The sequence below is a fragment of the Kogia breviceps genome, chromosome 15, assembly GCF_026419965.1.
Source record: "Kogia breviceps isolate mKogBre1 chromosome 15, mKogBre1 haplotype 1, whole genome shotgun sequence".
In the NCBI taxonomy this organism is placed as follows: Eukaryota; Metazoa; Chordata; class Mammalia; order Artiodactyla; family Physeteridae; genus Kogia; species Kogia breviceps.
The window spans coordinates 13,184,510-13,328,688 of record NC_081324.1 but is presented as its reverse complement, the minus strand read 5'-3'; the positions used below and the strand labels follow the sequence as shown (position 1 = coordinate 13,328,688).

The window sequence follows — 144,179 nt, the reverse complement described above, 5'->3', positions numbered from 1 at the left end:
AGGTGTGTTTTGGTTTGTTTCTCCTTAATTTCATCTTGGCTAGATCAACTCTGCTCTTTCTTCTCTTGGACAAAGAAGGAGCTGAATAGAAGTTATTCAGCCCACAGTTTGTTTCCAGGATATGACGCAGATTTGCTCTTGACCTCTGAAGCACATTTCCAAATTCTTATATGTAGTAGGAATGAATAGCAGAACAGGAGGTTTAAGATAAGTAAATCAAAGTTCCACCTTTATTTGCAACCAAGAAGGGTCACATGTATACATTTGGTTAAATAAAACTCCATGGTTATAAGAAAACTTGCATGTGATCAGTAAGGATATTTCCACAGAATCTTGACTTGTTTAAAGTCATAGGTGACTAATAGTAAAAAATGAGGTGTTTTTTTTTTTTTCAGAACAACTCCTGTGGCACAGCATATGGTGCCTTTGTATCACAAGGACCATGGGTCCCACTCATTGGAATAGTTTTTGGAAATAGTGATTGTGCTGGGTTTTTGTTTTGTTCTTTTTTTAAAATACATTTATTTATTTGTTTGTTTATTTTTGGCTGCATTGGGTCTTCATTGCTGCACGCAGGCTTTCTCTAGTTGTGGTGAGCGGGGGCTACTCTTTGTTGCGGTGTGTGGGCTTCTCGTTGCAGTGGCTTCTCTTGTTGCAGAGCATGGGCTCTAGGCGCGTGGGCTTCAGTAGTTGTGGCACATGGGCTCAGTAGTTGTGGCTCGCGGGCTCTGGAGTGCAGGCTCAGTAGCTGTGGTGCACGGACTTAGTTGCTCCCTGACATGTGGGATCTTCGAACCCGTGTCCCCTGCCTTGACAGACAGATTCTCAACCACTGCGCCACCAGGGAAGCCCGATTGTGTTGGTTTTTAAGCTGTTGCTTCTCTGCTCCGCATCCACTATTCTGTACTCTGCTTTGTGATTCTAGGATTGGGTTGCTGTAAATCCCATTTTCCTTTTTTTCTACTCTTCTAAAATAGCCTTTAACTGATACAGAGTTTCATTTTACTAATAACTATTCCAAATAAAAAGAGGATTTTGAAATCCATTATTTAGAAAATTTCATTCCCATCAAAATTCTCCCCAAATGGGGCATTTTATGGAAATTAAATGTTTAACGAAGACTCTATCTAGGGTCAGAGATTGTACTCTCATTGGACTCCTATCAACAGTATGGAGTACACAGTAGATGTGAATGTAGCAGGTCTATCTGAGAAGGACCTGCTCATTCTACTAATTTCATGATAGACAGATAAGTACAGAAAATTGTTGCAAATCTGCAAGGCTGCATATAACTATTCCCTGACGTATCCACCTGTTATGGTCTGAATATTTGTGTCCTCCAAAACTCATATGTTGACACCTAATGCCCAAAGATAATAGAGTTAGGGAGTAGGCCTTTGGGAGGTCATGAAGAGAGGGCAGAGCCCTCAGGAATGGAATTAGTGCCCTTATAAAAGAGGCTCCAGGGAGATTTCTAGCCCCTGGACACAGGGAGAAGTTGACAGCTATGAACCAGAAAGAGGGTTGTCACCAGAACCCAACCATGCTGGTACCTTGATCTTGGACTTCCAGGTTCCAGGATTGAATGGACACTACTCCAGCTAACCATTCTGAGTAAGAAAGTAGTAACCACTGGGAGCTGTGGAAGCCTGCAGGGTCCAGAGGAATCTCTTTGAAGGTTTTGCACAAAGAGCACAACTGCTCAAGTTTCCATAAAAAGTGACCCAAGCCAGAGCCCTGTGCCCCATTCCTAAAGAGAGGGAAGAGGGCAGTAAAAGAGGATCTGGTGAGTCAAATGGCTGAGAAGACATGAACCACTGGGAGATCAAATTCCAACTCCAAATTCCCAAATGGAAGTTGTTCATTTCCATGTTTACTTTGTTTTGTTTTAATTTTTTAATTTTTTTATACAAGTTATTAGTCATCCATTTTATACACATCAATGTATACATGTCAATCCCAATCTCCCAATTCATCCCACCCCCACCCCCTGCTGCTTTTCCCCCTTGGTGTCCATACGTTTGTTCTCTACATCTGTGTCTCTATTTCTGCCCTGCAAACCAGTTCATCTATACCATTTTTCTAGGTTCCACATATATGCGTTAATACATGATATTTGTTTTTCTCTTTCTGACTTACTTCACTCTGTATGACAGTCTCTAGATTCATCCATGTCTCTACAAATGACCCAATTTCATTCCTTTTTATGGCTGAGTAATATTCCATTGCATGTATGTACCACATCTTCTTTATCCATTTGTCTGTCGATGGGCATTTAGGTTGCTTCCCCAACCAAGTGATGTAAATAAAAACAAAAATAAACAAATGGGACCTAATGAAACTTAAAAGCTTTTGCAAAGCAAAGAAAACTACAAACAAGACAAAAAGACAACCGTCAGAATGGGAGAAAGTATTTGCAAATGAATCAACGGACAAAGGATTAATCTCCAAAATATATAAACAGCTCATGCAGCTCAATATTAAAAAAACGAACAACCCAATCAAAAAATGGGCAGAAGACCTAAATAGACATTTCTCCAAAGAGGACATACAGATGACCAAGAGGTGCATGAAAAGCTGCTCAACATCACTAATCATTAGAGAAATGCAAATCAAAACTACAATGAGGTATCACCTCACACCAGTTAGAATCATCATCATCAGAAAATCTACAAACAACAAATGCTGGAGAGGATGTGGAGAAAAGGGAACCCTCTTGCACTGTTGGTTGGAATGTAAATTGATACAGCTACTATGGAGAACAGTATGGAGGTTCCTTAAAAAACTAAAAATAGAATTACCATACAACCCAGCAATCCCTCTACTGGGCATATACCCAGAGAAAACCATAATTCAAAAAGACACATGCACCCCAATGTTCATTGCCGTGCTATTTACATTTCCATGTTAATAAGTTTTATTATATTGACATTTGTGTTGGACAACACCAGAGATTTTTTCTTGAGTTCCGATATTCATAAATACTATTGATAATGGACAGGCCACTGTAGCATTTTCCCTATAAAATACATAAATGAAAACATAGAAAAACAGAGCCACGTCGAGATGCGGATGCTTGGTAAGACACTCTGAACATGAGGAACTGGCCCCATACCCTGGCGTCCTAGGTAGGAGATTCAGATCATGTGTAAGCAAGTTAAATCCCTAAATCAAGGCTTTTCCATGTTATTTGCTAATGGTGCCCAAGAATAGTCTAGAAAATAGTCAAAGCAAAGAAAGTTAAATCCTCCAGTACCAAAGGTCTAGTCTTTATATTGACTTTGGTTGCTCTTGTTTGATTAAAATCTAGTAACTAGAGTTCATACAGAGTGAGAATACAACATGACGTATTGGAAGTAGAATGAAGTTTGAAGGGAGTAGGTTTTATGTAGAGGTCCTTGGGCACAGCGTTTGGACTCCCTGAGCCTTAGTTTCCTCATCAGTAAAATAAAGCTAGTAACGATATTTACTTTCCCACATTGTTATAAGCATAAATGCAACATTTCATGACAGAACACTCGATCACAAGGACAACTTTGATCCCAGGAAACACTTTAGAGCTCTTAATAACCCCTATGGCCAACACAGTGTCTGGCATATAATGGTTCAAGAAATATTCACTGACGACTGAATAAATGAATGCATTCCATGATTTATTGAAATATCCTGACAGTACCTTCATGCTACATAAGAGTTTATATAGCTCTTAAAAGAGCTCATATCAGGGAGAAGCTACACAGACATTGGAAGGATCTGGACCATTTGTTGTAATTCATTTAAATGTGATCCTTCTCCTGAGCAGTTTTAAGAACTTTCCAGCAATCATATCATGAATCATGAATTCTGGGAAGCTGGGTAAAGGGTATGCAGGAACTCTCTGTACTACTTTTGCAACTTCCTAGGAGTCTTAAGATTATTTAAAAATTAAAAAAAATTTTTTAAACGGACCAAACGAAAAAATCATGAATCCTTCTGACAAAAAGGAGTGCAAGAAAAAAAGCATGCCATCTACAGCAGCTGTATGACAGCCATAGAAACTGAGGCAAAACCTGCTTCCCTGATCAGCTACCCTGGGCCTTGGGCTTTCTGGTGCTCAGAGATTGGCTGTTTCCAGAAATCAGCAGTAAAGAATGGCAAAAATCTGTTGCAGATATGTAACCCAAATGCACTTCTGCTGGCAGACCATATTCTTGTTTCTTCTTCCCTCTTCTGGAAAGGAGAAAATAAATTGATGTTCTCTACTGATCCCTGGTATGCACAGCCTAGCTGTGAAATTTGCTCAGCAAATACAGTTGCAGGTTCTGGCTTTTCTAAAAACCAGCCTCAATATTTAGATAGAATAGGGCATAGAGATCACTTGACCAATAGCCACTGAATTCTCTTAACAGCCATTCATTAGAAGCACTGTGCTTCTAATGAAAGCAAGACCCCACAGCTTAGAACACTACAGAGGAAAGAGAAAGATGTGCTTGTGGCTGATTTCCTCCCACCACACCCCGTGCTCTGTTTCATTATCTGACACAAATACATTACATGCCAGATGAATTTCCCAAATTCTATCAGTGAAAAAAATGTCCAGGAATCCAAAGATACTTATTATTTTGCTTGATGCACTGGGGATTACATTTAAATGTTAGGCAAAGCCTACGTCGATGTGGCATTATTCTAAAACACGAAAAATGACAGTACCACGAGGCCCCTCACAGCACCAGGAAAGGATAATTCAGTCCTATTGCCACCAGAGGCTATTCAGGAACATGAGATGCCATATCAAGAAGATTTATTGTTGGAAATGGAAAGCAGGAAAGAAACTGCGATAGCAGAATTTCAGAAAAAGATTTTTCCTGACCACCCAGGATGCAATTGAGGATGCTAAAAATAACAGTTTGGGGTTGTGTCCTCTAATCACTAGAGATTCCACCAATGTTCAGTGGTTCTTAATAGTGTACTAAATCTGTGACTGAATCTACCTTTGTGAGGCACATTACAGTGAATTGTCTAGATGCCTGTCATTCCCCTTGACCTTGAGTTTCTTGAGGACCTAACATATAGCAGATGCAGGGAGAATGAAAGGAACATCTAAGTAACTGCCAGAAGGGTCACGGCAAGGAAGAGCCTGGAAATCTCCATGGGAGCACCTCTTCTGAGGATGCAAAGGGCCTTCTGAAAGTCCTCTGAAGAGAGGACTTTAGGAGGGGCCTAGGGAAGCAACAGTGGGGACACATAATCATGTCAAAGGTGACCAGTCCCTCTGGAAAAAGAGCTCGGCGTTCTGCTCAGGATGAGGCAATAACTCACAGAAAAATACATTTACATTAAACTAACATTTATCACTAACTCCAACATTGTGTTAGTGCGTTCAGCCTGGGTGGCTTAAATATTTGTCACAGTCCTGGAGGCTGGGAAATCCAAGATCAAAGAGCCAGCACATTGGGCGTCTGGTGAGGGCACACTTCCTGGTTCACAGACAGCCATTTTTCACTGTGTCCTCACATGACAGAAATCGAGAAAGCCCTCCGGGGTCTCTTTCATTAGGGCACTAATGCCATTCATGAGGATTTCACCCTCATGACCTAATCACCTCCTGAAGACCTCACCCCCTAAAATCCATCACATTGGGGGTTAAGATTTCAACCTATAAACTTGGGGGAGGCACGTTCAGTCCACAACAACCGTCCTTTTCAGGACTTGCCCGTTGATAACCAATTCCCCCAGGCCTTCTAGACCTCGATGTTTCTTTTGCCTCCTCTTAGGCAGAGCAGTGAGTGAATCCCCGCAGGGTGGCATGGAATCCCAGATCTGCCATTTGCTAACTGTGAGAATGTGGAGAAATTTCTACATCTGCTTGAACGTCATTTCCTCGCCTGACAGTTAGGATAATAAAAACTACCTGGGGATTTTGTAAAGGTTAAGTGTCCACTGCAGTCACTATCATATTGTGGCATTCAGGCACTCAATCAAAAAGAAAAAAAAAAAAACTATTGATTATGTGCTGTATTCTAGCAACTTCCTACTGCTACAGGGCTGACAGCTGTCAGATTCTGTTACACACTTGGGATGCATGGGAAGAAGGGTGGCCCAGAAGTGTTAAAAAATAGGGATCATTGTGGTAGAGTATATATCATCTAAATACCCATCCAGAGCCACAGTTATGACTCAGCAAGTATTCACTTTTTCCCTTTCTCAATGACAATAAATGATTACTGTCAACTATGACTTTTTAGGGTCGCAGAGTGGTGATTCATCAAAGACTCATAGGCACACACAACAGCCCCATCTCAGCCTGCAATAATTCAGATCAAAATCTGGCCAGTCTCATAGAAATATTCATGAGAAGCTTCTCTAATCTATATGTTCATCACTTATTTAAATAATCTCAACGGTCTGTTAGAAGCAGTGGGGAAGTAGAGCAAGGATCGGATGAGATCATGGGAGAATCCTTCTGTCAGAAGCAGGAGGACCAGCGTGGTACAGTGGGAAATGCATGGACCTTGGAGACCAGAGACAAAGGTTCCTCATCCAGCCCAGTTGTTACTGGTGTTGTGACTATAGGCAAGTTCCTTAATTTAGCCTCAGCGTCTATCTCTGTAAAATAGGGCCATTAATGTATACTTTGCAAGGCTGCAGGGAGAATTAAATGAAATGAGGCTCATCAAGCCCCTGACCCATAAACATTTGTTTTTCTTCCTCTTGAATTCCTGTTATAATGGTATATCAGGTTCAAAAATTAGCGTATTCCATTCATTATAATATAGGTTGACAATATGTATTCTACTTACAGACAGTGTAGACCATTATACAGTAAGTAATTTGACCAGAAGAATTAATGAGACCTACAATGGTCTCAACTGCCCTTCTATGACACAAGCTTCTGAAGGCCATGGTAAATGCCTTACTTATCTTCAGACCCCCCAGAGCGTCAGACCCAGTGCTGGTCGTGTAGCAGTGCTCAGTAAGTATTTGTGGAAACTGCTCAGTTTGTCTCAAAACATTAAGATGTTCCATTTTACTGCTTCTACTTGGCATCCCCCAAATAAATTAATATTTATAAGACACACATTCTTCAGTGGTTCCCACCTTGAGTTTTTCAGCTCTTGGGTTTCCAAAGGGAGATCTATGGAAGCAAGAAATTTGGGGATCATGATGTCATTTGTTCGTTCCTTTTATGCATTCTTTTCTCCCCCATTGGGCAAGTCAGCGAGTAGAATCACCAGAGGGTATCATGGGATCCCAGATCTGCCATTTTCTATCTGTAGAACTGAGTGCATGCATCATCATCTCCTCAAACTTAGATTACTATCCTGCTCTTAACCAAATGTATTGGATTAAAACAAAATGGCTGCATCTATTACTCAGGGATAATTGCAGTTTCTGCTTCTGGTTGTACTCTGCCTGGCAGAACAATTTTTAAGCGTAGGTTCCAAAGGCAATGACTACAGCTCTTTGAAGTGTTCCCTCCAACCCACCTCGCAAAAGAATATTTCCTTATTCTCACCAGCTAGCCTGGGATTCTAAATTCCACTGCACAAAAGAGAGGCTCATTCTCTGAGGTTAAGGTATTTTTCCATCTACCATCTTCTCAGTCAGTGTCAACAGTCAGTCTCTTGGCTTTGAGTTTCCACAACCAAGCCATAGAGATCTTCCTTCGGGTCTTTGAAGGTACCAGGCACTTTGTGGTCTACCAGACTTTGAACTTCTTTCTCTCTACCTGGAAAACTACGTCCTGCCCATCTCAACTCCTGTCCTCACTCCCTTCACACTTGCTAAATGACTCCTACTTCTTATCCTACAGGTCCCCTCAGTTCCAGAAATCCCTCCCTTCCTTCCTATGTGTTCTTATAGCGTGTTTGTTTCCCCATCGTAGTCAATTAACATGCAATGAAACAAGGGCTATTTATGACCGTGCATGCTCCAATACACTACAAGCCTCGTGTGACCAGGGACATATCTGTCTTATTAATCACCGTTTCTCCAGTGCCTGTCCCAGTCACGTTACCGTCTATAGTACTCACCCCCATTCATGTTCCATTTTGAAAGGCAAACTGCAAATATTAAACGAAAACTTATTGTTTTTTGTATGTATTAATCACTGATGTAACTAAATGTATACCAACCTCTAATAAGTACAAATTAGGTTCCTTTGCTTATAAGTAATAAAAATTACGACTCTGGCCATGTATTGGCAGGATATCTGGTGGCTCAGATCCTAGAGAACCAAGTCTAGCAATTTGGATGTGGTGGGGATGGCGGGTCAGAGAGTTTAGATCACTATTTACAGTATTATCAGAGTGCTACCTCTGCTAACAATGTCTTTTTTTTCTTTCTGCTCAAAATTTAAATTCCAGGCTGGCTTGGGCCACTATCCCATCCCTTGACTAGGGGAAAACTGGACAACTTTAGTACTAAACAGTCTCACCAAACTATATTAAACGGAGGAGGAATAATTTCCCACAAGGCACGTGAAGTACTATTACTAAAATATGTACTGAATTCGAGAGTCAAAAGTATTCTTACTTCAATAAAATATGCAGTGTTACTACATCCAATCAATTAAGTTATAATCAGAAGCAAATAAATTTAACATTTTTGTTAGCCTGGATAAGCTTACGATGGATAATTTTCTCAAAACAAAAATCTATTTTAACCCACTTTAAATTTAGCTTTGAGAAGGAGAAACTCAATAAGATGGAAGCAGAAAACAGCTCTATTCTTCTTCCTCACTGTCTGAGCTCTTTTTGCCCGCACTCTCTTGGATGAACTCTTGGCTAGATCCCATGTCTTTGTCACGCACCCTTTGATAAGAAAAAGTTCTCCAGTCATTTTTAGAACCAAGGACAGCCTCCATTCAGTAACTAAAATTCTCTCTTCAGTTTAACAAATAAAACTACAAACTTCATTAAAAGTTACCGCCTCTGCAGATGAGCTTTGTTTCTGGCTGGTAGTCTGCAGGGGGAAGGGGTGGCAGGGTTGACTACTTACTGGTTTCTCTGCCTTTCCCTTCTTCTCCCCTAGATGGGCAGCCTAGATTGCTGACTCCTTCAGGACTGTAGCTTGAAGGTGGGATTCAGAGGCCAGATACTGGGGGGACGGTGGGGTGGGGAGACTGGAAAGAGCTTACTTGGCAGCTACTGTCAAGGTCTACTAATGTGTTCCGTGGGCAATTCCTTTGTTGACCCTCCCATGGGGCACCTACTAGAACCATCCATTTGCAGCTGTCTTGACTGAAAACGTGAAGTCTCTCCTCCAGCTGTCTTCTTACGACATCCCGATCAGCTTCTGCGTCCAAAAGTGCACCTGGCAGGATGCCATTTCTCTGTGACCTATGTTTAGTCTACAGTGTACCCCCGCCTTGCCACCAGCAGAAGCTCAGTCTTCTCCCAGTAGTGCCACGTTGGTGAAGGGAAAAATGCCAAAGCATGTCAACAACCACATCAAGGAAATTCTCTTGACATCTTCAACCTCCATCTTTTTCTAGGCTTAAGGTCACAAGATAGGCTTATAGAAACCTCATTTGCAAGTCCAGCGTTAACTGGTCTAGCACCCCACTTAGGAACATGAGGGTACTTATCTCATTTTGCTCTGAGTCTTTGAAAGAGTCCCATGTCAAAACGTTGATGTATAAAACCTACTATATTTTCCAAAAGTTGCTCATGTACCAGGCACTGCTAATCACTGGAAATCCAAACATGAATTAAGCTTCCTGCCCTCTAGAAGGCCATAAGAAACACTTTAAGATAGGAAAGAGTATATTTTTTAAATATATAGTAATCAAACATTCTTAATAAGTATGATCTTGAAAAACAATTGGTCCTTTTTGATCCTTAGCTTCCTTACCTTTAAAAATAAGAGGTTGGTTCCTCAAAAGTTTGAACATAGAATCACCATGTGATCCAGTGCCGCCAGCCGCGGCGGGTCCTCAAAGTGCAGCAACAATCGACGAGAGGGGGGTAGGGAACTGAACGCACCAAGGTATGGGATCAGAAGGGCACAAGTAACTGATGGTTGCAAGGCAAGTTTAATAACAAAGCGTAGCCATATATATACCCCTAAAGCAGGGAATTTGCTTAGTCACGCCTTATCGGCATCAGCTGGTTGATTGGCTTCTCAGCTTCTCCCTCAAAGGCACCAATTTCTCCTCTAGGGTTGCTTTTCCTAGCTTTAGGGAACAACCAGGGACTCCCAGTAACTGAGCAGGTCCCTGGAGCGATTTGGCCAAAGGCCATCTCCTTTTTTACGTTCATAACCATAAAGTCCAGGATGTATACCAAGGAGAGTACAATCGGGCCCTGAGGCTTATGAGGGCCTTAATGGCGCCTTCCTCAGAGGGCAATGCTCGCCACATTTCCCCCTTTTATTTTTTAAAGCTTGATAATGCAATTTCAACCCATACACCTCCTGACAAAGAGCAGCGAGACGGCCAACAATAAAGCGTAATAAACAAGGTAATGCAATTAACATCAACAAAACACATGACCCCACGGTAATCAATCCTGTGAGTCCATTTTGAAACCAAATGCATTGGGTTTAACCATTGAAGCTGATCCAAGAGTCCTTGAATTAATTGTTGGGGCCTGTCTTCTTGTAGATGAGTTTGAATTGCTTGTATTTCTGCATTAAGTTTTTGTATGTTCAAACTAATGTGTCCATCAGCCCATACACTTATTCCAATGAATCATTTAGGTCTTTTTTAAAGCTTCAGATAATTCTAGCCAAGCTTGTATGCTAATACTATGATACCATGGTTCAGAAATATTTACAGGCAGCATTACATAGGAAGGTTGTTTTAACATCATAACAGAAAAAGTTCCTTTCATAGGCAGAAGGCAAGTACTAAAAATACAATTCTGACAAGTTATATTATATCCTAAGGAACCAGAAGTAAACTCAATCTGTAAATCTCCTATTAGCAAGGCATATGAGGGTGTATCACAAGTAATAACCGGTTGATAAGAATAAGACAATGCAAACTTCCCCAAATCCCAATGCTTATAAAAAACCAAACTATTATTAGTAACAGAAACTGAAGAAATTAGAATGGTACCATTATTATAATTTAAGGTGCACCAGATTTGAGAATTCAAAATCAGATTGGGGAAAATCAGAAGGAAAAAAGGAGGGAAACTTCAAACTTGTAACAGCTTTAACTACCTTTAAACTATGGCCGGCCAGTAAAGTCCCTTGTCCTCCTACATATATTTCAACACAAACATAGTATCTTTACCAGTCTCATTCTTTCCATTTTTGTTATTGTTGCCCTGTGAAATCACTTTTTCTAGAACAGCAAAAAGATGTAAAGCTTTCTCAGCTTGGTATGTTAATATATACAGGTCTACCAACAAAAAACACACTGCTTGGGCAAATTTTTCTTGGTTCTATGAACTGATAAGGTTTTTCACCAACGGATATGGCTTCTGTATACTGTCGGACATGATACAGGATGACTGCTTGATTGTAATACAACATACTATTTTCTTGATCAGTGATCTCAGGTCGCTTCTTGGATACTTTTTGTCCCATATTTTTTTACTTCTGACTATTGCCCCGAGTTACTATCAACTTTACTATGTGGCCACACTTTCACTCTTCACTCCGGGGATTCACCTACCGAGATTCAGATGTCCCTCTCGTCCGGTCCCTGTTCGAGCGCCACTAGCCGCCAGCCGCGGCGGGTCCTCAAAGTGAAGCAACAATCGACGAGAGGGGGTAGGGAACTGAACGCACCAAGGTATGGGATCAGAAGGGCACAGACAACTGATGGTTGCAAGGCAAGTTTAACAACAAAGCGTAGCCATATATATACACCCCTAAAGCAGGGAATTTGCTTAGTCATGCCTTATCGGCATCAGCTCGCTGATTGGCTTCTCGGCTTAGTCACGCCTTATCGGCATCAGCTCGCTGATTGGCTTCTCGGCTTAGTCACGCCTTATCGGCATCAGCTGGTTGATTGGCTTCTCGGCTTAGTCACGCCTTATCGGCATCAGCTGGTTGATTGGCTTCTCGGCTTTTCCCTCAAAGGCACCAATTTCCCTTCCAGGGTTGCTTTTCCTAGCTTTAGGGAACAACCAGGGACTCCCAGTAACTGAGCAGGTCCCTGGAGCGATTTGGCCAAAGGCCATCTCCTTTTTTATGTTCATAACCATAAAGTCCAGGATGCATACCAAGGAGAGTACAATCGGGCCCTGAGGCTTATGAGGGTCTTAATGGCGCCTTCCTCAGAGGGCAATGCTCGCCACAATCCAGCAATTATAATCCTAAATATATACTTAAAAGAATTGAAAGCAGGGACTCAGATATCTGTGCACCAACGTTCATAACAGCATTTACAAGAGCCAAAAAAATGGATCTTTTGGCTCTTGTAAATAATGTGTCCCTCAACAAATAAACAAAATGTGGTGTATATGTACAATGGAATATTATTTATCCATAAAAAGAAATGAAGTTCTGATGCATGCTACAACATGGATAAACCTTGAAAACATGCTGAGTAAGATAAGTTAGGCACAGAAGGATTAAATTTCCTATGACTACACTTGATACGGTGTACCTGGAATAGTCAAGATCATAGAGACAAAAAGTGGAATGGTAGTTACCAGGGTCTGAGTGGTCCTGGAAATGGAGAGTTATTGCTTAATGGATACAGAGTTAATGTATGGTATGATGAAAAGGTTCTAGAACTAGTTACTGGTGATGGTTGCAAAACATGGTAAATATACCTAATGCCACAGAATTTACGCTTAATATGGTCGGAATGGTAAATTTTATGTATATTTTATCACAATAAAAAAAAATGAGCTGGGCCTGAGAAACCCTCACAGCTCCATTGGGTTCTAACTCTCTAATTTCTCTGAGTATGGAAATTGCTGCTATGATGAAATTATTTTTGCTTGATTAACTATAAATATTAATTTGCAAATTCTAATAGGAAAAAAAGGAAACTGTACCCACCCACCAAGTTGACCTCAGCCTTAAAGGGAAGAGTGTGAAAAGAGTCAGCTGACCGAGGCAAAATGATTCTTATTCTCAGAAACCACAGCTGGCGGGGAGCTCTTAATTTATTCATTTATTGACTGTGAAAACTACGGCTAAACATCTGAGGTGCAACTTCTCATCCAGGAAGTCCAATTATATGCTGTGAAGCAATGCATAAAGTGAAGCAATGCTTTTTGTTGGCGGGGGCAGGCGGCGGGGAAGGATAGTGAGGGAACCGAGTTTTCAATGGCTTTGGGGAAGTCAGCAGATCTTGGAGAATGAGACTTACAGATTGAGAAACTAAGAATGCCACCGAACTGCCACCTCGGATCTAGGGAATGAAGTGGCTGTTTTATTTTGAAGGAAATTTTAGGAGACAGTAGAAATGAGGGCCCAGGAACCACAGAACCTGAGGTTTTTACCACCCAGATAATGTAGGCGACTAGCTCCTTGGAAGATCTTTGACACTGAATATTTCACAAGTCTCATTTCAAAACTTAAGTGTGTTAAGGCCACGATTTTGGGAAATGTCACACCTCCCCTCCTCCGTGCAAAGCAAGTTTGGAAGAGGCGGTTATTGGAAGTAAAATGGGCCACAGAGGGAGAGGAAAGTGGAAAATGCAAACTACTGGCAACATTCCATACAGAGTAAGCCCTGCCCAAAGGGAAAAGCATTTGCAAAATTTATAGTAAACACACCACATCAGAAATCTCTGCTTCTCGCCGAATGCTTATACCCTAAATCACCTCTGCTAAATTGTTTTTATTCCAGCTCACTATTGAAAGATTAAATTCTGAGAAGAGGTTTTCTCCTAAATGAGTCACGTTAATTGGCCTGGTCTGAAAGTAAGGGGGATGTCTGCACTGACTAACAGCCTTATCTGTGGAGAGCAGCCTCTCAGGACAGCAGGCAGATTTGTCGTCTGTCTGTTTGCAGTGTCAGCTGGGTACAGCTTTAATCGAGGTGTAAATTTATTTCCAAATCATCATTACCCTCAGGACATAGCCCTTTGAGTCTCAGCTTTATGTATGGACCTCTAATCAAACACCCAATGGGTGGAACCCGGCTTTTGTCAAATGTCCCCACAAGGGTTTGAAAACCAAGTTTAAGTTCACTCAACAGGAAATGTTGAATCAGTGCTCCACCTACTTCTATAGGTTAAAGCTTCTACTTAGATTTTGAGTATTCCTTCTTCTTGCTAGCTCATTGATGCATTTGAAAATTATTATTATTATTATTATTTTTTTTTGCTGCACGCGGGCCTCTCACTGTTGTGGCCTCTCCTGTTGCGGAGCATAGCCTCCGGACGCGCAGGCTCAGCGGCCGTGGCTCACGGGCCCAGCCGCTCCGCGGCACGTGGGATCTTCCCGGACCAGGGCTCGAACCCGCGTCCCCTGCATCGGCAGGCGGACTCTCAACCACTGCGCCACCAGGGAAGCCCGAAAATAATTTTTTAATAGTTTCAGAGGCAGAGTCATTATGGTACCAAGTCCAGCACACTGCCAGAAATGGAAAGGTTCCTTTAATTTTTAGAGGTTTCCAAAGAAGTGGAATTAATTTGACAATGTTCACCCATGTATCTCCTAAGATAATTCTTAGTAACTTCAGGCTGCTATAGCAGAATACCATAGGCTTGGTAGCTTAAACAACAGAAATTTATTTCTCACGATTCGGAAGGCTGGGAAGTCCAAGATCAAGGCAACAGCAGATTCTGTGTCTGCTGAGGGCCTGCTTCCTGGTTTGCAGAAGGCCACTTCTTGCTGTGTCCTCCCTCACATGCCAGAAAGCAGAGAAACATAACCTCTCCTAAGTCTCTTCAATAAGAACACTAATCCCATTCATGAGGGCTCCACCCTCATGACCTAATCACCTCCCAAAGGCCCCACCTCCTAATACCATCACATTGGGGAATAGAGCTTCAATGGATGAATTTGGGGGACATAAACGTTTAGTCCAGAGCAAACTTATTGTTTTCTCGTGACCTTTTTATGGTTTGATCTCAAGCAGCTGCATGTGTAGCTCTAAATCAAGAAGATGCAAAAGGTGAAAGAGAGTTCAATTGTGCTTTCTTGTCATCTTGAGTAAACTTTTAATAAGACATCACTCCTATTCCTCAGCCTCATCCCCCATCCATCCTCACACAGAGGAGCTATTAAGGTATTTTCAGACATCCTAACGTGGATGGAATGACTCTGAATTTCATTGCTTTGCGAGAGATGAATCTATCTACGAAAATATAAAAGATACTAATCTAAATACCTTTTTTTTTCCCCTGCTTCCCAGCCCCACAAGTCTAAACATCTTTAGACAGCTTTTCAAGAAGCCTGGCTAACTAAATCATCCTCATAAAGCCCCTTTAGGTTATGGAATCATGGAGGTTTAGAGTTGGAGGTTGTTACTTCAACATCTCATTCAATGGCTAAGGAAGTTGAGGTCCCAATACCTCAGCTGGGACTAAATCTGCACCTTGTACATTGCCTTGCTCATAGGAAGCAATTTGGTTTGATTCAAGTGGCCTGAACCCCGGTCCCAATCTCTTTCCTCCACACCCCACTGTGAATATTCATACAACCCAAGACTTGCTCTCTGAAGCTATAAGGGCTTTGTAATACAAGCATCCCCCGGAGAAACTTCTTTCCATAACCTAATAAGACACGTAGAAATATTGTTAATTTATGCTTTAGAGTGAATTTCAGCTTCTATTTTAGCTCACATCTCTGATTTGGCCACTCATAATTTTTATGTGCTATCTGTGTACTTTATAGCCCATTGAGAGCCTGTTGTATAATGTGTACTGTACATTTATGACCAATTCATAGGCATTACTGTTTTAATTAATTGAAGAGGTTAATAGTTTTGTATATTTGATTTTATGGCACATATTTTGCATATCCATTATTTATTTGATATTGCATTCTGGATCAGAGATGGAACCCCTAATTATAACATGGTTCCCGAGGGAAAAGATAACTTGCTTTATGACGATTACTTTACGACAACAATTTCTAGAAATGAATTATGGTCTACATATAATTTGTAACATCAAGTTTATGAGTAATGGGATTAGAACAAGTGGCCTGTGTGCTATAATTTGAGAGGCAGTGTCAATAGCAGAAGGATCTTGACAATTTTCCATGGGATATCCAAGGTTTCATGATAATTTGGTGGAGGAGAGGGGATTGGTTGGAAATAAAGCATTTAAAGAAAAAGTGCATATTATTAACTAGTGTGATATAAAATTGTCTCATCCCACTAATAAAGAGAGCTGAATTTGTTATTTTAAAGCAGGCTATCTGTCTCCTAGGGAATACAATTATTGGTAATATTTTTAATGGGAGAAAGTAGAATGGTGGTTGCCAGGGGCTACGGTGAGGGGGAAGGAGGGTGTTATCGTTTAATAAGAAGAGTTTCAGTTTTGCAAGATGAAGAGTTCTGGACATGGATGGTGGTGACGGTTGCACAACAATGTGAATGAACTTACTGCCACTGAGCTGTATATTTAAAAATTGTTAAAATGGTAATTTTTATATTAAGTGTATTTCACTACAATTATTTTTAAAGTAAAAAAAAAAAAAAAAAAAAGATGACGTGACCTTGGTCCAAGGCTCTGAATCCTAACATCTCCAGTCTTCTCAGGACTTTAACTCCATTCGTCATCCTGTCTCTTTCTCTCTGGGACTTTCAAGGGCTTTTTTTTTTTTCCTTCTCTCTCTCTCTCTCTCTCTCTCTCTCTCTCTCTCTCTCTGTCTCTCACCACTTTCCAACCAATATTATTCAAATAAGTGTATTATTTGTGCAGTTTGTAGAAGCTATTTTTTCATTCCCCAACCACTATCTTCAGACTTGCATCCTCTCCACTCAGTCAACAATCATCCCTTCTCCTAAAATGCAACGCATGCTTTTTAGTTCTTACCTGCTGGACCACTGAGCAGCCATTTACCCTATCAATCTCCTCCTCTTCCTTTAAATTGTTCCCATCCCTCTTGTGTCACACCACACTCATCTGCTACCTCAAGGTCTCACTCCCCTCCCTCCTCTTCAAGGTCTTTTGTAGCCATTCTTCTTGTGTGCATAAGAGCTGGACCTCCGACCCCCAGTTCCATCCTGCGTACTTTTTAATTCTCACTTTGCACACTTTCTGAGTGATTGCATCCATTCTGGCCTTTCTCATCATATGCTGATGATGCCTAAGTCCACATCTGCAGTAGAGATTTCACTCCAGAACTTTACACCCATAATTCCTGGCCTTCTGGACCTCTCCACTTGGATGTCCCATATACATTTCAAACCCAATGTGTTTAAATTTGAACTCATTTTGGCCCCTCTCCACCACACACATACCAATTCCTCCTCCCATATGCCACTGGTTGAAATGGCAGAATTACCATTAAATACCCCAACCAGAAAGTTCACATCATCTTTCATTTCTCCCGCTCTCTCATGCCCATTTCTCAACAGTTATAATCAGGTCCATTTCACCTATTCAGGGAAATTAGAAAATCCCCAGGTAGGCCAGTGCCCCTGAGAAGAAACTTTATAATGCTCTGCCCATCTGGGAGATCACTGAGAAGTTTGATAGTGTGCCAGAAAGACATATTTTAATGGTGGTCTGACCTGTGTATTTGGAGAAAGGATTTGAATCTTCAAATGAATTGACAATCATTGGTAACAGGTATTTCACAAGGATGTAGTAATCCCCGTGCTGAGGATGCTCTCTACAGTCTGCTGTTGAAGCATTTGAATTGTATTTGTTGTAAAAAGTGTGTATTCAATACCGGCAAGCATGATAAGTTACTTTTAGAAGCCCTGGGAGCAACCGCTCTTGCTAGATGATAAGGCATCAGTTCTAAAGCCCCAAGACCCCGATATGTAGGAAGGAGGCCGTCAGCTGACGTTTGCCAGGAAGGGCTGGTTGAGGAGTCCTTGGCTCCCCCCCTGAAGCCTGCTGGAGACTTTCAGAGCCCCTTCTAAGTTCAAACACTTGGCTCATTCACTTCCTGTGGGAAGTTGCATCGTCGTACCTGTTAAGACCCTCCTTCCTACACTGCTTGGAGGGAAGAAGGCATCTAGGGGGTGATGGCAATAGAACTCATGAAAGTGAAACAACATTGTCGACTACTGAATAATCTGTGCTGTGACTGAAACCTCTTAAAGGGTGTTGGAGATTTGGATTGTTTCCCCCCAAGAGATGTGTTTCTACGATCCATGTCTGTGAACGTAACCTGATTTGGAAATAGGTCTTCAAAGATGTCATCAAATTAAGATGAGGCCATTGCATTAGGTCCTAATCCAAGGACTGGTGTCCTGATAAATTTGGACACAGAGAGACAAAGGGAAGAAGGCCATGCGAAGACAGACACAGAGATCGGAGTGATGTGTCTACAGGGAACGCCAGGGATTGCTGTCAGCCACCAGAAGCTAGAAGGGAAACAGGAAACAGATTCTTCCCTAAAACCTCAGAGGGAGTCTTGGTTTCAGACTTCTAACCTCCAGAACTGCGAGAGAATAAAGTTCTGTTGTTTTAAACCCCCCAGTTTGTGGTACTTTGTGGCAGCAGGCTTAGAAAATGGAAACACTGGGGAATCCCTGGATGGGACAGAAAAAGACCTCCACCACAGATGCAAAAGGCAGCCCGAACCAGTACACAGTATGTTAAATAGCTCTCAGGTCCACCCACTTCTCTGAACTTGGCCATCATGCCCCCTTGGCTGGATTCCAGAATGGCCTCCTGACCAGTCTCCCAGCTCTATTCTTACACCAGTGCATCAGGGAAACCCTGACAGAATTGCCACATTTCTGGAGAACTGTGTCCTTGACAATGTCTGAAGAGTTCACATAGTGTGTGCAAGCGCAGGCAGACCCCTGACGAGGATCCTAATCCTCTATCATCTTCATCTTGATCGCAGTCCTTTGTGATGTGTTGTACTATGAACCTCATTTGGGAGTGTGGGGACCCTCCAGCCCAGGGAAGTTGAGTCATTAGCCTGAGGTCACACAGCTAGAAATTGAACTTGGGTCTAGCTCCCTCTTTATACTTCATCGCCTGGGGGGAAACCTCGGTTCAAGGCTCAAAGGAGCAAAGCACAGTCCCTAAAAAAGACAGAGCGCCCTTCTGGAACAGTCCTTGGAAACTGGGAAGAAGAGACATCACCTGTATTTGTCAGTGGAGACAGTGAAGTCTGAGATTTGCTTTAGGTCCCCGATGCAAGTCAGAACTTGGACCAGAAACACCGATTTCTACACTTTCTCTTCCCCCACCAACCCCAGGCCTCCCCGCAGCCTCTCTTCATCCACCACCCCACTTCCATCCCCAGCCCCGCCCCGGCGCTTGTTGGCTCGATAGCCCGCGTGTTATCAGTAACTTTCCCAAGAGTGCAGTGAGAGTTAATGTTTATAAAGTGCTCTGAAAGCCTCTGATAAAAGACGTACGTTAAACGGTATTAACAGAACACATTCTACAGGCTTGATTGATACGCGTCCCTCTCGGGGAAGGTGGACTCTGCTTCCGATGAACTGAGCTCATTAATGAGGATCCTGCCTGCAGTTTATTGTGAAGGATGCTTGGTTCTTAACGTAATTCGGATCCTCAGCCACCACTATCTCGCTGTACGCGCGTCGGGGGAGGGGGACTGTCTCCTTGAACCCACTGTGCTCATAGTTGCTAAATTCAAGCCCATTATCTTGTGCCAACAGGCAGCTGAGACTCTAATATTATAAAATAGGAGATCGCTGATTTCAACCGTGCTTTCTTCAGACGATTGGCATGTAAGCACGACGGTGATAGATGCATCACTTAATAGTGCTTCCCTGTTTCCAGACATGAGTTCAATTCTGGACCTGTACAGCATTTCCACTCAACAACTCATAGACATTTGAAAGCAAAATCAAGTTTCTTTACCCATTTGCAATCAAGGGGCTCTTTGCATTAGCCAGAAAACTGCAGTAGTTTTAAGGCGATTCTTTACAAAACTGGTCGCACATTAGAAACCTCTAGGGAACTTTAAAAAAGTCCACATACCCAGATCGCAGCCTCAGAAATTCTGATTCATTTGGTCTGGGGACCACGCATAAGTACATCAGTATTTGTGTGTGTGTTCTTTCTTTCTTTCAATCAATAGACTTTATTTTTTAAGAGCAATTTTAGGTTTACAGAAGAACTGAGCAGAGTCCAGAGTCCCCATACACCCATACCCATAAACCATATAGAATGTTTTTCAATGCCCGGAGTGATTCAGATGTGCAGGCAGGGCTACAGATTCAGTTGTAGTGCTATCACTGCCTACACAGCTGGAATTCAACAGCCTTTTAACAAATAATTTCTGATTAAACCACAACCCAAACACTTCCGGGTTTTCTCAATACCTTTCCTTAATGTAACAGCCCAAGCTAGAGAATGTGCTTCGCATTCACTCAAATGAAAATGACTCCACTCACCACTGTGGTTTGTGCTTTCAGATTGCATAACAAATAGCCTTATCAGTTATTACAGGTCTTGGAGGACTCTCTTCCTTGTTAGATTAAAAGAAATATAAAGAGATAATGCAATAGAGATAACACAGTGGCCAGTCTAGAACTCTTTGAAAATGGTTGACGATTTGCAGAACTGAAGGAAAATTAACATATTACTTCTAAACAGAAGTTATTTAAATATTTTAACATAGGTAGTCTTACTGGAAAGATAATTAAGTAGAGTGAAGGCAACAATCCATTTGATAGAGAATAGAAAATGTGAAAATATGTTTTACACTATCCAAAAGGCAGGTATGCACTTAACCAAGTCTTTTGGGTCCATATTAATTCATTCGTTCATTCATTCATTCGTTCATTCATTCATTCAACAAGTATTTATTGAGCACCTACTATGTTCCAGGTTCTAGGTGCTGTGGATAATGAACCAAACAGGAATAGAATTGCTGATGGTGTATTAGAATATATACTCCTCCACTTGCAAAAGTATTGTTGAAAATGTCTAATTATCCAACTGTTGGATACTTTTGGAAATGTGAAATATGTAAATTCTAAACATTATTAATATTAACTTCACTATGGCCTTTAATCACACTAACATCAAGGTACAAAGGAAACTCTAAATTATGAAATATGCTTAATTGTTGAATTTTGACTTTAGAAAAAGCTACTATGCTTTGATAATGGTATGTTGTAATAACTGGATTGTTGAAGTATAAATCACAAATCATATAAAGTATAGAAAAGAAATAAATTCACGTTCCTTTCATAAGGTTAACAGCTCATGGATGTGTTGGGTCTATTTAAGCTGATAGACATGTTTTCGAATCTTGTTGGGAGGAAATGGTATCTTTATTTATTGAAGGGGACTAGTATCTACTACCAGTTAGCTTATGCTGCATAACAAACTTCCCTGAAATGAAGTAGCTTGAAACAACCACCATTTTTTTTTTTTTTTTTTTTTACAACCACCATTTTATTTAGCTTACTATTCTGTGAGTCAGCTGGAAGTTTCTTCTCCGTTGGCTCAGCTGATCTTTGTTGGACATTCACATGTGCTGGGGTCAACTGGTGCGAGGACCTCACTCACAAGACTGGTGGTTGGCAATCTGGTTTGTCTAGGGCCCTGCAGCTGGGATGGTGCATCTCTTCTCCATGTGGCTTCTCATCCTCCAGTAGGCTAGCCTGGACATCTTCACATGAAGGTCTCAGGGTTCCACAAAACATAGGGAACAAGTGCCAGTGTTCAACTACTTTTCGAGTCTGTGATTGTGTTGCATGTCCAAGCCTAGAGTCAGTGTGAGAGGGAATGACTCAAGGGAAGAGAAGGAAATTATTTGTGCGAACAACTACCCCAATATCCCATTACTGGGGTACAGGTTTTTAGGTGAGAATCCCACAGAAATTGCTATTTTATAAGAGAAGTTCCCCATTGGTCCTGAGCTCCACATACACTCAGATCTGACTGTTCCCAGTGAATGCAGTCCAGGGAAGATGGCACCTTGCTGCATCACTACCCATCATGCAGTTCTGGGACCTGGAGATGCACATTTCCTTCATCCTCTAGGCTGTCCTATGTACATTGTATCTCTGGGGGTTATGCTTTCCTATCTTAAAGTGGCCTCATAAATTTCATATATACCCCTAAACTCCATGGGGACCAAACCCCTGCATCTGTAAGAGAAGAGAAAGATGTTTGTGATATTGTTGTGAATCTCTCTCTCCCAGGACTCAAACCCACACTATCTTCCTCTTCCTTAAGCCAAAAGTATGAGTGAATCATTGTTAGAACCAGTTGTAGGGGATTGCAGGCTTGGGACTCATGGGGACCAGGTCAAAAAAGAGGTTCAGGAAAAAGAGAACAATATACCTCCTGGTCCAGCTCAGAGTAGAGCTCTTCCCTCAGAGACGAGAGCAAGTGTAACAAGGTGGAAAACCAAAGAATCTCTTTTAGCATCTACATCTCTTAATTTGGAAAATCATTTAAAATTCTGTTTCATCTGGGCTTTGTTATTGAGTTTGAATATGATTTTCAGGAGTAACTCTCTATCCTTGGGCAGGAGGAGAATAGCCTACCCGTTAGGAGGGCAGACTTCCCTGGAGTCCTGCTTCTACCGATTACTACTTATCACCTGTGTAACCTTGAACACATTAGTCCATGTAAGCCTCAGTTTCTCCATCTGTATTAGATATGGAAATGTGGATAGGAATATAGGTATAGATACAGATACTTGAGAGAGAGAGAGAGAGGAGAGAGATTTTGAGGAATTGGCTCATACCACTGTGGGAGCTGGCAAGTCTGAAATCTGTAGGACAGGCTGGCAGGCAGGATTCTGATGAGTCAATGTTGCAGTCTTGAGTCAGAGCTCCTCAGGGCAGCAGGCTGGAAACTCAAGCAAGCTTTCTATGTTGCACTCTTGAGTATAATTTCTTCTTCGAGGGTGACCTCAGTTTCTGCTCTTAAGGCTTTCAACTGATTGGGTGAGGCTCACTCAAATTATGGAGAATAACCCACTTTACTCACAGTCTACTGGTTTAAATGTCTAAACAAGTAACTTCAGAGCAATAGCTAGACTAGCGTTTGACCAAAGAACCGGGCACCGTGGCTTGGCCAAGTTGACACATAAAATTAACTATCACATCACCCATCAAAAGGAAGAAAAATAGTACATACATCACAGAATTGTGATGCAAAGAAGCATACAAAGCAGGGAGAATGACTCCTCGCATTAACCTTGGCCGCCACTGTTCTTGCCCATATCCTATGGATACAGTAAAGGCTGGTTATTCATGTAAGTCAGGGCTATCTAGTTTGAGGAAGGGGTGAGCGCCAGGTTTGGTGGATTTATGACAGGTTGTTTTATTCCTTACAGAACCAGAGCAGGGCCTTTGGGGTTAGTTTTTTGTTTTTTTCTTTTGTTGTTGTTATTGTTGTGTGTTTTTGTTGTTGTTTTTAATAAATTTATTTATGCATTTATTTATTTTTGGCTATGTTGGGTCTTTGTTGCTGTGCGCGGGCTTTCTCTGGTTGCAGCGAGCGGGGGCTACTCTTCGTGGCAGCGCACGGGCTTCTCATTGCCGTGGCTTCTCTTGTTGCAGAGCTCGGGCTCTAGGTGCACAGGCTTCAGTAGTTGTGGCTTGTGGGCTCTAGAGCGCAGGCTCAGTAGTTGTGGTGCATGGGCTTAGTTGCTCCGTGGCATGTGGGATCTTCCCGGAACCAAGGCTCGAGTCCGTGTCCCCTGCACTGGCAGGAGGATTCTTACCCACTTCGCCACCAGAGAAGTCCTGGGGTTAGTTTTAAATTGATGTTTATTTTCAAAAGAAAAGGAATTTAAAAAGAGCTCTGATCCTTTAAGACTGAGCTATTGCTTTAGAGACCCATCACCTAGCAACAAGAAGATAATACTTCTCTCCTCCAACAGGTAAACCTCTGGCTTATCTAATTGAAATTTCAGCCTTCCTGCCTCACTCCTAAAAAGCTATCACTTTAAAGGGATCAAACCGTACAAGCCAAACAAAGTCAAATTTGAATTCATTACTTTTCAAATGGCAGGCTAATGAGATTTTCGTTGGGAGAAGAGATTTGAAGCTTTGCAGCTCATAATTTAAGTAGCTTTGTTCCACTGGCATTTGCTGAATTTCACAAAAAGAGTTTGCAGTAAAATTCCCTTTTTGACTGCTGTCTGGAGATCAAAGATAAGTGTTAAAAGAAGAAACAAAGTATAATTTTTTTTTTTTTTTCAGTACACAGGCCTCTTACTGTTGTGGCCTCTCTCGTTGCTGAGCACAGGCTCCGGACGCGCAGGCTCAGTGGCCATGGCTCAGGGGCCCAGCCGCTCCGCGGCATGTGGGATCCTCCCAGACCGGGGCGCGAACCCGCGTCCCCTGCATCGGCAGGCAGACTCTCAACCACTGCGCCACCAGGGAAGCCCAACAAAGTATACATTTTAAGAAAATAAAGAATTAGCTAGACTTTTCACCAGGTTATCTTTTATTCTTCCCTCCGGATCCCCTCCCTTCCCCTCCCCTCCCATATTCATTGCAAATGCTATCCATTCTGCTAAAATGACAGCTCCTTTCATGCTTTTCCATTCCACTGACACTGCCATTGTCAGGGCTCCTAATCCATCTTCCGGACCAGACTGTCCCAATCTCATCTAATCTTCACATAGCTGGCTGGTTTATTTTGTTTAAGACACAGCCTTTCCTCTTTCTATTTTGCTCAAAAGTTTCAATAGCTACGCTTGCTTTTTTCAACAAATTCAAACTCTTTTGCCTGGCATTTAAGAACTTCTGTGATCTGACCTCAAATTCTCTTTCCAAGTTTGTTTCTATTCTTTCTATTCAGCAATTCTAGCCAAATACAAATGTCTTGTCCTCCCCAGACATGGCCTATGCCTCTTTGACTCCACACCTGTTTATACGAGAACTTCCTCAAATGCCTCTCCTTGAATCCTAGTGCAGTTGACCCTTGAATAACATGGGTTTCAACTGCATGGGTCCACTTATATCTGGATTTTTTTTTTTTTTCAAGAGTAAATGCTACAACACCACACAGTTCGCAGCTGGTTGAATCCACGGATGTAGAGGAACCTCAGATATGGAAGGCCGACTATAAATTATATGCAGAGTCACCCCCATGTTTTTCAAAGGTTGACTGTAAGTCATCGAGGCCTTGGTCAAATGCCACTCCCTCCAAGAAGCTTTCCTGGATTTCCCTTCTCCTAAGTAGTAGACTCACCTTTTAGTTACAACTCTGTTGTGATATTATAACATTTAGAGAAGTCAACAGAGCACAGTGGTTAAGAGCACAATGTTGGAGGCAGAGAACCAGGTTTGAGCCCCAGCTCTGCTGCTTCCTAGCTGTGTTACCTTGGACAAATTGCTTACCTTCTCTGAGTCACACCACCTATGTTTGTCTTTTTGAAAACTGAGGTAGCCCGTGATTGTGAAAGTTGAATACGTTAAATCACAGAAAGTGCTTAGCACAAAGCCTGGCACATGGCTGACAGTCAGCAAATATTAACTCCTATTTTATAAAAATCACATTTAACCTTGATTATAGTCCATATATTCTCCATCTCTTTCCTCCATTGTAAAATTTTGCGGGAGTACGATCAATATCATAATCCCACCCTGTCCCACTTCTTACAGCGTCTGCCATGTACTAGTACTCAAAAAAATTTTTATTCAAAATCATGGTTCCTGTGGGCTTCCCTAGGCACCCTACCCCACACGCCGGTCACATTATCTTTTCAGCGGGCCTTAATTTCCCCATGACACTAATTATCATCTGAAGTTATAGTATATAGCTATTGTTTTTGTGATTTGTTAATTTTATTGTCTATCTTCCCCACAAAAATGCACTTTCAAGAGGACAGAGCCTCTTCTGTGTGTTTTGATTATTGCTGAATCCCAGCACCTAGACTTCTTCACCAGGACTGAGGGATGGATTTGCATGAGTCCATAATACTTTCTGCCCTTTGCACAAGAACAGATAATTGGCCAGAAGATGAGACATGATCCATGACCACAGGTTATGGCAAATGGATTGACTTGCCAAAAGATGCAGTCCATGTCCTCGGCTACATGAGCATGAGGCTTTAACCAGCTGAACTCATGAGTCATCCTTAAAGACATTCCCAAACCTATTGATTCATAATTGACACCAATCCAACCCATCCTTGGTGTTAGAAAAATCAAACGTTTTAAGGTGTAGTCTATGTTCTTGAGGGTCTTACAGTCTAGCTGGGGTCCAAGTGACTGTGTCTTCTGAAGCAGAAATAAAGAGAGAATCGTGCAAAATCATTTTCTGTTTCGGAAAGTCTGGAACTTTCTGTCATGTCAGTATTACATTATAAAAGGTAACACATAATAATCCAAGAGTAGTGTGGACACAGTAAGTGGTACAGAAATGAAGAGCTGTCAAAGGAGGGACTGGGAAAAATTTTATCGAGGAGGAGAGAGAAAGGAAAACTAAGACTTGCTTCTGAGATAGGAACTCAGATGTCCACAGGGCCAAGCAGAGAACGTGAGCTGAGTGACACTAGCACAGGAGAGAAATATTAAATCCACAAGTCCACCTGCTGTGTGGGAGTGCGGGACCCGGGTTACTGGACCTTCAGATTATTCAAGAAAAGGTGGAAATCCAGATATTTGTAAGAAATACCAGATTTTAAAATATTGACAACTAAGATAAACAGGGTTGCAGGTCAAATAAAACGGTTTCTGAGGACTTCCCCGGCGGGCCAGTGCGTAGGACTCCGCGATTCCACTGCAGGGGGCATGGGTTCGATCCCTGGTGGGGGAATTAGGATCCCACATGCCACAGGGTAAGCACAGTTTCTGGCTGACCTGGATGACTGTTGTGCACTCTGACCCAGTCAGCGAGGTGGGCAGCTTGAGGAAAGGTCTTTCTTCTCCTGTCCCCGGAGCCTCTGCATTTCAAGTGACTCATTTTACTCTATGCAGAATATATTTAGCCCCGGTTAAATTGATACTAGATGTAGTGCGCTGACTTTGCATAATTCCTTAATTTTGAAGAGGACATTTAAGAGACGCCTTCCCCGCCCCCCCATGATTTTGCTCCGTCAACAGTAGTGGTCCTGAGCCACCACGCCCACCGGTCAGAGCTGTGGAAGAGGGGTTGGCTGTGACTAATTAAACTGTTTGCTTAGAGCAAATGGCAGCGCCCTTAATCACACTTAAGGCCTCTTCAGCTGCTTCCAGAGGAAGCTCTTGCCCAGGATTATAAAACTGTTACGGAACTCCTCCCCATTTACTGTTTTTTTAAATTAATTAATTTTATTTATTTATTTTTGGCTGTGTTGGGTCTTCGTTGCTGCTCGCGGGCTTCCTCTAGTTGTGGCGAGCAGGGACTACTCTGTGTTGCGGTGCGCGGGCTTCTCATTGCAGTGGCTTCTCTAGTTGCAGAGCACAGGCTCTAGGTACGTGGGCTCAGTAGTGGTGGCTCGCGGGCTCAGTAGTGGTGGCTCGCGGGCTCAGTAGTTGTGGCGTGCAGGCTCTAGAGCACAGGCTCAGTAGTTGTGGCTCACGGGCTCTAGAGTGCAGGCTCAGTAGTTGTGGCGCATGGGCTTAGTTGGTCCGCGGCATGTGGGATCTTCCCGGGCCAGGGCTCGAAGCCGTGTCCCAGGCATTGGCAGGCGGATTCTTAACCACTGCGCCACCAGGGTAGCCGCCCATTTACTTTTTATTTTATTTTTTTATTGTGGTAAAATATACATACTATTTACCACTTTAGCCATTTTAAGTTATACCATTCAGTGGCATTAAGCACATTCACAGTGTGGTGCAACCATCACCAGCGTCGATTTCCAGAACATTTTCATCATCCCAAATAGAAACCAAGTACCCATTAAACAGTAACTCCCATTCCTCCCTCCCCCTACTCCCTGGTAGTCTCTGTTCAACTTCCTGTCTCTATGAACTTGACTGCTCTAGGTCCCTTATGTGAGTGGAATCAGACAATATCCGTTCTTCTGTGTCTGACCTATTACACTAAGCAAAAGGGTTTCAGATCCATCTGTGTTGTAGCAAATATCCCATCTACGTTTTATTTTGTTCCTTTCCTCATGTTTCCTTCACCCCTTTTCATATTTTAGCGGTAAATATTTACAAAAAGGATAATGCTTTAGCATAAAAACCACCAAGGATAAAACATTCCAAGTTTTAATTCTCTTAAAGAGAAAGGATCCTGATTTATCCAAATCTATGGCTTTCAGACTGCCTGGATTTGAACCCTGGCGCTACCATTAACTACACATATGACTCCAGGAATGTTATTTGACCTTCCTGTTCCTTAGAATCCTCATCTGAAAAACCAGGATAGTAATAATTTGTACATATGCTAATATCTAATGTTATATGTAACATGAGTATACATGAACACAGTAGCACCCATTTATTCAGAAAACTTTTAGTAATTTAATTTTCTTGAAACATAACTAGGACTAGTTATGTATATACATCATATGTATATTCTAAATAATTTTAAAAGAATCTAAATAATTTCTTTAAATAAGCCCTTGTTAGTAAATACTATTTACTAACCAGGGACTGACAGGTGATCCAGGGCTACTAGAAGTAGAGAAAGAGGCCAGGCACATCTCCCTCTGAGACAGACGGAAGGTTGGGAGCAAAGGATCTGGTACACAACAAAACCACAGTGCCAACTCTCAGTCAGAAAGTCAAAAGCAATACTTGGAAGGAATGAAGAAAAGGAGGGGAAAATGAACAAAGGGAGGAAGGGGAAAAAAAGAGGAAGCCAATCCATTGAATGGTGGCAGTAACCCTGACATCCTTCCTATTAGCCCCTGAGAGCATCAACTGTTTCACTAGCCAAGCACTGTACAAGGAGTCCAGGTGAGACAAAAGATACAGGTAAGAAACCTCTCTACAGACACCTTATACAGACTAATCACAATCCCTAGGAAAGAGAGGTGTGTAAGCCAGCGAGTTCTACAAGAGTGATGAGCACAAGAAGGGCAGTACGTAAGATACTGGTGCCACGGAGGAGGAACTGATGAACCCTCTCTCGCACGGTCAGGAACCCTTCCTTGCATCTATAACATCTACACTGGAAAACTGAGTGGGAGCTTCCTAGTCAGACGAGACTGGCTGGAAGGGAGAGACTGTGTATGGAGAACTGCATTCAGGGAACATTGAAAATCCTTCAACACTGCTGGACCTTAAAAATAGACGAGAGAAGTAGGGAGGGAGACGAATGAGGAGCCCTGCGTGTGATGCTCGGGTACCGAGACCCTGCTCTTAATGATGAGATGGAGCCAGTGAAGGGCTTCTTCAGGAGAGGGGCGTGCTCAGAGAACACACTAGCTTTAGTGAAGCGGATACAAAGCTAGTGAGAGAGAGAGAGCAGGAGGCAGGGGCTTTAGCCTTGGCTAGTGTCGACTGGAATCTCCTGAAAAGCATCTAAACTGGGGCATTGGTGGCAAGGCTGTAGAAGAAAACTAAACAAATGTGGTGCTTCTTTTATCATTCTTTCTGGTCTTTATAGCCATTCACTTAACAGGTGTTTATTGAGCATTCATTAGTAACCGAAGTATTGCATTAATACATGACCTATTTTTAAGCTTATTTAATCATTTTCACAAACTTCATTATCTTGTTTGATCCTCAGGGTAAGTATGTGAGCTAGTAAATAAGTTTTATCATCCCCATTTGACAGATGAAGAAACTGAGGTTCAAAGAAGTGAACTCATTTTTCCCAAGGCTACACAGATAGCAAGCTGCAGAGCCCAGCTTAGACCCAAATCTTCTCACTCTGGCCCAGGTGTACCCTCCAACCCCATCCCATGACATCACAGTCCAAAACAATTTTATTATTTGTGGATCCCCAGGAAATGAAAGCCCACTTGGCAATGGGCTATCCTTCAGGGGAATGGAAAACTTCAAAGAAGACGAAAGTTTTAGCAGTCTAATTCTCTAAGTCATTGATCTAGACACAAATGGCCCAGCAAATGGGAAGGAATGCAGAGCTCTTTCTGGTTTGTTTTTTAAATAAGCAGTGAATCCACTTACCCACACATAACTCTGGCACAGTTAATAACGACAATTTATGGTGTGCTTGACAGGATGCCCTCACCTCCTCCCTGTGGTAGGGGTAAAAATCTGTAAAATCTCTGCGTTAGATGAAAAGACTGATGAGGCCATGAAGATCTGTCTTGATCACTAAGGAAAACCAAAAAGCATTTGGTGACCCATTTAGGCTTAATTTGCTTTCAGTCTCCTCCACCATCTGCAGAGCTGGGAGGTGAGCTGTTGTTCAGCCCATGTATACACACTAATTGTGTCTGGTGTCTCCATTCACCTGCATCCCAAACGTGAGTCCCGTCAAAAAGGCAAAGTCACATCTTCCACCTCTTGCTCGGTTCATCATTTATTTGTGGCTCCCAGACCTACCTGTCAAAAAATATTTTCCACTTGGAGTCAAATCTGGCTGATTGCGCCAGTGTATTTATATGAGTGGGTCTGTGTCTTATTGCTGTAAAAAGGGATTAGTCCTGCTGTAATAATATTTTCCATTTAGAGAGCTCTTTGGGCTGAGAGCCCCATTCCAAGGCACGTTGTTCTGATGCTGCTTTTCTAAAACCGGCCGCTTTATCCCATCAAACTTTGTGAAAATGACAAATAGCCTCCAGGCGCACACCCCCACACTCAGCTGGCAGAGGAAACAGCCTTAAACAAGGTTATTTTGGCGATTGATGTCCTGAACCCCCATGGGAAAGACTGCCTAAACCTTGAGTTCAGACCCAAATCAGAGTCAGCTGAATCAGTGGGAAAAGCCTGGCTGGAGAAAAAGTAGCCAAAGACTGGAAAGGACCTTAGAAATCACCCAGAAGAGGGATTTCCAAGTTTATTTCTCCTAGCAGAACTCCTTTTACCTGACAAAACAGACGCCTGCTGGTTAGTGTGCTATCCTTACCTCGGTCCTCCCCTGGTGGTTCCCAAGGGTCCCAGGGAACATTTTTGAAAACCTGTACTGCAGGTCAACTTCTTCATTTTACAGATAAGAAAATGGAGGTCCAGAGAGATGACATGAGCTGCTCAAAGGCTGACAGCAAGTGACAGGGACAGCTGTCCTAACGGTCTCCTCAGCCAAGGAGGGACTGAAAAGGAGGAACAGGGACAGCATCTTGGTTCCTCTTTGCTGGTTTTGATGTCAGTGGTTTTCTCCTTAATGGAAACCTTCAGTAGAGCCTGAGTTTGGGTTCTCTCTGGTTTGTTCCAACCTGACCCCCTGTAGTGGGGACCAGCATCTTTCTTTTTTCCCTCCTTGAACGCAGATTGAAACTACTAGAGACCCTCCAAAGGCACACAGGTTCATCCACCCCAGAGCCTTTCCATTTGTGAATCATAAAATAAATAGACCTCCAGGGCCAGAGCCCAGGCCTCTGTAGAAGGGTTGGGGGCACACTTCACTTCCGGGTCCCCAACTTTGCCCTGCACGGGGCCCCTCTCTGACTGTTCCACCTTCACCCAGGAACTTCTCTTGTTGTGTATGTCAAATAAAAAGGCAAGCAGTGTGAACCTAAAATGTCAAGATCCAAGAAAACTGCGAGACTAACCTGCTTAACCAAGCATTTCGGGAAGGGAAGAGTCCCTTTGACGAATGTTTTTGACTGTTTGTTCACTATCCATCCATCACCCGTTCTTGTTTGCCAATTCCGAGCAGAACATTTATACGTGCTCAGGATCCCTGGGTAATGGGCATGCTGTAAAAATAAATGGAATCAAGAAATTAGTGCTTGAGCTTCTCACATAAATCCAGTTGAATTAGACACACCTAAAGTCACTCAGTCTTGAAGAGCAAAGTGGAGACTGTAATGAAATGAGAGACAGGCTTTTTGTTTCAGAAAAAGTAAGAAGAGCAGAAAAACCTCACTCAAAAGGCATGAAAAATTTCAAGAAATAAAGGGAGTCATATTTGCCCAGAGTTAGTCATTATTATTTTTGAGGCTTTGTCTCCCAACTGCCTTTTTACACAGCTTCAACTCACCTTATATTTCTAGAGCCCTCCACTGAGATTTGAATGTGGGTCTTTTTAAAAGTGACAGTGGGGCTTCCCTGGTGGCGCAGTGGTTGCGAGTCCGCCTGTCGATGCAGGGGACGCGGGTTCGTGCCCCGGTCCGGGAGGATCCCACGTGCCGCGGAGCGGCTGGGCCCGTGAGCCATGGCCGCTGAGCCTGCGCGTCCGGAGCCTGTGCTCCGCAACGGGAGACGCCGCAGCGGTGAGAGGCTCGCGCACCGCAAATAAATAAATAAATAAAAATAAAAGTGACAGTGACCAGTTACTTGACAATTACTGTATGTGCCCAAAGAGAAAATAAGGTTGTTACACCTCAAAAAGTTACCCCTCAGAAAGGAGGAAGTAGCCCAAATTTTCACATCCTTATTGTCTTTCCTAATATATTTTGAATAACAAGTTTCTACTTGGGTTAGACACATGAGCTAGAAACACACACACGTATATAACCATCCTTAGTTTTTTTTTTTAATCTAGGTTGAATATTTGCACTTGGAATGAGAAGACCCTTCTTTTTTAAAAAATTAATTTATTTATTTGTTATTTATTTATTTATTTTTGGCTGCATTGGGTCTTCGTTGCTGCACGCGGGCTTCCTCTAGTTGCAGCGAGCGGGGGTTACTCTTCGTTGCAGTGCGTGGGCTTCTCAGTGCGGTGGCTTCTCTTGTTGTGAGCATGGGCTCTAGGCGCACTGGCTTCAGTAGTTGTGGCACGTGCGCTCAGCAGTTGTGGCGCACGGGCTTAGTTGCTCCATGGCATGTGGGATCTTCCCAGACCAGGGCTCAAACCCGTGTCCCCTGCATTGGCAGGCAGATTCTTAACCACTGCGCCACCAGGAAAGCCCATAACTATCCTTTGTTGAGACCCCACAATATACCAGGCATTGTTTTAAGTCCAATATTTGCATTAACTGTTTTAATCCTCACAACAATCCTATAAATCATGGACTATTATTATCAGATGAGGAGACTGCTAGTTTTAGGTTCTTACAGAGGTCACCTGATAGAACTGTTCTTTTAAGAGGCAAAAGAGAAAAATCACCTAGGATTTTGAATGTATTGTACAATTAAGGTAAATTACATTTAAAGTAAACATTTGACATCTATGCTTATAAAAGTTTATATATTCAAGTTGGCCTAAATTGCATTTTTCTTTTTTAGATCTTTCAACTAGGAAGATAAAGTATGACCTTGTAATTTGCATTATTTTCTATGTCGGCATATGCAGTATTAACTGAGCACATACTTTGTTTGGAAGACTACCTTGGCATCTGTGGGGGAAACAAGTGAGATGTATTTGGATCTTACACTCAATCTGGTCACAGTCAAGACTAACACACACACACACACACACACACACACACACACACACACACACACACACCCTCTCTTCCTCCTCCCAGAGCTGGGCCTAGGGTGAGGAGAGGGAGTCCTCTCAGAGAGTGTTTCCTTAAACAGTCTGCCCTAGAGGTCTCACTTGCATCACCTTAATCCAGGTCTTGTCCCCTCCTTCTTAAGCACACACCATGTACTGCAATTCAATACAACAAAGTAGAGCATGTTCGTGTATTCAAGCAAACGGACTATGAGGAACGTACAACATCTGTAAGTGGTCAGAGTGAGAGGGTCGGTGCAGACTTCACATCAGTGAATTCTGGTTAACAAGCGAAGTTGCCAAGCCCGTCAGCCTTGAGCAGGAACATTTTGAGGAAGAGGAAATGACTTTATTGCAGGAAGACAGCGGAACAGGAACAACTCGTTAGAGTGGGTTTGATGCACAGGATGGAGGAAGCAACCTCTTCCCCACAGCAATAGCAAGAATCTAAGTCCAGGAAGTGATGAGATCTGCAAAGAAGAGAGCTCCAACCACCCCGCATATCCCAAAAGTGTCAGTGCACCAGAGCCTAGTGTTACTGAGTTATCTCAGCAGACAGGACAACACATACACTCATTCGTTCAGCGAATCCTTACAGACCATCAATCTCTCCACTAGGCACTGGAGGCAATGGCGTGTGCAAAGCACGGAGAGATCTCAGCCTACCAGGGATAGATCCCAGGCAGGATCTACGGGATCTCCTCTGTCAGTGGTACCAGGACCTGAATCATCATCCCTTTTTCCATTGTATCTCGCCCGTTGGTCACTTAGGAGCGATCTCCGTTATGGGATCAACTGTCATGGTATCATATTGCTTGTGTTCAGGTAACCCTTATGTTAGTTAATAATGGCTCCAAAGGCCAAGAGTAGTGATGCTGGCGATTCAGATATGTCAAAGACAAGCCATAAAGTGCTTCCTTTAAATCTGCAACTTCATAAGGAAAGAAAAAAGCATATGCTGAGGTTGTTAAGATCTACAGTAAGAATAAATCTTCTGTCCGTGAAATTGTGAAGAAGGAAAAAGAAATTCATGCTAGTTTTGTTGTCGTACCTCAAACCACAAAAGTTACGGCCACAGTGCTTGATAAATTCTTAGTTAAGATGGAAAAGGCATTAACTTTGTACAATAAGATATTTTGAGAGAGAGAGGGAAATACCACATTCACATAACTTTTATTACAGTATATTGTAATTAATTGTTCTATTTTATTATTAGTTGCTGCTGTTAACCTCTTACTGTGCCTAATTTATAAACTCAACTTTATCATATGTATGTACAGGAAAATACATGCTATATACAGGGTGCAGTGCTATTCATGGTTTCAGGCATCCACTGGGGGTCTTGGAATGTATTCCCTGCAGATAATCAGGGACTGCTCTATTACAACTATTGATTTCATTCCATGCAATTTATATTTCTATTAAAATGATGTTCTATGAAATGGAAAAAGGATTTCTTTTTAATTTATGTGTTTTGTATATGCTTGTAAATTCCTTTGTTTGCCTAATTCTCTCTGCAGTAGTTCTCAAGGTATGGCCCTCTGCCACTGGGGGCATACTCTCCAACCCCAAAACTATTTCTTACCTGCCTGAATAAGATCAACTCATTAATTACTGACTACATATGTTTTGCTAAGTTCAGTATTTTTAAACTAAATTAGTGCTTTTGAGAGCTGAGAGAGTTTATGTCTGCCTCCAATTTAGTATTTTACTAATTCAGTGTTTTATTAACATTGCAAGGCTCCTACTGCACATGTGCATATGCAAATAGCTGAATTCCTACAATTGGGGGGAAGGATCCGTATTCATTATCAGCACTGCCGTGAAAGATCATGTTCTTTAATTGCTGCTCTTCTTGCTTCTTAATAGCAAATTATTGTTGGTTTTGCTCATCATTATCAATTTAGTTTGTTGTGGGTTGTTTTTAACCCCACAGTATGTAGTATTTTCCAAAACCTCTCTGGTCTCTATGCAATGTGTTCAAGTATGCATCACCCATACCCTTATTACCATAGCAGACGTATACATACTCCCCCCCCCCGCCCCCGTGATTTGCTAATGTGAGAACGTTTCATTGGTAATATTGGCTGTACATGAAATTTTAGCATGCAAACTGCTCACAATATACCATCAAGGTAACTCTAAGACAGGTACTGGGTTATTTTTACATTTGCATGATATTGATTTAAAATAAAAAAGCAAACATGAGCTAATGGTTTACTTTTATTACATAATAATAAGCACTTAATGCATTTTGGAGGCCAGATTTTGATGATGTGGGGTAAGTCATAAGTGAATCATTTTCGAGGTCAGTATTCCCCAAACTGTGTTCTACCAGATGTTAACAGGTATTCTGCAAACAATGCGTTTGTTACTCAGATAAGGTGGGGGAAACTGATGTGAATTAAGTTCCCCTTTGACAGATTTGCAAGGCTCTTGAGCATATTATGATCGTTAATTTTATGTGCCAACTAGGGTAGGTCACAGTAACCAACTATTTGATCAAACATTGGTCTGGAGGTTGCTGCGAAAGTAGTTTTTATATGACATTAACATTTAAATCAGTAAACTTTGAGTAAAGCAGACCGTTCTCTGTAATGTGGGTGGGCCCATTCAATCAGTTGAGGATCTTAAGAGAAAAAAGACTGACTTCCCCTGAGGAAGAGGGAATTCTGCCAGAAGGCAGCCTTTGGACTCAAGCTGCGTCATCAACTCTTGCCTGGGTCTGCAGCCTGCTCTGAAGATTAGGGACTTGCCATAGCCTCTACAATTCCTTAAAATAAATCTCTAGACGGTACATACATACCTGCAGATATGTGTATATACTATGTATGATATATCTGTATATGTAATCTATATGCATAGATATATGTATATATACACTCTCTCTATGTGTGTGTGTGTATATATATATACAGAGAGAGAGAGAGATCTCATGTAGATACATACACACTTATATGTTTGAATTGCAAGTGTTTCGACTTATACACGGATTTTTTTTCAATAAATGTGTACTACGGTACTACGTGATCCGGTGATCCAGGGTTGGTTAAACCCACAGATGGGAAAACTGCAGATATGAAGGGCCAACTGTAAAGTTATAGGCAGATTTTTAACCAAGTGGTGAGTCAGTGCCCCTAACCCCTGTGTTGTACAAGGGTCTATGTCGAGAGAGAGAGAATACACACACACACACACACACACACACACACACACACACACACACACACACTCTACTGGTTCTGTTTCTCTAGAGAACTAATACACATGTTAAAGTCTCTGAAAAGTTCTACAGTTAAAAAGATGCTGCTGGGCTTCCCTGGTGGCGCAGTGGTTGAGAGTCCGCCTGCCGATGCAGGGGTCACGGGTTCGTGCCCTGGTCCGGGAAGATCCCACGTGCCGCGGAGCGACTAAGCCCGTGAGCCATGGCCGCCAGGCCTGCGCGTCCGGAGCCTGTGCTCCGCAGCGGGAGAGGCCACAGCAGTGAGAGGCCCGCATACCGCAAAAAAAAAAAAAAAAAAAAAAAAAAAAAAAAAAAAAAAAAAAAAAAAATGCTGCTTAACCCAGTATTTTCCCAGTTTATTCAAATCATAAAACATTTTTCATATAACACCTACTAATCTCTCACAATATAACTTGGGAAATGCTTTTCTCAACACTTGCTTTAGACAGGTTGTCAGCAATATCAGGCTCTGAATCTGTTTGATTCTGAAATGAATAAGTATTGGGACATAAGATTCCATGTCCTCTTCTTCTGTATATGGTGAAGGCAGAAGAAAATAACTGCGTGTTATGTGGGCACAAGGAGGTGAACTGTCCACTGTGGAGCCCTTTCCACACGGTGATGACAGATGAAAATATCTACCAATGAAATGGACCCCATAGCTGTGCTTTTGTCAAATGTTCCTTTGTGGATGTTCTCGGGGACTGGGGAGTCATACTGAAATATCATAAATCACAGTGTAACGTGACACAAGGCAATGCATGAATGGCAGGGGGCCTAACAGGAAAAGCCAACTTTGTCTCCATAAAAACCCTCATACCTCCTTTGTCCCTTACTGTCCCTTCTGGAAAGTGTTTCCACAAATGTTCCTCACTGACCCCAATTTATCTCAGATCTCACCTTAGAAGACACTTCCTCTAGAAAGGCTTTTCTGACTACATCCCCGACCATGAACCTCCCAGGGCAGCCCACCTGCTTCCCTGTTACAGCACGTACATTTGCACTGGACATGAACGTTATTTATTAATGCCTGTCCTTGCTACAAGTTTGTGAGGTTCATGAGGGCCCGTTTCCATCTTGTTTGTCTCAGCGGCCCCAGTGCGTGGCGATCAGTCAGTGCGAACTCTGAGCAAAGGAACGAGGGATTGCAGGGGAGCTTCCTTCTCCCTAATTTCTCTCACGATTCTACCCAGACTCACCTTTCTTTGTAGCCAAATCTGAGTACTTTACTCTGATCTTTCTCGAAAGATCTTCACTTTTTCAACCTTAAAAAAAAATCTATACCATGAGTGTATGAAATATTCATATATGTGTGTGTACCCACACGCAGGCATGCACACACACACGTACATCTATACATCCAATTACTCCTGTGAATAATCATGATAATAAAAACAAACATTGGGGCTTCCCTGGTGGCACAGTGGTTAAAAATCTGCCTGCCAGTGCACGGGACACGGGTTCGAGCCCCGATCCGGGAAGATCCCACATGCCACGGAGCAACTAAGCCCGTGCGCCATAACTACCGAACCTGTGCTCTAGAGCCCCCGAGCCACGACTACTGAAGCCCACGTGCCTAGAGCCCGTGCTCCGCAACAAGAGAAGCCACCGCAATGAGAAGCCCGCACACCGCAACGAAGAGTAGCCCCCGCTCGCCACAACTAGAGGAAGCCCGCGCACAGCAACAAAGACCCAACACGGCCAAAAATAAATAACTAACTAACTAAATAAATAAATTTTAAAAAATAAAAACAATCATTCATCAAGTCTAATAGTGTGAAGAGAGATGGGAATTCAGGGAGCAGTAGGTTTGGGGAATGAGAGAGACCGAACCCAATTACAGCTGTTATCACTTTCTGGGTCAAGTAAAATTGTGCAAAAGTTTTCAAACTTACATAAAGAAAAGCAGAGGCTCAGTCTAATTCTTGGATCAGTTCCTTCTCCCCACCCCCTCCCGGGCCACCATTTACCCCAGCCTGGTGCTACATGGTAGACACTGGACATGGGTTTCCCTTCCCAGAATTATCACCGGAAACAAAAGCATTAAGAAAGACAATGCATTGGCAGATAGACAGGCTTTCATCTCAGGAAATTTGGCTGGTATTTGGAGGGGTATGTATGTAAGGATTGAGGGTGAGGGTGGGGTGCAGTGGACACCGGGCCTGGCTCCACTCACTATGTGTGCACCCTGCACCATCCCCACGGGACCTTCAAGTACTCACTCTCAGCCCCTCCTTTGCAGGCAGGGGCCAGAATGGCAAAGATCTTGGAGCTGACACAGTTTCACCCTCTCCTTCCAGCCCTGCACCACAAGCAGACCACCTGTGCCATCCAAACAGTGTCATCTGAAGAGGTTGCCAACGTGGGTTAACCCCAGGCAAGACTGGCGTGTAGGGCTCTCCCATGATTTCCTTCTCCTTAGCCCTGGCCCCCATTAAGTCTACAGAGAAGCCTTGAGATCAGACTATACATGGGATCCAGTCCTGGCTTAGCTCGTGGAGGAGCTAAGACCACTTAAATGCCTTAAATGCCTTCTTCGAGTCAACTCTTCCTCTAGCTGACAGAAAAGCTCTGCTCTAACAGTAAGGAATCCCTCCCTGGCTCCCATCACACACACACACACACACACACACACACACACACACACACACACACACACACACACACACACCCTCTATTTGAGATCAGGGAAATCCACACCAGAAATCCTAAAATATACTAAATAAATTTCACACTTTCAAAAATCTGGACTCCCTAAAAAAGGCCTGCTTTTTTGGCACAAGAAATGAGTATTGAAGCACAGTAGTAACCTCTCATGTTTAAAACTATAGGGATCATTTTTTTAACTTCCCAGCAGAGCCCAAGCACACTAACACTAGCGTTCCTGCATATCCAATCATTGCTAACCCCTTAATTAGGATTAGGGCACCTGTTCAACTGAGATGCAATTCGCTGATGTGATCCCAAGTTATTGAAAGACAGAATGCTTTTATCCAAAAAGGCTGCCCCAACGCCCTCTGTCCTGCTGATAAAAACATTTGTTAAAAGATTCTTTTCCAGACGCAGAGCCAAGAGGCAGGTCATGGTACTTCTCACTACACAGGGACCTGAGAAGTTGTTTTGCACAAGGTACTTAGAGTTGGGGCCACCAGAAGCCACAAAAACCCAAATTGCAAAAGCACACTTGGACTTTTACTCATTACAAATGCATTCTTTGGCTTCTCAGAGGAGCCACTTGAAGGTCAACTCCACTTAAAATCCTTGGCTCAGGGCTTCTCTGGTGGCACAGTGGTTGGGAGTCCGCCTGCCGATGCAGGGGACATGGGTTCGTGCCCTGGTCCGGGAAGATCCCACGTGCCGCACAGCGGCTGGGCCCGTGAGCCATGGCCGCTGAGCCTGCGCGTCCGGAGCCTGTGCTCCGCAACGGGAGAGGCCACAACAGTGAGAGGCCTGCGTACCACACACACACACACAAAATCCTTGGCTCAGAAGCAGCTTGTTGCTTTATGACCCAAGTCTATTAAAATTCTTAGAGTCTCTGATGATGAAAATTCCGGCCAATTTTTTTCTCTTCATGGGGTGGGGGAGGAAAAACCAACACGAGTCTATTTGAAATCGTTTTATGAATTTTAATCATAGCAAATGTGTTTTAACAGTAGTCATAAAATCAACATTACCACATATACAAAGGACAAGACACCAGATTGGCATACAAAAATACCATATATTAAAATAGGGTTCATTGGAAAAACTCAGGACTTGCTAAGATGCCACCTACAACAGAAAGAGCAAGCAAGAATGCTTTTAAGACATTCAGATTTATAAACAGCAGCTTGATATCCCCCTAACGAAGTCAGTATTTGGCAACATTTGGACAATATTTTCTACACAGTCCAGCAGCTCATTTATCTGTAGGGCTATTTGGCCCTTTAAAAGGAAAGATTCTAAAATAAATAATCCACATAATTGTAAATGAAACATGTCAAGGACTTAAGTTAACAGCCTCTGAGCAGCATTAATCTAGCCATTTGACCGGAGTACTAGTTATCAAGAGGGCCAGGGAACCCACCAGTGGAGCCATCCGAATGGCAGGGACCCTGTGCAGCAGCTGCATGGCGTATGTTGGGAGTTTGTAACCACCCCAAGCTGAAACCAGCCTCACCACCTGCATCTGCCGAGGGAGTGAAACAGGAACAAGTGATGGAATACAAAATATAATAAATGACCACAACCTGGATAGAAACTGAAATATTCTGAAGGAGTCTTCCCAATAGTCTTAACCTACTCAAGTCAGGATACATCCACAGGCACGGGCATTGCATGCCATGGTTAAGAGGATGTCATTAGAGTTTGTCTGCAATGACTCAGCAACCAACTGCAGAGCAGGTTCTGAAATTGTCTTGTGTGCTGACACCCAATAGGGCCTCCTTGGACCCTCTCATCAGCTGATCATATTCCCTGTTTGTCTTCAGTTTAAACATCCTGAATTGAATTTGGTGGGCCATACTGGAATGACAAATTTTGCTTGGCTAAGTTATTCCCGGTTGTCCTGGGTTTCTTTCTTCAGCTGGTTTCTGCCACGACTGACCTTCATCTTCTATCTACTTTGCTCAGGAGTTATCATATCATTACAGATTTCCCTCCCTTTATGCAAGTGTTTTCTCACTCTCTGGGGATATCTTCCTATCTGTTGCCATAGACCCAATGCCACATCTCCACCTCTACCATACAGGATCTACCTAAGAGCTGAGTTTTCTCTCAGCCAGGAAAATCCAACCAGGAATTTTCTGAAGCACAGGGTAAGACACCAACAATTGTGTCCTCCCACTTTTTAAATAGGGATGACCTAAATATCTCAACTTGTTCCCCTTTAAGCGGCATCTGCCTCATCTATTGCCTCCTTCTTACAGCCCATGCTCCTTCACAACCATCACATCCAACCATCTACCTCTGGATTCTCAAAAAGCAAATGTCAAATTAAAAACTGAGCTTTGTTTTGGAAGACTCTTGTTAGAATAATCCAATTAACATACCCCAGGGAGATCACAGAAGACTTTCACACGGGCTACTAGCCCTACATCCCATGGAGATGAATTTAGAGCAGTGTTCTAGAAGAACGGGACAGCCATAAGAGAACATCCCCCAGAAAAACAAGAAAATACATGCTGTTGCAGACTTCAAGAGACCCCTCAGTTCTTTGTCCCAAATATTACTGATTGTGTCTAAAAAGATCATAATATGAATAGTATCAAAAACCATAGACTAGAATAATAAAGTCCAGCTAATGAGATGAGTGTTTTCAAGCACCACTATATCATAAGTGAGATTGTATATAGTGGGGTACCCCAGGCAGTGAACCCTGAAAAAAAAATAATTGGCCCGACTGTGCAAGGAAACTTGTGCAGAAAAATCGGAGCCATATTGCAAGAGTTCAAGAATAATGGTGCTCTACCCTCGACAACTTGAGCAGAGCCAAAAAATAAGTCATTTGGAAGACAGAAATTAAATGCCTCACCCACTAATATTCTTTACTGATCAATGGCTTTCCAACAAAATGTATATGGTAGAACCCACCTCTTCATATATTTGAGAAGTCTCAAGAGCGTAGTTATATAGACACTCCCAAAGATAGCTGGTTTGACAAAATGGATGCTGCCTATAACATTTGTTGAGAAATTAACATCTAAATTCACCATTATATAACCCACATTGGAAAACATTTTACTTGATCTTTTTAGCTTCAGTTATAGCTAACTTGTGTGTCTACATATATATTTATATCTATATACAGTGAATCAATTGTGTCAGGAAAATCAATGGCTTGAATTTCCACTTATTTTTTTAGAAGACTTTCATGTTTAACAAAATTCAGCAACTTGTCATCACTTTTGAAATAGACTACCATTTTCAAAACAGTTGCTGAATTATCTTGACTCATTCTTCTTTGGAGTTTCTCTTTCAGTAAGGATTACTTTGTGGGCAATGTTTTACTGAGAATGGTGAAAGTGGTAAGGAACAGCTTATCCTTCTAGGTCAAGAATGACAGATCGACTGACTGATGACACTTGTGTGAAAATGCTGACTAGTTGGCAGCATTATTTTTCTAAGAGAAGATAGTAATTCAAACCATTGGCATATCACTCCCCTCATATCAATAACCTCTAGACCTCTAATTTCCTCATAAGTCTAAAGAAAAACTATCATTGGGCAAAAAATGTTTTAATCATTTTCAAGGATGAACGAAAGAGTCCTGCCCATTGATGAGTTCTCTATTAAAAAAAAAAAATCAACCCAATTCTGCTAAATTGAAGCAAATGCATTTGGTTTACAGTATTTTTGGACAATGAAAAGCAGACTAACCAATTTAGACACAGCATAGCTTTTCAAATAAAACTATAAGAACTCTATAAAACCAAATCTAGACTGGAATAAATACTGTACTATCAGGAAGAGTCTGATCTTTCTATGAAAATATATCTCAAATTGAATTTTCTGCTTCCCTTTATTCACTTAAAAAGCAATTTTAGTAACTTTAATAACCTTCAAGGCTTTAAATTCCATGGGCAATTTTTTAAAATGTAAAACAAAGTGTCTTTGTGCAAGGCTTCAAATCTTCGACTCTTTCAGTGATAACTAAAAAAACCAAACAGGACGAAAACAATGTCAAATCTCACTCTAAAAATAGTACCTATGTTTTTGTCTGGCATCTGAAAAATGATGCTCACCTATGCCCACCTCAAATACAATGACGAGCTGGCAGACTTCAAGGGCAAACAAAAACACTCCCCGTGAACCCTGCAAAACGTGCTTGCTCTTTTATTTCATACCTTACTAATGCAATGATGGCGTTTGGGTAAGACCCTGAAAGTGAAGAGGGATTTCATTAGGCTTTTTTTTTTTTTTCTGTAACATTTAATTTTTGGTCACAAGACCCTAAACACAATTTCACAGTACAGGTCATGCAAGTCAAACGTTTTAGAGCTACTGTCTAACTACTATTTTTGGACAATAGATTCACATGCAGCTAATGATCCCAGAAAAGGGGGCTTTATCGAACACTCTTTAAGCTTCACTGATTATTCCTTGGTCCAGAGTACCTAAGTAATAACCCTGGAGAGCAACTGATGCATTTTTACTGTCATACTTGAGATCATATATTATTTTAAGCCAACTGCATATTACTAAACCACAAACTGTCTTCTTCGCCTTACTCTGTTTACTCCATTAATATTTTGATGCTAGATTCCATTGCACAACCCTCCAGAAGTGCACTGTCCAATATAATAGCCACTAGCCACATGTGAGCGGCATCTATTTAAATAACTTTAAATTAAATAAAATACAAAATCCAGTTCCTCACTCAGACTAATCCCATTTCAGTTGCCCAACACCCAATGTGGCTACTGTATTGGACAGCGTAAGTTATAGAACATTTCCATCACAGAAAGTTCTATTGAACAGCGTCAGTCCAGAAGATCCCAAGGTTGCACCAGCACACGGTTTTAACCTTCAAGGGACCCACTCAAGTCATGTACAAGATTAAACTTAATTATATTCCTAAAGGAAATGCCTAATACCTTTCTGATCATAAAGTATGACTGGAACTGAGAACCCATTTGCCTTTTCACAACTTAGGCCCCAGGCCATTATACAAAAATGTTCCAAAGACAATGCTTTTTGATAGCATACTTGGCTCTACTTAGCATATTCGGCATTCTCTTGCTTATGTCAAGATCATTAATAAAGATGAAAATTCATGCTTCTTATAGTTTACTATTTACACAACACTCACTGTCCTTTATAGCTCAAGTGGGAGGGGGGGAACCAATGTTTTGCAATTAAAAAAATTGAAATCACATGGTTCTCTTTAATGGTCTATACTCATCCCTAAATCAACCCTCCTTTCATTTCCCGGAGAGGTAGATGCTAACTAAAGTGAATATATAAATCTACAACAACAAAAAACTTAAGAGTTGAGTTAGTAAAGGGTATTGATCCTCCCTGAAAAAGATCATAGACCAACAGAGAGTTCGTCAGGTCTAGGAAGGAGCAAGAGGAAACTACAGTACAAAGTTCTGGTCCCCTTTTTGCTGCAGAATGACAAACGGGTTCGCACCTCTGGGGGCCCCAGCAGACTCATCTACAAAACGAAGCCACCAGAGGTTGCTTTCAGCTCTTTCTGTGCTTTCAGTTGTGAGTTTTTTCATTGATGTGCAACTGTGAATTCTGGCTGACTGTGTCACTGGACTTGAGTCACATGGGGTAGATGAGTTGTTAGTGTTGTGGGTAAATGCCAAAGAGGCCAGAGGAATGGGACGCCAAATAACATTAAACATCATTAAGCCTATAAAAATCCTATCTGGCAGGCTGAGACATCCCATAGACATGTGCACGCACACACGCGTGCACGCACAGGATTCCACACCCGGATAAGCAGGGACACAAATACATACCTGCAGGCAGAAGCCACATAAACAATTGTTCTTACATCAGTAAGACTCACATGAAAAATTCTGATTTGGGTTGTCATTGTACCTTAAATTGTAACGTCAAGAATCTATCATAGAGCCGATTAATTTTGCACTGCTTAATTGCAGCTCTAGCACAGGGTTGTGTTTAAGTAAAAGGTACATGGACATTTGTACTCTACAGCTTTGCACTAAGAAACACAGGGCACTGTATCATCACATAGGTTAGTGTCTATATATAACCTACAGACCATGTAGAATTCTATCACACACTACACTCCAGGGCTGGTCATTTCATACCGGACATAAACATATGTAGACATCATTCACAAAATTAATTTGAAAATGGCATGACTTAATATTGCAAGGGTAAAGTCCATTTGAAATGTAGAATTCTTAATGTAACATTTCTGTGGGGTTTTTTTTTTCCCAAGAGGAATAGAAATTAGGTCAGACATGCATCACGGCAGCCTGGGAGTTTGAGAAATTGAAACTAACCCAACAGCACATTAGGTTACATAATAGAGGTTAGCATTCAGCTAATGTGATACCTAAATTATTAATACCAAATAAATCCTAGATTATTTGTTGTGTAATGCCCAATAGCTTACACAATAAAATGGCATTTTAACCTAATTTCTAGTTTGAGCTTTCAAATACATTTCCTAAAGGAAAGATTTGAAAAACCCATGTTCATATTTTTATATCAAATTCTCACATCAATGAACAGGGTTAGCTTGGGATTCTAGTCATTATATTGTCATTTTATCTCAGTAATTCCATCACTTTAATGTGCATATTTTGTGCTGCCGGAAGGTAACAGTTAGCATATAAGTAAATTAAATTACCTCAGTCTTAAGGGCTTTTTCTAGCGTTACTTTTTGAAGCCAGTCACTGCTTATTTTTCTGTCCCCTATTTTCAGGGATTCAATGGAACATAAACAGACATATTTATGAGCGGGGACCTTGGCACATACCACTTGCTTCATGAATTCCATAAGAGAAACTAGAAGAGAATTGTAAAGCTCACAGCTATGTCTGAACGCACACACATTCAGGGATAGAAATTTATCATTGAAGACCAGCAGATCTTTCTTCATGAGCATCTGTAGGCCATTACACATTTAAGAACGTCTGAGAATTTATGATGAACTGGTCCACTTAAACTGGGAATGTGAGTTGCTAGTTCACCTTGCCATTTTTCTCAATGAAAACATATTTTGAAATACAAGAGATAGTCTCACTTATACCAACAAGAGGAAACTGGAATTCAAAATGATTTAACTCTCATGGAACAATCTCTTTCAAAAAATAATGATGGACTGTCTTAAAATGCCAGTCCAAGTTTGTTATTGTTTACCAACACTCATGGATGTTACAATACATCAAAACTGGGATAAAAGACAGAATCTTCTGTTACTCTCCCTTAGCGCCTTACAGAATACAGGACTTGAATACACAGAAGAGGAGCAAGTTTGGAAGTGACGTATCTGTGACACCTCGCTGGATGGGTACCGGTGCCGTCATTTCAGACCCCGGACTCATTCATGCCCACAAAGTCTTACTCCCGGGATTCTTCTGAAAAGATTCAAAACCTGAGGTAAATCAAATTACACACACACACACACACACACATACAATATTTACATTTAAAATTCTTATTTTGTGAGATGGCTTGAGAAAAATTGGCATGTAGGTTTCCTGTGGGATTAGGCATTTCTCATTATTACTCAGTTTATTGCTCCCCTGTTGGGCTTTCAGTTTAATAAACACATAGCGAGCTCTAATTACAAGGGAAGAAAAATGGAGGTACGTGACAAAACACACACACACTGGAAACACTTGTTCAAATATCTTCCTGAAAAAACAATTGTCCACTTAACTTATTTTAATTTGGGTGCCGTTCAAAAGTATAAAAGGCCTTAGCAACTGAATGAAGACTGGGTTTCATTTTTTTAAAAAGGAAAGAAACCAGCACTGCATGTCATCACTGAATTTTTACATGGATTCTCAGCTTTAATTCTACTTGTATACATAGCATCTTTGTTTTAATCTACCACGTTTAGAGAAGATCACATTGTATGCACTTCCACAGTTTAACAACTAAGTAGAATAGGTCTATCTGGCAACATGATTTTGAGAAATCATAAATTACAGTCCGTTTAATACATGATTATGAGGATGCATGCCATCGTCTTGGAAGCTGTTGCCACCAATAATCAGAGCGCTCTGCCTGGTATCTTGCTGACACCTCACATTCTGCCCTTCGTGTCTGTCTTGGGTTAATCAAGTGGCAGCCCAGAGGCCAGCACTCGGCACCCAATGATCAGCGTGGCCCCCCATCTCCTCACCTCGATCCATCACCAACACCTGCTCAACCGCTAGCTGGCACCCACAAGAGACTTTCCTGCGGCCCTCTTCAGCCACAGGATATCACAGTGAAGCGCTTAGAAATGCAGGACATGTTGTGGAGCACGATGCCGAGAAGGAAGACCAGGACGCAGGCCACCAAGATCACAGTGCACACCCCGGACCAGGTGGAGCTTTTCACCACGCCCCGCCTGTCTGGCTCCTCCTCCACCGCCTCGGGCGGAGCCCCGCCCTGCAGAGGCTGCTGCTCTGCCGGGATGGTCACCACGGTGACGGACTTCTGCTGGCTCCCGGGCAGCAGACGGCAGCCCATGTCTCCGGGCAGCAGCGCTCGCTCCTTGGAGATGGGCAGGGGCAGCATGTAGCACCCATTGCTCGGAAGTTTGATGAAGACTGGGGTGTGCTCGGAGGCGTGCGGGATGGCGATGACGGCAAGGACCTCGGGGTCATCCGGGAGCTGGGACACGGAGAAGCCCGGGGGCAGCTTGGTGATGCCCCGGCACCAGGGGCACCTCACGTCCTTCTGGCTCGTCCTCATCTGCTGAAGGCACACTGAGCAGCACGTGTGTTTGCAATCCAGCAACTTGGGCCTTCGCCGGGGGCTGTAGTAATTGAAGCAGATCTGACATTCCAGCAAAGACTCTTGGGAGAGCGTCTCCATGGTGGACTGTGGGCAGGAAGGCCAAGGCCGAGGGGGCGGAGCTTGTTCTCAGAGTGCACCACTCCGCCACCTTCTTCCTTCCAGTCTTTCCAAAGTCTCCGGGGGATGGGAGAGTTCACAGGCATCTAGCATACTCAGGTGTGTTCATTTCTGAAGGAGACAAAAAATGCAAACCAACTGAATTACTTCAGACAAGTTGAGATGGATTTATACAACTGCTCAAAAGTCTTGACACCAGGTCAAAAGGGTAAAGTTTTCCACTTGTGAGACTGTAGGATTCCCGTAATGTCCAGTGGACAGTGATGAGTTGTCTCCGCGAATACTTTGCTTATTTCTGAAGAAACAAATATCTCTATGGGGTATACAGAGGGAGTCTGCTCTTTCTGTTTTATTGTTCTTCTGGATTGTTCTTCTAAATACACTGCAGAATTTCTCTCGTTTCCAATAAGTTTGTAGCATTTCCTAAAAGTAAATGTCTTTCCTTAGATCCTCTGACCTTCTTTTTCTGACTCTACTTATCTTTCTGTAAGTATTCATTGTCAGATACAGGCAACTTTACAAATCCAGGTATTTCGTGTAACTAGCTCGCTCACTTGATATGGGTTAGGACTGTTCCTCTCTCACAGGTGATTAAAATGATGCCACCAAAGAAGCACATGCAGGCATCTGTTATCTTTTCCACCAAATCACCTGAACCGAGGTAATTCTTGTCAGTTGGTTTTAAAGAGACAAAACAGGGCTTCCCTGGTGGCGCAGTGGTTGAGAGTCCGCCTGCCGATGCGGGGGACGCGGGTTCGTGACCCGGTCCGGGAAGATCCCGCATGCCGCGGAGCGGCTGGGCCCGTGAGCCATGGCCGCTGGGCCTGCACGTCCGGAGCCTGTGCTCCGCAACGGGAGAGGCCCGCGTACCGCAAAAAAAAAAAAAAAAAAAAAGAGACAAAACAAAATAACCCCCAAATAACAACAATAGTGAACCTTTATGCAGTAGGGATCACAAAAATACACAGGATCACTACTACGTTTCAGTCCTTTTAATTTCATTATTATTTGGGCTTGCATCAACTAATATGACCAAAAGCAAATACTGTTAATTCACTGATCATTAACAAGCAGTATTGTCAGAGAAGACTGGTAAGGCAACCTCACCAAAAAAAAAAAAAAAAAAAGGAGGAGGAGGGGGAGGAGGAGGAGAAGGAGGAACGTTAGCCTTCTGGTATTGACAGGAGGCAGAATAACTTAGTTTAACTTAACTGGAGTTTAAGGACCCCCCCCCCCCGCCGTCCCGTCTCCCCTCCCCCCCCTCCCACCAAGTGTTCTAATAAAGGCTGCCCAACTTTGCTTCCTATTGAAAGCATCCAAATTATGTGTCTCTGGAAAGAACTATTCAACCACTATTGTAGAAATAATTGTCAGTCCTAGAACCCCACCTACACCCAGAAGCAGGAGCTAATAACACAGAAAACCTCCTTCACATTTTTCTTAAAAAGTGAACCTTCTTTTTCTTTCCAATTTCCTTTGTGAAATTAAGAATGCACCCCTCGCCAATGATTACGATTTGTTAAAATCAAAATTAGGGGCTTCCCTGGTGGCTCAGTGATTGAGAATCTGCTTGCTAATGCAGGGGACACGGGTTTGAGCCCTGGTCTGGGAAGATCCCACGTGCTGCAGAGCAACTAGGCCCATGTGCCACAACTACTGAGCCTGAGCGTCTGGAGCCTGTGCTCCGCCGCAACAAGAGAGGCCGCGACAGTAAGAGGCCCGCGCACCGCGATGAAGAGTGGCCCCCGCTTGCCACAAATAGAGAAAGCCCTCGCACAGAAACGAAGACCCAACACAGCCAAAACTAAATAAATTAATTAATTAAAAAAAATTAAACATGTAGAAAAAGTTTAAAGTCAAAAATAATCACTGATAAAAATTAATGTTGACAATCAAAAGAGAAACATTTTAAAATATTTTAGCTGTCGTAAGAGCACTTAAATTACTGAAAGTAAAAATACAGTAACATAGCATTCAGAAAGCTCATATTATTAATATAATCAACTACTCATCTATCCACTAATTCAATAAATAGTTATGGAATAATTGAAATTTGCTAACCATAGAACTTAAATGTTCTTACCAAAAGAAAAAAAAAAAGAAAGATAAATATGTGAGATGGTGGATATGTTAATCAACTAGATGGGAGGAACCCTTTCACAATGTAGACATATTTCAGATTACTGCGATGTCAACTTTAAATGTCTTACAATTTAATATGCCAATTATACCTCAATAAAGCTGAAAAAGGAAATAAAAATAAAAAAGAAATATCTACTGAGTATCTGTTAATGCACAAAGCTAGCCATGGTAGGATATTAAGATGAATCAGACCCAAATACTACTCTTAAGCAACTTAAAGTTAGGCAAGAATGAACTAGTGAATATATTTTCTCTTCCATTCATTTATTCATTCAAATTCTCATTGAATATTTACCATGTGTCAAGCATTATGATATTTACTTTTGTCCCTTGTAACAAAGACCTTGTCACCACTCATAAGAAACTCCCAGGGCTTCCCTGGTGGCGCAGTGGTTGAGAATCCGCCTGCCGATGCAGGGGACACGGGTTCGTGCCCTGGTCCGGGAAGATCCCACATGCCGCGGAGCAACTAAGCCCGTGAGCCATGGCCGCTGAGCCTGCGCGTCCGGAGCCTGTGCTCCGCAACGGGAGAGGCCACAACAGTGAGAGGCCCGCATACCGCAAAAAAAAAAAAAAAAAAAAGAAACTCCCAGCCTGGAGGAACTTAAATAGTTATACGAGTAAATAGTTATAGTAGAAATACAGTGATGCATGCCTTACTGGAGCTGGAGGAATACAGGACAGCTCAGTGAAGAATCTGGATTAGGGAGAGGATTCAGACATGTAAAATCAGGGACAGGTTATTTTCAAGTCCAGAAATCAGCATGAGCAAAGGAAAAGTGGTGAGCAATTACAGAATTATTTTTATACTCTAGCTGTGACACTGGCTAGAAGATTTTTTCTAATACAAGAGTAACTTATAGATGCCATCTCTAAGAGTTTTACAGTTTTAGCTTGTAAGTTTAGGTCTTTGATACAGTTGCCTTTTAAAGAAACAGAATTCTCACAGAACTGGCAAGCACCCTCCCACAGGCCCAGCCAGGGAGAGCAGGGCCCACAGGAAGGGGAGAGCTGATCAGACCCAGGCACGGGCCACAGACCACAGACCACAGACTGTGGACAGCCTCGAGTGCCAAGGAGGCCCACATCCTTGTGGAAAACATCAGAAAGGTTAAGAATATGAGAATGATTCATCAGGTAGCTATATTCAGGATAGACTGGAAAGACCTGCTGGGAAGCTATTATAATATTAGATGAGAGATAATGAGTAGCTGAAGTCAATAGTGGTGAGGAGAATGAAGAGCTGAACAGTGCTGACAGGCCCTACAGGGGTCAAGTGGGATCTGACCACGTGTGACAATGAGGCTGTAAGGGGGAAGAAGTCCAAGGTCAAGTCTTGAGGGGAGGCTGGTATTATTAGAAATAGGGATGGCAAAGAAAAAGATGATGAGTTCTGTTTGGGCTGTATTCCATTTGAGGGGCTAGGAAGATAAAAGAAATCAGTTATCCAGGAAGATGTTAAAGAGTCAAAAGAAAGCTGAATATATGGACCTGATATTACATAGTACTCTGCGTTGTGATACTGCAGAGCAAAGTCAGAACCAGATCTGAGAGATCTAGGTGGCATCTCCGGAGCACAGATACCAACCAGAGACAGACAAGGCAGAGCAGAGAGAGACCCTTAGGAGCACTTATCGTTAAGCCTGGCTAAAAGGAAGAATGGGGGCAGACATAAGCGGAAACCCAGGAACCCCTCCCAGCACATACCCCAGATGAAAGAGTTCCAGGCAGCAAAGGGCTATGACCAGCGGGCGCGGAGAAGAGACCTTGAGGTGTGGCGACCAGGAGGTCACTGGCATTTTGGGGGTGTGACTTCAGCAGGGGACCAGGGGAATGATGGAGACTGGTGGGGCGCTGGAAGGAGAGGAGCAGGGTTGCCTGTGACGCGGAGTGACGTCAGGCGATAGGATCATAGCTTAGAGGGAAGAGCATCGAGAACAGCTCTTTTTCTCTTCAGAGTAGAGAAATTTGAGAAAAGAGGGGCCGAGCAAGCAAGTTAGGGTGCTCACAGCCAGATGGTCTGGTCTGTGCTGTTCAATACGCTGTCTGCTAGCCACGGGTCCAAGCAGAAGGTAGTGTTTGAAGCTCAGAAGGGAAAAAGTGTACGGACACTGAGGGGGGGAACGTGGAACGGAAGCAGAAATCCCCTAAGTGTCAGCAGTGAGGGTGGAATTCTTCTGATTTTATAGCCAAGGTACTGAATTTAGTTTTTCTTAGAAAATAAAAACCGAACACAGGGTTTGCTGGTGAATCTTGACCAATGCTCTTATCTATCCTCACTGTTAAAGCCCACTGACAGAGAGCAGGCCATAATATTATAAATCATAGGAAGATGTGAATGTTACATGGAGGGTGGGGGCAGAGATTGATCATAATGAACTAGGGTGGCAGAAGTGACAAAACTGGGGAGGGGTACACAATAGCCAAGACGTGAAAGCAACCTAAATGCCCACTGACAGATGAATGGAAAAAGAAGATGTGGTATATATATATATACAGTGGGATATCACTCAGCCATAAAAAAGAATGAAATAATGCTATTTGCAGAACATGGATGGACCTAGAGATTATCATACTAAGCTAAGTAACTCAGATTAAGACAAATAAAATATGATATCACTTACATGTGGAATCTGAAAAAATGATACAAATGAACTTATTTACAAAACAGAAACAGACTCACAGACATAGAAAACAAACTTATGGTTACCAAAGGGGAAAGAGATGGGGAGGGATAAATTAGGAGTTTGGGATTAGCAGACACAAACTACTATATATCAAATAAACAAGGAACTACTATATAGCACAGGGAACTAGACTCAATACCTTGTAATAAAGTATAATGGAAAAGAATCTGCAAAAGAAAAAACATATATATATATATGTATATATATCTGAAGCACTTTGCTGTACACCTGAAACTAACACAACATTGTAAATCAACTATACTTCAATTAAAAAAACATCGGGGAGGGGTACAAAAAAAAATCACAGATTCCTGCCTTTTTATAAATTTGGAGAAAGCTGTCCTTAACAATGGCACTCAGGGCAACCACCTTCTTTGTAAAGACAGCTGGGAACAAAAAAATACTTTGTGACACCAATACAGAAACAGTGACCACCAGTTCCGTTCTTACCCTTCTCTACTTCCACATTAGTTACCTTCCTTCCATAGAAAAATGTGGGAAACCGCTTAGCAGAGTAGGAAGAATAGGGGTTTTGGCTTCAAAGAATCTTGGGTCAAATCCCTGTTTTGTCACCACCAGCAGCGCCACTGGAACAAGTCCTAAAGCTTCTAGAGCCTGCTTCCTCACTGGCTAATGAGGGGTGATAGAGTTTGTGGCTGAAGGTCAAGTGTGTTCAGGCACTGCCAGGTAGTGAAGGGCTCAGGGAGCCCTGGCGCGAATCCCTCCTTCCTTCTGACTTGGACTCCACACGGGGCCGGGTGTGGTCTACCCAGAGGCACTTCCTGGCTCTCCAGGTATGGCATGTGCAACAGCTTGGGCGGAGGAAGGCGAGCGCTCCTCTTGGCCCTGCCCCATTCATGAATTTATGTTCCAAGTAATGTTCGCTTAATTGGTGTTGAGTTCCCTTAAAATTCGATTATACAACTCAATTTTCAACTCTATCCCAGTAAGTGTAGGCCTTACAACACAGGCCGAACACAAAGGCAGAAGGGGAAAACAGTTCCTATCTTCTCTGCTCAGCCACTCAAGTCATTTTGACAGCAGGGCAGCTCTCTGATTTATAGGCTGATTCTGCCCATACTGAATTCCAGTTTATTTCCTGTAGCATAATTAGTAATGATGATGACTATTTAGGTAAAGAGAAGAAAATTTATGTGGCTCTGGACCAAAGGTAATGATGAATCTCTTTCTCCCTTTCATCATAAACTCAAAAGATATGAGTCAGCTACAGAAGAACAAGGTCCACGTAAGCTAAAGAAGAAACGCAGAGTTCCTAGTCAAACACAGGATACACAAGCACACACTGGCAACTGCTTTAGAGACCTGTCTGTGGAGTTAGTTTCCTTATAGGAGCAAGACATGATGCTCAAAGTAAATACTCAAATTCAAAAGAAAAGAGTATTTTGGTAGAATGCATAAGAACAGGTGTAAACTGAAATATATTGGAACGATTTTTAACAGTTTATTTTGAAAGAACCTAAAGTAAAAATAAAGAAAAAAAAAAAAAAAAAAAAAAAAAAAACCAGACTACAAAAAGAGGAATAGCAGCTATGGGAGGACATTCTCAAGCAAACTGTGGCTTATGATCTAGAATTTATGTTCAAACGTATCTTCATAAAACAGTAGTTTCAGGAATTCCCTTGGTGGTTCAGAGGTTAGGGCTCCAAGCTTCCACTGCAGGGGGCACAGGTTCAATCCCTGGTAGGGGAACTAAGACCCCTGCGTGCTACACAGCACGGCCAAAAAAAAAAGACAATATATATTACCTGTATTAAAAATTACTTTAAAATAAAGAAAACAGTAGTTTCAGAAATAATGTCAATTGTACAATAAACAAATTAAAGGCCTTGAATCATCACTGAACTCAATACTAATGCATGCCCAGGTTTTAAAATTGTTAAAAAAACCTGAGATCTGTATAAATGGAGGAAGGTGTGACTTGGAGGGAAAATGCCAAAACCAGAGGGGTGTGTATATTGTAATTGTTGTTTAGGGGCAATGGACATTTGTAGCTTTACAACATCGATATATTTTCATAAAATAAAATTTCTTCTTTTTTAAAAACTGTATAATTTTAAGCACTTTTATTAAAGGTGTGGGTGTGATAAAGTGCTCCCATGAATTTAGTGGGTGGTAAAAAAGCAAAGGTCTCCAACACTGAATTTTTATAGTTCCAGTTGCTTTTAGAAGTCTGGGCACATGAGGATAGAAAAGCTGATGAAATATATCCAGCCGTCCCTTGGTATCTGCGGGGGATTGGTTCCAGGATCCCCTCTCAAATACCAAAATCCAAGGATGTTCAAGTCCCTTATTTAAAATGGCCTAGGACAGCTGGCCCTCTGTATCCTTGGATATGAAATTCTCGAATATGAAACCCGCCGACTATAATGCAGGTAGTTTTACTCTGTTTATACTATAAAGACTCTTTATATGTTCTGATTTAGATCCACGTCTGTGACATCAACTATGAAGCCTCTCCCCACTTGTGACACGAACTGATATTAATTACATGTGCCTGACCTTGAATCATTCCATTTGACGGTCTACACAAGGATCTTAAATTCAATGGTTGTGTTGAGAAAAATCTCTAAGTCAGAGACTAAACTAGTCACTATATACTGCTCTTCTTATTCTCTTAAAATAGCATGTCTTTCTGATGCAGGTCATTTACTTAATTTTTCAAGAAAATGTAAATATTTGAATTGAGATCGAAGAAATTAATTACAATTCCATTTAATCTGGCATTTCAGTTGGCAAGACTGTTTTGGTATATTGGATCTTGACAAACACTCCGATTAATGGCAAGAACAGGAATGGCTGGCAGTGACAAGATGTGTGGCTGACTTTTGGTCCTCTGGTAGCAGAGAGCAACCCTTTCAGGACACAGTTGCCTAATACGTGTAAAGTCCAATTGGTATAACTACACTCTGCTTTCATGGAGAAGGCAGTGGATTCTAGGACTCTGACACATCTCAGGTGAGAATTCTATGGGCCCAAGCTTTAATAGTTGCCCTGTATTGTCCTATGAGCATCATGGTTTATGTATTAGAAGATGCAAAAATTCTGGAAAGTGAGAATGGTTACTTAAAAGTCTTGAGTGACCAAGGGGGAAGGGCAAAGGACGGTGACAGTGTTGGAGGCCAACTGGCCCCGGTAGCAGACGCAGGCAGGGTAGAGAGAGAGAGGTCATTGGTTAAATGGGCAAAGAGCAGCAGACCAGAACGCCATGGTCAGCCTGGAGACTTGCCACACAAAGGGCTAGCCTTGCCAGCACCGCCCAATGCGACAACCACGAGCCCGATGGACCTGGCCACAGAGTAGGGGCCATACCTCCGCACGTGCCAATCCTTTCGCTGTAAAAATGCAACTAACCAAGCAGCTGAAAGAAACCGAACCACAGTTTCCAGAGGTGTATTTACATAGGAGCATTTCATTTGAGTCAAGGTAGGGAAAAGATGAATGCATTTGACCTATCCACAGCTCGGTGATGAATATTTAAAATCAAAGTATATGGGAACCAAGACATTTTTAGGAATTAAAGCCAAATTTCATTATCGCCACGACTGATAATAACCACTGGTTTTTGTTGGTTTGCTCATTTTAATATCTATCAGATAATCCTTACTATTAGGAATCAGGAGGTAAGGATTTTAGCTCTAAATCTGCCTATAAGTAGTTGGGTTACCTTAGGCAAATCACCTCTCCATGAGCTGCAGTGTCCTCACCTCTAAGGACACTGGACTAGATGATCCCCTAGAGTCCCTTCTAGGAACAACAGTTCTATGACTTAAGTAACTGCTAACCACACTCCTGGGTTTTCAACAACATGACAGAGCTGTCAGACTGTTTGTTCTATAGTCATTACATCTGACAGATCATTTATACACATTAACCGTCAATGATCTTATGCAGGTTTACGTGAGACAGTGGGCATCTAAAATAAATGGGAAGCATCTTACATATTAGAAGTTTCTTCCTTTAGGCCTTAGGTTCAATGAATGAGTCTAAAGAGAGCTAACACCCTAAAAGAAACAGCCACAACCTCGATTTGCAGCAGCTATCAAAGGAATAACTATTTATGTTTAATCAATAACCCTCTCAGCTCAAGCAAGATATTCCCATTATCCAAACTTGCTACTATGTGAAGGTGGTTCCAACGGTGCCTTGAGCAGAAGCTTGCATAACTGTCTGGCTCATAGAGAGGCCAAGGTTAATGCTGGAATCAGTCAGACACACAGCTTCACCTTCACTTGCTCTGATCACCCAATGACGGCAAAGAGAAAAGTTGCAGATGGTCATAAAGGTAGAGAAGAGATATAAAGGACTGTCAGGGGATCCCCAGACTCCCTGGAGAGCGGGGATGATAAGAGATGCCATCAGACAGACAGGCACAGCAAAGGGGAAAAGATCAATTACCCCAACTCCTAGAATTCTGAGTAGAGCTGAAGAAACTGACAAGCCAGGCACATAAGTAAAGTTAAGGAATGGAAAACAAACAAAAATCCTAAGTCTTCCCAATGGCTGGACATCTACTAAGATAAAATAGGTAGTAGGAGGTAAACAAATATCTACTGGGAATCTACCAAGTGCCAAGCATTACTCAAGGCGCTGGGGTCACCATGGCAACAAGAGTCTCGGCCCTCAAGGACCCTGACTGTGCAACCTGATCTGTGGAAAGAGAAGCAAAGGCGAGGGGAAGGGTAGACAAAGCACTGAAAGGGAGACTCTTCTTCAAGAGATCATATGAATTCAATTGATCGTGCATAGGGCTTAGACAGAACCATTAAGCAAAAAACTATCATTGCCTGTTAGAGCCAGAAAGGATATTGGAACCCAAGGAGCCTAAGCTGGCCCACTGTTCTTTCCAATTCAGAGACACTGGAGAGCAAGAAGAGTCAGAGGGAAGGACAACGAAATTTCCTTTATTTGATTAAGCATTCCATCTGACCCATGTCAGCATCATCCCAGACAGCAAGGTGGCTCTGAGCTCACAAGTCTCAAGAGATGCAGGAGTTTAAGATGGTATCGCAAGGCAGAGATACCTTGCGATATCTAAAGACAGCCCAATGCCAGGGAAGCACATTAAATCATCACTGGGGAGGATGTTTGAGGGCCAAGATTGTGAGTTAAGGACTGAGGGGCTGTCCGAGTAGGCAAGTGCCCTGGGAAGCAGAGGTCTCTCTCTGTGGAGGGTCACCTTTGCCCCTGCTCTTCATGTGCGGGGGACAGAGAACCTCTGAAGGCCCCTGACAAACTTCCTATGTAGATATTTGCATTTTCATAATATGAACCACACACGTGCATCTCCATTCCTATTTCTTACCCGACCACAAATTCCAACCACTGAAACCTTAAGGCAATTTGTTTTTTAATGTTTTCCCATTATATTTCATCAACTTCAGGGACCCACGGCCTTCCTCTGTAAAGGGGAAGATGATAAATCTTTTAGGCTTTTAGGATTTTTCGGGTCATGCAGGCTTTTCCGCAAATACTCAACTCTGCCACCAAAGTGTGAAAGCGGTCAGGTCATATGTCAAGGAGCAGCAGAGGCTATGTTCCAATAAAACTGCCTTTATAGAAACAGGCCACAGATGGGATCTGGCCAATAGGACATCATTTGCTGACCTCAGATCTACATCATTTCTCATCATCTCTGTCCTTAATCCCAGAAATTCAGTGTATTACTCCAGAGATACCCATCCTCAAATCATCTCACTGCTCTAACATGAATTATCTTAACTGAGTTTTCTGTCAAGCAACAGAATGCAAAATACTTTCATAGTTATTTGGGAAGACATTAAGGGAATATCAGCTTTACAGATGCTTTGTCTTTTTGAATGACTATTCCCAGACAACAGGAAGAAAGAGAGTTGAGCAAAAAACATTAACAATGGCAAACATTTGCTTGTCTCACCAACAGCAAGTACCATTAGTGAGAACATACAGATAGGGTTCCAAACTTTCTTCACACTTAAAAATATGGATCCACTGCTTCAACAAAATAAGCAATGATTCTAGAAGTCATTATGATGGCACCAGATTGAAGACAAGGCTTCATCTGATGGAATGTCACAAAGACACTGTGATAATGCCTCCTGATGGTCTGAACTTTGGATACAATTCTTGTGTTCATCTGCATAGTCATTCAGTAGCTCAACAAATTTAGATTTGGCCAGGTGAATCTCAGCCCTATACAGAAGCAGCTTCTGATGGTTCACCTTTACCAAGAAGGGACATTGGGTACATTTCCCAAACATGTGGAGCATTCCTTCAAAGTGCTACAGAACGTGGATGATTTACAATGAGAGCTTCATTAATTTGAGTCATCTTAAGGCTGAAAGGGCAGGAAAGTCTTGTCTCAATTTTTAAAAAACCACCTAATTGTTAAGACTCACCTACTTTCACACATTAAAAAAAAATTTATATATAGATATCTTTTTAAATTAATTTTTATTGGAGTACAGTTTCTTTACAATGTTGTGTTAGTTTCTGCTGTACAGCAAAGTGAATCAGCTATATGTATATATATATCCCCTCTTTTCTGGATTTCCTTAAGAGTTCTTCAGGTTACCTGGAGAATATTCTATATTAAACATTTGATTTTAATCAATGAACTGCTTTGCCCCGGCTAACCCAGGACCAGAGGGCCCATGTATTTGCCAGGAGAACTCCAGCTCCCCTGGCCAAAAAGAGGCTCCAAATAAAATTTTAAAAAATATTTGAAAAAAGGATGGCACATTAAAAACCTGGTGGGTTTTATAGCTATCACTTCAAATAAGCCTATTCAAAAGGCATTCATGAGATTATTTTCTTTGAGCAGAGAGTGTTCATTGCTTCAACCTCCCTACCTACCCTCAATATCGATGATTCATCGCACGAGTTAAGCCTCAAACTGAAGCTGCAAAGAATTCCTAAAGGCATCGGTACTAAAATTAAGCGCCATGGGGAGTCAGCTGTCAGTCTGCTCATTACTTCTGCTTTTTCTTACTTCCGGCTGCAGTAACTCAATGAGGGTTGATTTTCCATTTAGGCAAGGTAAGAAGAAAAGAAAAAACGTACAACCTCCCAAATTAGATATTGAACAGTGCTGCAACCAAAGGCCATCAATCATTAACTCATCTTTCCTAACCAAACAATAAATCCAAAAGATTTTTCCTCTTGCTTTCTTATATTTTTAAGTCAACTTTGAGGTAAAGTTTATCTATAATAAAATACACATATTTTAAGGGTACAGTTCAACGAGTTTTGACAAATGTGTGCAGCTGTGTAACCGCTGTGCCAATCAAGCTATTTCCATCACCAAAGGTCCCTTTTGCCCTTCATCCAGCCCATCCTTCCTACCTCCATCCCGGACACCCATCCCTCCCAGCCACTGCTCTCTATCTTTGAATTCGTTTGTGTATTTAAAACCCTACCTGTGGGCTTTGACTTAGGGGAAAATAGCAATACTCCGAGGTTCCTTTCAGATGTCCCAGGACCATGACTTTTGTATATAAGGTGTTTATTCAACTTCACAGAGAAAACCCTAGAGTAGCAAATACAAATGCATTCATTCAAAGATGTTATTAAGAGGCACTATTCTAGGTTTGAAGGAATGAAAGAGAAAAAGATGGGGCCCATCGCTGCAAAGGCAACCATGCTCACAGAACCAGAGCACAAGTGTGATTTGGGCTGAACGCAGGGGGTGGGCAGGCGATCCGGTAGAAATGGAAGAAGAAGCACCTCTATCTGTCTGGGGAAGCCAGGAAAGATTTTTTACAGAAAAAGATGGCATTTTAACTCCAAGGTAAGGACACAACATATGCAAAAGCACAGAGTTCTAGATGTGACAGAATGAGGGGTGGTTAGGAACAGGGACCAGAGCCTGGAGCCGCCAGCAAGTGACTCCGGTATCTCTGTAAAAGGTGATAATAACAGCACCTACCTCATAGGTTGTTCGGACTGAAATGCATTAACACACGGGGAGCACTTAGAACAGCGCCTGGCATCCAGTTGGCTCTTCCAGATACGACTGCCATCTCAGGAGGCAGGAAGGAGAAGGCTGGGTCCCACGCCGGGGGGTGGGGTTGGAGCAGCGCTAACTAGTCAACCGATTAAGCACAGTCCTCCCCCCAGGCTCTGAACTCAATGGAGAAGCAGATGACGAAGCAGGCGGGGGTTAAAACATGAGCTCCGCCGCCATTGCTCTAAAGCAAGACTGGAGGAAACAGCCGGGCCCCAAAGCCCAAAGGCACTTCTTCCTCCTTCCCCTTCTGGCCCTAATGATCAGAGCCCCTGTCCCCGCAGGCTGGAACAGGCCAGGTCACTAGGTGGCAGCAGGTGCAGCAAGCAACACAAGCCCCCAAGGAGGGAGAACAGGTCTGAGAGACGGGAGAGGGAGGAGAGGTGGGGGAAGGGGGAAGGGGGGGGCACAGGCCAAGCAGGGGCCCGTCTTCTCCTCCTTCCCACTCTCAGCAAGGGGCTTGGAGGAAGGCCGAGCCCCCCCGGGAGAAGGCAGAAGTGGGAGTTCTTATTTTGTATGAAGAGGTGGGATTCCAAGGAATGGAACAGGGGCCCCTCCCTCCCTGTTACACAGAGCCTGGGTTTTATCTGGGAGGTGATAGGGCTCGTGAAGACTTCACAGGAGACAGGCATCCCAATCACAACTGCATTATCATTATTATTTTGAACCATTTTAAAGAATATAATTCAGTGGCATTAAATACATACATAATGTAGTGGAACCATCACCACTGTCTATTTCCAGAACTTGTTCATCATCCCAAACAGAAACTCTATAGCCATTACACAGTAACTCCCCACCATCCCCTCCCCCGAGCCCCTGGTGGCCTCTATTCTGCATTTTGTCCCAAGGAACTACCTATCTAGGTGCCTTGTGTAAGTGGAATCATATAACACTTGTCCTTTTGGGTCTGGCCTATTTCACTATGCATGTGTGCCAAGGTCTGTCCATGTTAAAGCAGGTATCAGAATTTATCCTTTTTTTTTTTTTTGCGGTACGTGGGCCTCTCACTGCTGTGGCCTCTCCCGTTGCGGAGCACAGGCTCCGGACGCGCAGGCTCAGCGGCCGTGGCTCACGGGCCCAGCTGCTCCACGGCGTGTGGGATCTTCCCGGACCGGGGCATGAACCCACGTCCCCTACATCGGCAGGTGGACCCTCAACCACTGCGCCACCAGGGAAGCCCAGAATTTATCCCTTTTTATGGCTGAGTAATATTCCACTGTGCATTATTTTTAACAGCTCCCCTGGCAGCAGAGTGAGGATGAACTGGCAGGGGTTCCGCTGAAAGGGAAAGATGGGCGAGGCTGGAATGAAGGCCATGAGGATGGAGGAAAAGGGAAGAGAAAATGAAGAGGACTAGGAGGTAGGATGGAAGTAGAGAGAGAGGTGGGGGGAGACCAAGGGAGGAATGAGGGAAAGATCCCCAGTCTCCGGTTCAGACCACTCGATGGAGGTAGCATTTTTGAGGAGAGTGGCTCTGATGAAAAGCAGCGAGGGGTCTGAAGGTTACAGAGATGACCCAATACTCTCTGCATCTTGAAATTTTCTAACTACTGAAGTCCTGACTTCCATGTGAAACTTAGACGGAAACTAGCTTTACTGCATACTTTTATTTATATGAAGTTATATTTCACCTGGCCAATTATTAGACAACAAAGAAATAGGTATTTTCATTAATAGGCCCTCAAGAAAAAATGAAGGTGGGGGAAGAGAACTATGAATCACAAATGTTTAAGTCTGAATTAATCAGTAAGGATTAATCACAAATCACAAATGTTTAAGTTTCTAGAGATTAAACCTTAGCAGTTTAAACCTCCCATTCTTCGCACCTCTGAAAAGCTACAGTAAAATATTTATAAGGGGTTGTGCGAGGCCAGAGTGATTATTATTAGATCATCACATTGTCAAATAAGGACTATCTCTGGGCCCCCAGCCACTTCTTGCCTCATAAATTCCTTTCTCAATCAACACCGGGCTGTGATAGAATCAACGCAGGGAAATGCTTAGATCCACCACCTCTCCCTTGGTTACTTATTCATCGGAGCGCGTTCTTCCTCTGTAAACAGACACATCTTTAGATGGTTCACAGCAGGCACTCCTTTATTAAATGACACCACGTTAAAGTGTACACCTACTCTCTTTTTATCTCAACTAAAATAATTCAACTTTCCAAGGAGCCCCAAATTGAAATGTGAGGTTATGGATTATCCAAATCTTTATATCTAAGACCGTGCACAAAGCACTTAAGCTGGCTCCAAGGAAAAAAATTAAGCATTTTAGGACACAATGTTCCCCCTACTCTCACCAAGTACCCTCAAAGCAAAAAACACTGTAAAAATACAGGCTCTATGTCAGATTTAAAAAAAGATTCATTTTATTTAAAAACATTACGTATAAATGACTTCTGTTTAAAAAAAAAAGCTTTCTTGTTTAATATTAAAGCTTAAAGGTCCCATCATCAAATAAGGAGCAATTTACTTCCAAAACCTTTTTTAAAATTATGTAACCTTTTTAGAATATTAATACATATTCTAAATATTGCATGTGTGTGGGGGGATATATATGTGTCATGATCTGTTAGTATATTTTTCTATATAGGCCACATAAGATCCAATTCATTTTTTTGAAAATAACAGACGGACAATTCTTACATCTTAAACTGGTTTTGTTACAGAATTATTGCAATTTTATCTCCAACACATCAAATACATTCAATTTTAGGGGAAGTAAAATATTTAGTTTTTAAAATAAATTTATTTATTTTTATTTATTGTTGGCTGTGTTGGGTCTTCATTGCTCTGCCCAGGCTTTCTCTAGTTGTGGCGAGCGAGGGCTACTCTTTGTTGCGGTGCGCAGGCTTCTTATTGCTGTGGCTTCTCTTGTTGCGGAGCATGGGCTCTAGGTGCGCGGGCTTCAGTAGCTGTGGCTCACGCACTCAGAAGTTGTGGCACACGGGCTTAGTTGCTCTGCGGCATGTGGGATCTTCCCAGACCAGGGCTCGAACCCATGTCCCCTGCACTGGCAGGCGGATTCTTAACCACTGTGCCACCAGGGAATCCCGAAGTAAAATATTTAAGTCATATTTTTAAACAATTGATAGTCAGAATATCTGAATTAATCAGTAATGACCAACACTTAAGAATAACTTCTACCAACGCCTTTCACAATATCCTTTTTGGATGGAATAAAGTCATGCTAAAGTATTTTGGATTTGAATAAGTAGGGAAGTTGGTATTGTTATTCACAATATGTGGATATTTGATTTTTTTTAAGTACACATGTATAGACATTATCGAACTAAAACTACTTAAAACATTAAAAATATGTATCTTTATAGTACAGAATACTTATTTTCCAAAGCTAGCAGTTCAGTTAAATAAAGTAATTGATAAGTCTTATTTGGTGAAAATTGCTATCCCAATTCAGTAAGCCAAATACATTTCCCAAATAGCCATGTACTATCCTGTTAACTTAAGTCTATTTAATCTACCAATAACTTACTGAGTTTCAGCTTTCATTTCATTTGTGAAAAAAATTCTCAATAACTCATCTTTCTTAGAATAGTCATAAAATGTATCTAAAAACAGGAAGTTAATATTTTTTTAATTACCCAAACTCTATCTTTGAGTTTAAAAGTCTGATTTAACAAGCATTCACTTTTTAAGTATTGATAGAAAACAAATTAAAATAGAGTCAGGCCAGCCAATAAAACTGATAGGATTTTAGAAGCCACCTCTATATGGAGCCCACCTATATTAGGTCATGCCTGGTATCAAGCATGTGTTTTCAATCACCAAATGGTAATTTTCTATGTCTCACATTGCTGAGCTTTTGTCAGTCTGTTCTTATCTTATGAGTACCTTTAATAACACAGTTAATCTATCGCTGCTTAATTCAAGATATTTTAGCAGAAGAAATGGTAAAGCATATTTCAAATCTCTATGCCAGTTATACTATGGCAGCGAGCTTCCTTGTTCCTGGTTCTACGGTTCTACTAAACTCAATGACTCTTACCACAGAGAAAAGAGCTGTTTCCTTGCTTTATGCATATTATGACACTTTTCATAGAGACATAATAATAGTAGAAATAAAACAACAAATACAGATTTAAATGAAAATGGATGTCTCATCAGCCATTAGCCGATGTAGGTCACAGGAATCAGATGACATTGGTTTGTTGAGATAGCCGGTCTATTTCGGAAAATAATTCTCTAATGCTCTCAAGATATTGAGTAACTTAAAATGAAACAAGGTCGAATTTAACCTACATTAAAGGAGGGAAGAAGTAGCAAAGGCTTACAGAAATTCAAGTCTAAGGTGATTCACAGTGACCCACAGCTACAGCTGCAAATTCAATTCCAGCTTCCCCCAGAACTCCTGTCCTTCAAATGATTGCTTGAATTGTCGCAATTCCTCCATTTTCCAGTCTAATCTGGAATATCAATGAAACCACAGAAGCAGACTCACACACAACACAATTTCCTGAGGAAGTCATTCTACAGCTAACATCACTGAACACAAGTGCTGTCTATTAGTCTAGTCCGTTTGTTTTTCTTTAGCTGATGGGAAACATTCCGAGGGCTCTCAGGGCCAAAAGGACTACACATTTTTAAAATGCCATCTATCCCTGAAGCTGGATTATAATAAGCAGATAAAGAGACAGGAACATCGTGGAAACAATTTGAAAAGATTTTTCTTTCTGTCCATCAATCCATCATCCAGGTGACCCTTCCCAATTATGGCTACTTTCATAATCTGATTGCCTTTTGCATTAAAAAAAAAATCAGCTTTAGCCACAAGATAAAATATCAAATACACTGGGAACACCAACTCCTTTTATCTTGAATGTACTTAGCAAAACACTAATGCAAAACTGCTCTGTTCCACAAATCAGCAAGTCATCATTCATGTGATCAACCATCCAATGATTTATTTAACACCCGCTATGCACCAGGCACTGGAGCAGATGATGTGGCCTGTGGTTACCTATCCAATCTTCTTTTTGTCATGCCCTGGTTCGAAGCCCACACTCTAGCCACTTTGAGGCACTTACACTTCTCTAAAAGTAATGTGCCTCTCTCACCGCTAACTAAGCCTTTTGCACGCACATCATTCTCTTAGCTTGGGATGCTGTCCCTCCCATTTTTAGTATGGAAAAATTCAGCCCAAATGTCCATCACCAACTCCAAGAAGGCTCCCCTCATCCCTCTAGCTGGGTTAGATGCCACTAGTATGTTCTCTAAGGACCCCTTTCTATAATGATCATATTCTATTTACTTGTGTCTCCCCCATTGGAAAGTGAGTTCCTTAAGGGCAAAAACCTACACATACCCCATATTTGGCCAACCGAGGGGTTCAGTGGCCTCCTCTTTACCTGCTGTCTCCTCCAACCAAAATGAATACCCTAAGGACAGGATCTGGTCTGTCTTGTAGTCTTTCCTTAGTACCTAAGCAATGACCGGCATTCAGTAAGTGCTCAATAAATGCTTGTAGAATGAATGAAAACTGATAGAAACCAGGCCATTTTTGAAAAATTAAGGATATATGGTCACCAGTATTTGTAGGCAATTCAGAAATCATGAGCATGATTAGATTCATGCATTTAACAGTATGCTTTCATTTACCTCTTCCCAGAATAGTAAGTTCATTAAAGGAAAGAGTTACTACGTTGGTAACTAAACTTAGACGTTAAACTAGTACTTCGACAAAATAATTTGAATCTATGCCTCATAAAGTCCACTGGAGGCTGAGCAAATCAGTGCCTGTGGGGTTTGGTTCCAAGGTTAATATCTGTAAAAAGCTCCCTGGGTGATTGTGATGTCAACTGAGGGTTGAGAGCCACTGATAATTCCTTATTCTAACTAAAAAGGGCTCTAATAATCTACCCCCAAACAGGCACTCTGGAACACTGCTCTTGAGAGAACAAATCAGTAGGAGGGGAATGCGTCATTATCTAATAAAGCTACTTATGATTTTACCTTCTACTCAGTAATTCCACTTCTAAGTATTCACTCTGAAAATACACCTCCATAAATACAAAATAACATGTTCACAGTAATTCATTCATTTCACCATTATTTGCAATAGCAATATGCTGGAGAACAAATAATCTAATTCCCATTCATCGAAACTAATTGATTTCTACTCCCCCAATGAGTAGCATGTGGTCGTACAAAAGAATGAGAAAGGGCTTCCCTGGTGGCGCAGTGCTTGAGAGTCCGCCTGCCCATGCAGGGAACACGGGTTCGTGTCCCACTCTGGGAAGATCCCACAAGCCGCGGAGTGGCTGGGCCCGTGAGCCATGGCCGCTAAGCCTGCGCGTCCGGAGCCTGTGCTCCGCAATGGGAGAGGCCACAGCAGTGAGAGGCCCGCGTACCGCAAAAAAAAAAAAAAAAAAAAAAAAAAAAAAAAAAAAAAAAAAAAAAGAGGATCTGTGACTCCACAGTGATACTCAAAGGAAAAAACATACAGGAAGAGAAGGGGGAAATTAAGAGAGGAATTGAGGAGGGGGGGTACTTTTTAAATTGACAAACGCTGGTTTACAGATGAATAAAACGATTGATTAAACTTAAAAAACACTGTTTTGCCATCTCCAATGTAGGAATGATTTAGGCAAAGATCATCAATAGATACTAAAAATCATTGGATGAAATGCTTATTGAAAGGCAGGATATTTACATGCCTCAAAGTATCGGCTCACAGACTGCTTATTAAATGCTAAAGAGGAAAGTCATCCTTACAATGTGCAGATCAGGGAGATATCACCTTAATCAAGTCGAATTTAGCATAATTAGCACACCCACAATGCAGACTGATGCGTCATCGTCCTCCTGCAGTGACGCAGGGAAATATTGCTAAATATTGCTGTGCCAAAATACTCATTTTGAACTTCACCATGAGGGAACAAGATATGTAGGGCTGGTATGGGCTCCTCAAAACTGTCAATTGAGTGGAAAGGCAAACAAAGGCAAGGAGGCTGTTCCAGATCATAAGAGACTAAGGAGACATAGTAACTAAATCCGATGCATGATCTTTGATGTGATCCAGGATTGAGGTGGGGGAAAACTCTACCGTGATAAAGGACATTTTTGAGCATGGACGGTATATTAGATGACATTACTGACTTAATGGTGAATTTCTTAACTGTGATGATGTGACTTTGCAGGAGAATGTCCTTGTTCTTGGGAGATACATGCTCGAAGTATTCCAAGGTGAAGGGTCATCATGCTGCAAATGTGGTGAAACATTAAAACTCATCTCCATTCCACCTGTTTAGTCAGTCCTTCTATTTCTAAGATTATAGGTGAGAGAAAGCCTCAATACAGCTAAAGCAAATCTCTCACACTTGTAGAAAAGCTGTCAATTGCCCTTTAAAAACTTGCATGAGGGGCTTCCCTGGTGGCTCAGTGGTTGAGAGTCTGCCTGCCGATGCAGGGGACACGGGTTCGAGCTCTTGTCTGGGAAGATCCCACATGCCGCGGAGCAACTAAGCCCGTGCGCCACAACTACTGAGCCTGCGCGTCTGGAGCCTGTGCTCCGCAAAGGGAGAGGCCGTGACAGTGAGAGGCCCGCGCACCGCGATGAAGAGTGGCCCCCGCTCGCCGCAACTGGAGAAAACCCTCGCACAGCAACGAAGACCCAACACAGCCAAAATAAATAAATAAATTATTTTTTAAAAAAAACAAAAAACTTCCATGAGGACCTACAAAAATAAAACTCCTTGACTGTTATGGGCTGAACGGTGTCTCCCCACCTCCCTCCCCCTCCCCCTAGATTCCAGCATCCAAGTCCTAACCCTCAGTACTTCAGAGTGTGACTATATTTGGAGACAGGGCCTTTAAAGAGGTGATTCAGGTAAAATGAGACCATTAGGGTGGCCCGAATCCAATGTGACTATGTCCTCAGAAGAAGGGAAAATTGGGGCACAGACAGATATTTTGAAGAGCATGTGAAGACACAGGGGAAAGATGGCCACCTACAAGCCAAGGAGAGAATCCTCCAGAGAAACCAACCCTGAGGGCGCCTTGATCTTCGGCTTAGCCTCCAGAATTGTGAGAAAATCAACTTCTGTTGGTCAAGCCACCCAGTCGGTGCTTCTGATTACGGCAGCCTGAGCAAAGTCGTACACTGACTTGGTGCTTTTCTTGATTAATTTTCTCTTTTGCCAGGCACAGTTCCTGGCTCTCATTGCCCAGAGGCACTCTTCTCTCCAGGACTCCTCAGAGGTGGCACACGAGGTCCTTCGATCTGGCCCCCATTAATCACACCGGCCCCATCTCCCACCCCCACCCCCTCCCCAGGCTCCAGGACACACTCCAACTCCTGGTTTCTCACCTCTGTGCCTTTCTTTGAAGAAACACACACACTGTTCCTCCTGACTTGAAGGTATCTCTCCACAACCCTTACAAAGTTGAAGGTTCCCTCCTCCCCAGCTCCTCAGCCCTTTGTCAGCCCCTATTAAACTCCTTCCCATGATGCATTAAGACTACTTGTTCACTCAAAGTTCTCACCTCAAGACTCTGGTTCCCCTAGAGCAGGAAATATGTGTTCTTTATCTTTGTAAAGCACAGCATTTAAGCACATGCTAGGCATTCGTATCTTCTGTGAATTAAGTTACCATGAAATACAAACAATCCTATACAGTCAATTTCAGACTCTTTTGGCTTTTCACTTATTTGGCATGTTCAAGGGACCAGAGCATCATCACAAAAAGGACTCTAAAGATCAGCCCTGTCACCAAAGGCAGAAGAGTAATACTTAAATCCTCCCATCAGCCTGTACTTGGAGCCAGCCAGATTTTCATTAGCATTAACAGAAATGAATCTCAGAGAACTGAGATTAAGCGAAATGTACCTCAATGTGAGCTTAAAGCAACCTCTCTTTCTAGAATAAACTGCTGTAATCCTTCTGAAGTCCCCGGCAAACCACCCCTCCTGCCCAACTTGGCCCCAAAGCATCTATGGATAGCCACGGAGCGTCCCCAAATGGCACTGACATTCATGGCGAGGAAGCGATGGAAGAGCCACCATTTACCAGGATGGCACTGGAGGGTCCAGCAAAGGACAGCACATAGATTGCTGCACGTCTGCTGTTCAAAGCCCCTCTCAAGGTCCCTGCTTTCACCTCCACATCCAGATCTATCAAAGTCTTAGACCCACCCTTTTCTCAGGACTCAACTCCTTGCCCCCCATTTACTTACTCCCCTCCTGGGGAACCCTTGGCATTACATAGCCTTTTATAGGCAGATGCTCCTTTATCCTAAACTGACAATTTCCCGTTTGCTCCTTCCTCCTTGTCCCTCCTGGAACCTGCTTGTCTGATAAAGACAACACAATGTCCCAATCCACCTTCAACCTCCTCACTTGTCTGCAGTCGGAGCTGAACTTTGCACCACCTTACACAACTTCAATAAACACGAATACCCGTAGGACCTCACATTGTTGCAAAAAACAAATAACTACCCCCCTCCCCAAACCACTTGAAAGTAAGTTGCAGACTTGAGGTTCCATTACTCTTGTATACTCAAAGTATTTCCTATTTAACTGAAGTAGGACCATTAAAATCAGGAACTTAACACTGGTACACTACCACAGACTTCATTCAGATTTCACCAAATATCCTAATAATGCAAAGGGATAGAATCCAGAGTCACATGCTGTATTTACTTGTCATGTTTCTTCATTCTTCCTCAATCTGGAACTGTTCCTCAGTCTTCCCTGACTTTTATAACCTTGACAGTTTGAAGATTACCATAAGTTATTTTGTAAAATATCCCTAAATTTGAGTTTGTCTGATGTTTTCTCATGAAGAAATTCAGGTTTCCTTTTTTTTTTTTTTTTTTTGGCAGGGGAGAGGGGAGATATTACAGAAACAGTGTTGTAATTTCCTCCTTCTATCTTAGCAAGTGATTGTGTTACAGTAACTTGATCACTTGTGTCTCCCAGGTTTCTCCAAGGTAAAGTGACTCCTTAATCCCTCTCTCTTTTGTATTTAACGAATACTGGGTGGGCCAAAAAGTTCGTTCTGGTTTTGCATCACAGCTAACAAAAACCCGAACGAACTTTTTGGCCAATCAAATATTTTGTGGAGATAGCCTGAGACTATGTAAATCCTGTTCCTTATCAAGCTTTCAGCCACTAATTTTAGCACACTTTAACACCTGAATTAACCATTACGTGATGACTGCCAGTGATGCTTTTTAATTCTACCTTTTATTCTACATTACTGGACATTCTACAGAAGACAGAATGTCCTCTTTTCCTTATTTATTTTATTCATATTAGTATGGGTTCATTGATTTTATATTATTTAATGAATTATGGTCCATTACCGCTATATTTATTTTGATGCTGAAAACCACCCAGGTTTGGCTGTTGGGAGCTCCATCAACCTGGCTGCTATGTCCTTCTGACATGCCCCACCATTCTTTGAGCACTTCCTTACTTTGTGGCACAAAAAGGTGCTTTAGGCTCATCTTATGGTTCCCCTTCCTCAGGCCCAGAATCAGATTTCTCCAAGGAGCCCATTCCTTTTAGTTGCAGAATGGTATTTAGAAACGAAGATCTGGCTTATAGATGTGCTCATGGCCATTGGATATTGCTACTCTCAGGCCCTGTAAGTGGACACAGCTAGGAAATATATGTAACCTCTGAGCTCCCCTGGAATGTCTAAAGTTTTGCTCCTATGAAGTAGAAAAGCCTCAACATCAGTAAAATCTCCTAGAATCCTACAACTTGAACTGGTCTGTATTTTCTTCATAACCCACAACCCCAAGGAGCTAAGTCTACAGAGTGGGGTCCTGTCTCTCACAGCTCTTCCTCCTCCCTCCTCTTCCAAAGCCTCACACTCTGGTCTGGAAGCTCCTAGTTCCATCTGATGAGTCATCCTTGGTCTCTCTCCTAGTCATATACTGTTTGCCTCTAACTTCTTGGCTTCATAGGTAGACTTTCAGAGTCCCTGGGTCCCAGGCAGCCCAAGAGCCAGGCTTGCCCTGAACACAACTCCATTCCAGCTCCCAGAACCCAGGACCCCAGGGACCTGTTTGTTCCAGTGGAGAACACCCCCATGGAAAATCAGCACCAAAAAGTATTTAAATACTTAATTGTAGTCCATCTTAGCCATCCATTTATCTCTAATGGATTAAAAAATAGTTTTAGATTGTGAAGCAAAGTGATTTGTACCTTTTTGGGTTTGTGAGGATTATTTTTGTCCCAAGGTCAAAATATCTGTCCCAAGGTCAGATAGTCCTGCATTTTTAAGCTTTTCTTTCTCTGCCTCTGACACCACAGTTTTCTAAAAGCACCATTGTTATTCCTCCCTCTACTGATCTGCACAGCTTCCATCCCCAGAAGCATGTGTCCATCTAGGTAAACTTGACATGACATACAAATCGTCTGGTCCTAATACCTACTGTAGGAGCCTGATAGAGGGTAAAGAATACCCACAGAATACATGAAACAGCCACATTCATAGGAAAGGCGATCAGAAGTCAGCCTCAGTCCATTTTAGATTCTGTCTTCTGCCTTTTAGAAATTCCTACAGGGCTCTATACATGATGGATATTTAATAACATTGTCAGGCTAACTAGCAGTGATTTCTAGTGGGTACCCATAAAAAGTCATTACAAAGTCCTATAATTTTGGACCTTTAGGCTTTCATTTTTCCAAGGTGGGAGAGGCATGTAATAAATATCTCCAGAACCACAATGTGATATGACAATAGCTATTAAGGCTCAAAGAACCAATATCCATGAAGTAGTCCCTTATCCATTAATAATAGTTATAAAATGTCATATCCTATAGCTAGGCTGTGCTGCAAATCTTATAGTCTTTATTTAAGCATAAATAAATGAGCACAAGCTGGGTCTGACTTTTATTGGTGTAAAGTAGTGAGATCTTCGTAACCATCACTTCAAACATGAATCCATGAATTCTGAGTCAAGGCCTTCCTTTTCTAGCCTAATGAAGCTCAGCGATTCTGAGAAAAACAGAAAAGCAGATTCTGAGAAAGTGATGAAGGGTGCAGACCCCTCCATCTCTGAGAGGGTAGAGATGCAGAAAAATACACATAAGCACACAAACAGAATTGTGCCTATAACTTCATGGAGTTTGACCACCAAAGCCCCAGATGGAGAATGCCCTAGGCCATTACTTCTCAAACTTTAATGTGCCAGTGAATCACCAATGAATCACCAATGCTGCTTTGAGTGGCAAAGTTCTAGAATAGAAGTTAACACACTTTTTCTGTACAGGGAGAGATGGTAAACACTTTAGGCATTGTGGGTCTTACTGTATCTGTTATCACTACTCAACTCTGCCATCCGAGCAGGAAGCAGCCATTTACAATATGCAAGCGGACGGACGTGTCTGTGTTCTAATAACACTTGATTTACAGCGACAGGAGGCAGGCTGGATTTGGCCCGAGGACTACTCTGGAAGGTATCGCTTCAAAGTCAGCACAAGGACTATAATAGCAAATCACAAAACTCAGGTCACTTCTGATATTTTTAAGGGCTCACATTCATTTTTACCACAAATTTTGTCATATTCACTCTGTTATTTACTTACCCAGAAATTCCCATTACTGCATTTTTCCCTACTGAACAATTTGTTATGAGCAAGCCATTGTTCCATTTTTCAACCAACACAATGAAGATCAGAATAATTCCACGTTATAAACATTTCCTGAAAGGGCTTTTGCAGCCTAGTTTTCTGACTCTCAGCCAAGTTTTATTAATTGACAGCTGACCACACACATGATGCAAAAGCAGAGCACAATCTTTCGTGTTCCAAGCTGCCTATGTCTCTCCTGGAGGCCGCCGTCATTTCTTTAACAAGCCTAGCAGCTGTCAGACTCAGGCCAAGAGTCACAAGGGCTTTGTTTCCCTAGAGACTTATTTTCACAAAAGTTAGGACTCACAGGAGGTGCTTCTCTGGCTGATCCTTCCTTCATGGTAAGAGGTCCGATGCTTGCCACGAGTGCCTTCCTGGGTCAGCAAGTGTCACCCAGTCACTTTCTGTTTCCCGACTCGGTTCTGGCAGTACCCATCAACCACAACCGCCTAACTCCCCAGAATCGATGTGATAGAACGGTTTTCCTCCCAAGTGTCCTGCATTTTAAAGCTCAGGCCTGGCCACGCGCCTGGCGACCTGCTCTATGGGAAGGATGTTAGAACGGCCCACGTGGGCTTGTACCAGGGGAATGTGGATAACCACTTCTGAGTGATTGGGAAAACTATTTTCTTTACAACTCATGCAGATACCCACAGAAAAACCAGCTCCAGCTAGAAATGATTTAAGTCCACGGTGTATTTCTAGCCATTTCCACTGGTTTCTCAATCAAGCCTCACCAAACTAGATGTCAACTTTCTTCAGGATTGCAGCTATGGTATAAAACTCTATATGGGGGGGCTCCCCTGGTGGCGCAGTGGTTGAGAATCCGCCTGCCGATGCAGGGGACGCGGGTTCGTGCCCCGGTCCGGGAGGATCCCACATGCCGCGGAGCGGCTGGGCCCGTGAGCCGTGGCCGCTGAGCCTGCGCGTCTGGAGCCTGTGCTCCGCAACGGGAGAGGCCACAGCAGTGAGAGAGGCCTGCGTACCGAAAAAAACCAAAAAAAACAAAAAACCCTATACGGTATTCTAGGCGTCTAAAAAGCACAGTGAAACTCTACAGAGCACAAATGTTATCATTTTGTATGAGAGTCAAAGTCAAATTCATAGCAAACTTCTTTTATAAAATCCCAACTAATGGGAATTTAGTTATCAGTAACAGAACACTGGAAATCATAAAAATGATAACCTACTGCCATCCTTCACGTGGCAAAGGGCATCCATCGCCTCGATCTGGTGCAGTAAAGCCACACTCCCTCTGGTGGGTTCCACGCACTTGTTTCATCGTTCGTGTGTGAGAAGTGTATTCGGGTCTGCAGTGTATTCATGCACAGCACGTTTCACCTAGAAGGTCAGATTCTTTTTCTAAGTACTAGCCCAAATGATCCAACAAATTATTTATCTTACATCTATCCAGTAACTCTGAGGGTTATGAGAGAAGAAAAGTAATGAAAGCATGGGTCTGTAGGCCATATGTGCTTAAAAATTGTACCTCCATCGAGGGCAATAAGATGCAGTGAAACTTGATTTCTCAAGGGAACATGCAAAATGCATTTTATCCTAGTCCTTAAAGGCTCTGATGAACTTTAGATATTCACAATGGCCTTGCAAAAAGGCATTTATTCACCTACTCACCCTAGTGACAAACAATTTATGTAGGGCAAATAAGAAAGTGCCTATTTCATTCCTTTTATTCCCTCCGTTCCTCCAAGGGACCGACCATAAGTGAATCTGAGGGTAGAAAAATGTTGGTGACACTATAGGATATTTATGCTAAGAGGGAAGATGGGTTAAGATGATTTTCTTATTCATTTATAGACGTGACAGCTTTGGCTGTGCTCTAGAAGAAGGGAAAGGCTAGGGAGGTAAGATAAAACTCGGTTAAACAATGACGATGGCTCAGAGTGCCAGATCTGTTGCCAAGTTCACACACCAGCCCCACACCAGCTAGGCGTACAGTGCATGCCATTCAGGCCACCACTCAAACTGACTGGGCCACGCAGACGCTTTTGTGCTAGGAAACATCCACCTTTCGTCTAATTAGGTGCTGAAATTTGATGTTTAGAGTCACAAAAGTTTCTTCCCTTACAACAGATTTTGGGAGTTTTTCTATCGCCTCATCTCACATGGGTAGATACATTCATTCGTATTTTCAGACGTTGCTCAGTTTAGGTGACTACCCTCTAAAGCACTCCCCAGTCTTCGAGAAACTGTCTTCCCATAACAGAGGTAGCTCGGCTGACAGTCCTCCCAATTAAAACCATCTCCTAATAATCATTTGCATGTGGTGGACCTGACTGTAAGCCCACTCAAAAATTTAGCCAACACACGATTTCATGAGTCTCAGTCCAGCCATGCTGGCTCTTGTCCTTGGCTTCTTCCTAACCTTAAAAAAAAAATCCTCAGATTATTTTGGAAAGTGGCTACAATATCATGAAATGAAAAACTCAAAAGGAGGGTAGAGTCAAGATGGCGGACTAGGAGGACACGGAATTCACGTCTCCGCACAACTAGGGCACCTACCTGGCACTGGTGGGGGAACACAGGCACCTAAGGGGATGGGAGGAACCCACAGCGACCAGTTGTTTCAAATTACACTTTTATTTTTCCTAATATATTTTTTATCTAATTTATTTTTTAATTCTTTGATATTGTACTGCTTCCTTCCTTCTTCCTTCTTTCTTTCTTTCCTTCTTTCTCTTTCTTTCTTTCTTTCTCTTTTTGCCATGCCACACAGCTTGTGGGATGTTGATTCCCAGGCCGGAGGTTGGGCCCGAGCTCCTGTGGTGGAAGCTCTGAGTCCAAACTGCTGGGCTAACAGAGAACCTCAGACCCCAGGGAATATTAATCAGAGTGAGGTCTCCTGGAGGTCCTCATCTCAGCACCAAGACCCAGCTCTATCCAACTGCCTGCAAACTCAAGTGCTGAACACCTCAGGCCAAACAACTAGTAAGACACGAATACAGTCCCATCCTTTAAAAAAATAATGAAAGAAAGAAATGACAAAAAAAATATGTTACAGACAAAGGAGCAAGGTAAAAACCTACAAGACCAAATAAATGAAGAAGAAATAGGCAACCTACCTGAAAAATAATACAGAGTAATGACCAAAATCTCAGAAACAGAATGGAGAAAGTACAAGAAACATTTAACAAGGATCTAGAAGAACTAAAGAGCAAACAAACAGTGATGAACAATACAATAACTGAAATTAAAAATACTCTAGAAGGAATCAATAGCAGAATAACTGAGGCAGAAGAATGGATAAGTGAGCTGGAATATAAAATGGTGAAAATTACTGCCAGGGAGCAAAATAAAGAAAAAAGAATGAAAAGAATTGAGGGGCTTCCCTGGTGGCGCAGTGGTTGAGAGTCTGCCTGCTGATGCAGGGGACATGGGTTCGTGCCCCAGTCCGGGAACATCCCACATGCTGAGGAACGGCTAGGCCCGTGAGCCATGGCTGCTGAGCCTGCGCATCCGGAGCCTGTGCTCCGCAATGGGAGAGGCCACAACAGTGAGAGGCCCACGTACCGCAAAAAAAAAAAAAAAAAAAAAAAAAAAAAAAAGAGAGAGAAAAGAATTGAGGACAGTCTCCGAGACCACTAGGGTAACATTAAACACTCCAACATTCGAATTATAGGGGTCTCAGAAGAAGAAAAGAAAAAGAATGGGTCTGAGAAAATATTTGAAGAGGTTATAGTCAAAAACTTCCCTAACATGGGAAAGGAAATAGTCAATCAAGTCCAGGAGGCGCAGAGAGTATCACATAGGATTAACCCAAAGAGAAACATGCTGAGACACATATTAATCAAACTATCAAAAATTAAATACAAAGAAAAAATATTAAAAGCAGCAAAGGAAAAGCAACAAATAACATACAAGGGAATCCCCATGAGGTTAACAGCTGATCGTTCAGCAGAAACTCTGCAAGCCAGAAGGGAGTGGCAGGACATATTTAAAGTGATGAAAGGGAAAAACCTACAACCAAGATTACTCTACCCAGCAAGGATCTAAACAAATTAAAACCTTTACAGACAAGCAAAAGTTAAGAGAATTCAGCACCACGAAACCAGCTTTACAACAAATGCTAAACAAACTTCTCTAGGCAGGAAACCCAAGAGAAGGAAAAGACCTATAAAACAAACCCAAAACAATTAAGAAAATGGTAATAGGAACATACATATCAGTAATTACCTTAAATGTAAATGGATTAAATGCTCCAACAAAAAGACATAGACTGGCTGAATGGATACAAAACAAAACCCGTATATATGCTGTATACAAGAGACCCACTTCAGACCTAGGGACATATACAGGCTGAAAGTAAGGGGATGGAAAAAGATATTCCATGCAAATGGAAATCAAAAGAAAGCTGGAGTAGCAATTCTCATATCAGACAAAATAGACTTTAAAATAAAGACTATTACAAGAAACAAAGAAGGACGCTACACAATGATCAAGGGATGAAGCCAAGAAGATATAAAAATTGTAAATATTTATGCACCCAACATAGGAGCACCTCAATACATAAGGCAAATGCTGACAGCCATAAAAGGGGAAATCGACAGTAACACAATCACAGTAGGGGACTTTAACACCCCACTTTCACCAATGGACCAATCATCCAAAATGAAAATAAATATGGAAGCACAAGTTTTAAATGATACATTAAACAAGATGGACTTAATTGATATTTATAGGACATTCCATCCAAAAACAACAGAATACTCTTTCTTCTCAAGTGCTCATGGAACATTCTCCAGGATAGATCATATCTTGGGTCACAAATCAAGACTTGGTAAATTTAAGAAAATTGAAATCTTATCAAGTATCTTTTCCGACCACAATGCTATGAGACTAGATATCAATTACAGGAAAAAAACTGTAAAAAAATACAAACACATGGAGGCTAAAAAATACGCTACTAAATAACCAAGAGATCACTGAAGAAATCAAAGAGGAAATCAAAACATACCTAGAAACTAATGACAATGAAAACACAACAACCCAAAACCTATGGAAGCAGTCCTAAGAGGTAAGTTTACAGCAATACAATCCTACCTCAAGAAACAAGAAACATCTCAAATAAACAACCTAACCTTACACCTAAAGCAATTAGAGACAGAAAAAAAAAAACAAACCCCAAAGTTATGAGAAGGAAAGAAATCATAAAGATCAGATCAGAAATAAAAAAGAAATGAAGGAAACAATAGCAAAGATCAATAAAACTAAAAGTTGGTTCTTTGAGAAGATAAACAAAACTAATAAACCATTAGCCAGACTCATCAAGAAAAAAAGGGAGAAGATTCAAATCAACAGATTTAGAAATGCAAAGGAGAAGTAACAACTGACTCTGCAGGAATACAAATGATCATGAGAGATTACTACAAGCAACTATCTGCCAAAAAAATGGACAACCTGGAAGAATTGGACAAATTCTTAGAAAAGCACAACCTTCCGAGACTGAACCAGGAAGAAACAGAAAACATAAACAGACCAATCACAAGCACTGAAATTGAAACTGTGATTAAAAATCTTCCAACAAACAAAAGCCCAGGACCAGATGGCTTCACAGGCAAATTCTAACATTTAGAGAAGAGCTAACACCCATCCTTCTCAAACTCTTTCAAAATATAGTAAAGGGAGGAGCACTCCCAAACTCATTCTATGAGGCCACCATCACCCTGATACCAAAACCAGACAAAGATGTCACAAAAAAGAAAACTATAGGCCAATATCTCTGATGAACATAGATGTAAAAATCCTCAACAAAATACTAGCAAACAGAATCCAACAGCACATTAAAAGGATCATACACCACGATCAAGTGGGGTTTATCCCAGGAATGCAAGGATTCTTCAATATACACAAATCAATCAATGTGATACACCATATTAACAAATTGAAGGAGAAAAACCATATGATCATCTCAATAGATGCAGAAAAAGCTTTTGACAAAATTCAACACCCATTTATGATAAAAACTCTCCAGAAAGTAGGCAGAGAGGGAACCTACCTCAACATAATAAAGGTCATATATGACAAGCCCACAGCAAACATTGTTCTCAATGGTGAAAAACTGAAACCATTTCTTCTAAGATCAGGAACAAGACAAGGTTGTCCACTCTCACCACTATTATTCAACATAGTTTTGGAAGTTTTAGGCACAGCAATCAGAGAAGAAAAAGAAATAAAAGGAATCCAAGTCAGAAAAGAAGAAGTAAGACTGTCACTGTTTGCAGATGACATGATAGTATACACAGAGAATCCTAAAGATACTACCAGAAAACTAATACAGCTAATCAATGAATTTGGTAGAGTAGCAGCATACAAAGTTAATGCACATAAATCTCTTGCATTCCTATATGCTAATGATGAAAAATCTGAGAGTGAAATTAAGGAAACACTCCCATTTACCACTGCAACAAAAAGAGTAAAATACCGAGGAATAAACCTACCTAAGGAGACAAAAGACCTATATGCAGAAAACTCTAAGATACTGATAAAAGAAATTAAAGATGATATAAACAGATGGAGAGATATACTATGTTCTTGGATTGGAAGAACCAATATTGTGAAAATCACTATACTACCCAAAGCAATCTACAGATTCAATGCAATCCCTATCAAACTACCAGTGGCATTTTTCACAGAACTAGAACAAAAAATTGCACAATTTGTATGGAAACACAAAAGACCCCGAATAGCCAAAGCAATTCTGAGAAAGAAAAACGGAGCTGGAGGAATCAGGCTCCCGGACTTCAGACTATACTACAAAGCTCCGGTAATTAAAGACAGTATGGTACTGGCACAAAACAGAAATATAGATCAATGGAACAGGATAGAAAGCCTAGAGATAAACCCATGCACATATGGTCACCTTATCTTTGATACATGAGGCAAGACTATATAATGGAGAAAAGACAGCCTCTTCAATAAGTGGTGCTGGGAAAACTGGACAGCTACATGTAAAAGAATGAAATTACAGCACTCCCTAACACCATACATACAAATAAACTCAAAATGGATTAAAGACCTAAATGTAAGGCCAGACACTATCAAACTCTTAGAGGAAAACATAGGCAAAACACTCTATGACATAAATCACAGTAAGATCCTTTTTGACCGACCTCCTAGAGAAATGGAAATAAAAACAAAAATAAACAAATGGGACCTAATGAAACTTAAAAGCTTTTGCACAGCAAAGGAAACCATAAACAAAACGAAAAGACAACCCTCATAATGGGAGACAATATTTGCAGATGAAGCAACTGACAGAGGATTAATCTCCAAAATATACAAGCAGCTCATGCAGCTCAATATCAAAAAAACAAACAACCTAATCCAAAAATAGACAGAAGACCTAAATAGACATTTCTCCAAAGAAGATATACAGATTGCCAACAAACACATGAAAGGATGCTCAACATCACTAATCATTAGAGAAATGCAAATCAAAACTACAATGAGGTATCACCTCACACCAGTCAGAATGGTCATCACCAATAAATCTACAAACAATGCTGGAGAGGGTGTGGAGAAAAGGGAACCCTCTTGCACTGTTGGTGGGAATGTAAATTGATACAGCCACTATGGAGAACAGTATGGAGCTTCCTTAAAAAACTACAAATAGAACTACCATACGACCCAGCAACCCCACTACTGGGCATATACCTGGAGAAAAGCATAATTCAAAAAGAGTCATGTATCACAATGTTCACTGCAGCACTATTTACAATAGCCAGGACATGGAAGCAACCTAAGTGTTCATCGACAGATGAATGGATAAAGAAGATGTGACACATATATATACAGTGGAATATTACTCAGCCATAAAAAGAAACGAAATTGAGTTATTTGTAGTGAGGAGGATGGACCTAGAGTCTGTCATACACAGTGAAGTAAGTCAGAAAGAGAAAAACAAGTATCGTATGCTAACACATATATATGAAATCTAAAAAAAAATGGTTCTGATGAACCTAGGGGCAGGACAGGAATAAAGATGCAGACCTACTACAGAATGGACTTGAGGACACGGCAGGGGGAAGGGTAAGCTGGGACGAAGTGAGAGAGTGGCAGGGACATATATACACTACCAAATGTAAAATAGATAGCTAGTGGGAAGCAGCCGCATAGCACAGGGAGATCAGCTCGGTGCTTTGTGACCACCTAGAGGGGTGGGATAGGGAGGGTGGGAGGGAGACGCAAAAGGGAGGAGACATGGGGATATATGTATACATGTAGCTGATTCACTTTGTTATACAGCAGAAAATAACACACCATTGTAAAGCAATTATACTCCAATAAAGATGTTTAAAAAAAAAAGGCAAAAGTACAAGAGTCAGTTAGTACCAAAGAGTGGAGCACTTCTATCTGTTGCAGGCCCCCTTCTCCCCCTCTACCCACTGCATCTGTGCAATCTCATCTAATCCAATCTTGGCCTGACCTCAGGACTTGGTTGGTGCTGTTTCTGCTGCAAAGAGCCTTTTTTCTATCTCCTTGGCTGGACAACTCTTCGGTTTAGAGTTTGAGGTGGGGTGAAAGGTGGTCCCGAAACACAGATGCACACACGCAGAGCACGGCTCCTTCCTTTGCCCCCCACACTTCTCCCATGTAATTCCTTACGTAACGTTTGCTGGAGTGGAAGCCCCCTGAGGACCTGCCACCTCCCACCAACACCGAGCACACAGTAGGCAGGCACCATACATCCCGGTAAACTTGTAGAAACACTTATGAAAGGAACGTGAGGCACGGAAATATTACCACTGCTCACCTCTTCTTTATCGGTAGGGAGCCAGACAAAGCAGTGAATGAACTGATATCCAGAAGCACCAAACTGCCAGAAGAGAGAACTCTGCTTGGACAGAGTTGAAGCCCCCGGACCTTGGAAATTCACTAGTTGGAACCGGAAACTCAACTCTTGTGACCAATTAGCTTCAGGCCTTCTGCAAATCATTTACCCTCACTGATTTCAGCTTCCTCATCTGTTAAGGAGGAACAGCCATACCTATCTCCAAATATTGTTTTAAGGATTAAATGGGTTAGGAAGGTATCCAATGGCCAGAATATAATAGCTGCTCAAGGAACACTAGTGTTCTTTTCCCGACTCATAGTCTAACTTCAATTAGAAGTTAGCAATTAGCAACAGTGGCACTGCCAACAAGAAAACAGAACTTTCGGAAATAAAGATGTGGAGAGAAAAGCACAAGGAAAAGATACCAGAATAACACTGAAAAGCAAAAACATACCTAAAAGGGCAGCAAAGCTTTAACACACCAGCAAATTGGGGCTTTGCTCAATGTGTGCTTTCAATTTGCATGAGGTCTGCTTTTGTGGCTGGCTTGAAACCCTCATTGCACGATGCCATAACACACAGCCCTGCTCTAAAAGGATTTGGTGTTGTTATAGCCAGGCTGGTAAAACAGTGTCCAAAGTCTCTTGGCTCAGAATAAATTCCCACAAGTGTCCTGAATCTGTTAAGTATGCAAAGACGGTTTTGAATCAATGGAAAATATAGGCATCGCCTATTCTGCCTTGAGGCTTACTCTCAAAATCACTACAGCCACGGTTGTAAATATTTCTTTTTCCTAAAACTCACCTCAGAGAAAGCCAGCCACCAAGGGTGATATAATTTGAAACTAAAAGCTACCATTCAAACATTGACAACAGTCACAAATCTGAGGTCACCACTCGGGTTTCTCACAGACTTCTTACAGTTAACAGGTCCAGAATGGAATTCTTGGTCCCCTCCCCCAACCCATCCCCAAACCTGCCCCCCCAACAGTCCTCCCCATCTCAGCTACTGGCATCTGCATCCTTCCAGCAGCTCAAGCCAAAACCCTCAGCAGCCTCCGGGTCACCTCTCTCTGTCACACCTCATATTCCATCTACCCCATCAGCTTCACCTTTTAAAAAAATTCCCTAAATCTACTTCTCTCTACTCCACTGCCCCCACCTTGGTCCAAGCCAGCACCCCTCTCACCAGGCACACTGGCACTATCTTGGTCTGGCTCCCTGTCCCCTTTTATGCCCCTACCGTCTACTCAGTACTGCACCCAGGAAGACCCCACCACCTCCAGGGCTGAAGGGCAAAAGAAGGGGGCTGTCACCAGAATCAGTAAAAGTAGTCATGTGCTCTACCAGGAGGAGCTGAGAGAGAAGTAGGGAAAATGGGGCTCAGGGAAGGAGGGAACAGGTATGTGTTTTGACTTCTCTCTTCTCTTGTCCTTCCATCTCCTGCCAGTGGCACAACCCAACCTGAAGCCAGAGGGCAGGGAAGCCAGGGTGATGGAGCCCAAGAAGGTCTGGGAAGATGGGAGAATGATCTGGAGGGATGAATGGAGAATGTCCAGCACACCCTTGTTAGCCGATGGAGATCCTAGAGTCCCGTCTAGGGAAGAGCCTGCAAGGGGAGCCTGGAGGTGGCCATGAGCTTTCCTTACCTCCCTTCACTGTGAGCTGCTGATCCACTAGGACTTGGAGGCCAACTCTTTGGAGGGAAGTCCTGCCCAGGGCGGGTCAATAGCTCATAACCTAAGTACTAAGTCCCTTGTCCAAAGTTGGTGGTCTCTAGTGCCCAACACACAAAAACTGAGATGCAACTGCTGTGCGGTATAGCAGAGTTTCCATTCCTGCTACCGTGAAGTTGACCCTGAAGAATTCCCCTAGTCCCATGATTACAGTTTTGACAGCCCTGCTCTCTCTTCCAAAGTTATTTCAAATGCAGACTAAGTGACCAACCACTGAGCAATTATAGCAAATACCACAAAGTTCCAGGTGCCGTTAGCACCCACTCCCCCCAACAGCCACACAAAGGAAGGATTCGCTGCTGGGTTTAAGAAGTAACTGCCCAAAGCGACCTCTGAGTAGACTCCAAAGCCTGCGCAGTATTCTAAAATAGGAAAAGAAAAGAAGTTTTAGAATTGAATCCAATTTGAAAATTCTTAAACCTCTGATTTCAGATGATCCAAAACATAATGGATCTCTCTGTCATCCATGCAAATTGAATTGCTGTAGCTTGTGCAATTGTGTAAACTGACTCTCCATCCAATGAGGTAGAGGAGGACCCAGCTTCTGGATTAAGTTCTATCAATGATTTACTTTATGACCTTAGGCAATCTGCAGTCTCTCAGCAACCCAGTGTCCCTAACTCCAAGATAAATATGATGCTTCCTCATCCAAACCTGTCAGGGACCTATTGGGGTGAATTAGCTAATATATCCTTCCTGTCTCCTTCAGAGGCTCTTCTCACCCAACCTCCTAACTGTGGATTTTGCCCAAGGAGATAATAAAGTAGTGTGGAAAGCACGTCTGAGTCAGACTCATTTGGAAATAAAATGGTAGACCTTTCACTGATGGGACATTTGAACTTGGGCAATGTATCCAACCCTGTTGTGCCTCAGTGCCCCTCCTCTGTAAATAGTGAAAGCCAAGAAAGCACGACCTCATACAACTGCTGGGTTATAAAATGAGAGTATGCGTGCAAAGCCCTCAGGATATTGTCTGGCACAGAATACCCACCCGAAAGCAAAATGCAATCATCGCAAACATTACCATCATTATCATTCTCATTACCATTTTTCATAGGCAATTCTAAGTGGGATTGGTGAAAGCACAAAATTTCTTTGAGCACTCTCTAGAATTGTTCTATGTCCTTAAAATAATTGTCTTTTTTAGTCTGGAAAAGTAGAGTTGAAAATAACACAAACGGTTATTATGATCACCACCAAACTTGATTAATAGCTCTAATCACTAACGAAACCTAAGTGGCTGAAAAGCAGGGTCAAGCTATATAGACTTGATTAGAGCACAAGAAATTCATCCTAAGAGAAATCTTGGGAAAAGAGGATTTCATTTTGGAAAATTTTCTATGAAAAAGGTATAAATTTGCGACAGTAAGGGAAACCTGTTTGTGAATGGTACCCAAAAACTAAGTTAAAAAATAAACAACTTCATGAACCATAAAAATACCCAAATGCTTCTCTGAGCTCAGGGATCAGTCGAAAGCTTCCTAAAGCTCCTGCCTGGCATCCACACCGTGAGGACCCCACCCCTCAACTGTGAAATCTCCTGGTGCTCAGGGAGCTCCATCCGGACAGGGACCATGGGCCCTCAAGAGCTGGCACAGCACCGGGCAAACGGAAATGCCCAGTCACCATGTTTGCTCTGACACATGATTGACCATACGGCCAATCGGATCAGAGAACCATGTCCTCTCCCCAGGGGACCACTTGGAGCATCACTCCAACGACCTTCCTCTGCCCTGGTCCCTAGGACCATCAACTGATACCCGTAATTACAAGAAACATCTTAGGACCTTACTCTGGTTGGTGCAGATAAACCATTTGAAGTCTTACATTTCAGACCTATCAGAACCAAACAGGTTTTACTCACCCAATCCTACCCCATCACCACTTTGTACCAACATTTTAAAGCAAACTTTCAAACCATTAAAGCTCTAGACAAGAGTGTCTACTTTGCATAAACATTGTATCCATGGTATAGTTCCCAAAAGTAGTAGGTGTCCAATAAATATTTATTGAAGGGACAGGAGGAAGGAGGAAGGAAAAGAGGAGAAAACACTAACCCACGCTCCTGAGCTGCCCCCAAATTCAAGGGTAAGGATGTAGGCCATGGTGACACACCCAGGATGGGTGCCAGGTTTTCTACATGCCTTAGCCAATCCTTACGGCAGCCTTCTCAAGTATCTTATTTGCCCATTTCACAGATGCCAAAACTGAGGTACAGAGAGGTTAAATAGCTTCCTGAGTATCCCCCAGACAGTAAGTTTCAGAGCCAAGATCTAAACTGAGACAATGTAATACAGAGCTACACTGAAGTACCACCCTACTGTCTGGACACCCAAATTCACCTAGGGCAGCATTAAGCAGTCAAGCATTAGTGTTTCCATTTAGATGAGAAAGTTAAACCCAACTGGTTAAATGACCAGTAAGAAATCACATGACTTTCACAGGTACTAGAGCCAGTGCTTCTACTTGGTCACTTAGGACCCTAGAAAATAAGGACCCCATCTGTTCTTATCATGAATAGAATGAGCTTATGCTGCAGGCTTTCTATCATCTTTATAACTTCATGGCAGATTGCACACTAAAAATACAATAGCAACAATGTATAGCACCTTGTGATTTATAAAAATAATTTTATCTGTAATACCCTCCCTGTGACATACATAAGGTAGATAAATGTCACCAGCCGTCAAGGCCAGGGGGCCCTCAGTGACAGGGGGCCCAGAGAAGCCTAGAAGCACACGACAGCTCACGGCAGCCAGGAACACAGGGAGACAGCAATGGCAGCTTTCAACATTTTCACAGCTTCTGACTATACATGGCTCCAAAGGAAGAAATTTCAAAATGATTATTTTCTCCTTCAGATGGGAGACATAGGACATACAGTCCAAGTAAAACAGTTTTTTATCAGTTTTCAAGGGCTCGACCATTTGAGGAGAAAGCCTCAACGTCTTCCTTTTCTCCCCCCAACCATTGCTTTTAATAAACCCCTGGGCGAGATGAGGAGAAAAGTACTTGTTGATATTGTGTTTGCCATCAGCGCACATCAATCCGTGTGCTGAACCTCTCAGGAGTGTTGGCTAATACTTTTGTATTTCCTACTGGAAACACACCACAGCTCATAAACTGATGCGTTAATATCATTGAAAGATATAACAGCGAGTCCTCGGCACAGCATTTCCCCCCAAACTCAAAAGAACATCTAGCTACATCAGGCTTCAAAGAGAACTGATTTAAAATCTTGCTTAGCAAACACAGCACCTCTGCCGTGGATCTCAGCCTGGGCTGCCGGCTGCAATCACCTGCGGAGCCTTAGAAATCCCCCACGTTCAGGTTCTACCTGCAGAGGTTCCAATTTAATCGTCCTGGGGTGTGGCCTGGACATTGCACTTTTCAAAGCTTTCCCAGTGACTCTAATAAACATTCAAGTTTGAGACGCAGAGGTGCAGAAAGTGAGGCGCATACCCAGAAGCTCACCTAAAAAGTGACTCATGGGTGTTAATGACCGTGAACTATTTCACAATTAAGAATTATTTGATAACACGGATTTAATTTTTCAGACACAGTTTGTTCACTGCATAACTGAGAAGTCTTGACTCTTGTTCTCTGGGTCTTCCTGACCTACCGTAACCAACTTAACCTGGAAATCCAGTTGAATATAAAAATTCATTTTAAAAGTACTAACGTCTATGTAGCACTTTGAGATCTGCAAATATAGAAATACAAAGTCACATTTAACCATTACAAGAATGATGAGGTACGTAAGTAAGTGTATTTGTTTCCTATTGCTGCTGTGTGTGACAAATTATTGTTAAGTTTAGTGGCTTAAACAATATGAGTTATTTTTATAGTTCTTGAGGCCAGATGTCTCCAATCAGTCTCCCTTGGCTAAAGTAGGGTATGGGCATGGCTGGTTCCTTCTGGAGGCTCTCAGGGGAGAATCTGTGTCCTTGCCTTTTTCAGCTTCTAGAGACCACCTGCATTCCTAGGCTCAGGGCCCCTTCCTCATATCTTCTGTCTCCCCCTTATAAGGAAGAACCCTTGTGACTACACTGCACCCACGCGGATAATCCAGGATAATCTTTCCATTTCCAGACCCTTAATCACCTCTGCAGAGTCCCCTTTGCCACATAAGGTAACATTCAACAGTTCCAGGGATTAGAACAAGGACATCTCTGGGGACCGATATTCAGCCTGTCACAGAGTAAGGCAAACGTCACCAGCATCACCACTATGCCTATTGCCTCGGTCCACCACCGTCACTTTTCAATTGAAACTGAGGCTCAAGATCGCATGACTTAACCAGGTTCCACGTCTGGGACAGGGCTGAATTTAAACCCGATCTCATAACTCCAAGCCCCAGTCCTTTCGGCCGCTCCTGTTGCCTCCCCAGATATGGCAATGCCTGCAATACTGTTTTCTTTTCCAGGCTCTCACCATACTGTTAACAAGAAGTATTTCGACTCTGCCCCAATCATTATCTCTGTTCCTCAGCCAACAGATGCCAAGTGGAAACTTCCAGTTCTACTACCCCTGCTGGTAACCCTGTCTCAAGTCAGCCCCCTTCCCTATGGTCCAGCAGAACCAGCAAGGCACTGAGGCAGCAATTCATTTTACAGACTACGATGTCACAACTATCTGAGAGATTAGTCACACAAGAAAGTATATGGGCGGGGGGGTGTGGAAATGACAGCTCTCAGTTTTAAAAGAGCAAAACAATCTTAACTTGCTAAGACCTACACATATCAGTAACTGTCTCAAGAAAAATTTATAATAGGTGACATCCCCATCCTCCATGTTTGAAACAATCTATTTAGAATACATAGGAAACGGTCCTCTCAGTGATTTTCCATGGTTCCTTTCTCTCAAGCGAGGGAACTAGAGAGGGCTGACAGGGTGGTATTTAGAGCCTTAGTCTGTGGTCCGCTGGCGTGTGGTGTGTTGCAGCTGGGTAATCAGAAAGGAGTGGGCAAGGCTTCCTACACGAAGGATATTCTAATACGATGGTCACACTTCTCTTGATGCCTGGGGTGTACCGTCCCCTCCTCTCACTTGAACATCATGGAGAAGAAAAGAACCCAGCGTTGAGTCATAGGCACTTTAACAATGGGAGAATATAAACAAGCCAAGCAGATATCATCGTCAAGCTTACACCTTGCCTGTGTCTATGTGCAATCTGAAGAGAAAAAGGTAGTGAAGAAAAAACAAAAAAATCAGTGCCGCATCAGAATGCAACTGGTATAATATCAGCAAGTTACATGGTTTTCCTGGACGAAGATAATTCATTGTCTCAGTCCTCAAAACTATAAAATAACAGTGAATAGGGCTTGTAAAGGTCATGCCTTTACAAGAGTTCTTTACAAGAATTCACACAACCAGAATATTATATTTTAAATAAGCTAACGTGGTGGGGAGAAGGGGGGAGGGCAGTGCTGGAATACATTTTGTGGCTTGTGTTCATGCCAAATCCATGCTCTGAAACTATAACCTTACACACTTACAACCAATATTTGGAATGATTCTAAGGACAGCAAGATTCCCAGACATCTAAGAGTCAGTTTCAGTCACTATTTCAGAAAAATGAACCAATAAACTTTGTTAAGTTTTTCAAAAAGGGTAGCATCATAAGGGAATTCTGGTTTACCAGGAGTTAACAATAAACATGTTAATACAATTAGGATGTTCTAATCCACGTGATGCATTATTTTGGCAATATCATAGCCTCCAGATGGCCTGGCTAAATTAAAAAAGGGTACACCTGCTAAGGATGCCTTACTCCATACTTTATAGGACCACACAACGCTTCCAGATAGTTAAAGAGCCCTGGGTCCTTGTCCTGACTCCGCCACTAACTTGCTGTATAACCTGGACCCGTCACTCAATTTCTCTGGGTCTCAGGGTTCTCGTCTGTAAGGTGAGAGGGATGGTCAGGATGACTTCCAAGGGCTCCTCCAATTCCAACTCTAAAAGCTTGCAAAGACCCATTAACAAAATTTACTGGCTGACTCATCTAACATTAGATTCCGATTGAGCTGGCGAGTAAAAAGAAGATAACAGGGCTTCCCTGGTGGCGCAGTGGTTGAGAGTCCGCCTGCCGATGCAGGGGACACGGGTTCGTGCCCCGGTCCGGGAAGATCCCACGTGCCGCAAAGCGGCTGGGCCCGTGAGCCATGGCCGCTGCGCCTGCGCGTCCGGAGCCTGTGCTCTGCAACGGGAGAGGCCACAGCAGTGAGAGGCCCGCGTACCGCAAAAAAAAAGAAGATAACGAAGCTGATGTCTGAGACGGCTAACAACTAAAAGCTGGAAAACTCATGGAAGCTGGTGAGCAACATGGTGAAATACACATCGGGCTCCTCTCCTGGGATAGCTACAAAGCCTGGGGGTCCCAAGAGTTTATTGCAAACCCCCCTGAAGGTGCTTTGCTTATCTGCAGGAGGGTCCTCTTCATTCATGCTGCATCCTACTCAGCAGCCTCTCAAGTACCGGCTCAGAAGGGATGGGTGAGGTGGGGTGTTGCCCTTGGGACTCAGATCCCACACAAATATCATCGCTAGGGGCCTTCTGGCCACTGAACATAGCTCTCAAGGTCACTCTGATCCAGGGATTGCCGCCAGAAACTGAGCGTCTGGGGATTTGCTACACCTTCCTCCTCCTGTCCTTACTAGCAGCGGGGAAGGGGGGCAAGCTCTGTCCTCGAGGGCCCGCAAAATTAGCCACAGAAAATGAAAAGTGGATTCCAAGAGCTATTGAGCTCTCTCAGGATTTAGTTCCCTCAACAGCTCTCTCTACGGAACAAATATGCTTAAGTGGGAAAGCCCAGGAAAAAAAAAAAAAGTGGCAGGAAAATTGAGGACTTACTATAAAACTCATCTTTAAAAAGCCATAATTATCACAATAGTGCCACCTAAACATTTGCAAACATCCTTCAGCACAATTCCCCCTCTTTGAACAGCCCTCATCTAGATATAGTATGCTATTACTCAGGATAGCATTTTAAATTATTTAAGTAGTAAAACAAGGAAAAACCAGTATTTTTCAATCAAAACTCTGGAGTGAATATAATTAAAATCGATGTAGGGAAACAGGCATAAAAGAGAGAGAATCTGACTTTTTACCTTTATGCTGATAACTACTACTTACCAGTTGTATAATTAAGTCAGTTTTCAAACACTGTTTTGTGCATTACTCATTGGATAACCCCCAACACTGTAAGAGGAAGCAGGGTAGAAATTCTTCTATTTTGCTGATGAGAAAACTGAGACTTAGGATATTAAATGGTAAGCCCAAAGCTGAGTCACAATAAAAACCCAGATCACCAAATTTCTTATTTCAAAGTCTCCTCCAGGACACCACACACTGTGTCCCAGTGATTTCATCTGCATAATAAAACCAAAATAATTTTTATATCAAACACTGTCATATATTTTGCCTGGGCCTTGCTTTTGAATTTTCAGGCCCTCAGAATACTCTAGGTTGAATCTTGGCAACATGAAGCAAATTTCCAACTGCCACATAAATGGAGTTTTCTTTACAAGCAGCTGCAGGTAAGAACACGCCCCTCGCAGTCTGACGTTATTACTGTAGTTCACCTCCTAACCCACCGTTACTTCTTTTAAATGACCAGGCCTATGGTTCATGGCCATATTCTGATCGCACAAGGGCACAAAAGTAGCAAATAATCCCACAGTCCACTTCCAGGCCCTAGCCAGCAATCAGAAATCTGACTGTGGGTCTTTGTTCATTCTAGTTTTGGATGATACCATATCGCAAAACACCTCTCAGCCTCAGCCCTGTTAATCAATAGTCATTTAAAGTAAATTTGTCATGGAAGTGTTTAAACAACTACATTCAACAGTGTTTGCCAAAATAATGCATTTGCCCCATGATTATAAATGATCAAATAACTAAAACAACACAGCAGCAGCAAAAACAGCTCTAGTCTGTGCTGAGGTGGTTCGGTGTGAGCTTAGGTTCGTTTCTGGGATCCCCACTGTTACTAAACCCACTGAAATAAATGAAGCGGGGCTAAGACCCAGAGCAGGGCTGGGTAGGGGGTTGCTCTGTCCCAACCCTCTCTTCTCATAGCTGGAATCCCCTCCACCCACCCATCCACCCCAGTTTCTAGGACCAGCCCTAACCTTAGTGGAGATGTCTGAGTAATTTTGGTACAACCCTCTGGGACCCCACCCAAGTCCCTCCGACTGCTGGCTGGCTCTCGACCGTGACTTCCTGCCAAGGCTCCTCTACCTACACTTGAGTCCTTTCTTGATTCCTTAGCCCTCCGTGTCTGAAGCTCCCTGGGCTCCTGGCCGCCCTTCCATCCCTCAAGCCACCTGGACCTGCTGTCCCTACAACCATGTACCCCAGGACTGGGAGCCTGTCCTGAGATACTGCCCCCTCTGGAAATAGACTTCAGTTCTGTCTCCTTCAACCTCCTATTGCAACCCTCACCCTGAGGGGACCCCCTCCCTTCCCCAGCCCTCCTGCAGCTCCTCCATTTTATCTGGAAGTGGACTCCACCCATGGGCCCCACCAGACAAGTCTACAGCACTCCTTCTGGACCTGGCCAGACCCCGAGAACAAGACCGGCAGCTCCTCAATCAACCCTCTGCCTTTAGACCTTGCTCTTACTTAATTAAATGCCCCTGTCCGAGCCTAACATCTATTTATTCGTGGAGACAGAGCTCGAGGGAGGCTGTCCTCATCATCACCCTTCACTGGTTACTTGAGATCTGCCAGTGGCTTGCACACGGCCACCTATTAATTGCCTTGCAGACATCATGATGCAGCAAATTTCACTATTTTCACAGAGAGGTGAGAAACCTGAGATCCCATTTTAATAAGAAATGTGCTTAAATTCAGTTGGCAAGACCGGGGCAAAACCAGGACTAAATGCAGGCTGGCCTGGCTTCCTTCTTACTGTATGAGTCCTACTTGGGGAAGCCCTATGTTTCTCAGGCACCAGGTTATGTCAATTACCAGGTGCAGGAGGGTGGAGGAGGCACTTTATAACCCACATGGGGCGACCTGATGCCCCTTGGCCACAACCCTGTAATTAAGGCTAGCAGCTGGTAAGGGCTAAGGCTCCCTGGCATCCCAGTCACCCGCACACACCATTCAGAAGCCACCACGAACTCATTCCACCTCGCAGAATGGGACACAGTACGCACTTGCTCAAATTCCCACTTCACTACTTCTGATAAAATCAATTGTTTCAAATAAAACTGGAAGGACTTTTGTACTTCCCACCGGTACCATCTAAGCTTCTTGGTTTCAGGCTTAGTTGACTTAAGTGAAATCAGCAACAGAGCATGAGAGGGCTGTTTTGCTGCTAATCCAAACTCTAAGTTGCTTCCAAAGTGCTGCGTAACTCTCACAGACCCTGTTCCCAGTCCATTGTCTCATTAGAGACACAATGTCACAGCAAGCAGTTCTGGAAAGAGGCAGGGGCTGCATCCCTCTTCAGGGGGGCATATGCTGCTCTCTGAAAATGGGCTTGAAGCTGTGGCGTGAATGAGCATCAAACTATCTGTTGCGGGGGAGACAGGGATGTTATGGGTTGAATTGTGTCTCCAAAAATGGTGTGTTCAAGTCCTAACGCCCGGTACCTCAGAACGTGGCCTTATTGGGAAATAGGGTTGTTGCACATTCATCAGTTAAGGTGAGTTCACACTGGATTAGAGGGACCCTTAGTCCAACACGACTGGTGTGTTTAAGAAGAGAAGAGACACATGAGGAGAGAAGGCCATGTGATGACAGAGGCAGAGATTAATGAAGGATCGTCTCCTACAGGTTTCAGATCGAGGATGGCCCTGCCGACACAGCCAATGTGGACTTCCAGCCTCCAGAAATGTGAGAAAACAAGATTCTCTTGTTTTAAGCCACCCAGTTTGTGCGACTGTGCTACTGTAGCCGTAGGAAATTAACACAAGGGGGAAATGAACAACTGAGGAATCACAAAAACCTCTTGATTGACAAGCAGCATCAAATAGGAAAGAGAAAATACAGAAAATAAAGTCGATTTAGAATTTTTCGACTTTACAGTGGTGTGAAAGTAATATGCATTCAGTAGAAACTGTACTTCGAATTTTGATCTTTTTCGGGGCTAGCAATTTTCAGTACGATCCTCTCTTCTTTTTTTTTTTTTTGCGGTACGCGGGCCTCTCACTGTTGTGGCCTCTCCCGTCGCGGAGCACAGGCTCCGGACGCGCAGGCTCAGCGGCCACGGCTCACGGGCCCAGCCGCTCCGCGGCATGTGGGATCTTCCCGGGCCGGGGCACGAACCCACGTCCCCTGCATCGGCAGGCGCACTCTCAACCACTGCGCCACCAGGGAAGCCCCGATCCTCTCTTGTGAGGCTGGGCAGTGGCAGTGAGCACAGCTCCCCATCAGCACGCGATTCCCAGAGTAAACAACCATACACTCACAACCATTCTGTACCCAGATGCTCATGCTGCTTTTCACTTTCAGTACAGTAATCAATAAGTTACATGAGATAGTCAATACAATAGGCTTTGTGTTCGATGGTTTTGCCCCGCTGTGGGCTAATGGAAGCGTTCTGAGCTCGTTTAAGGTAGGCGAGGTGAACCTATGGTGTTCGGTAGGTTGGGTGTATTAAACGCGTTTCTGACAAGACATTTTCAACTTAAGATGGGTTGATTGGGCATAACCCCATCGTAAGCCAAGGAAGATCTGTACATATTTGTGATGAGGAACATCTTTCACAGCGTGGCCGCCTGCCTGGTTGAACTGGAGGAAGATAGACAAGGCCCGGAGTCCCTAGAAGGAACCTTCCTTCCCCTAAGAAACCAGACCATCGAATTCAGGTCCTAAGTAGGGGAAGGAATGGGGTGGGGGCGGGAACAGTAGAAATTGAAGCTTTTTTCCTCCCTGTTTACATACAAAGTACTCCTTCTTGCATCCGGAGCCTCGGAGTCCCTCTCTGCCTCATGTGCTTACAGAAAGGTACTAATAGGTGTTTTCATAGCCATGACCTCATGTCATCTTCACAACCATTTTTGCTACAGGGAAGGAGGGAAAGTATCATCACCCCCATTTTACACACAAGGAAACTGAGGCTCACATGAGATCACAGATGAGATGACCATCCTGAAAAGAACACCAGCTGACAAAGCAAAAGGCCTTTTCAAAAATGGTGGAGTGGAAGTAGGAGGTGGGGAGTAAAAAACAGCCCTAAATCTTGTCTTAAAAAAAAAAAAAGATGGGGCTTCCGTGGTGGTGCAGTGGTTGAGGGTCCGCCTGCCGATGCAGGGGACGCGGGTTTGTGCCCCGGTCCGGGAAGATCCCACGTGCCGCGGAGCCGCTGGGCCCGTGAGCCATGGCCGCTGAGCCTGCGCGTCCGGAGCCTGTGCTCCGCAACGGGAGAGGCCACAACAGTGAGAGGCCCGCGTACCGCAAAAAAAAAAAAATCAACAACGAAAAAGAAAGATGAGTTCAACAAAAGTTCTAGAAGCCTTCCACGTCCAAAACAAATCAAATCTGTTAGCCGTGAAAAACAGTCCCTTTACCTTTTTCAGTAGTTGTTCAGGTAATATTGCTTTGGACACAATCCACTGATTCTCTGACCGTTTTTTAAAGTGTCTTTGAGGGAAAACCCCAAACACATTTTCCAGGCTTGAAAATGTAAGGATTCTGGCCTTTGGTGTTCTGTCTCATTCGGTGCTTCCAAATCTTCACGCACTCCTGTGTAGCCACAGGGATCTTTCATAGCCATCACCCCGCACAAGCTGGACCTCAGACAGTGTTTGAGAGGCTGGAACTCCACAGACTCACATCCAGCAACCTCTGATGACCGAATGGACCTTTTCCCAAAGCAACACTGGACAAGGGGAAGGAAGGCAGGGACAGAGCGGGGTCGCAGGCGTCCCAGCAAAGGATAGGACTGAAAGGGTTAAGCCGCAAAGCACTGGGGATGAGAGCTTGGGTGGAGAGCTCTGACTGCAATCAGCTGCCTTTTCCATATATTTCAATCTTGCCCCCCGACCCCGGAAAACACCCAGTCACTCACTGGTCACTGAGAAGTCCTGACTTTCGTACCCCCAAAGCTGCAGCCACGACGTCAGGCACACAGACCCCAGGACCTGCCGCTCACCACTCTGCGAAATGCTGTTCCACATGTTTGTCAGCTTGAAAATATTAAACACCACTGAAAGAAAGTTAAGGTTTCTTTTTCAGATTTAAATGTCTACTTATTTCAAAATGAATTAGTAGTTCTCTGGGTTTCATAATGTTTGATTCATTAATGATAACTACAGCTCGAGAATTTGAAAGGGAAATTGCTTCCAGGATAAAATTAAATGCGAAACTCTTAAGCAGTGATTCACGGCTCTTGCTACCTAAATTACTAATCCATGTGACAAACCTGCTTGGCAACACCCAAAAGCAGTACTATTTTCCCCCATTGCCTTTATAGACTTTGCTGAATTGTTTTGCAAATTGTCTAAACCCAAGTCCTAGATAATCCCTTGCTAGAAGCCTCCATTTCATTGTGGCATTTAGTACTTAGTGTCTCTATTGCCTCAGAGAGGTTCAGAATGGGCTAATACTTCTGTGCCTCAGAAAAGAGTTTTCTCAACGTACAGTGCAATGGATTTCCAGGGCAACCCATTTTAAATTGAAGGCAAATATCTCCGTGCTATCTGTCCACATCCCCCCAAAAGAAACTGCATAAAACTCGAAAAATGGCAATTTTCTTTTAGCTTGCAAGGAGGGCTAGCCAGCTGAGATTCAATTATATATCTCCCTGTTGGAACGATGGGGAACTAGAGTAAACCCTGTGGTCCAAAAGACAAGATAATATAATGTTTCCAAAGTTTCATCAAGCCCAGGTTATGCTGCCTCCTAAAATTTCTCTCAGGTCTGTTCCTACCACCACTGCCTGGGTCCACACCTTAGACCAGGGTGGAGAAGCAGGGATAGTCCTGACCACGTAGCCCCAACTTCCAAGGCACTCAGAGGACCAAAGTCCCACAGGGCACACACCTCACTGGGAACCGCTGTCCAGACCACCTCGAAAACCTTGCAAACCAGGTCCATCCCTATCTCCGATCTCCCCCTCACTCCCACCACCCCGTGTACTGGTCTTAAATGGCAAGTCAGGTCCCTGGCGGCCCTCATGCCAGGGCTTTAACATGATGATGGCTTAAGCCTTGGGACAGTTCGGGGAAGGTGCCCTCATGGTCGCCATACTGCCAGGCAAGGGACGGCAGCAAAGACACTCAACACACTTGCCCAGGTTACAGAGCAAGAACATGGCAGAGCCAGGATTCACACCCACACTTTCTGCCCAATTTCCCATGCTTTGAACCATCTGAGCACGCCTCCCACAACTTCGAATATTCTACTTACTCCTTACGACCAAGGGAGTGGGGCCCACATGCCCACTAAGGTCTAAAGACCCTTTGGTGATTTGGTTACATTTCCAGCCTCATCCGACCCACACCCTCTTCTCCATCTTCCCCCAACTCTGGCTTTTCCAAGCTATGCATGTGCTGGTCCCTCCACCTCTCCTCCCAGGAGGGCTCCCGCAACCCCCCTTTATGCTCCTGCAGTGCCACATTCATCCCCTTCGTCAGCCATTCACTACTTTCTATTGACACCGGGGACACACGTGTGTCTCCCCTGAGTCTGTGACCTTCGCCAAGGCGACAGCTCTGGCTCTTCCACAACCAGCCCCTGCGTGCCCACAGCAGGGCCGCAGCGAGCCGGTCCCCAAAGCTTTGGAACTAATGAATGTGCTATGACAAATGTCTTCAAAGCAAAAGCAAAAGCAAACGCAAACAACAGACTTAGGGGCTTGCCCCAAATTGACTCAGGACCCTTAAGAGTAGGGAGGAGGAGATGGGAAGGGTTTATGTGCCCTTTTTAAAAGCTCTGCCTGTCAGGGCATTTTTTTCCACCAAGCATTCAAACATGGCAACCTCGTGATGGCAGACACACCTAGCTATCTGCTCGCTAACTCAAGGGTTTATAAAGCAAGCCTGTTTCAGATTTTAAATCGGCAAGAGATAATCTTCAGAGTGGGAACTCAAGAGTCACACATGTGTTACAAAAGCAGAGTCATTGACAAATTGAATCCACAGCTCCGACCGGCTTTTGTTGTTGTTTCCTGGCAGCAGGAGGGAGAGCAAAGAGATATTTGGAAGAAGGGGATTTTGTTGTTGTTTTTAATTTTAAGAAGGGAGGGTACCTATTCCCTACATCTCTTCTGTGGACCCTACCACAGGGTGAACCAATGTAAACCAGGCTGGACTCCCTGTAGCACCAGTCTGAACCATTCAGGCCTCTATTCCTGACCATGAACTTGGCATCAAATAAACCCAGATGCCATTGACAATGCGGCATGAAAAGCAAAAATAACAACTGTAACTCGCGGTAATCACTTAAAATATAAAATAATGTTCCTAAATCCCTTAGAATGGTTACCAATGTCTGGGGCACGCAATTTCTCCGAGGAACCCCACGGTACTGTGAAAACACACAAAATGCACATAAAAATACAACTTCAACTGATATGCTAGCTAAAACAAACAATACATTAAACCAATTTCACTCACCTTCTTAGAACTTAACGAGCCCCTGGGGGACAATCTGGATGCCCCATGCCTCCTTCACAAACCCTCATCTGTGGTATGGCATGAAGCTGGGATTTCCTTTCTCTCCATTTCCCTTGCAGCCAGCACAGGCCTTCAAGTGTTGCTATCAGCTTATGGCACCTATCTGTGCCATGTTCAGGGGTGTTTCTCTCAAGGAAAAGCATTTTTTAAACATTTTCCAGTGTTTCTCTTTTCTTCCCAGTTTATTCAATGTCTCAAGAGCAGCCACGCCTGCTGAGTGTCAGCCTGGAGACCACAGGGCGGAGGGAAGTCCAGCCTAATCACCCTTAGCTGACTCTGCAGGGCACTCACTGCCCTGGGCGTCCAGAAAGGCCGCCTCAGGTCACAAGGATAAGTAGCGGCTTTAGAAGCAACTTCAAAGTCGTCCACTAAATGAATGAGAAGCACACATCAATATTTTGCTGTGTAGTTCTGTGGAGAAAAGATGCAGAGCAGAAAAGTGTGTCGGAAAGTCAGGACCAGGCATTGCAAAGGCAGCTTCATGAAAAGGTCAAGGACACACAGCATTCTTCACGAGTGACTTAAAAGCAAATTGATAAAGAATTGCCTATTCTTGAGTTTCTTAGGGTTCCCACTTTAATGATTAAATACGAAAACTAAAAAGCATTCATTGTTCATAAGAATGTAGATCTTTCATAAGCATTTGAGGTTCTTAGAAAAGATTTTTAGAACATTCTAACATCTTGGTAATCTCGTTTGTTCTGGGAATATCCTAAGTTCTCCATTTCTTTGTAAGTAGGACTAGCTAAAGTAACTCTACTCTTAACCATTTCAATCACCACAAAATTCTAATTACTGAAATCCGTAGAAATGGGAAATGTCTATCCTCAAATGTGAACGGCTAACAGTACAAGGAAGGAACAATGATATAAAGACAAAATAAGAAAGCAGAGGTACCTTTGGACAGGACGCCACGACAGTAACCATGTAATTAGGATTCACGATAAGCATTTGTATTTTCTGATACAGACTTACACACTGAGCTCATTCATTCTGAATTCAACCCATGAGGGAAAAGATGGGCAAGTCTACCAGCTCAAGTTAGGCATCGCCATATATGTTGTCCTATCACAGCCTCCATTTCTCCCAAACCTCCCCCTCTCTTGGAAAGAAATAATTGAAAATATAGAAATATTATTTTACTGGACCCATATCTAACACTAATCCCCTGCTTTTAGGATTATAAGGAGGCTGGAGTTCGGGGGGTGCGTAGGTGTAGAAAGCACAGCAGGAAGCCTTCAGTGGCCCAATTTCACTGCAGCCATGGTGTGGCCTGTGTACTCCAAACAAGCTTTACTTATCAGTGTCTGAGGATGGGATTTATTATTGCAAATATGCACAAGCAACAGTATTTTTAAAAAATCCTCATGTCATGCATCTCCTTGTCTCCCACAGAGCTTGTGGCTACTAAGTGCTCTCATCTGCTCCGGTTTCTTCTACCCAAGGAAGCAAGGGTCTCTCCCCAACCCCGGCTGACCCTTCACCCCTGGTTCTTCACAGCTGGCGTGGTCCCCCGAGAAAAGACTTCACGTCCCTGCTGGTTCCGTCGCCCCAAAGTCCTGCCCCTTATTTGTGTCTTGACCAAGCAGACCCCAAACCCCACTCCCTGAAGGTTCTGCTTCAGGACGTCACTCTTCTTTCTCTCCCTTCTTTCAAGGATGTGGAAAGAAGAGTTCTTTTCAGGTTAACCAAGAAAGAAAAAGGGTCAAAGTCCTATCTCCCTATCAGCATGTTTGTAGACCTCACTTCTTCAGATCCAAGAAAGAGAAAAGTGAAGCCAAAGGAAGGGACCACCTCCATCCGAGGCAAAAAGGTCCAGTTGGAATTGAGTGCCCACTGCCTTTCCGCATCCGCGCCTCCTGCCTCACTGTGATGCTCACCTTGCTCCTCCCACCGCTCCCAGGGCCCCTCCCACCACACCATCCTCAAGTCTTAGCCTACCTGCCCAGACCACGTCACAGCTTGCGGTCGCCTTTTCCACCTTCCCTCCATCGGACCTGCACCTGCTTCTCAGAGGGGCTAAAAGCAACCTGATTCACAGGATTAGCTACTATACCCTTACGGAGGTGAACGTGTTATCCTACCCAGGGGCACTCACATTTTAGCAAAGGACTCATGGATATAAAACCCAAAAGGAACAGCAAAAAGAACTAATTTATACTGATTGTCTATGTACCAGCTCCAGCTCTCAGATACATCATTTAACTTCTCTGGGCCTGCCTCTGATTCCTACCTCAGACTATCGTTCCGAGAATTAGTGAGGCGACATATACATAACACTGAAAACAGCACCAGGCACCCTTACAAGGGCTCCGTGCACATCAGTTATCAGTATTAACCTTCACAGCAGTGACCCTTCGAGACAGGTACTGCTGGCCTCATCTTAAATGAGGACACGGAGTGATTTGCTCAGGATCACAAGGCCAATACATAAGTAGCAGAGGAGGGATACAGCCCTCAGTCCACTGAGTAACCACAGTTCATGCTGTCTTCTCCATACCACAAGGAATGAATCTCTAATGGTAAAGCCAAGGACACTGCAGGCCAGCAGAGTGAAAGTGCATCAGCGGGTCCTGCGGTATGCGGATGGCGCCCCATCAGAAGGAAAGGCTGGACGGCTGGGGTGTGCATCGAGTGATTCCTGGAGCTTGACTGGGGTTGAACGGGATGTTATGCTCTATCAGGGCTGATTCAAGGCCTACCTCTGAGCTGCAGAGACCTCGGTCTATCATTTCACCTCACTTAGTCTCTCAGGTTTTCCCAACTATAAAATGGGAACAGATTTACTCGGGAGGTGGTAAGCTCCTGACACTGGGAAGTGTTCATGGCAAAAGGTAAAACTTCTCATGAGGGAGGTTCCAGAAAAAAGGATCCTGCGGTCAGGAGGGCAGCAAACCTGATGCTGGTTACTCCTAGCATTCAGAATGTGGAGTTCACAGAACAGGCTAGAGGTGAACGATGTTTATTAAAAAAAACTTAATACCAGAGCCAAAAAATATTGCTAATGACCTTGATACTATCTGGTTAAAAACTCTGAATGAACTCTGGGCAGTCTGGTTTTTGATCTCCAAAACATTCCTGAAAACTGACCCATTTCCAATATATATACAAATCCATAATTAGGCCCCCTTCCTCTCTGGCTGGTCCTACATTCGAGAAGCATTGGCTATTCTACTAAAGTGGACTTCCCTCACAATAACCTCTCTATTCTCTACTTCCACGTAATTTCAGCAGCTACTCTTTGCACTACGATCTCCAGATGAATTTCTGGTATAGAAACAAAATAGCCACACTAAGATAAATTACAACTCTATTGTGACCAGAGCACAGAGTGACTGAAATTAAAACTCTAAAACTTTTAGCATTTCATTTTTAATATTATGTTCAAAGACACTGATTGTCAGTAGATTTTGTTTCTGATAGCAATTACTTTTTATCGGTACTTTTCAATACTGCAAAGTTTTGAAAGATCACTGTATTATAATGAACTGATGTACCAATGCTACTACTGAGTTTCCATCCTGGTTCTGCCACTTGACAGCACAATCTCGAGCAAGCTGCTAGATCTCTCCGTGCCTCAGTTTGTTCATCCAAAAAAATGGGGACAAAAACCTACTTCTAAATTATTGTAAGAATTACATTGGGTGACTATGTAGAGTTTTACAAGATGCTTTGGATTTAGCGACTGCCAAGTACATATTAGCAATTTCTTTTCACTTATAAAATTGTGAGACCAATTTAAAGATATTTAATACTTAAAATTTTACCTCAAATTTTGCAATCTCCATACTTAAAAACTGGCGGGCCTTACCTCTTACAGCACTGCGGCTAACACCACCGCTTGCTTTTTTTCTGCCAACGTACTAAACTTTCATTACTCAAAAGTTAGTTATGAACGTCAGCCCACCTAAAATTCTCTGAAGGAGGAAAAGCTCTTTCTCCATAACCCAGAGGAAGTGGACTTGTTTTCTGAGAAAATGGAACAGGCCAGAGCCCAGGACAGCAGATTCTAGCTGAGTTTGTATTGGTAAACAAACATCAAGAAAGGAAAATTAAAGCTGCTTTACTCCCCAAAGTATTTTCCTAATCTATCTTAATAAGCATAGTTCCATTCTGTTTACTCACAACCATTTTTCATATATTACTCAATAAATTTTGTCTGATTAAGTTAATTTTAGAAACATAAAAACGAATTTCAGGTTTCTACTATTGTTTTTACCCATAATTTGGGCTCTGAGTATATTTTGGTTCCTGAAAACCGAACCCAACATCTTACCTTAAAACCAAGGGCAAAACTCCATGGCAATGTTCCCCGACACTATCTCCTTGCAGCCACTGCGCAAACACCACATTAAGAAAGGAATCAATCAAGACAGTCAATATGTCTTTTGAATAGTAGACAAATATAAACGAAGTCAAAGGTGGTAATTAACGTGACACTTCTGATTACAGATACAAGATTTAGCTGTCAAGATGCAGTGGCCCCAATGAGGAAAGGAAACTTTCTGATGCTACAGCCCTTAATCAACCAGTACCACCAAGATACCATATCCAATAAAGAGTATGGGAAATACAAAAAAACATTAGGTCTCTGCAGTCCTTAAGGAGATTAAAAACTAGTTAGAGACGTAACAGTTCACACTAACGTTTACTGGTGAAAAACAGTAATAAGCTAGGTCCCTGGAATGCAAAGATGAATAGGTGGGCTCAGCCCTCAGCCCTGATCTGCCCTTGGTCAGCAGCTGGCTGTCCCCAGGACCTACATTAAGGTCTGCGAGACAGAGGAGGCAGCAAAGGCCACTTTCAGCTGTGATTATCGGGGATTCAGTGACAGGATCTGAGCAGGGAATTAAAGGAAGAGCTGTGATTTGAATAGAAGGACAGAGGAAGAGGCAGCAGGCTGGCCGGTCCCGAGCACATCTAGGGGCCGGCGAGTGAGCTGGCTTAGGTGAGGAGAGGGTCTTCCAACCAGGTTCCCAATATTCCAGCCAGGGTCCCATAGGGAGCACTTCTCATGCATGGTCCGTAAAGCATCTCAAATCTAGAAGAAATCATAACCAATTTAGGAGCAATAAATAGAAATCAAGCAACACGATAATGTGAAGTCACATACCACTTTTAGTTTTCGATACGTGCAAGTCTCCTCTGCTCCAGATAATTTTTTTCTTTGTTCCTACCATTCTTTTTACCTATGTGCTTTCACAGCCAGCCCTCGAGAGGTTCTGTCTCACACTGGGTAACAACGGTTCAAAACTCAGACTCCTAATGACCACCTAGATGTGCATTACTCTCGAAAGAACAGCTCTGACCTCGCTACTAAATGCATTTCCAAAGGGAACTCTTGATTTCTCCCAAATCTGGTCCTTCCTCCACAATTTTGTATTTGTGACCACTATTCACCCAGTAGCTCAGATGTGAAAACCTGTTTACTTCTCACCTCTCATTCAATCGGTCTCCAAATTTCTACCTTTGTCTCAGAAAGGCTTCTTGCTTTCATTCACCCTTTCCATTCCTGTGGCCGCCCCTGGAGTCCAAGTCTTCCCCACATCTTCTCTGGACCCCAACTGGCCTCCCCACCTTTGTCCTTTCCTGCCCCGATCCACACCGACCGCTGCCAGATTAAGCTTCTGAAAGCACAGCTTCACATCCACATCCTTTCCTGCCCCTATACCATCAATGGCTTCCTGCAAAATAAATGCCAAAGTCCCCCTCCCACCCACCATTCTAATCCTTTTCCTACAAGTCCTGCTCACATGCTCCAGGCTCCAGGCAGAAAGCATTTTTTGTTGTCCAGAAGACAAGATCCACCCTCCCTTACCACCTTGCTGCTGCAGAAATGCCACTCCAGATGCCCAGATGACTACCTACCCTTCCAGGGAATTGGCAAATGCTACTTCTTCCATGAAGCCATTCTAAACCCTCTAGCAGGAAGTCATCTTTCCCCCTCTGAACTCCAAGGCCACTTCATCCAACACCACCTGGCACTTGAGTTCCTTGTGTCCATGTGTTCTTATTCCTACAGAGGTAACCTCCTAAAGGAGCATCTCTATATAAAAATAATCAAACCAACGTGCTACATTAGCACTTTCTTACAAGGAAGCATTGTGTCAAGAGTTATGGAAGACACAAGGCCATCAGCTGCCAGCTTAGTAGGGAATTATGCTCAACCCATGCAAAAATAAAGCAATAATATCACGAACTCTTTTTAATCATCATATACAGATGTCAGTTGAAGTCATAAAAATACAGGATATCTCAGACAAAGTGAGTCTCCTTTTCAGAATGAAAAATCTGAGGCAGCATACTGCAGTGGCTTATACCATAAACTCTGGAAACATTCATGGCTGGGTTCTAATCCCAGCTCTGGCATTACTTATTTTGTGATCTTGGGCAAATCATTTAGCCTCTCTGTGCCTCAAGTTCTTGTAAATGGAGAAATCAAAATAGAGATATTAGTAGTACCTTCCCCTTAAGATTATTGTGATACTGATGCACATACTGTATGCAAAACACTTAGAGCCTGGCACGTAATTAGTGTCATCCATATTAGCTACTCTTATTCTTATTCTTGTGCAAATGTTTTATCTGGGGATTAAAAAAAAAAACACAGAAGAATCAGATATTTCGTAGTTAACAGGCCAGCAGGATTTTTTCTAGAAAGAGAGACTTTACCATCTTAAAATCCTCAGGCCAGATTTGTTCTGTTTGCTGACAGGGAGGTCTTTGATTGACAGGTAAGGTAAAATTCTCCGGGGGTGGCTCTTTGTACAATGGGCTGAACGCTGTGCAAATGGGGCAGGCGCCGAGACCACTGACTCAAACACAAAGCTTTCAGCCAACGAAGGGCTCACCCACAATCAGCCATTGTCTCCCACAAACAACCCCGCTGTTGTCATCCAGATGAGAGCCAAATGAAACCGTTTGACTTACGAGTTGTGGACAGTGGCTCTGCGTAGACACAACCACAAATCCAATTAACTGCTGCAAAGGAAATCTAGCACTAGGCATTGAATTTGGTCTGAGAAGCAAGCTTTGGGGTTCAGCTTTTTAAGGGACACTAATCCACATCATCCAGCTGGACTAAGCATATAGGAGTCCGTCTCAAAGCGCATCACATCATATACAGTGATTTACTTGTTAATGGTGTGGGGAACAGCTGTGACTAGGGTATCAACATCTGTCCTTTTCCCCCCAAAATATGAAAACGCATTAAACATAAATTACCACAGATATCTCAACTTGAACTTGCATTGCAGACTCATATTCATTCACAGTGAAACGAGAACCGCTGGGACATTTGATGTTTTATTAACTTGTTATTTACTAAAAGTATTTATAGCTCAGAGCTGCCTGTTATTCACAGGTCAGAATTATTAGAATGGTGGAACAGCAAATTCACATTTATCATCCTCTTATTTTCTGATAAATTTAGAAATTAAAAGAATTATAGCAATAAGACCGATGCTACCTACACAAGAACAAACAAATAAACAAACTCTCTCTTTTGCCGTGGTTAGAATGTCTGATTTTACTCATTGCCTGGAATACTGGCATGGCTGCTTCAGCAAAGTCCCTTCTTTCCAAGCGTCAGGGAAGGTTAGGGAAGGTAGACTGACTGCCAAAAATACGCACCCCCAAATCTCACTGGCCTAACGCATGTGGTTTAATTTCTTCACGTTGCATCTCAATGCAACTTGGTAAGGGAGGCTCTGCTCCTTCAGGACCAGGGGTCTTTCCACCCTGCGACCCCATCATACCCCAGGGCTTCATAGTTCTCCCCGGCATCCCCTGCAGCTGGCCAGCGGCCCAGAAAGAGAGCAGATACGCAAAAGGGCCCCCACTCTTAACTGCCTCTCATTTCCACACACATCCTTTCGTGAGAACCAATCTCATGGCTCCACCTAGATACAGAAAGTAATCTGATAACAGTGGTTGTCAACTGGGGGCAATTTTGACTCTCAAGAGGCAGGTGGCAATGTCTGGAGACATCTCTGATTGTTACAGCTGGGTAACTGGCATCTAGTGGGTAGAGTTCAGGGAAGCTCCTAAACGTCCCCCAGGGCACAGGAGAGTCTCCCCACAACAAAAAATTAACCAGCCCCAAATGGCAATATTGCCGAGACTTTGGTAAGCATCTAGCCAGTCTCCACGATCGCACATACGTCAATGCTCAGATCCACCACCATTTCCCACTACCATACACTCTAATCAACCCCAACAAATCCACGTATCGATAGTCTGTTCGTTCATTTGCTTGTTCGTTCCTCCATTCATTCATCCAAGCTCCAAGCTCCTAAACAAGACAAGGTCTTACAAGTCAAAGACTTCACAGTGGAGCAGGGGAGGCAAGCATATGTAGAATTATCAGACATGGGCGTAAAGTGGGATTTAAAAGAACAAATGAAAGGGCAACTAATTCCAGCTGAGAGAGTTGGAGGAGAAGCCATAGGGAAAGTGGAATAGGAGAGACGTCTTGAAGGAAGCATATACTCATGGCTTTCCATCGAAATGTTGTGGGGTTTTTTTTTGCAGGGCGGTGGAGAAGAAAAAGGTGGTTCCAGGAAACGGGAACTGTACAAACAAAGGAATAACAATATGAAAGGATATGATTTATTCCCTTTTTGTTTAGGGGAAGAAATAGGAACTAGGGGAGGAGGGGTAGTAAAAAACGCTTTTTGGTTCAAACATTTTTTAGCAGTGTATTCATGAAAGTCTTAAGCTCCCAGCCACACACACTGGCTTTCAGTCAAGTGGCCCTTTGAGAAACAATTCACACCACCAGGCTTCATAGAAACTTGTTAGCACAAGGCAAAGCCCAGGTAATAGCTGCAAATCTCACTGCAAATTTCCCAACAGGACCTGTCACAGAGTCTTTCAAACGATGCTATCTCAAAAGCCAACATGAAACTGATTCAGGCAGGTGGTTGACCAAATGTGTCCGTCCATCTTTGTTCCCCAAAGACAGGACAGTGCAGAAGTCAGATCTCTTCCTAAATTATGTTACACTGAACCTGTTGGGTTAAAAAAGAAAAGTTTTTGCTTCTTCTGATCTTTAATTCCAGTTGTGAATGTAGCTCCCAGGCTGTGTTTAAGAGCACAGACTGCCCGGGTTCATATCCTGGCTCTGGCATAAATCCACTGTGTGACCTGGAAGAAGTTACCTAAGTTTCCAGGATCTACTGCCTCCCAGATAATGTGCTTAAAGCTCTTAGCACTGAACCTGAAGCATATAATAAACACTATCTCTATCTTTGTACCATAGCCATCTCCTCTGCCCCCCCAAATTATCTTTCGGTTGTCATAAAATACATTGTGGAATCTGACATAGTTGGGAAGGAAAATATCTGATGAACTTTCATGTTGTTTTGTAGAATATTATTAATAGTGACTTCAGTTTGCTTGGGCCAGATGTTATTAATTACAAACCAACATCACCATGTAAACAACGGTGGTTCTTAATTTTAAGCTAAAATAAAAATTTTTTAAATACCATACTCCGACACAATTATTTACCCCCATCGTTCTCTTTACTCATGCTTCCTCCCTCAAATTGTCACCTCTCCCTCTCTCTAACTCTTATTTTCACTGTGATCAGCTTCGGGAACACAAAGTGTATCTAGTTGTTAAGTACTATAGATTATATTGAGCGACACTAATCACCTAGCACTAAAAAGCCTCATAAAAGGAAGAAATTTGTTTCTTTACAAGTCAATCTCGAAGAAGTTAAAACGAGGGAAGCAGCCTCCAGAACCGGGAGAAGAGTCAGCCTGTTCCGAACTGCTTCCTCCTATGGTGAGGGCGAGACACCTAGGGTCTTAGGCTAAGTCCCATCCACCTTTACAAAAAGTGGAAACAAAATTGGATGGGAATGCCTTTTGCAGTAAGTCAAGAACAAGGAATAAAACAAAAGTCAAGCCAACCAGAAGAACTAGGCTGAATCACACTTAGGCTTCAAAATTGTTTATCACTGCCCTCCTAATTTACAAGGAATTCTAAATTGTCTGGACAGTGCCTTCTTCAATTTCCACTGCAGACTGGACGTGATCCCAAGAGAATGTTATTTTAAGGAGCCCATTAAAGAGAGGGTTTGGCATCTGCATGGACAGATTTCAACAAGTAAGGGGTAATAAGTCTGGAGTGAAATCTGTCGTGTTCTTTTTAACTTCTTAGTAAAGACATTTTTCCTTGTATGTCAATGAACTTCTTATAGGGAAGTACGACCGCCCTGAGATGCAATTCTTAAAAACTTTACTTATTATTTTGATATAAACTCAAGGCATATGAACAATAAATTTGATAGCGCTGACTCCACTGTTGGAAAAAAAAAAAAAGCAAACTATGGACTCTGCAAAGAAACACTCTCTTTGAACTAATATTTAGCATTTTGTATAATAAAGGCAATTTAGTAAATGAATTCTGTTTACCTGAAAGATTCCCCTTCTGTAGATAAGCTATTTACCTTCTTCTTAGGTGAAGTAAGAAACCATGAAGAAATCTGGCTTATCAGGAACATAAAAGAATATGATTTCTCAGCGTACGTAATGATGACATGGGAATCTGATGCGAAGGGTGATGTAAATGTCTGGCAATTGCCCTCGGGTGCCCTGTGCATGAGATTTAGAGAACTGGCAACCAGCAAACTAATTACTGTTTCTGGCAATTTGTTGCAGGTCCCAACATCCCTGGATAAACAGTTAACACTTCTCAGGAAGAAACAGAAAACAAAGGATTACCATTTGAAGCCTCAGCCAAAGACTAGAAAAATCTGTGGCTTATCTAAGAGCCTTATGGGTTGCCATCAGTCCTCCGTGTTGATAACGAAGATTCAGGAAGAGGGAACGCTGGCAAATGGGAGCCCGGCTCTGGACATCTCCACCCAGCAGTATGGAGCTAGGCCTGGTCCGCTTCCCAGCACCCCCTTGGAATTAACAGGCTCACCAGGAAATCCCTCCCATACCTTTGGGAGGAAAGCACTGAGCACTGTACACAAGCGCCCCCATCACAGCCCACACTACCGTCACGTTTACAACACGGGCACGTTCCAGAAGCATCCTAGCTGCAACCGAAAGACAAGGCAACCCATCTGCTGGTGTCGTGTGGTTTCACCGAGAAGAAAAAAAAAAACAAGTCGAGAAGGGCTTAAGCTGCTACATAAATACACTCCGATATGAGCACAACAAGGGATCTGGTCTCAACAAGAGCAGGTCTGGGTTTGCACACTTTCAAATTAGGTATCAGAGGCCCAGGCTCAAATCCAGCCTGAACTGGAACCCAGCTCTCAAAGCTACTTCTGAAGATTAAATTGACTCCAGCCTTCCTTCAACAAATATTTACTGAATGTCTACTATGTACCAAGTTCCATTCAACAGCCCTACCAGGCATAGCCAATACCACTGTCTAGGGGAAACTTTTTAAAGATTCCATTAACTTTACATTTTGCATTGTACAGTCTAGTTTTTGTGCCTTTATTAAAGAGCTCTCTTCTTTAAAATAATAATAATACTAATAAAGATTCCATCCAAAAAGCAGATTCAAATATAGACTGACAGCCACACTGCTTTCTCCAGTCTTATCCTGCCCCATTCTCTCCTGCCTCCTGTCTTACGATGGCTGTGTCTCTAACGATGTGAAATGTCTACAAAGCCTGCTTCAGGACGTGAACAACAATCACAGAACAAAGACAGGACCCCTAAGTAGGGTCACCAACTGGCCCCAGGTTTCCTGGGACTGTTCTGGTTTTAAAATGGCAAGTCCCTCCACCCAGGTACCCTCTTAGTCCTGGACAAGCTGAGTCAGTGGGTCACACTACCCCCAAGAAACCAGACCTCAGCAAAGGGAGGTACATTACTTCACTTGCCTGAGAGAAATGAGGCCATAGGAGAAAGGCGCCTGGCGCCCTTTAAGGAAGGCCTGGGTTGCCTGTGGGCTGTCTCAGAACCTCACAGCTTCCTCCAGCTTCCTCCTGAGAAGGCCTATCCTTTTAAACTGCCATACCACTTAAGCTTTACAAAGACTTTCCAATGACAAGACTCCAATGACACGATATACAGAAGAAATCTTCACATAAATGCCGAAGGCTGGAGTTATTTGGATGTGGGTATTTCCTTGGCTAGTTTAAGAGCTCCTTCAGTTTAGACCACAACTATTCACCCCAAGATTTCCAGAATCCAGCACCAAGACTGAAGGATGGTAAATAGTACATAAAATGGACGTTAATAATAGCTGCCATTAAGCAGGGCTTGCGATGTGTAGGACCACACACTAAGCACTTTATACAAATGATCTCACACTCACCATAACTCAGTGAGGTTGACTGACCTCCATTTTCCAGAGGAAGAAACCAAGGCTCAGTCGGACCTTATTTACTCAAGGTCATTATGACAGAGCTCATGTTTGAACCCAACCCATCTTGCTTCAAAAGTTCCATGTTTTCAACCATTCAATTGAATTAAGTTCAAGTAAGGTGAGCATATATAGTAAGGCATCAAGAACTGAGAGAGGAGAGTATCAGATACATTTATTCTCTCCACTTTTAGTGTTGCCATTGCAAGGAAAAAAAAAGGCAGAAACCAAATCAATTATGAGTTAAGCTCATAAATTAAGCTAAGGCAAGGTAGGGATTTTAGTTAGAATTGGGCAGAATTGTGCCTGGCAAACAGTAGGCACTCAATATTTGAATAAATGTAATAAACACAATTGCATACCTAATATGAGGTTTAAGTTGTTGATGCTCAGTGTTTCAAAGGCTATTTTACCCACCACCATAGGTGAATAGACGAACTCCTATCTGAAGCTTCTGAAGGGTTAGTGTGATGGGGCAGGAATACATGGACAGGTACTTACTCCAGTTAAGGGTGGCTGGCACTCTACCTGCATGGTAGAGCTCTATCCTCCTGCTTTCCAACCACTTTTAATTTCATTTAACCTGAAAGGAAGCAATCTGCAAACCTACAGAGCAACACAACTGCAAAAGAACATCACACCAAATACTTCGTTTTTGAGACATTTATCTCAGCTCCATTCATTATCCGTCAAACTGAGAACATTATTTTAATGTTAATGTATTCCTGGCCATTTTCTCCAAGCAGCTGAACACATTTCCTCTTTCATAATAACACTATCCATGATGATAGAGCATTCCGAGGGCTAAAGAAGACTTTCTATCATGTGAATTATTCCAAAATCAAAAGAGGTGAGGTAAACCAGATGTCCCTCCCAAAGGCATTTATGACCAGAAGTTAATTAGGAAGGGAGGGCTGGTAGCCAGTTGTGGGAAACTGTCACCCACTCATGTCAAACCCAAACAGCACAATCTGCTCCTTGAGTTTGTTGGCTGGCTTGGTGAAGTGTAGAGGTCTGATGCTGCTTACTGTGTGTCACCAAGAAGAGGTTTTTCGTTTGCTTTGTTATTGTTTTGGAAGAATCAGCCCAATTCAAGTTGAAAAGCAGGCCACCAGTGACAATTCATTCTGTTAGAATGGTGACCCTCCCAACCACTGGTATGCACACTGCAGCCTGGCAACTCTAATCTGATTCAACATTTACTCATTATTAATGTGAGTAGGGGAAGCTCTTAAAAATAATTTTCTCTCTTCTTAACTTCAATTCTACAGGCCAGAAGCATATATAATTCCCTTACCACAGTAAGTCAAAATCATTTCTGTGTTATCAATGATAGAGTATGCATGGAGCCCTTAATTTGTACAAACGTGGTAGGGAATACAAAATAAGGTCAAACCTCATCCAGTCTTCTTCTTTAAGGAACTTGCAAGAGAACTGAGATCCTGCTGTTTTAATCTTTACATCTACCAGCCTGCAGGCCCCTTGGAAAAAACTGTATGCCTTACCCTCTCCCCCAGCTGAGCAATGACTTGTGATATGTGGCTTGATGACAAAAGACACCCTGGGACATCTTGTCAACACACCTCCTGTTACATGAACTAGCTTGAGTGGGTTTCTATTCTTTGCAATTAAACAGAAAGAAAAAGACACTTCAATCTTAGGTGATAATACAGGACAATCTATGATAAGTGCCCTTTGTAGAATGAATGAATGAATGAATGTTGAGTGAAATGAGAGAGGTAATTTTGCCAGAGAACTGTGGAGGCGTCAAGGATTGCTATGAGCTAAAACGATGGAGTTAAGAGCTGAGTAACACCTTTAATGATGGGGTATCATGAGGCACAGGAGACTGTAGGCCACAGAATATTCCAGGATCAAGAAATAGGGCTATGCAAAGCATTTTGGGAGACTAGTGGGCTAACCATCCCAGCTAATGTTGTGTTCTAAAGTCATGCAGAGCAAAAGTCAAAGTTGGATGGGAAGCTGGGGCTGGGAAAGCCAGGAATGAGAGAAATGAGGTTCTCAGCTAAGATGTGGCAGTAGGGATGGAAATCAAGGAAGATGTGGGAACTGTCACTAAAGATGTTCAGTTCACTATTTACGATAGCCAGGACATGGAAACAACGTAAGTGTCCATCGACAGATGAATGGATAAAGAAGATGTGGCACATATATACGACGGAATATTACCCAGCCATAAAAAGAAACGAAATTGAGTTATTTGTAGTGAGGTGGATGGACCTAGTCTATCACACAGAGTGAAGTCAGTCAGAAAAACAATTACCACATACTAACACATATATATGGAATCTTAAAAAAAAAATAGTTCTGAAGAACCTAGGGGCAGGACAGGAATAAAGACACAGGCGTAGAGAATGGACTTGAGGACACAGGGAGGGAGAAGGGTAAGCTGGGACGAAGTGAGAGAGTGGCATGGATATATATACACTACCAAATGTAAAATAGATAGCTAGTGGGAAGCAGCCGCATAGCACAGGGAGGTGAGCTCGGTGCTTTGTGACCACCTAGAGGGGTGGGATAGGGAGGGTGGGAGGGAGACACAAGAGGGAGGAGAAATGGGGATATATGTATACATATAGCTGATTCACTTTGTTATACAGCAGAAACTAACGCACCATTGTAAAGCAATTATACTCCAATAAAGATGTTAAAAGAAATTTAAAAATTTAAAAATAAAGATGCTCAGTTAATCTGTTAGTAAGCAGAACACCAATGTGAATAATAAATAATGGTCCCTATTTCCACAGTACCTATTTCCACAGTATCTCTCAAAGCTTTTACCAAAATCTCATCAGTTCTTGTAGAACCTCAGTGAGGAGTACGTTACATGTGATTATCTGGATTTATTAATGGAAAGTGAGGCAGAAAAGTTACACTTCCTTGACAGGTAGGAATAAGACGGGGATGGGGGAACAGAAAGAGAAAACACAAGCACAGAACACTGCGTTCGGAGACTCCATTTTCTCACGACTTCCTCTCCACCAGCAGCACATCTGCATTTGATCAATCCTTTCCTTGCACGAAGTCTGCTCCCCCAGGAAGCCCATGTGATGTTACAATAATAACCTTTACCATGCAGGATGTTGCAATGAGTTTCATCCATGCAGGAATTATTAAATCAAGTGGTGAATAAGGCATCCTTTCCTACTCAGCCCCTTGTCTCCCAGCAGCTCACAGGTACCACACCCGCCACCCCCCCCCACACACACACACACAGACACTCAACTCCACAAGGAATGTGCTCCAAGGCCTGCATAGCCACATCAGGTCTCCGCCAGGAAATCCCAGGCCTCAAGAGCTACCCAAAGGAAATACAAATCAATCACATATACACTACTTGAGGCCTCCCTCCTGAAATCTCACAATGACAGGAAGTCAACTGGAAATAGAAAATCCTTAACCATAAAACAAGTACTTGTTTTATCCTGGAACATACAGTGTAGCTCCCAAAGCCCTAAGGGAAGGATCAGGAAAACCAACACCTTCCTTCCTTCCTTCCTTCCTTCCTTCCTTCCGGCTTCCACGACATTGCGACCATGTCATTGCAACCGGCAGTGCCAGGAACCACGTTCCCTGCACGGGGTCTTCTACCTAGATGGCCAATTTCACTATGAAAGTAAAACGGTAGGAACTCAGAGGCCAAACAAAATATAGACATGTATTTTAGAGCTTCCCAAAGATATTTCAAGACCAGTCCCTCCGGGCTTAATTTTCTCCCTCTCTCAGTCTGCGCCCTGCCCTGAATTAGTACCTGGAGGTCTTGGATGGGCTGCATCTGATCTCTCTGCCGGTTTCTCAGCTGCTCATCTCCACCTCAGAACTCCTACGGGTGCAATACTTTGTCACTCAAGGAAAGCTGGATTAGGGGGCAGCCTCTGGACTCTTAGGCCAGCACTGAGGCCCTCCGGTCACTGACTCAGGAGCTAGCAGTCAGTTTACCATATCACCTGCCTACGGAGAGCTGTCTATAAAAATGACTTCGACAAGGTGATGACTGACCCAGAAGCCATACTCTTTTGTTCAATTGCATACTTATGCTAAAGGTACATATCAAATCCTAAGCATTCTAATCCATGCACGCATTTATCACAACGAAGATTATTTGCGTGACCAGGACTCTACCCAGCAAAATCTCTCAACAAGCCACCAGCCGCTTAATCCACAGCCCCTCACAATGTCTATTCCACAGAACCCAACTATTTTTAGGGAGGGTGTGGCAAGGAAGGCTTTAAAACTTACCACCCTCATAGCCACCATGGTTGCTGATGAAAGTCTGAAATGTCCCAGAACTCTCAGGTGTTCCCTTAGCCCTATGACCAGAAAATACCTCTTGTCCAAATTCCTTTTTCTAATATCAAAGCAATAAGAGGATGACCCCAGACTACCCCACACATCCCCTGCCCCCTCTACCTCTTATCTGCCATGATGGCTGAGGGAGGCCACATCCTGGGTGATGCTAGGCCCACCGTTGCTCTTTTTCTACCCTGGGCTGCTCAAACAAACTCAGGAAGTCTTAGACAAGAAGCAGACAGTGAGGGAGAGGAAGTGTGTAAGCAACACCTCTCTATTATATAATGCTAAGCACAGAAACTCCTAGAACCAGCCTTGGAAACATCTCCTGGCCTATCACTTCAGAACAAAGAACTATTCAAAACAGGCAAAAAGAGAAAATAATTATCATTTTTTATTTGATGACCGGTGTGCGGTCATATTAGCAAATACAATACCAATATATTAGTAAAGAACAGGTTGGAGTAGAACCAGATTCTTTAAGAGACGTATCATTTGTCCATTCAATCCATCCTCATATAACACTCAATGCGCTAAGCTAGACCCCGTAGGAATACACTAGGCCACATCACTTGTGGAAGGTCATTAGTGCTACTCACCTATATCCGGTTTTCCCTTTTTCAGTACAAGAAATATCAGATTGTGGTCAAATGGGGTCATAGGACTAGTCTGGTGAAGCAACATAAGTCACTTCAGGGTCAGATCATGCCGTTTTGGAGCAAGACCTTCTGGAGCTTCCTCTCCCATGCTGCAGTGATTTGTGACCTTGATCACACGTCAAGATCACACCCCCACCAATTTTGGGTCGTTGCATGACTAAGATGAGCAGGGCCCACCTGCTGACCGTGTTGAACACACAGTGTGGGAAAGAAAGAAACCGGGCCACTGAGACCCGGAGGTTATTTGTTATGGCAGAATAACCTAACCTATCTTGCTGATACATCACTGCTTAAAAAAAGAGAGAAATCTGCAAATGTCCCCTTCCCATCTGTTTTCTAATTCAGAAAAGCAGAATTTATTTCAAAATTCAAGTGCAGTAAGGGCCTGAATAATGCCTTGAAATTTAGAGGGTGCCAACAGGACAGACTGATCTAAACAACTCTGAGAGAATGAGGAATGAAAGCAGAATAACCTCTCAACAATGGTGAAATCTACTCATTCACGTGGAATTCAGCTGCGGAGTTTAAAGACTATGAAGAAAAGGTCACCTTCTGACAACAGGTCCAGACATTTGCGAAGCAGTGAGCACCCCAATGAAAGAGGCATTCAAGTAGAGGCGGGATGATCATAAGCTGCCTCCTCAGAAGTCCAATACCCCCTCTGTGTTCCTCGCTCTCTAGCGTCCACTGCACCTAATTAGTCAGGTCTTCGTTTCTCCATCACCCCAGAAGCTCTGGAAGGAGGTTCGCCTTTGTGTCTCCACACTCCGCCCCAGCCTGCCCCTTGGCAGCTATCAGAGAGCCCAGTGTCTACCAGGTGCATCTGCCAAATGAATTAAATGAACACTGTAGAAAGGACTCAGCTCTGGCGGAAAAAGTCGGTCTCATCACCTCTAGGGCTCCTCCAACCTAAAACTAAAACACACTACTGCCGACATCTGGGAGTGGGGAGCATCCACCTAAAAGAACAAATTAAACATCAGTACAACACTTGATTAGGATTTATTACTAGACACAATTGAAAACCACATTGAAAGCTAACCCTACGCTACGGCTCTCTTTGTTCTTGGACATGCATTTACATGTGCAGGCAGCTGTTTTCCCATGTGGAATTTTGTGGGTGAGGTATTTATATTTTCTATTTAAAACACACACAAACACAACCTTTGTTTCTATTGCATTATTACACTCCCTATTATCCCATCACGTGGCTTCCCCGCTTGCAGGAACACAGCACACACCCTGCATTATTGCTGACATAAAAACCGCTTGTCAAAATACCTCTACCTTAGCCCCACTACAAAGCTGATCTTTCCAAAGCACTGGTCTTTGTTTCAGCTGGGACAGGCTGATAACTCATCTGCTTTTCCTTGTGATACTTGAATGCTCTGAGTCAAAGAATAAATGCCAGCATCATTGACGTTTTGTTAAAAGTCACGTTTCCAAACAAAACTACCCTAGAGGGGAATGACAAATCTTTCAAGTTTTTAAATTTTATTTTTTAAGGGGTTTGGGGGGAAAAATGGTGAAGGGAGAATCTGCCCCAGATACCATGCTGCTGCTATAGTGCAAGAGACAGCACACTGGTCTCTGGTCCTCAGCCATCCCTTCTTCCTGCAAAATAAAACTTGAGTCTTTGTCCATACACATTCTTCTTCCCTGCTTCTCGTGTAGGACACCATGACTCTGCCTTCTAGGGGACAACACGAACACCAGGTGTCCTGATCCATCTGAAGGTTAGGCTTTCACTGAGCTTTATCAAGATAACCCCAGACCTGGCTAGGCTGCCCTCAAAACAGAACTATCCTTGGAAAGAAAAGAATAATAGGCCAGAGTTTTTGGAAAAGAACCAACACCTAAAGATAAAATGCAGACTGAGGGCCTAATGGTTCATGGCTATATAAGTGGGAGCTTAACTGAAGCTCCATTTGCTGCTCCCCCAACTGTCCTCCTCCCTCCTGCCTCACAGTAACTTACTTCTGCACGTCCCTCTTGATATTGCGGACACCATTACAATAAGGGTGGGGGGGACAGTGTTTCATAAGAAGGTGAACGATTAGGACATTCGACCAATACCTTTTCAACACATGATATCCCACCTACAGACTGAAGCCAAATGTATTACTACAGATAAGAAAGGAGACACATATTCAAACCCCACACTCAGATACAACTGCCTATGTGTGGATTATATCAAAATTCCCCTCAAAGAGACCAGGTGGAATTTATACAACCCCAAACGCAGCCTGCCCTCAATGACTTCTTCAAAAGGAAGGTTTCAAGTCTTTTGCAATTTCTTTCTTTGAATCAGGAGTTTCAGCAGCCCCTTCTCCTCCGCACAGACAGAAATGGATGGTGTGATGCAGAAACCACCCAAATAGTCCCCCTGCAAACGCCCGTTGACCTAAATGACCCAGAGACACCCAGGAGGTACCCAGATTATCGGTGGTTACCTGAATCTGTCACCGAGTCCCTTTCACCCCCTTCTGCGTGATGACATCAAGTGGAAATGGTACGCGTTTGGGAGGCAAGAGGCTGACAAGCAGGAAGCACAACTGAGCCTGAGCTTTGTTTAGCCTGCAGTGAAATACATGCAGTAAGGGTTAGATACGCGCAGCAGAGAAACCCAAACAACCTCCCGGGCCGAGCAGCGGTGGCGGCGTGGGTGCACTGGGGGCAGGTGGAGGAAGGCGGCGGAGGTGTGGCAGGCGGGAGGGCCGCTGAGGGGCGTAACGCTTCCTAATTGTCTCCGCGGGACAAACAACCACCTCCCCAGACTCCTCTGCAGTCTCCCCCGCCCCTAAGTTATCCTCTGGTTATAGAGTCTCCACTGGCAACGGTAATCCCTCAGAAAGAAAGAAAAACGAGAAGGCATGGCACAGCTCCGTGGAGCACAAGCAAAATATGCTAGGTAAACCCGGTTACGTGGGAACGCGGGGCGCCCAGTCACGCGCCCGGAGAGACACACCAGAGCTGTGTTCGCGAGCATCCTTCTTTCCGTCGCCCCTGTCCGCCACCTCATCAAGTCCCGGTCACTACGTTTTGCCGATTTCTCTACTCTCTCCAAAGCCTGGCGGCGCTGCCCCCCGCCTAGGCGGGACTGGGCACCGCCGCCTCTGGAGCAGCGTCCCACGAGTCCAGCCTGCTTTGTGCTGCCGCTGCCCTCCCAGGAGCGAGCGCCCCGGACGCGTGGGTGCGCACAAAAGACCCCCAACATCTGGCCCTCCAACTAAGCCCTCTCCTCCCCGGAGGGGCCCGGGGACCGCAGAGACAACTTCCGGGGGAGGGGGGAGCGCTCGACAGAGGCCCTGCCAGGGGCCCATCCCGGGGGGCGCGCGCGGCGCGGGCACGAGACCGGCTCCCTCGGACAGGAGCTCCAGAGGGCATCCGAGGACTCGGCGGAGCCGCCGACAGCGCCGCTCCCGAGCCCCAGCCGCGGGCGCAGCTCCGCCGGCCTTCGGGAGAGACGCAACTCCAGGGACCCCCTCCCGCGCGCCCCGGGGCTGCCTCGCCGCGCCCCGGGCCGCGCTCCCCGCGACCCCTGCGGCCCCGCCACCCCCCTCCACAGTCCAAGAGGTGCCCCCTCTACCCACCAGGCGGCACCTCGCCTTTCCAGCTTCCCTAGCTCCCGGCGCGGCCGCCGCGGGGGCGCAGACATCCCTTCGCGCTCCTCTCGCCGCCTGCGACCCAGGAGGGACAGAGCAGAGAAACCGAAACTCACCGACCTCTCCCCGCAGCGGGCTCCGGCGCTCCCTACAGAAGCGGCGACAGCGGCGGCGGCGGCAGCAGCAGCATCGCCGGGGAGTCCCGGCGCGCCCGCCACCCGCTCGGCCAGACGCACGCCGAGGGCTGCGGGGCGGGCGCGGGGAGCGCGGCGGCGGCGGCGGCGCCTGCAGCCCCAGCTCCCTGCTCGGACCCTCGGGAGGCGCCCCACCTGCCCGGCCGCCCTCCGCGCTCGCAGTCGAACACCGCCGCCAGACGCTCCGGCTCCGAGCGGGAGCTTTTTGTGTCACCGCCCAGACTCGGGCACCGAAAGCGGTGGGGGCGAGAGGCCGGGCTCCGCTCCCCGCGGCACCGCCCCCACCCGGCGGCTCCACCTCCCACCCCCCTTCCCTCCCACCTCCCCGCTGGTCCAGGACTTCAGTCTGTCGGTCCCGAATCGCAAACCACCCACGGGCTGAGGAGCCGCCCACCCTCCCCCGCGCGCTCCCTCGGCCTTGCCTCCAAGTGCCCGACCTCGGCCGGGACCTCGACGTTGTCCCCTCCACGGCGCGCCTGTGGGACCCGAGCTGGAATCAGGTGTGAAAGGAGGCCGAGCTCAGCCGGCAGGAGGGCGGGGCTGAGGCAGGGGCAGAGGCCGGCGGGCACCAGTCTGCAGCTCGGGACCTGGGGACCGAGCGAGGGGGGAGTCGAGATCGTCACGTTTCCAGAAACTGCCCTGGGTCCGCGTCACCGCTGGTACTTTCTGGATGCCCCTAAGAGTTCATGTGGTCCAGGCAGGGCGGGGTCCTGCTTTGGTGGAGGGGAGGATGCGTCCAAAGAAGCCTGGGGTGCAGGGAGCAGGAACAGGGAGGGGCCAGTCCTGAGGGTTACATGGCAGTGCGAATCCCTGGGACCTCGGGGCCCACCCTCTTCTCCACCTTGAAAGCGAGTTCCTACCTTAGGGACATGCTTAGAATGTCTAGTTCCTCCAAGAAAATCTAGGCGTGGCTCTTGTGTTAACTGCAAAATAGGAGAATGGAGGACGGAGGTCGCTGGTAGAGGATGGTGTCCATGCTGTCTGTTGCCTTTTTAGAGGATTTCTTTGCAGAATGGAAAACCAAAAGTCTGTTCTATGACTCTAGTAAAGTGAAGCCTGCCAACTTTCCTGGATCTCCAGCACCAGGGTTCAACTGAGTGGTCCCTAGTCATCCAGCAGAGCGGGCAGCCTTTCTGGGCTGCTGGAATGGAGCTGTCTTTATGCCCCTACTGTCTTGTCCACGAGAAAAGAACTACCATTCTAACCTCTCCCGATAGCTCATGTAAATGCTTCTGCCAAGATTACGAGATGGAAGCCCTGTGAACCACGCTATGTGACCTACTAAAATTCAAAGTGTATTCAACAGACCCTTCTTGTCCCTCAAATAAAAAGCTGTTAATAGGGCTTCCCTGGTGGCACAGTAGTTGAGAATCCGCCTGCCGAGGCAGGGGACACGGGTTCGTGCCCCGGTCCGGGAAGATCCCACATGCCGCGGAGCGGCTGGGCCCGTGAGCCATGGCCGCTGAGCCTGCGCGTCCAGAGCCTGTGCTCCGCAACAGGAGAGGCCACAACAGTGAGAGGCCCGCGTACCGCAAACAACAACAACAACAACAAAACAAAAAAACAAAACCTGTTAATAGTGTTCCCAAATGTGTGGTCACTCAGCACATACAGAAATCAGTCACCAAGAAACATAAAGCTTGATGGGTATCAGGCCTCTCTAGGATCCCAAATAAAATGTTCACCTGGCTGACCCATGTCCTTTTGTTCTCTGAAGTTATATCCTCTATTGTACACCTGGCAGGAATGAAAGCAATAATATATCTGCTTTAAAAGCAGACATATATTCTTGGAGTAGAAAACTTCAGGAGTCTTATTTTCAGGCTCAACTTCAGGAGCCAAAAACAATTCTTTTCCTTGTTGTTGTTGTTTTAATGAGAAGCTACTAAGAGCATTGAAAACTCTGACGTTGACCAGGAGCTTTGAATAGGATGATGAGTTACAACACACCAAGAGTTTACTAGAGAAGTTTAGCCTAGAAATATTGTTATACAAGAGTGACTTTAAAGACTTCGCTGAGGAAGCTACTTTCAGGGATCGCTAATTATTACAAAATGTTTAAAATCGTTTTCAGCTGCTTTGCAAACAATTCTTTGGGAGGATTCAAGCGTTCAGCATGGTGTTGGGTAAACTCTAACACCCTTAGTCATTCATTCCCCCGACTGGTATTTTAATTCACACTGCATCATGGGTGTTCTGCCTTCTGTCCAGTCTTGTAAAGCTGTCACACAGAGAAGGTTAATTTAGTGGGGCAGACTGGGATAGGCAGCTCTTAAGATTAGTTGGGGGCCAGCGCCGGGGCAGGCAGCCACGGTTTGAGTCAGGAGAGGCACAGGCAACTAACTACATGTCGAGAAGGATTCTTCAGTGAGACACTTCCAGGATCAAGGCAGTTAGGAGCAAGCAGTGTTCAGAAGCGCGCTGGCAGGCAGCATGGTGAAAGCTTCTGGAAGGCACCACGCTCCAGACTGAGGCACTGTGCCCATGTGTGGGAGGGAGGAGATGAGATCAAGGCAGCACCCCAGGTCTTGAAGAACCAGGGTTATCAGGATGGGGGCCCCCAGCACTGGGGAGTAAGATAGGATCAGATAGTCCTTAGTTCCTTCAACAAATATTCCGTGAGTGTGGACTCTGTACCTGGAACGTGGCCCTACAGTTAGGACAGAGAAGGAAACAGACCCACATCCCTACCCTCACAGAACTTTACATCCTAATGGAGGAAGCCGGAACACACAAGATAATAAGTGAAAGAAACTGTGTGCTGGGGAGGGAGAGGGAAGGAAAGAGGGGGAAATCAAGTGGCAGGGGGTGTGAAGACTTTGTATTGGATGGAAGCTGAATTTTTAGCTTGGTGGCCAGGGAGGGCCCGCTGAGAAGGTTCCTTTTGAGGGGAGAGCTGAAGAGGGAGAGACTTCCTGCCATCAGACAGGGTGTGTGTGAGGGGGCGGGCTCTAACATCCCCAACTCCACTCCCCTGCGCTGAGTCAAGGTACTGGGACTGGGTTACAAGGTTAGTCAGACCAGTAACATTTACTGATACTTAGTCACTTGAGGTTGAATGAAAGCTGCTTAAATCCAGGCAGGGATGAGTTCTTATTCATCTTTGTACCCACAGCATCAAGCGTAGGTATCCCATAAATGTTTATTGAGCTGAACCCTTAAACCTCCTAGAACACGGGGTGGGGCTGAGATAAATGTGACCCCATGACTCCCAGGACTGTCCTTCTATCAGGATGACACTGCCACATAACAATGTGATCATCTTTTGTTATCACTTTTCATGACTGTGTTCTTGATCTTCGAGGGCAGATTACATTTCAACTTGTTCCCTGAGCACCTAAGACGCTACGAGGGAGGGAGAGAAGGAGGAAATACAGGAGAGAGGCAGAGACAGAGGAGAATTAGGACAGGGAAACACGCAAACCCTGCCGGGTGCTTAAGACCCCTAAAGATCTTAATCCAGCCCAATAATGAGCATGAGTTTTCTGTTTAACATGTTTGAGTTTTACATATTAAAATTGCATCTTGAAACTGAACTATGGTGATAGTCATACACTTAAAATAAGTAGATTTTATGGTACAAAAATTATACCTAAATAAAGCTGTTTAAAAACATTGAAGTAGGAGCTGCATTTAGATAGCTTTCATGCGCTGTAAATAACCCAAAGAGGCATATTTAACCAAACACATTATCATACTTCCTAATAGGTGTTTAAACCAAATAGATTTGTATGAAATAATAGGAAACAATATATATTGGTCCACGCCCCCAGTTCCTGGCACAGAGCTCCTAAAACCCTTGTCATTTTCTAAGTGATAAGTACACTAGAAGCATCTTTTATTGTAATATTTGGTCTTTGATGCTGGTTCCTGACATCAAGGTGATAGAAATGTCTTTTGTTCTAATGAGGTCACCCTGGGTGGGCTCCTGGATGGGGGCTGGTCACCAGAAAGACCAAGATCAGAAGCTTGGAATTTTCAGCCCCACTCCATATTCCCCCAAAGAGGGGAGAGAGGCTAGAAGTGCAATTACGGATCAATCATGTCTCTGTGATGAATCCTCCATAAAAATCCCAAAGTACAGCGTTCAGAGAGCTTCCAGTTGGTGAGCACGTTGGGGTGCTGGAGAGGGGTGGCCTGCAGAGGGCATGGACTCTCCTCACCCCTTCCCACATACCTCGCCCTATGCATGTCTTCTGTCTGGATGTTCAGCTATATCCTTTATTGTACCCTTTTATAATAAACTGATAAATAGTAAGTAAACAGTGTCGCTGAGTTCTGTGAGCTACTCTAGCAAATTAATCAAACCTAAGGAGGGAATCTCTGATTTAGAGCTGAGTGGTCAGAATCACAGGGGACAATCGGGACTTGTGATTGGCGTCTGAAGTTGGGGGGTGTGCAGTCTTCTAGGACTGAATCTCTCCCCTTTGGGATCTGACATTATCTCCAGGTAACTCCAGTTCTCCAGTGTCAGATCTGAATTAAATCATAAGGCCATCCAGCTGCCTTATGGTGTCACAGAGAAGTACTTATCTTGGGGAAAAAACCCACACATTTGGTGACCAGAAATGTCAGAAGTGAAGTATTTTATGTGAAAGTAAAGGAGAAACAACCAGGAGAAAGAGTGAGTTTTTCTTTCTCAATTTGCAAATTTACTTTTCCCTTATGTGATTTTTTGCCACCTTAAAGTACACATAGTCTTTTTAAAAGTGTAAAAAACGGTTTTCAAGTACATATAGTCTAAGACAGTTTACTGTTAGTGATTGCTAAAGCTAGTGCACCTTTCAAGACTGGTTTTTATTTGGGGGCCCTATGTACACCAATCTCAACAGACTAATTATTCCAGTAAGGGGTTCTGTAAGTGAGAGAGCTACTATATTTGAAACAGTGTCTAATCTCTTACCTATTTAGAACCAGGAACTATCTATGGACAATGAAGCCTCGTCTGGAACAAAATAACTGAAGTATTCTGGAAACTCCAAAGAATTTCATAAGAACCATACCCAGATTGCTTTTCTAAAAGTGGCGACGGGTTGAACAAAGCCATCTTTTTCTTAAACTCATCTTTAATATGTACAATACACATTCCAAAACTGTTGGTTAGAATTATGTGGCCACAAGCAGGGGTGATAGTCAACAGCTATAGGCATAGGCATCCACCAATAATTTGGATGATGACCGTAAACAAGATGGCCGTTTTGGTGTGTCCTGGCTGAGTGTCAGCTTACAGCAGGATGCCATGGTCCTCCGGACACCCTCCTCAGCAGCAGGGATCTGCTGCTTTCTCATCACATTTGTACAGTTTGGGGTTGAGGGAGACCCTCGCTCCCAACAGTAAGTTGCTAGTGTCTTTGCTGTAAGCTTGGCGGAAGGAAATCATTATAAACTGAACTCTCTTCCTTGTACAATCAATATGAGACACTGTTCTCACTGACTAAGGGGTTGGAGCGGCCACAGCTGATCAGCCAGGAGAGGATTGGAAAGCGTAGCTCCTTTCTTATGCCCTCGTGTGTCACCTCCATCTTCTGTCCTATCCTCTCTCCCTCCACAGCACGTCCAGCTTCTATCACCCGTGCCATTCCTGCTGCCTTCCCTGTCTTTCCTCTCCATCAGCTGTCAGGGTCCTGGCATCCATCGGGCTCCTCCCCTCGCTTGGCCACTAAAACTGCTGCTCCGGCTGTCAGTGAGGGCAAAAGTGCAGCTTTGAGAAAAAAGGGAAAAAGAATGCGGATGTTCTATCACCTTTTGTCGAGACCCAGGCCTGGATCCAAGGCCTTGTCCTATGGGTCCCCGAAGCTGGCTCCAGGCTCTCCAGGATCCATTCTTCTGTACTCCATCCCTAACCTTCTTCTTACCCAAGCTGACCTGGCACCCCATACGTGCTCCAGGTCCAGACCTGGCTTCACCCACCCTCTTCTTCCCACTGTCTCTGTCCTGGGCCACCTCCTGCCCTAATCATTCAAACTCAAAGGAACGAAACATCTGTTTCTGTGCTTCTGGATCCAGAGGATCAAGTCAGAGCACCCTCTAGTGGTCAGGAGAGATGGCACCCTGGACCTCCCCCAGAGGTCAGACCTCTCAGAGGTCAGTGAGGGATGACGCCAAATAGCACGTTCTTCACATACTTCCTACCTCTTCCGGCTTCAATGTATTTCCCCTGCTGTTACTTCCCTCTCTTCCCAGTGGGTGGCGTGTGCTGGCGGGGTTCCTGGAGTAAAGCACCCCCTACCAGATCCTAAACCTTCTCCTTCACTCTTTTCTGACACCTCCCCCGCTTCACAGTGTCCACAGCAGTTTGACAAGGTCACATATTCATCTGTTTTAAAGAGCACAGATTAGTCTGCCACAGGGCGAGGCAACTACAGGATATCAATCAAGTCCAAATTCAGTAAATACCTATAATCCCTTTTTTGCCAGTGAACGGTTATCGAGCCTGTGTGCAGCTGGTGTCGCCGACCATTTTCCACTCATCCTTAAAAGAACTTTAGCAGCAGTGTGAATGTCTCCACTTTACAGATGAGGACACTGATGCCTAGACAATTTAAGCACTTTGCCCAACTTAACATGACCAGTAAATGGTGAACGTAAACTTGACCCAGGTCTGTAGAATCCAAAGCACCTCCTGTGAATCTCTGCACCAAGACTCCTCCCATCAACCAGGATCAAGACAATTCCGTTTGATTTTGTTTAAAGGTATCTGTCTCTTCCAAGCGTCCCCTATTGTAGCTCAGGGTTAGCAAGTGGCTTCTAAGCCTCACTGCGGCTCACAATCCTGCAGGGCCCCAAGTGTCCCCCAAGATTTCAAGCAGATCCGCTCTTTCTTATCCTTAGCCTCACCATTTCTTTGTGCAGTTACGTGACCTCTGTTTATCATTGTAATCCCCAAAGATTCAGTGCTTTCAAAGTTTCCAAGGGTGTTTACATCACTGCCTCTCACCCTGACCCTCTGTCCCTTCAAAGCTCACTCAAATTTCTCCAACAAGATTCATTTTTACCATCTGTGCGTGAAACCCTGTGAAGCCCTCTAGGTACAAATCCTTTCTTTGTGCCCCATTTCCTGTTAGTAGTAAATAGGCTTCATTCACCCTCCTACACCTCCCAGAGTTCCAAAGACCAGATTCAAACAGTTGCTAATCAGAGAGGGGAAGGAATGCAGAAACCAAGGAGGAACAATCAAGAAACAATAGTGCAGCCATGGGGCAGGGTCCTGGTGCCTCCTCAAGGAATATACGTAACAATATCTCTGATCTCTTCTGCAGGAACTAAGGCCCTCCACCCAGGTGGAAGATGGTAATGTCCAGGCTGAGCACAGGATTCCTGAAACGCCACCCTGTTTCCCCCTCCCCCCATCAACCAATCAGAGCAAAGTCACACACCCTGCAGCCCTCACCCCAAATTTTGCCTATAAAACCTTCTCCCCCCAGTACCATTGGGGAGTTCAGGGTTTTTGAGCACGAGACACCTGTTCTCCTTGCTTGGCCCTGCAGTAAACCTTTCTCTGCTCCAGACTCAGATGTTTCAGGTTTTTTGGCCTCCCTCTGCATCCGGCACATGAACTTGCGTTGGGCAACATGCACTCTTAGGACCCATTGGTTATTCTTTTATTTAGCACTTCCTGTCTTCTGCCTTACATCGTTGATAGCTTCTCACATATCTACGTCAGCGGTAGGTCCCCAGAGACTGGAACTGTTGTTTACTCACCTCGCCCCCCACCCCCTCCCCGGGCATACAGCACGCCCCACAGCATCATGCAGAATAGAGAGCCCGTGCCCTGCACACAGTCGGGGCTTAATAAATGTTAAAAGGACCAAACAGGAGTTTGTGGGGTTTTTTGCCTGTTCCAGATTCATTCCAGATTCATGCTCTGTGTCATGCTCCCCGTGACAACCCCTGTCAGGGGATTTTCTCTACGTTTTTACTTCACAAATCTGTCACAACCCCGTTACTCCAGCTTAGCCAGAGTGGGATTTAGGATTATTTCCAAATCCATTTAAAATAAAGAGTTTGGGAGGGGGATGGGTGTGGGTGGGGTGAAGAGTTCCTACCTAACCTGAGAATTCTCACCCTGGGCTTTCCAGGAAAATAGATCCCCGTAGCAATTCTTACTGTATATTACGGGTTGAAATGTGTCCCCTCAAGATGTGTACGTTGAAGTCTTAACTTCCAGTACCTCAGAATGTGACAGTGTTTGGAGTAGGGTCTTTGCAGAGGTAATCAAGTTAAAATGAGTGGAAATTACACTTTCTTATTAAAGTGGTCCCTAATTCAGTGTGACTCTGGCCCTTATAAGAATGGGAAATTTAGACACAGACATGTACAGAAGATGATGTGAAGACACAGGGACACACCTTGATCTCAGACTTCTGGCCTCCAGAACTGTGAGACAATCCATTTCTGTTGTTTAAGTCCCCCAGTTTGTGGCGCTTTGTTTTGGCAGCCTTAATAAACGAATACACCCTAGGACTCACAGCACTGGACTCCACAGCCCGCGGTGGAATATCCAAGTGCCATTTATTTCCTGAGTATTTACCTGCATTAGGTAAGCTAAAGAAGATAGCCCAGGGAATTCCCTGGCAGTCCGGTGGTTAGGACTCCACGCTTCCACTGCCCGGGGCTCAGGTTCATTCCCTGGTCAGGGAACTAAGATCCTCCAAGCCTCCTAAAAAAAAAAAAAAAAAAAAAAGATAGCCTAGCAATTGTGCATTCACACTCCTGGGAGAAGAAAAAGAGTCATGACAGCTACCATTTCTGAAGCATTTAATGTGTGTATCAGTAAAGAGATAATGATCAATACAATAGTGTGTATAACCACTATACTAGGTGCTTTGCAAACACTATCTTAGTTAATCCTCCCAGCCCCGCAGCTGAGGCAGGCGTTGTTATCCTCAGTTCACAGTGGTGGAAATTGAGGCTCAGAGATGTTTAGGTAAGTTGCCCAGGATCCTGCTTCTCAAGGCTCGACTGTGACCTGTTGGAGGCCTGCTGTGCTCTTCTTCCACGGGGCACATTCCCCTTCTTTTGTTCCAGCATCCACCCCACCGCATGGGACTTTGACCATCCTACCTAGTCCCGTGGTCACTCATGGTGGTGCCATTTCCCTCTCTGGTGGTTTGAGGATGAGCGTGTGATGAAATTCTGGACAATGAGACACAGAGGAAGTCGGCTGGAAGGCTTGTAGAAAAGGGTTCTTACTATGGAAAAGTTGCACCAGGAAGAAGCAGTTCATTCTCTGCTGCTGGATGTTACGGATCTGTATATGATGTCAGGATGGAGGCAACCACCTTGTAACAATGAGGGGAGGTCAACACTCTAGAGGTAGAAGGAGCGTAAAGGGCCAGGTGATGACTTCACTTCATATTTCTCATTTTCTGAGGTCATAAATCCACTTACTATTCAACCCGTTTTGTGTTGTTTTCTGCTACTGATAGCCAAAATCATACCAATATGCCACTTCTACACATATGCTTTGATTTTCCATTTATAAACAGTTTTTATATTGTATTATTAGAACTAATAACCTTACATTGACTGCCATGCAGTTTCAAAGGCCCAAAAGAGAGAAATGGCATTTTTTTCTTACTGAGGTAAGCTATACAGAGGTAAGCTATAAAATTTCCCATTTTAACCATTTTCAAGTGTACAGTTCTGTGGCATTAAGTACATTCACCTTGTTGTGCACCCATGACCAGCACCCACCTCCAGAAATTTTTCATTATCCCACACTGAGACTCTGCACTCGTTAAACAATAATTTCCCATTCTTCCACCTCCAAGCCCCTGGCAACCACCATCCTACTTTCTGTTTCTATGAATTTGACTTCTCAGGTACTTCATGTAAATGGAATCACACAGTATTATCCCTTTGTGACTGGCTTGTTTCACTTCACGTAACGTCCTCAAGGTTCATCCATGTTGTAGCCTATATCAGAATTCGCTTCCTTTTTAAGGCCGAATAATATTCCATTGCATGTATAGACCACATTTTATTTATCCATTCATCAAATAGACATTAGAATTGCTTGTACCTTTTGGTTATTGTGAATAATGCTGTTATGAACATAAGTGTACAAATATATGAGTCCTTGTTTTCAATTCTGCTGAGTACAATGGAATTGCTGATTGCTGGATCATATGGTAGTTCTTTTGTTTTGTATTGTTTTAGGAACTGCCATACAGTTTCCCACAGCAGCTGCACCATTTTCCATTAGAACCAACGGCACGCAAGGGCTTCAATTTCTCCGTGTCATTGCCAACATTTGTTTCTGGTTGTTGTTTGTTTTCATTGCCAGTCTAATGGGTGTGAAGTGATGTCTCATTGTAATTTTGATTTGCATTTCTCTAATAATTAGCGATGTTGAGCATTTTTTCATGTGTTTATTGATCATTTGTAGATCTTCGGAGAAATGTCTATTCAAGTCTTTTGCCCATTTTTTAATTAGGTTGTTTGGTTTTTGTTTGAGCTTTAGGCATTTTTATATATTCTAGATTTTAATCCCTTATTAAATATGTGATTTGCAAATATTTTCTCCCATTCTGTGGGATGCCCTTCCACTCCACTGATAGTGTCCTTTGATACACAAAAGAGAAATAGCATTTCTTTTAGCAGATTCTCTAAATAATATGGAGAGCCTGTCTGTTCTTCAAAATACCCAAAAATCTATCCCTGAATTAAGTCAGACCAGCAGAGCTAGACACCTATTTGATTCATGTTGTCCCCTATTATTATTCATCCATTCACCCACTCAGCCTTATTCAGTACTGAGCCCCTCTCACCTGATAAACCTTGAATTGTGTGCTCACACTGTGTGAGGTACATTAAAAGAGCTGGTCCTGTGATAGGTGTTGCTGGGTTCATGGTACGGATGTAGCCAGTAGTGTTCCCTAAAGACCTTTGCACCGTGTCCCAGCTAGGAAGACCCGTGAGACAGATTTCCCTGTGGTCTCCTATCAGGGATATTTGTGCTTCTTCCTGAGCCACTGACCATGGATACAGCCTATCATTCTTCCCGCCTCACAGTGGCTGCTAGAAAATCTTCAAACCCCATTCATGTGCAACTTCTAGCAGGCAAATTGGACTGCTAGAAGTCCATCTTGACTTTAATGTAAGAAACTCAGTCCAGCTCCATCTTAACTTCCTAATTTTATTTTTCCTTTGCCTCAGTAAAAAGTTACTCACCTTCCTCTATTTTAGTCATCATTTATGCTACCTTAAATTCTTTTTAAAACAAAAATAACATAAATGAATAATCAAACATTGTCACTCGTTATCAGTACGTCCTATATAATTTGTAGATATATGTATACGTACAGCTGATTCACTTTGCTGTACAGCAGAGACTAACACAGCATTGTAAAGCAACTATACTCCAATTAAAAAAAATGAAAATGTGGGTCCCCTGCCCCAAAGTTATTAAAAATTTCAAGATGGTGACAGCAGAGCATTAAGCCAAGCATGGGACTCTTCAGAGTGTGGAGCCCCATGTGACTGTTCAGGTCACACGTCCCTGAAGCCGGCCCAGCCAACTACCGTCATTCTCAAAAAACATGGGAAATAGACACCATTTATTCTACCATTCAGTAATGACATTATGTTCGCTTATCTCTTAAAGTTCATTCAAGAATCACTTAAGACCCAATGTGCATTGTGTACACTGTTGCGTTGGAGAATGCAGAGGCAGAGAGGTGGGAAAATCAAAGATGTCTTTGGAGATTATATTTAACTAAAACTAATTATTCTATGAAATTATTCTCGGTCAGCTTCTCGGTTCACCTATCTCTGGTTCATCTTTGCATTTCCCCGCAGATCGATGTACAATAGGATCTCCAGCGTTTGCTAGCTGGCTGGCTGGCTGGTGGTTGGATGCAGATAGGCTGAATTTAGGAAACAGAAGAGAAGGTTAGGAAAGCACTTTGGGTTTTGATTTGAGGATGTCTAGAGTAGTAGACTTGGTTTGGTAGGAAATGAAAAGCAGGATGGTTTTTGAGAAAGACTGTGACATGGTAAAGCTGATCTGGCCCCAATGTAGAGGATGATGAATTGAAGGGCAGAGATACTGGAGGCAAGAAGCTCAGCTAGAGAGCCCTTACCCAGGGCCCCCGAAGGTGATTAGGACCTGAATTAGACTGGGAGCAGTGAGAGTGTGATCATCATAACAACAGTACCTACTACTTCTTTACAGCTATCATGCCTTTTCACCCCGCTGTTTCATTTGCTTCTTCAATAATCTTGCTAGGAACCTTTTATCACATTTTATAGAATTGCAAATTGATTCTCAGAAGGTGTGAAAGATTTCCCCAGGTCAGCATAATTAAAGATCAGGTTAGAATTATCCCTCAAGGCAACGCTTTTCCTTGTCCACCAGTGGAGTTCCACATGACTACACAGTAGAATCTAAGGATAAACTTTTAAACAATAAGCTGTCTAGGCTCCACCCCAGATATTCTGATATAATTGGCCTTGAGTGAGGCTCAAGGGAGTTTTTGAAAGCTCTCCAGGGATTCTAATTTGCAGCCAGGTTGAGAATCTCTCAGCACCATCAGGACCACTTAGGGTAGGGGGTCTGGCTGAAAACGAGAGACAGGGGAGATAAAATGGATGAGACTTGATGACTAATTGCAGAAAGATACCAATAGGATGACAAGGTTTTTAGCCTAAGGACTAAACTTCTCAGTAACCTCATCTACACTGCCCAGGACGGATACACTACACCTAGAACAGCTGCATTCAGGGTTAGAATGAAAGGAAAACGGCTGCTTTGGATGTGATCTAAAACAGTCATCTATAGAGGGTAACAAGGAAGCCTATGACATGTGTATATGGGGTGAGGGGTAGCGATGTGGATGATGCTTCCTCTGAATTGTCCCACAGGCTTCCAATCAGTGGCACTAAATTGTGTCCCTGGAGACATCCCACTAGAAAGTTTCCCTCTTGGAGTCTCACAATTCTGCCCAGATGAGTGGTCCAGGGAAAACAACCTGGATGGTGTCAACAGTAGCAGTGTCATCCCTTAGATTTAAGGCAGTCAGTTAAGGAGGATGGCTGGAGAGGAAGGTGGATTTAGGAGTCAAAAACATTTGAGAGGCTGGTAACGTATCCAGGTGGAAAAGATCATCAAGAAATTGGAGATGTGAGACAATCACTAAGGGTTGGTCTAGATTCGATTTTAAAGCAACCCAGGTAGAAATTGGTGTGAATGAGATCACCAAGGAGCTCCATAAAGAAAGAGAAGAGGTCCGAGGACAAAACCGTGAAGCATGGCTGTCCTTAGGGGTTTGGGAGAGAAAGAGGAAGCACACAGGTGCTTTCTTTGTAGTGCTAGCCTACTTTTCCCGACTCATCTCCCACCAGTTTCTGACGTGCATCACAGAGGCAGATCACTGACACTGCTCTCTTTCCTGAACATGACTTTCACTTTTCCATCTCCTTGTTCTTTCTCCTGAAATGTTACTTCTCTTCTCCATAGGCACATACATGCCCAGTTCTCTGCAAGACCCATCTCAAATGCCACACACCTCCATGGGAGGCTTTCACTGTTCTCCCACGGGGATGGGACCGCTCCTTTCTTTAGCCTTCTTTGTACCTCTTGCAAAGCTCTAATGCACTGTTATGGTATGGACTGCTGTAACAAATTATACCCAAATTTAGCAGCTTAAAAAACTATCTATTATTGCTCCTAGTTTCTGGGGGTCAGGAATCCAGGAGCGGCTAAGTTAGGTGGTTCTGGCCCAGGATCTCTCATGTGGTTGCAAGGTATCAGCTGGGGCTGAGACAGGCCACGATGGTGCCCTCAAAATATTATCTCTAACACAGATAAGGCAGGGGATCCTGAGTGTATCAAAAAGAGTGGTGTGTCCCCATAAGTAGATGGAGAAGAAATAGGAACCCCACCCTGGGTGGAAGACCTGACATATTATCAGCTAAACTTCTGTCTCTCTTCCCTGGGTCCCAACTGCACTCAGCTGAAGACACAAAAGTTTTCGGCAGCTTCATAGATGGCTTTCTCTCCCACCTTCGTGGAGACTGGTCCTGCTCTACACTCTTCTATTCTCGAGGCCAGAGATGCTCAAAGCTGTCAGCCTTCTCCTCCCTACTCTTATTCTCCTGGCAAAGGTGAAAGAAGGGAAGGATGTAATAAAGCCTCTACTCAGAGAAGCCATTCCTCTGTCTTTGTTTTACACCCTTCCTAACTATCCATGAGATGAAACTAGCTTCTACCAAGCCAAATCAAAGAACCCTGATGCAAACTTTGGAACTCAGACCCAACTCAAGCTCTTTGAGGTCATGGATCTCATGGATCACACCTCTACACCTACCTCACAGTGCATCCCCCATGAATGTTTAAAATTTTGATTATTTTCTTTCTCTTTTTCTTTTTTTTTTTTTGTTTGTTTTTTTGCTGTACGCGGCCCTCTCACTGTTGTGGCCTCTCCCGTTGCGGGGCACAGGCTCCGGACACGCAGGCTCAGCGGCCATGGCCCACGGGCCCAACTGCTCCGCAGCACGTGGGATCTTCTCAGACAGGGGCACAAACCTGTGTCCCCTGCATCGGCAGGTGGACTCTCAACTGCTGCGCCACCAGGGAAGCCCTCTTTCTCTTTTTAAAAAAATTATAGTTAATTTACAATATTGTGTTAGTTTCAGGTGTATAGCAAAGTGATTCAGTCATACATATATATGTATATATCTATAGTCTTTGTTTTTTCAATTCTTTTCCATTATAGTTTATTACAAGATGTTGAATATACTTCCCTGTGCTATACAGTAAATCCTTTTTGTTTATACAGGTTTGAATTTTAAGAAAGTAAAGAGAGGCTGAGCAGTGAAGTACTGAAGTTAGTAAGTGTAGCTGCCACTTCCAAATACTTATCAGTGCAGGTAAGGGGGGAGCCAGGACCACTTCAAAGGACTAGTGTCACTGAGAGAAGTTTCCAAGGCTGGGAGAGACCTAAATGTGTTTGTACACTGAGAAGGAAGAAGATACTGTAGAGTTAAAAAAGAAGTCTAGGAGCTATTTATTTGACTTATATATTTACTTAAGGTTGACCTAAAAACTGAATTTGTTTAAAAATGTAAGTTCAGGGGCTTCCCTGGTGGCGCAGTGGTTGAGAATCCGCCTGCCGATGCAGGAGACACGGGTTCGTGCCCTGGTCCGGGAAGATCCCACATGCCGCGGAGCAACTAAGCCCGTGAGCCTTGGCTGCTGGGCCTGCGCGTCCGGAGCCTGTGCTCCACAACGGGAGAGGCCACAGCAGTGAGAGGCCCGCATACCGCAAAAAAAAAAAAAAAAAGAAAAAAAATGTAAGTTCACAAGCATTCATGAGACACACAAACACACACACACACATGCACACATATATATACATGTACATGTGTATATGTATACACGCACACACAGTTAAATATGTAGTAAGAAAGAATATAATTTCAATAAATTCCAGACAGCAAAAATTGTATAGGTCCTAATCTCTTTCAACGACAATTGAAAAAAGTAATAAAAGTTTAAAAAAAAAACCCTTCATTATTTGACAATAAATACACTTCCTATTAAGTTACCATAAAAATACAAACTGTTTAGAAGAAACAGAAATTAGAACCATACATATTAAAACTTAAGGTATTTAGCCAAAATTGTACCCAAAAATAAATTTAAGTTTTAAAAACTCTCACTGTTATTCAGGAAAGGTTGAAAAGAGAAGATATAACCATTTGAATTTGGAATCTAGAGAAAGATCATATGATACCTAAAATGAAGCAAAGGAAGAAAATAAAAGAGGTAGAAATCCCAAAATAATAACAGGGACTGGTCAACAAATTCAAGAGCTTTATATTTGAGGAAAAATAAGCAAAATAGGCCATGTTTTACAAATTAAATGAAGAAACAAATAGAAATAGCACAGGGGCTTCCCTGGTGGCGCAGTGGTTGAGAGTCCGCCTGCCGATGCAGGGGACACGGGTTCGTGCCCCGGTCCGGGAAGATCCCACGTGCCGCGGAGCAGCTGAGCCCGTCGTGAGCCATGGCTGCTGAGCCTGCGCATCCGGAGCCTGTGCTCCGCAACGGGAGAGACCACGACAGTGAGAGGCCCGTGTACCGCAAAAAAAAAAAAAAAAAAAAAAAAAAATTAAAAAAAAAGAAAAAGAAATAGCAGAAATGATAAAGTAAGCAACAACTAACGTGGAAGGAAATTTAAATAGATTAGCATAGACATGCATATGAAATTCTCATATCATGTTCAACTCTATGCTAATAAATTTCAAAATCTGGCTGAAAAAATGTAAATTTCCAAAACTGAAATCAGAGATAATATAATGTACTAGAGCAATAACAATAATATAAACTGAAAAAACTATTAAAGAACTACTTCCCCCCAAAAGTTCCAGAACCAAATCATTTTACTAATAGATTCTTTTAAATTCTCAAGGAATGAAAATTCACATCCTCCGTGATTTGTTCCAAAGCATGTAAAAAATAGAAATTACTACATTTGCTTTGTAATCCTTCCCTTTGCTTTCTTTTACCCCATCTTTCACCATTCATTTATTTTATTGGTCTTTTACACTCAGTTAACCTCATATTCTATCAAACACTGCCTCACAAAAATGGTTTAAAAAATGTTTTTGCTTCTGAGGAGCTTTTAATAGGCCGTGATACATGTTTATAGAAAAGAAGTAAACAGGAAGATGTTTTTCTCATCCTTTCCTGAATCCAAACTTTGAATAATAAATGTCTACAATGTGGGCGACACCTACCCTGCTTTTAAAGAAAGGCAAATGGTTTGTGAATATTATGATGTCTTTTTGTATTTTAACTTTAATATGTAATTTGTTTGACTTTGTTTAGTTTAGTCTTTCCTTTTTAAAATCTCTGCTGATACTCAAAGGGGAAGGCCAAAATCTTGACTTTCCAATTCTTCCACTTGCAATGACTTTATAACCATGAATGTTGTTCCTTACCAATTTTTTTTCTGAATACCAACTGCTTAGTATTCTAGATCAACCCTCAATAAACAAGTCAGAGTTATGAGCAAGTGAAGAAAACTGCTTGACTCCAGGAAGAAGGTTGCCATCATGCTTGGCACACTTGCTGGAAAACTGAACAACCTGGAAACCTCAGAAATAATTTCTAATTTGCAGAACTGTGTTCACCAAGTTCAAGGGCAAAACTAGTGAGAGGAAAATTTTGCTACCATAGTTCTCTGTTGTGCCTCTTCCATGGGAGCTGTAAGAGGAGAATTTTCACCAACCCCCCATCCAGAAAGATTTGAATCCTTCCAAAAGGGAAGGGGCACAGATTTGCTGAAAGCATTCATAGTTACTTCAATGCAGACAAAATCATTCATCTTTGAACATTTCAGCACCTGGACCATGGATAGGTATTCCCTTTCCTCTGCCTCCTTTGAATTTTGTTCTTCCCATGGACCTAACTGCATTCATGTTAACACACACAAATGCACACACACACACCTATACACACTCTAGATGTTTGCTGGAAGGTACAGCTCAATTTTTTTGTTCCTCGGGACCTAAAACAGTAACTAGCACATAGTTTACACTTAATAGATGTTATTTGAAACTAAAGCAAATCAAATTGAATTGAATCTAGCTAAAATAGAAGTATAAAGAAAAAGCTATGGAAGCAACAGAGGAAAGCAGTTTCTAACTCCACCTGGGGGACTTAGAAAAAGTCAAAACAAAAATAACACAAAATGTGTCTTGAGGAGTTATACAAACCATGTGACAATACAATTTAATTGTATGGACCAAACATTTATTTAATTTTAATAATAAATGCTTACACATCTTTACACAGCACTTTAATCTCTGAAACCCTTCCAGACACTCAATAATTGAATTTTCTAGACCACATTCTTCAAAACTCATGCACATTGATTTAACGTTCCCAACAGAGTAGTCAAATGAAACTAGAAACAAACTAAAGACAGCACGAAGTTCAGGGCTCCCCTTCACATTATTTGGACCACCCACTACACAAGAGGAGACAGCTGGCCCTGATTCTGTCTCTGAGAAATGGGAACCACTCAAGCCGATGTGGACACCAACATCACCTTCTGTGCACAAGAGAGATCGTCTAAGAACTCCTCAGATCCTCTGGGCCACATGTGCAAAGTAACAGCATCAAAGCTCAACACTGGCTATTCTTCTCAGCACTTACTTCTGTAGTCATATCTTTCTTTCCTAGTAAACTAAAGAACTCCCAAGAATTATATTAGGCTTTGAAGAACTCTCTGATCACATGCAGTGAAGTTTCTGCCCTGGAATATACCTGTGCTATGGTCTATGTATCTGTGAACAGATGTTTAATGGGACTTTCCCTGTCGAAATATATTGTGAGGACAGCCCAATGCTGAGAAAAATCAGAGCAAAATCCCTGTCGTCCATCTGCAGCTTAAGGAAGAAAGACTAGAAATAGGAAAGAATAACTGGAGAAAGTTACTAAATGGCAGAGAGAGTTTCCTCCCACTCCAGGCTGGAAGTGGGTGGCCACTGAGAGACCCCTCACAGAGGCTGGGGAAGGGGGTCTTCAAGAGGATGCTGGGAAGGCAAAGAAAGGGGAAAGAAGGGAAAGAACCAGCCCTTCCTGACTGTGTCTCTGAGCAGAGGTGAGGCCAGAGGTGGGGAAGGAAGAAGCTTTGGATTGAATGGGAGAATGAAGTTTTGATTTAGACTAGAGCAGACATTTTAACTCTTGAAAAATGAGTCACAGCTACCCAAGTGAGATGATTCTTACAACTGAAAGCCACCCAAAAGCCCTGAGACTTGTCCGTGGTGCTGTCGTAGGTCAGGAAACAGAGAGCTGACAAAGCCGTGAGGGGAAAAATAACTGATGCCATGGCCTGTTTGCGTCCACTAAGATCATCCCATTTAGTAAACTGGTTACATTGCCCTAAAACATCACCTCATTTGTCCCAATATGGCCAATATAAATATGCTGCCACATGGTCGATTCTGTTTGCTGTTGTAATGCTCCAGCTGGCTTAACCACACGGCATTCCAGACAATTGTGCACACAGAAGGTTGACTGAATGGCTGTGCACAGCTGCAGCTTTTGACTTGTTTCCCTTTTTCCGCATAATATAGCTCTCCGTAAAACTAAATAATGACATTTAGATCAAACTGTCATTAACTTGACATTATGACGTATCTGGATAATCAAAACCTGGCAGACATTCAGCGTAATTGTTGTTTTAAAACACTTTGGTTTTCCACTCAGAAACAGGCCAAGGGACTAACCTCCATGATTAATAAGGGCAAAGCTTAGCTGGAGAAACAAATTTCAGTCGAGCCTTCAAATGTCCCGGGTTTAAACTACCTTTTTACATGGACAAGAGGCTTAAGTGGTATATTCCAGCCCCCAGGTGATTGTGGAAATGGCCTCCTGATTTTGAATCACTGAGACATGAGACGCCCAGGTCTCATTCAACACCTGCGAAGAAACTGGAAGGGGTTTCTTTCACTATGAACTGCTTTCATTTTCACCTGTTGGAAGGGTCAGCAATCCTGACCCCAAAAAAAGAACTAAACTGATCAGGAGATGGCTAAATAAATTAACTAGTAAAATCTGAAATGCTTTGTAATCATACCATAATGACAGAATGCACAGTAATAAAATGGCTCACAATTTGAATTTACAATCCCTACTTATTCCTTAAAGCCCTAGCATTTTAGAGACGAGATTATCTATTCACAAGGCTTCTGCCCAACTCATGTAACAGGATTCTATTATGGGTAAACTGGAGATAAAATGAGAGTTTTAATATGATTATAGGTCAGTGGTTTCTGAATTGTTAATGTATAAAAGACCCCAGAGGCATATGCTGAATATATAGTCCGTGAAAGACAAAATTAAATAAACAAAAAGCAATTTACAAGCTGGAAAACATTTTTTTAGTTCTCATGGAGCATTATAACACATGTCCTCTAGCATCCAACTTAACAGGGCTGAGCTGACACCACAGAAAAGAGGAGAGTGAATTAATTTCGTTTCATAGGCCCAGAACCTGAAAGAAAATGGTTTGTGGGAAAGCATTTCAAAATTGCAAACCTGAACCACAGGAGCAGACGTGATTCCTGAGGGCATGGAAGCTTCTTGGAATGAGATTCATCTGAATGATATATTACAAAATAATGAAGATGAGATATATCTATCTATGTGTTTATTTATGTTTGCTGTACCCTGCCCACTTGCAGAAGGGATTTGTAGTGAATGAGAAAATTCTGGGGAGTAGGGGACATATTTTCAGTCTGGATCAGGCAGTATTTTGAAAGTATCTGCAAGACTGTCTTACTAAGTATGGTACCTATGAGAGATGTTACACGCAGCTTCCCCTTTTGCGGTTCAAGGATGACCTTGGCCATGGTAACTAGCTTCCTTATTTTCTTGACTCTTGGTCCTGTAGTTGCGCATTTATGCCATTGATTTCTCACCCCGAGATGCCCATCTGAAAACATCAGTCCAGAGGAGAGAGATGGCTCTCCGTATCAGTGTCACTGCACACACACCTCTCCCTGTCACAGCCTAGAAGCGTGAGAAACTCTGTCCGCACTTCTAATTAATGGTTCAGAAACCAGAGACACAGTGCTGGTTGGGGGCAGGGGTATCAGGTTGCAAAACTTATCAGAAACGGTCCTTATAGACTCTCAGATTCTCTGATTCTCTGGCACCAACTGGGTGTCCAACAGTTCAGTTCCATTCTGACACTACCCAGAGTTAGCTCGGACCCCACAGGTGTGCGGGTTCAGCCCCAGAGGGACCCCCTTCACTTCAGAAGCAGGCGATGCCCAGGCTGCTCACGCTTCTTCTGACTTGGCTACAAATTCTGGGTTCCCATGCTCCCCCCCCCCCGTTTCAGTTATGATCATTTGCTAGACCGACTCACAGAACTCAGGAAAATGCTACTGGTACAGTTTATTATAAAGGATACAAATGAACAGGCAGATGAAGAGGGACACAGGGCGAGGTCGGGAGGAACGCTGAGCACAGGAGCCTCTGTCCCCGTGGAGCTGGGGTGTGCTACCCTCCTGGTACACTGGTGTGTTCACCAACTTGGAAGATCCCAGAACTCCCTCGTTTTGGGGTCTTTTGAAGGTCTCATTACACAGGCATGATTGATTAAATCACTGGCCATTGGTGATTGGACACAAACTCAAGCCCCTCTCCCCTTCTCAGAGGTCAAGGGGTGGGGTTGAAAGTTCCAACCTTTTGACCAAGACTCTATCTTTCTGGCCAGCCCCCCCATCCAGAAGCTATCTAGGGCCTCGCCCAAAGTCACCTCATGTGCAAAAATTCAGGCTGAATGGTTGAAAGGGATCCATTATGAATAAAAAATGATGCTCCTATCACCCCTAAACTCAAGAAATTCTACGAGTTTTAGGAGCTCTGTGCCAGGAATCTGGGACAAAAACCACATATTTATTTTTTATCATTCCACACAGGCTCTGTAGCATTAAGCTTAAAAAGGCTCTTTTGAGATCCTCTAATCCAAACCGGCTCTCCTACAGTAAGACAGTGAGGCTCATTCCCGTCTCACCTCCATGAACCCTGCAGTGCATTCAGTGGTGATTTCAGTTTTGTTCATGAACAATGCCGATAAGCCAGTTAGGAATGTTAGGCACTGAGGGGGCAGAGACCACTACCAGGAGCCAATTCCTACCATGGGCTGACATTGAACAGCACTGTCTCTGCTCTACCGCATTCAATCCTGTTAACTCCCCTACAAAGAAGGACCCATTCTGCAGATGAGGAACCTGAGGCTTCGACAAGTTAAGGAAGGCCAAGGTCGCATGCTAGAAAGTTGTGGAAATGTCATTTGAACTCAGGTCTGTCTGACTCCAGGGTCCAGGTTCTTCACCACTGCCTCCCAGCCATCACGAGAGAGCAGACTGCTGTGGAACAGATCACAGGCTCCGGACTAAAATAGCCAGCAATGACCCCAAATAATGTAAGAGTCCAATAGAATAGAATAGAATAGAATATATATAATATATAACGCATGTCTTAAAAATGATGTCCCTGACAGTGAGACCCGCGCAGTGATAGCTTTGGTTCCTCTGAGTGGCACTTTCAGTTACTGGAGACATTGCAGATTCAACTACAAAAAAACTTTATGTAATCAAAACAAAATTTTTGTTTCTTGATGACATACAGATATGTGGCACCATTCTTTTTTTTTTTTTTTTTTTGCGGTATGCGGGCCTCTCACTGTTGTGGCCTCTCCCGTTGCGGAGCACAGGCTCCGGACGTGCAGGCTCAGCGGCCATGGCTCACGGGCCCAGCCGCTCCGCGGCATGTGGGATCTTCCCAGACCGGGGCACGAACCCGTGTCCCCTGCATCGGCAGGCGGACTCTCAACCACTGCGCCACCAGGGAAGCCCCTATACTCATTTTCTTTCAGATTACTTTTTGGGTTTCCACTAAGATACTTCCTTCCTGTCATATTCAAAATTTTGGCTGATTAATAATTATGGAAAAATACTTTAAATTAATCAAAAATTTAAAAATGCAAAAAAGCAATTCAAATTGCTGTTGCATTGTGTAGAGTGAAATGTTATCAAATTACTCTCAGTGTAAGAGTTTTGTTGCTGGAACTTCTTTTTTGCCATTGTCACTTGTTTTTTCAGGCTACTCTGCTGTGTTGGTGGTCATTTTGCATGCTATTTCATCTGGAACCACCATACTTTGTCAGGACAAGATGTGTCAGATATTTTAAAATTCAATCTGATACGTTGGGATGCATAAAAAGATGCAACTTTACACAGAATTGTGTTTCTAACACTACTACACATTGTGTTACCTACAAAGCCTGGAATTCTGATAAATTTTATTTCAAGAAATTCCAAGAAAAAAATTAAGTTGCAGTAGAAACAGTGGTCTTAATCAGTTGTGATACAAAGATCCGCATATTTAGAGAAATGTGTGGTTACACAAGCACAGTGCTTGGCCTTGAAAAGGGCCTGTGCTACAGGAGGACTTGAAAATTTCAGCTCCCTCTGCTTCATGGTAAACCCACCTCTGACCTTCGAAGTCACTTAGTGTAGGCCTTGTATCAATCACACACCCCTGGTGGCATCCCCTGTGACACTAGTTTGTTACCTTCCAAGGCAACCCATTCCAATTTTAGGCATTGTATTAGTCAGGGTTCTCCGGAGAACAGAACCAATATATATGAGGAGATTTGTCATAGGAACTGGCTTACACAGTTACGGGAGCCGAGAAGTCCCATGATCTGCCGTCCATAAGCTGGAGAACCAGCAAAGCAGTGGTGTGATTCAGTCTGAGACCAAAGGCCTGAGAAACAGGAGGAGGGGAAGATGGATGTCCCCAGTCAAGTGGAGAGAGTGAATTTGCTCTTCCTCTGCCTTTTTGTTCTTTTCAGATTCTCAGTGATTGGGTAATGCCTGCCCACCTTGGTTTGGGCATCTCCTCTACTCAGTCTACTGATTCACATGCTAATCTCTTCTGCAGACACCCTCACAGACATGCCCAGAAATAATGTTTAACCAAATATCTAGTACCCTGTGACCCAGACAAGACGACACATAAAATTACCATCACAGGCATCTTGAGTTATTATAGAGTTCTTCCTTATGCTAAACTAAAACCCACCTCCTAATACCCATTAGCTAGTGGTCCTAAGTCTTCCCTTTGCACAATAAATCTAATCATTCTTCCACAAGGCAGTCATCCAAATATTTGACAGTCGTGTTTGTGTCAACCACTGTCTTAATTTGCGTTCCCCAAGAGGCAGACTCTGTTATAAGAATCTGTTTGAATGCAAAAAGTTTATTTGGGAGCTGGTTCTAAGAAACACCAGTAAGGGAGCAGGGAGTTGAAAGGGAAGGGAAGGCAGCCAGTAGTTACCACTGGGGGCAACCTGAGCTCATTCCTTCTGGGAGACTCTGGGATTCAGTGTAGAACGCGGGCCTCAGAGTTATCCCACCTAAAGGGCTGAGGGAGCCGGGGATTTATACACCAACCCCCGTCAGTTATTACTTGAGGGATGCTCTTGAGAAAGATCATGTTCCAGTTTCCAAAGAAAGCCTTCAAACAAAGAGATGCATAGGCTGGCAGCTGGACCTCAGCCAGCCTGCACTGCCCTGATAAGACCCAAGGGGACATGGGCAGCACTTTCTCCAGGTCAAACTGCCCTGGGGTCTTCAATGATTCTGCACACAGCACAGCTAGAGGTCTCCTTTGTCCTGTTCCATCAGGTGGTTTTGGCTTTGCCTTTTTTTTTCTTAGAACTAAACATGACACTCCATGTGTGATCCTGCCTTCTCATTCCTCAAATTTCTGGTCCCAGAAAGAACATGTCCAA

The 144,179-nt window shown here is 43.4% G+C and overlaps 1 protein-coding gene across 14 annotated transcripts; it reads right to left on the bottom strand.

Moving 5' to 3' along the window:
• Positions 1-40,225: 40,225 nt before the first annotated feature.
• On the bottom strand, positions 40,226-119,897 carry RNF152 (ring finger protein 152). 14 transcript variants are annotated; one of them, XM_067014804.1, is made up of 5 exons: positions 119,770-119,897; positions 118,502-118,625; positions 116,598-117,007; positions 103,013-103,071; positions 40,226-48,246 (listed from the first exon to the last, which is right to left on the bottom strand). In XM_067014804.1, exon 5 carries the CDS (start codon positions 48,094-48,096, stop codon positions 47,485-47,487), a length of 612 nt encoding a protein of 203 aa, XP_066870905.1. In that variant the 5' UTR covers positions 48,097-48,246; positions 103,013-103,071; positions 116,598-117,007; positions 118,502-118,625; positions 119,770-119,897; the 3' UTR covers positions 40,226-47,484. The 14 variants fall into 14 exon arrangements, 12 of the variants coding, with proteins under 12 accessions (XP_066870905.1, XP_066870907.1, XP_066870909.1 ...); XM_067014806.1 differs by having other exon boundaries at positions 119,774-119,897; XM_067014808.1 differs by lacking the exon at positions 119,770-119,897 and adding an exon at positions 119,642-119,749.
• Between the last annotated feature and the right edge of the window lie 24,282 nt (positions 119,898-144,179).

Bases quoted from the DNA above. Each gene is read 5' to 3' on its own strand.
- RNF152 (XM_067014804.1), bottom strand. From the start codon at position 48,096: ATGGAGACGCTCTCCCAAGAGTCTTTGCTGGAATGTCAGATCTGCTTC.